At 43.3% G+C, this 144,179-nt stretch overlaps 1 pseudogene; it reads left to right on the forward strand.

Annotated features, from left to right (window-relative positions):
- Positions 1 to 31,736: 31,736 nt before the first annotated feature.
- LOC147683334 (forkhead box protein I1-ema-like) lies at positions 31,737 to 76,064 on the forward strand (annotated as a pseudogene).
- Positions 76,065 to 144,179: the final 68,115 nt, after the last annotated feature.

Genomic DNA, 144,179 nt, shown 5'->3' on the forward strand with positions numbered 1-144,179 from the left:
CACCACAACCACCAAGAGGACCACCTCAAGATATCATTGGTGGTCAACAAGAGGAGGAAGAGGAGGAGAAGGAGGAAGAGGAGAGGAGAACATGGCTTGAAGAACAAAATACCCCATACCAGCCAAGACCACACATTATATAGTAGTTTTTTTCGATTCCAGAGGGGAAGAAAAAAGTAAATGCAGCCAAGGTGACTTGCAAAATCTGTGGCGTGGAACTTTACAGGGGAAACCCAAACAAGAAATATTCATTTGGAAACAACACGATGATACACCACATGCAGCACAAGCATCCAATAAATTATTCTGCTGCAGAGATGAGGGAACTGGCAAGTAACCCTCCCCAATCCACAAGCACCACCTCAAAAAGGAAGCAACCCACTCCGTCGGCACCAGAGGAAAGTGAGACGATGCCTTGCATTCAGCCACGATTTGCAGATTTCCGAATTATCTGTAAATATTGTGGGAAGACCATCTCCTACAGAGACCAGAGCGTAAAGCTCATCGTCCTTGCTGGGGACAACCACAAATGCCCCAATAAACCCTAATTATTTCTTTTCTTTTTTTTTTTTGCTCCAGTTGAGCCATTTTCAATTCCCTGTTTTTCGTTTCTCCCCATGAAATATACAAAAAAATATAAAACTGTTCAGAAAACCCCAAAAAAGTACAAAATGTTCAAAAAAACAATAAAAAAAATAGAAAACAACAAAAAGAAGAAAAAAAACAGTTCTTTTTAGAACTTCCTCCAATTTATAAAAAAAGGCTTCTTTTTTAAAAACTCTGTCATTCTTTTTTCCCCATGGTCCGCTCCCTAGTCTGCTCCCCGGTGCGCGTACCAGGCGCTCCCCCCGCGCAAATAAAAAAAAAATTGTTTTTTTGCCCCCGGGACCCTATTTTAGCCCCCACATCAAACCTAGGGGGTCAGGGGGGGGTCTACCCTGCCCCCTTATGGTCATTTCCCCCTTTTTTTTGCCACCTCTTGTGTCTCGATCCTATCGAGACACAAGATGGCGGCCGCTCTGGACTGTTTCGAATGTTTACAGACACCCGAGAGCCAATCAGCTCTCCTTGCGCACCTCGCGTGGCGCGCCCAGAGCGCTCCCCGGTGCGCGTACCGGGGCGCTGCCATAGATATATATATTTTTTTAACCTAAATTACTCAAAATTCACTAGAGCACATATCTTGAGACATAGCAAAGGCACATCGGGCTACCAGTCCCTACAATTTTGCCAAGTTTGGAGGTAATCCATTCAGCCGTTCGGGCTAAAAGTGAGTTTGACCGCCCTATGGAAATTAATATGGGGAAAACACGTTTTGAGACCCCCCTTTAACCAGCGCCAAAGTTATTCCAAATAGAATTTTGAGATTTTGCATTGAAAAAAATCCTAACTATAACTACCTACTGGCGACCGCCAGTAGGTAATATATATATATATATGTATATATATATATCTATATATATATATATATTCACTGAAAAAACCATAGGTTATAGACCATATATAGTTAGGGATTAGCATTTAAAAAACCTTATTTTATTTGCACAAAACCATTGAAATTCCATATATAGTTAGTTGCACTAACTATATATCGCGGACCCGCAATCCACTGCTAATGATGTCACATATTACATCATTCATGACATGGTCAGTGACATCACTGATGACATCACTGATGACATCTCAAATGACATCACTGATGACATCACTGATGACATCACTGATGACAACACCCAGTGACTGTATGTTTCTGTAAAGTTAAAATATGTCTTACATATTGAAGAATGAGTGGATGTATAAGTGTCTGGATGAAGGATTTAGTAGGTGCATGACTGACTGTATGAGAGAATGATTAAATGTGTCTCACTGAGTGTATGGGTTAGTGATTAAAGTGTCTTAATTTGGCAATCATTATTTATGTTGTTCTGTAAACTGCTGCATGTTTAAATCAGTAGCTATATCAGTAACTATATGGGTTATTGAATGGTTGCCCAAGTATTTGTATGGGAGACTGAGTATGTGTGTGGGTGGCTGGGAGGAGTATAACTCTGTGCATAGATGTGTGAGCAGTTGATTCCCTAGGTGTATGGGTTCAAAAGTGCATGTAGAAACAGCTGTATGGACAGTTGACTGTGTGCATGAGTATATTGGTGAGTGAATGGATATCTCAGTGCTACATGTCAAAGTAAGTACATATGTAAAACACACTCCATGTGAGAGTTGACATATATAAATAGCTGAACATAAGAGCCAGTGAATGTGTGAGTGGCTGTATGAATCATTGTGAACTTGTATCAAGGATTGTATAAGAGAGTAAATATGTGTTACTATATGTTTGAATAAGTAAGGTGTGTATAACTGTATAGTTGAGGAAATGGAGATGTGATTGATTCTTTGCATGACTGACTAGGTGTGTGAGTAACTCCATGGATGTGTGACAGTCTGTGAGTGCCTGTTTACACTGAGTGTATCTAAGGTTATATTAGAGTCTGAAGATGTATTATCACATAAATGATATCATCAGTGATGTAATCAGTAATGTCAAATGAGATGTCAGTGATGTCATCAGTGATGTCATTTGAGATGTCATCAGTGATGTCATCAGTGATGTCATTTGAGATGTCATCAGTGATGTCATCAGTGATGTCACTGACCATGTCATGAATGATGTAATATGTGACATCATTAGCAGTGGATTGCGGGTCCGCGATATATAGTTAGTGCAACTAACTATATATGGAATTTCAATGGTTTTGTGCAAATAAAATAAGGTTTTTTAAATGCTAATCCCTAACTATATATGGTCTATAACCTATGGTTTTTTCAGTGAATTTTCAAGGTTTTGTAAATGCAAATTCCTAACTATATATGGTCTATAACCTATGGTTTTTTCTGTGAATTTCATTGGTTTTTTAAAAGCTAATATCTATAGCTGTAAAATATATTCTTTATTAAGTGACGTATCACGTAGCCCGTGAGACGCCTCATGATGCATCGCATAACCGTGACGTATCGTCTCTGCAGCGCAAACCAAACCCAAAACGTAAGCGCGCCAGAACACGCTTAAAGATATATATATATTTTTTTAACCTTAATTAGACAAAATCCACACGTGCACATATCAAAAACGTTCAAAAAACACAATACGTCGGACTCCCGTTACGCTGCCGGTTAGCTGCCCGGTTAACGTACCAGGAAGCACCTTTACCACGAAAAATCGCAATTTTTTTTTTCTTTTGCCCCGGAGGGAACTTTAATAGCCCCCTCATCAATCCTAGGGGTTCAGGAGGGGTCTGCCTTACCCCTTTCATTCATTTACACCTTTTTTTTCCACCTCTTGTCTCTCGATCCTACCGAGAGACAAGATGGCGGCCGCTCCGGACTGTTTACAATGTTGACAGCCAATCAGCTACTCCTCAGACTCCCGTTACACTGCCGGTTAGCTTCCCGGTTAGCTGCCCGGTTAGCTGCCCGGTTCGCGTACCAAGACGCATCTCTACGGCGAAAAAATCGGATTTTTTTTTTTTGGGCCCCGCGTGGCTTTATAATATCCCCCTCATCCATCCTATGGGGTCAGAAGGGGTCTACCTTGCCCTCTTTCCTTCATTTCCCCCTTTGTTTTGGTCTCCTCTTGTCTCTCGATCCTACCGAGAGACAAGATGGCGGCCGCTCCGGACTGTTTACAATGTTGACATCCAATCAGCTACTCCTCAGACTCCCGTTACACTGCCGGTTAGCTTCCCGGTTAGCTGCCCGGTTAGCTGCCCGGTTCGCGTACCAAGACGCGTCTCTACGGCGAAAAAATCAGAATTTTTTTTTTTTTTGGGGGCCCCGCGTGGCTCTATAATATCCCCCTCATCAATCCTAGGGGGTCAGAAGGGGTCTACCTTGCCCCCTTTCCTTCATTTCCCCCTTTGTTTTGGCCTCCTCTTGTCTCTCGATCCTACCGAGAGACAAGATGGCGGCCGCTCCGGACTGTTTAGAATGTTGACAGACACCGGAGAGCCAATCAGCTTCGCTTCGCAAAGTTCCGATACGCGAAAAGTTCGCTAACCGGAGCGCTACCCGGAGCGCTGTTACAGATATATATCTTGTTTTAAACGTTAATTTCTCAAAATCCACTGAAGCACATATATTGAGACCTAGCAAAGGCACATCGGGCTAACAGTCCCTACAATTTTGCCAAGTTTCGTGGAAATCCATTCAGCCGTTCGGGCTAAAAGTGAGGCCAACAGCCCTATGGAAATTACCATGGGAAAAACGCGTTTTGGGACCCCCCTTTTTTCTCGGCCCCCCCTTGACGAACCCCCCCCCAAATTTCCAGGAGCTGCTCAGTAACAAAATGTGCCATTTTCCTGAAACTTTCAGCCAATTCCGTCCACAAACGCCAAAGTTATTAGGCATAGAATTTTCAAAAGTTCCATAGAGAAAAAAACCTAACTATATATACCTACTGGCTATCGCCAGTAGGTAATATATATTCACTGAAAAAACCATTGGTTATAGACCATATATAGTTAGGGATTAGCATTTTCAAAACCTTAATTTACTCGCACAAAACCATAGAAATTCGCATATATAGTTAGTTGCAATAACTATATATCGCGCACCGGCAATCCACTGCTGATGATGTCACATATTACATCATTCATGACATGATCAGTGACATCACTGATGACATCTCAAATGACATCACCGATGACATCACTGATGACAACATCCAGTGACTGTATGTTTCTGTAAAGTTAAAATATGTCTTACATATTGAAGAATGGGTGGATGTATAAGTGTCTGGATGAAGGATTTAGTAGGTGCATGACTGATTGTATGAGAGAATGATTAAATGTGTCTCACTGAGTGCATGGGTTAGTGACTAAACTGTTTAAATTTGTGCATCATTATATCTGTTGTTCTGTAAACTGCTGCATGTGCTGATCAGTAGCTATATGAGTAACTATATGGGTTATTGATTGGTTGCCCAAGTATTTGTATGGGAGAGTGAGTGTGTGTTGGGGTGGCTGGGAGGTGTGTGACTCTGTGCATAGATGTGTGAGCAGTTGATTCACTAGATGTATGGGTTCAAAAGTGCATGTGGAAACAGCTGTATGGGCGGTTGACTGTCTCCATGAGTGTATTGGTGAGTGATTGGATTTCTCAGTGCTACATGTCAAAATAAGTACATATGTAAAACACAGTACATGTAAGAGTTGACATATATAAATAACTGTGCATAAGAGCCAGTGAATGTGTGAGTGGCTGTATGGATCATTGTGAACTTGTATCAGTGATTGTATATGAGAGTAAATATGTGTTAGTATATGTTTGATTAAGTAAGGTGTGTATAACTGTATAGTTGAGGAAATGGAGGTGTGATTGATTCTTTGCATGACTGACTAGGTGTGTGAGTAACTGCATGGATGAGTGACAGTCTGTGAGTGTCTGTTTACACTGATTGTATCTAAGGTTATATTAGAGTCTGAAGAGGTTCTTCGTATTATCACATGAATGATATCATCAGTGATGTGATCAGTAATGTCAAATGAGATGTTATCAGTGATTTCATCAGTGATGTCATTTGAGATGTCATCAGTGATGTCATCAGTGATGCCATTTGAGATGTCATCAGTGATGTCATTTGAGATGTCATCAGTGATGTCATCAGTGATGTCACTGACCATGTCATGAATGATGTAGTATGTGACATCATCAGCAGTGGATTGCGGGTGCGCGATATATAGTTATTGCAACTAACTATATATGCGAATTTCTATGGTTTTGTGCGAGTAAATTAAGGTTTTGAAAATGCTAATCCCTAACTATATATGGTCTATAACCAATGGTTTTTTCAGTGAATTTTCAAGGTTTTGTAAATGCTAATTCCTAACTATATATGGTCTATAACCTATGGTTTTTTCAGTGAATTTCATTGGTTTTTTAAAAGCTAATATCTATAGCTGTAAAATATATTCTTTATTATGTGACGTATCACGTAGCCACGTGAGACGCCTCATGGCGCGTCACATAAACGTGACGTATCGTCTCTGCAGCGCAAACAAAACCCGTAACGTAAGCGCGCCAGAGCACGCTTACAGATATATATATTTTTTTTAACCTTAATTAGACAAAATCCACACATGCACATATCTTGAGGCCTTGCAAAGGCACATCAAACAAACAGTCCCTACATTTTTGCCAAGTTTGGTGGAAATCTATTCCTTTAAATTTTATTTTACTGTTTCTCTTTGTTTTCCCCTTGTTACGCTTACCGGAACGCTACCCGGTACGCAAACCGGACGCTCCAAAAACACAAGATGTCGGACTCCTGTTACGCTACCGTTTAGCTGCCCGGTTGGCGTACCGGGAAGCGCCTCTACCGCAAAAAATCGCAATTTTTTTTTTCTTTTTTCCTTTTGCCCTGCGGGGCACTTTAATATCCCCCTCATCATTCCTAGGGGGTCAGGAGGGGTCTACCCTGCCCCCTTTCCTTCATTTCCCCCTTCGTTTTTCACCACCTCTTGTCTCTCGATCCTACCGAGAGACAAGATGGCGGCCGCTCCGGACTGTTTACAATGTTGACAGCCAATCAGCTTCTCCTCAGACTCCCGTTACGCTGCCGGTTAGCTGCCCGGTTAGCTTCCCGGTTCACTTACCGATTTGCGCCTCTACGGCAAAAAAATCGCAATTTGTTTTTTTTTTGGCCCCGCGAGGCACTTTAATATCCCCCTCATCAATCCTAGGGGGTCAGAAGGGGTCTACCTTGCCCCCTTTCCTTCATTTCCCCCTTCGTTTTGGCCTCCTCTTGTCTCTCGATCCTACCGAGAGACAAGATGGCGGCCGCTCCGGACTGTTTAGAATGTTGACAGACACCGGAGAGCCAATCAGCTTCGCTTCGCAAAGCTCCGTTACACGAAAAGTACGCGAACCGGTTTGCTATCCGGGACGCTGTCACAGATATATCTGTTTTTTTAAACGTTAATTTCTCAAAATCCACTGGAGCACATATATTGAGAGCCAGCAAAGGCACATCGGGCTAACAGTCCCTACAATTTTGCCAAGTTTCGTGCAAATCCATTCAGCCGTTCGAGCTAAAAGTGAGGCCAAACGCCCTATGGAAAAATGAATGGGAAGAACGTGTTTTGGGACCCCCCTTTTTTCTCGGCCCCCCTTGACGGAACCCCCCCAAATTTCTAGGGGCTGCTCAGAAACAAAATGTGCCAATTTAATGAAAATTTCAGCCGATTCTGTCCACAAACGCCAAAGTTATTAGACATAGAATTTTCAAAAGTTCCATAGAGAAAAAATCCTAACTATATATACCTACTGGCGACCGCCAGTAGGTATATATATATATATATTACCTACTGGCAGTCGCCAGTAGGTATATATAGTTAGGATTTTTTCTCTATGGAACTTTTGAAAATTCTATGTCTAATAACTTTGGCGTTTGTGGACGGAATCGGCTGACATTTTCAGGAAAATGGCACATTTTGTTTCTGATCAGCCCCTGAAAATGTGGGGGGGTTTCGTCAAGGGGGGGCCGAGAAAAAAGGGGGGTCCCAAAACGCGTTTTTCCCACTCATTTTTCCATAGGGCGTTTGGCCTCACTTTTAGCTCGAACGGCTGAATGGATTTACACGAAACTTGGCAAAATTGTAGGGACTGTTAGCCCGATGTGCCTTTGCTGGGTCTCAATATATGTGCTCCAGTGGATTTTGAGAAATTAACGTTTAAAAAAACGGATATATCTGTGACAGCGTCCGGGATAGCGCTCCGGTTCGCTTACTTTTCGCGTAACGGAACTTTGCGAAGCGAAGCTGATTGGCTCTCCGGTGTCTGTCAACATTCTAAACAGTCCAGAGCGGCCGCAATCTTGTCTCTCGGTAGGATCGAGAGACAAGAGGTGGTGAAAAACGAAGGGGGAAATGAAGGATAGGGGGCAAGGTAGACCCCTCCTGACCCCCTAGGATTGATGAGGGGGATATTAAAGTGCCCCGCGGGGCAAAAAATAAAAAAATAAAAATTTGCGATTTTTCGTCGTAGAGACGCGTCTCGGTATGCGAACCGGGCAGCTAACCGGCAGCGTAATGGGAGTTTGAGGAGAAGCTGATTGGCTGTCATCATTGTAAACAGTCCGGAGCGGCTGCCATCTTGTCTCTCAGTAGGATCGAGAGACAAGAGGTGGTGAAAAAGGAAGGGGGAAATGAAGGAAAGGGGGCAAGGTAGACCCCTCCTGACCCCCTAGGATTGATGAGGGGGATATTAAAGTGCCCCACGGGGCAAAATATAAAAAAATAAAAATTTGCGATTTTTCGTCGTAGAGACGCGTCTCGGTACGCGAACCGGGCAGCTAACCGGCAGGGTAACGGGAGTCTGAGGAGAAGCTGATTGGCTGTCAACATTGTAAACAGTCCGGAGCGGCCGCCATCTTGTCTCTCGGTAGGATCGAGAGACAAGAGGTGGAAAAAAAAGGTGTAAATGAAGGAAAGGGGTAAGGTAGACCCCTCCTGACCCCCTAGGATTGATGAGGGGGCTATTAAAGTTCCCCGCGGGGCAAAAGAAAAAAAAATGTGATTTTTCGCGGTAGAGGTGCTTCCCGGTACGCGAACCGGGCAGCTAACCGTCAGCGTAACGGGAGTCCGCAATCTTGTGTTTTTGGAGCGTCCTGTTTGCGTACCGGGTAGCGTTCCAGTAAGCGTAACAAGGGGAAAACCAAGAGAAACAGTAAAATAAAATTTAAAGGAATAGATTTCCACCAAACTTGGCAAAATTGTAGGGACTGTTTGTTTGATGTGCCTTTGCAAGGCCTCAAGATATGTGCACATGTGGATTTTGTCTAATTAAGGTTAAAAAAAATATATATATCTGTAAGCGTGCTCCGGCGCGCTTACGTTACGGGGTTTGTTTGCGCTGCAGAGCCGATACGTCACGGTTATGCGACGCGTCATGAGGCGTCTCACGTGGCTACGTGATACGTCACGTAATAAAGAATATATTTTACAGCTATACATATTAGCTTTTAAAAAACTAATGAAATTCACTGAAAAAACCATAGGTTATAGACCATATATAGTTAGGAATTTGCATTTACAAAACCTTGAAAATTCACTGAAAAAACGATAGGTTAGAGACCATATATAGTTAGCTGGACATTTTATTGATATAAAACCAATGAAATTCCATATATAGTTAGTTGCACTAACTATATATCGCGCACCCACAATCCACTGCTGATGATGTCACATATCACATCATTCATGACATGGTCAGTGACATCACTGATGACATCACTGATGACATCTCAAATGACATCACTGATGACATCACTGATGACATCTCAAATGACATCACTGATGAAATCACTGATGACATCTCAAATGACATCACTGATGACATCACTGATGACATCTCAAATGACATCACTGATGACATCACTGATGACATCTCATTTGAAATTACTGATCATATCACTGATGACATCATTCATGTGATAATACGATGAACCTCTTCAGATATATATATATATATATATATATATATATATATATATATATATATTCACTGAAAAAACCATAGGTTTCACACCGGTTATAGTTAGGAATTAGCATTTAAAAAACCTATTAAATTCACTGAAAAAACCATAGGTTTCACACCAGTTATAGTTAGCTGGAAATTTTACTGATATAAAACCATTGAAATTCCCACGTTATAGTTAGTCGGACTCACTATAACTTGCGCGTGCAATGCACTGCTGATGACATCACATATTACATCACTCATGACATGGTGAGTGACATCACTCATGACATCACTGATGACACCATCCAGTGAATATGTGTCTTTATGAAAAATAAATATTAGTGAGTTATGTTTAAATATTTAAATACATATATTAGTGTTTCACTTTGTGTATAAGTGGCTACATGTGTTGATAAGTAGCTACATGCGTATGTATATGGGTTATTTGATATTTTTATTAGTATCAGTTTGAGTGTCTATATGGTTTGGTGGGGGTATTACTTAGCACATAGATGCATGAGTGACTGACTCTTTGTTTGTATGTGTTTTGAAGACAGCATATGTACAGGACTGTATGGGTGGATGAGTGTCTATATGTGTTTGTTAGTGAGTGAATGACTGTCTCACTAGTGTCTTTATCAGTAACTACATATGTTTTAATCTAGTATATATGAATATTGATGTATATAAGTGAGTATATGTGAGAGTAAGAGATTGTAAGAGTTCCTGTTTAAATAAGTATGTGTTTCTATAAGTGATTGTTTAAGAGAATAAATATGTGTAATTTTCAATAGAAGTAAGGTGGAAGTGTGTGTATAACTCTATATTCAAATAAATGGTTGTTCAATAGTTTATTTGCACATGTGAATATGTGTGTGAGTAACTTTTGGATGAATGTCGGTGTGTGACAGGATGTATAGGTGTATCTCTTCATATGATGAGTGAGTATATGTATGAGTGACTATATAGAACTGTTGGTGAATGAGTGGATGTGTATATAGATAGTGGAAGTACAGAATTGCTTGTTGTAACTGATATAGGTATGTCCATTTTTTAAAAATTTCAGTTTCTATTTTTGAATATGTGTCTCAAGGGTTACTTTACACTGAGAGGAGGTCTGTCACTGTGTCACAAGGATGGTGTCATCAGTGATGTCATGAGTGATGTCACTCACCATGTCATGAGTGATGTAATATGTGATGTCATCAGCAGTGCATTGCACGCGCAAGTTATAGTGAGTCCGACTAACTATAACGTGGGAATTTCAATGGTTTTATATCAGTAAAATTTCCAGCTAACTATAACTGGTGTGAAACCTATGGTTTTTTCAGTGAATTTAATAGGTTTTTTAAATGCTAATTCCTAACTATAACCGGTGTGAAACCTATGGTTTTTTCAGTGAATTTCATAGGTTTTTTAAATGCTAATTCCTAACTATAACTGGTGTGAAACCTATGGTTTTTTCAGTGAATTTCATAGGTTTTGTTAATGCTAATTCCTAACTATAAGTTTCACTTTATAAATAAGACTGTTAGCACTCTAGTTGTTCTTTTTAACACTCTGGTACATTCTGTCATTGGGCTACAGTTGGGCTACATCTAGTTGAAATTTGGGCTACATTTACAATTTTTGGTCTCTGGTGGCCATCTTTGGGCTACATTGGGCTACTTTGGGCTACATTTGGGCTACATTTTGGCTCTAACATATATTAAGCCCAATGTAGCACAATACATATTTTTATAAAGTTAATTTTTTTACAAACCACTTCAGAATAGGGCTACCTGTCCCTACAATTATCCCATTTTTTTTTTTAATTTTTGGGGGGAGCGCTCCCAGAGCGCGCCCCGGAGTGCGCCCCGAAAAGCGTATTTCTGAAAAGCGCCCCCGGGCGCGCTCCGGGGAGCGTCCCGTGAGCGCCAATATCGCAAACGAAAACATGATCGTGACGTATCGCGTAGCCGCGACCGCGTGATACGCACGGCGTAAGCGCACCCGGAAGTACTCGAGCGAATACGATCGCACAACGTAAACTTCCGACGCGCTTACGCTGCGCGCCCCCGGGCGCGTAGCGTAAGCGCGTCGGGTCATGTGAGCAGAAAATAACACTTTTTATTGGTTCATAACAGTTTTAGTTTCATAATGATGAAGCCCCTGGTCTTGTGACCTGAAAATAACACTTCTCATTGGTTCAGGACAGTTTTTTTTTCTAAATGATGAAAGACCCCACCTTTTTTCCTTATTCTGACTTTGTCCTTTGACTGAGGAAGACCTGTTTGTTGCTCTCTCTACTTTTTTGCTCCAAATAATGGCTTCAGTAGTAGCATCAGCTGGTGCATCTGCCCCACCACCACCACCACATCCACCAAGAGGACCAGCTCCAAATTATATTGGTGGTCAAGAACAGGAGGAGGAGGAAGAGGAAGAGGAGGAGGGGAGAAGAAGATGGCTGCCAGAAGAAAATACACCTTACAAACCCAAACCACACATTGTATGGCAGTTTTTTTCAATCCCAGAGGGGAAAAAAAAGGTGAATGCGCCCAAGGTGACTTGCCTCATCTGCAATGATGAACTTTCACGGGGCAACCCAAACAAAAAATATTCTTTTGGTAACTATACCATGATTCGGCACATGACCAGAAAGCACCCAAACAACTACTCTCGTGCAGAGTTCAGGGAACTGGCCAGTAACCTCCCCCAGTCATCAAGGACCCCCTCCCAAAGAAACCAACCCACCTCATCAGAACCAGAAACATCCGAGGTGATGCCTTGCATTCAGCCGAGATTTGCTGATTTTAAAATCACTTGTTCTGCATGTGGCAAGCTTATCGCCTATGGCGAAAAAAGCGTTAAGCTCATCGTCCTTGCAGGTGATAATCACAAGTGCCCCAAAAAGAAGTAATTTTTTGGGTTTTTTGTTTTTTTGCTCCAGTTGAGCCAGTTTCAATTCCCTTTTTTTGTTTCTCCCCCTAAAAAAATACAAAAAAATATAAAACTGTTTTGAAAAGCCAAAAAAAGTTCAAAAAGTTCAAAAAACACAAAAAAAATATAAAACAACAAAAAGAAGAAAAAAAAAAGTTCTTTTTAGAACTACCTCCAATTTCTAAATCAAAACTTCATTTTTTTAAAACTCTGTCACCTTTTTTCCTCATAGTACGCTCCCAGGGCCGCTCCCCGGTGCGCGCACCGGGCGCTTCCCCCGCGCAAAACGAAAAAAAAAAAAAAATTTTAAATGCCCCGCGGGGCCCTTTTATAGCCCCCACATCAAACCTAGGGGGTCAAAGGGGTCTATCCCTGACGCCTTATGGTCAGTTCCCCCTTTGTTTTAGCCACCTCTTATGTCTCGATTTTACCGAGACACAAGATGGCGGCCGCTCTGGACTGTTTCGAATGTTTACAGACACCCGAGAGCCAATCAGCTTTCCATGCGCACCTCGCGTCACGCGCCCGGAGCGCTCCCTGGTGCGCGCACCGGTGCGCTGCTATAGATATATATATTTTTTGTAACCTAAATTACTCAAAATCCACTGCAGCACATATCTTGAGACATAGCAAAGGCACATCAGGCTACCAATCCCTACAATTTTGCCAAATTTGGTGGAAATCCATTCAGCCCTTCGGGTTAAAAGTGAAATCGACCGCCCTATGGAAATTAACATGGGGAAAACGCGTTTTGGGACCCCCCTTTTATCTCGGCCCCCGCTTGACGTATCCCCCCCAAACTTTCAAGGAAGGACCGGAGCTCGACGAGGCCATTTTCAGGAAATTTTCAGGCAGATTCGTCAACCGGTGCCAAAGTTATTCCAAATAGAATTTTGAGATTTAACATTGAAAAAAATCCTAACTATAACTACCTACTGGCGACCGCCAGTAGGTAATATATATATATATATATATATATATATATATATATATATATATATATATATATATATATATATATATATATATATATATATATATATATATATATATATATATATATATATATATATATATATATATATATATATATATATATATATATATAAATATATATATATTACCTACTGGCTATCGCCAGTAGGTATATATAGTTAGGATTAATTCCCTATGGGATTTTTGAAAATTCTATGTCTAATAACTTTGGCGTTTGTGGACGGAATCGGCTGAAATTTTCAGGAAAATGGCACATTTTGTTTCTGAGCAGCCCCTGAAAATTTGGTGGGGTTTCGTCAAGGGGGGGCCGAGAAAAAAGGGGGGTCCCAAAACGCGTTTTTCCCATTCATTTTTCCATAGGGCGGTTGGACTCACTTTTAGCTCGAACGGCTGAATGGATTTGCACGAAACTTGGCAAAATTGTAGGGACTGTTAGCCCGATGTGCCTTTGCTAGGTCTCAATATATGTGCTTCAGTGGATTTTGAGAAATTAACGTTTAAATCAAGATATATATCTGTAACAGCGCTCCGGGCAGCGATCCGGTCCGCTTACTTTTCGCGTTTCGGAACTTTGCGCGCAGAAAGCTGATTGGCTCTCCGGTGTCTGTCAACATTCTAAACAGTCCGGAGCGGCCGCCATCTTGTCTCTCGGAAGGATCGAGAGAGAAGAAGAGGTGAAAAACGAAGGGGGAATTTAATGAAAGGGGGCAAGGTATCCCCCTCTTGACCCCCTAGGAATGTTGTTGGGGTTATTAAAGGGTCCCGTGGGGAAAAGAAAAAAAAAATGATTTTTCACGGTAGAAGCGCTTCACGGGCCGCGAACTGGGCCGCAAACTGGTAGCGAAACGGGAATTCGCCATTTTGTGCTTCGTTAATTAAATTACTAGGTATAAGGGGGTGCGGGAGACGTATCCTAATCCCCTATGTTTCCTGAGGGTGGCTGAGGAGGCTGATATATGTTGATACATCTCTTCCAGCGGCTGTGCGTGAGCTTTTTTTTTTTTTGCTGCGTGACAGTCCGGAGCGGCCGCCATCTTGTCTCTCGGTAGGATCGAGAGAGAAGAAGAGGTGAAAAACGAAGGGGGAATTTAATGAAAGGGGGCAAGGTATCACCCTCTTGACCCCCTAGGAATGTTGTTGGGGTTATTAAAGGGTCCCGTGGGGAAAAAAAAAAAAATGATTTTTCACGGTAGAAGCGCTTCACGGGCCGCGAACTGGGCCGCAAACTGGTAGCGAAACGGGAATTCGCCATTTTGTGCTTCGTTAATTAAATTACTAGGTATAAGGGGGTGCGGGAGACGTATCCTAATCCCCTATGTTTCCTGAGGGTGGCTGAGGAGGCTGATATATGTTGATACATCTCTTCCAGCGGCTGCGCCATCTTGCCTTTTTTCCAATGCCACAATTTTGTCGTGCACGGCAGCCATTTTAGATGCCAGGCTGGTCCCAGGCTATCACCTACCCCTGCGGATGTAGTTTATGGCCCCAGCTGTAGAGAATTCAGACATGCCAACCCTCCCGATTCAGGCGTGTGACTACTGATTTCAGTGCTAGTCTCCCGCCTCCCGATTTCTGCAAGCAAAAACCCGGGGGCATATTACGAACAACTAGCGATAATTTTTGTCTCTAACTTGTTTAGAGACAAAAATTATCGCCGCACATCGGCGATTTTTATCGCAGATAAACCTTGCTATTATCACAGAAAAGTCAGCGATATTCATGTATTATCGAGCAAATGCTCTTAGCCATGTTATCCACCTCCCATTGGATAACATGGCTAAGAACTGCTCAGGGCAGGTGTTAGATTTTGGAGATATTCGCGCTTAGCGCGAATATCTCCAAAAGTTGGTAATAGGAGAAAGCGATGTTAGGGACTGTTTCCAGTCGCTAACATCTTGGCACGCCACTTTGCATGTTATTAGTGATAAGTATCACTGACATGCAAAGCGGGGCCCAAGATGGTCGCTATCTCCTTTTAGCTGTCACTAACTGGTGTTAGCGACAGCTTGGTAATAGGGAGATAATTTTATCTCCGCTTCCATGGCTTTTAAAGCCAAAAAAGCGGAGATAAATCCCCTTGATAATATGCCCCACGATTCCTTGGGGGTTTCAGCTGACAGGGCTTGGTATTGTGTTACATGGTAATTTTTCCAGGAAACGTCAGAGGGTCGATGCAGGGGTTCTAGAAGAGGTGATAAACCTTTTAAGCCTCATGAACAAGCGCATGGTCTTTTAAAGATTTGTGAAGTACTCGGGGCGGCGGTGTGTGTGTGCCCTCTTTCAGGAGCGGGCGGGGGGGCACTGCCAGCAACTTGCCAGGTCAGGTAGTGTTCAACACGTGCATCACCCTTTCTCTGCCTGCTATTGCGCTCCATGCTTCGGAAAGGTAAGAAAAAGAACGTGCATTTGAGTTTGAAATGTCCGATCCTGCAGCAGCACACTTCCAAAGCCCACACATGACAATAACCCGATTCAAGGCCCTATTCACCCGTTTTTAAAAAAATAGATAACACTCCAACAAAGTAAGATTATAAAACTTTATTAACTTTTAACTATAATGAACGGAACAAAAACTAAAAACATTTAAACATTTTTCAACTCAAAAAGCAACAATGGTTAGAAGCTGTCTTTTGTGCGAATAGTCCCAAGGCAGCACAACGTGCAGAGTTCTGGACGGCACCCAGGTGATGTCGCCTGGGTGCCGCACTGGTTTTGGAATCCTACAATGCAGCACAGAAAAAACAGCGTGGGGCGTCCCGGGTGGTGCGGGGGAGGCCTCGTCAGTAGCGGTCTGTTGTGCGAATAGTCCCAAGGCAGCAGAACGCGTTGAGATGTTGATGGGACTGTGTCCAGTGTCCCATGGCTGACACAACATGTACGACAGGCACCCAGGTGATGTCCAGTAAACTGCCGCACTGGTTTTGGTATCCTACAATGCTGCTCCGAAAATTGGCGTGCGGTGCCCCGGGGGGGGGGGGGGGGGGGGCGTGGGGGAGGCGGCGTGAACGGGCCTCCCCAGGTGGCGGCCATCTAGCTGAGTTGCGCCCGCTCCTGCGGCTACAGCGTCTCGCTCACCATGTTGTTGAGTTGCTCCCACTCTTGCAGTGCAGCGATAGGCGGCTGCCATATGGCTCTTAAAATGGCGGACGGCTCCTCGGTTTTGGGCCTGGTCCACTGAAATGGCCCTGGGACACCTTGGAACTCGGACGCTTGCCTGCTAGGGCTTGGGCTCCATTCTCGAAAAGCGTCCCCTCAGCCGTGAAGATTCTACAAAAGTCTTGGGGGCCCCCGACTCCCGCAGGCTTCCGGTGGGGAGCGGCTGCCATGATTGCTCGCGGAATGACCACGACGGAGCCACGAGATGGTGGTGCTCTCATGCTGACGCCAGCTTCAGTCTGAATGATCCAGAAACAAGGTGGGGCTTTCATCGTTTGGGAAAAAAAAATGTTCTAAACCAATGAAAAGTGTTATTTTTAGGTCATATGACCAAGCCTTCCATCTTTAGGAAACCAAAAGTAAAATGAACCAATGAAAAGTTTTATAAACAAGTCACATGACCTGTTATGCGGCATAGGGCTACAAAAAGCGTAGAAAATCCGTTGGCACGTGAGGCGGCGTCAGTAGCGGACCGATGTGCGAATAGGCCGAAGGCAGCACAACGCGCCGAGATTCGGATGGCACCGAGGTGGTGTCCAGCAAATTGCTGCACTGGTGTGGCCATCCTACAATGCTGCGCCGAAAGACGGCGTGTCCAGCTGAGTTTCTCCCGCTCTTGCGGTACAGTGACTCGAACGCGCCGAGATCCGGATGGCACCGAGGTGGTGTCCAGCAAATTGCCGCACTGGTGTGGCCATCCTACAATGCTGCGCCGAAAGACGGCGTGTCCAGCTGAGTTGCGGTCACTGTTGCGGTACAGTGACTCGAACGCGCCGAGATCCGGATGGCACCAAGGTGGTGTCCAGCAAATTTCCGCACTGGTGTGGCCATCCTACAATGCTGCGCCGAAAGACGGCGTGTCCAGCTGAGTTGCGGTCACTGTTGCGGTACAGTGACTCGAACGCGCCGAGATCCGGATGGCACCGAGGTGGTGTCCAGCAAATTGCCGCACTGGTGTGGCCATCCTACAATGCTGCGCCGAAAGATGGCGTGTCCAGCTGAGTTGCGGTCACTCTTGCGGTACAGTGAGTCGAACGCGCCGAGATCTGGATGGCCCCGATGTTGTGTCCAGCAAGTTGCCGCACTGGTGTGGCCATCCTACAATGCTGCGCCGAAAGTCGGCGTGGGGTGCCCCGTTGGCTTATGAGGTGATGTCAGTAGTGGACCGATGTGTGAATAGGTCGGATCCAGCACAAGGCGCCAAGATCCGAATGGCAAGTCCTGGATGTTGAGTGCCTCAGTTGAGAGTTCTGAGCAGTGCTTGTAAGACTGTCTGAAGCTTATTTGCACCTGCTGCAGCTTCACTATTGCCCTGGTGTGGCCAAAGGTGGCACATGACATAGGCGGCCGGCTCCCGAGGTCCGGCGGAACTTTTTTCCTTTTCCTTTCTGCTTCTTTTCCTACAATCCGTTTCATCTGAAGACACGACCAGGTCCCTGAATGTGTGCAGGGGGACGCTATTGATTGAATGAAAATGGCGGCTTGACACAAAGCTGACTCAAGCGTTACTGTTGATGCTATACAGACAAAAATTGGTTTTCAGTTTGTACATTCTTCAGGTTTTTTTTTTTCCATCCAAGTCTGATTGAGAGTTTGTAGAAAAATGGCTTCAGATTTTCCACATACTACTCTTCAACATTCTTCCTAAATGTAACAATGTGAAACTCACTAGGAGAACGGCTGTTTCTGTTTCCTTTCAAAATGCTGCCAACAATATTTTCTGAATGGAAGACACCATCTTGTAGCATAAAGGGCCGAAAGGGGTTCTGGTCTGGCCGATGGTTGGTGGAGACATTTTGACTATATCTTGGACCTGCCCGGCCTCGCCCAAAATGGCGCCGGTATAAATGGGACTCGTAACTCCTTGCCCGCAAATGTATATCTAGAAAATGTTATTGTAAGTGGCCCTGTCGTATTTTAATTACAAAATGTACGTCCACCGATTCCGCAACTGTTAGACACCTTTGTTCTTGCAACCTAATGGCCCGCTCGTTACGTTCTTCTACAGTGTAAATGTCTCCTCATCATATACGATTTCAGTTTGCTCCGTGGCCGGCCCACGTGGTTATAGGCCCGTATTTGTATACTGACATTTTCACAATAAAGGTTTTTAAAACAAAACACGGTAGTAGTATTTACATTGGTAAAGTTTTTACTTTTAGTCACTGTTTTCGAATCAGTAAAGGCAAGTGAAATAAAGCAGTCCAATTACATGACGGATAAAAGGTATAATATGTAGGAACGCAGTAAAGATAAATGCTTAAGGGCAGTTGTGTTTTTCATGTCTGCAATATAAAGTGATCGATAAGAATCTGATAATCAGGCGTATCGGCGACTAAGACAGCAGGCCGAATCTCTTTTACTCAACGGCTCCGTCATGGAAGGAAGAAATGCCCTTTTTCTCGAAAAAGGAATATATTTTACTTACAAGACAGTTGTAAATTTTCCGGGAAAGTACATTAGCCTGGAATATTATAACATATGTTTGAAAAAAAAATATTGTTCGAAAACAATAAAAAGCGTAATTTTTAGGTCATATGACCAAGCTTTTCATCATTAAATTAACAAAAGTAAAATGAACCAATGAAAAGTTTTATTAACAAGTCACATGACCTGTTATGCTTACGTTACGCGCTACGCGCCGCGCCTCGGATCACTTCCGGGTGCGGTAACGCGGCGTGTCATATAACGCATTACGCGACAACGTAGGTCAAGAATATAGTCAAAATGTCTCCACCAACCAGCGTTCGGAACACAACCCCTTTCAGCAGTCCAAAAAGTTCTGTTAAATGATAACAGAGGGGACAGGCAACAAGAACCATCAGTCAAAGAGGGGAGGGCAAGTTCTTCTCTTCCGGGTCATGTTGGGGCGCTACCGGAACTGATCGAATTGGTAGTCTACAGTGTTTCTGGATGTTTCAGACTAAAGCTGGCGTCAGCATGAGACCACTACCATCTCGTAGCTCCGTCGTGGCCATTCCACGAGCAATCATGGCAGCCGCTCCCCACCAGAAGCCTGCGGGAGTCGGAGGCCCCCAAGACTTTTGTAGAATCTTCACGGCTGAGGGGACGCTTTTCGAGAATGGGACCCAAGCCCTATCAGGGAAGCGTCCGAGTTCAAAGGTGTCCCAGGGCCATTTTAGTGGACCAGGCCCAAAACCGAAGAGCCGGCCGCCATTTTGAGAGTCCTGTGGCAGCCGCCTATCGCTGCACCGCAAGAGTGGGCGCAATTCAGCTGGATGGTGGGCAAGATGCTGTAGCCGCAAGAGTGGGCGCAACTCAGCTGGATGGGACAAGGTTCAGAATTGAAGAGTCATCAAAAGGCAAAAAGTTCCGCCGGACCCCGGGAGCCGGCCGCCTATGTCGGGGGCGATCTCAGGCTACACCAGTGCTATAAGACTTGGGGAGGGTGTCGGAGCCAAGCGTCTTCTCCGAGTCCATGGCCATCACACCGCCCCTCAGGGGCCTCCGTCAAGCTGTTTAGGAAGGTAACATATCACATTGTTTTCTAATGCAGTCAGGTCCATAAACGACACTCACTTACTTTGAGAATAGTGAAGCTGCAGTAGGTGGAAATAAGCTTCAGACAGTGTTACAAGCGCTGCTCAGAACTCTTAACTATGGCACCCAACATCCAGAACTTATGCCATTTGAGAATGGCAGTGACATCGAAGCAACTCAGGGACCAAAACCATTAACGTACTTTCACGTATGAAAATCTTACTTGGGGAGGGGGCAGGAGCGAAGCGGCCCCTCCCAGTCAGCGCCACCACACCGTATGTTGAAAATTTGAAGCCATCGTTCTACAAAGTCAACCAAACTTGGATTGAAAAATCTAGAAAAATGTACAAACTGAAAACCAGTTTTGGTCTGCATAGCATCAGTAGCAACGCTTGAGTCAGCTTTGTGTCAAGCCGCCATTTTGATTCAACAAAGCACAGGCATTGAAAAAGGCTCAAACTCAGAACTCTGAACTATGGCACCCAACATCCAGGAGCTTGCCATCCGGATCTTGGAGCCTTGTGCTGCTTTCGACCTATTCACACATCGGTCCACTACTGACATCATCTTATAAACCAACGTTATGTAAATAGTTTTTTAATAAAATGTTTTACCCTGTTTCTTTGCTGGTGTGTTGTCTATATTTTTAATATTTGCATAGGGTTTGTCGTTATTTTGTGCGGGATGGGTGATGGAGCCGAGTTGTCTTGCAGCCCTCATGGTGTGGAGCTCAGTTCATCTCACTATTTTCGTATTTCTCATGAAGGGTTGTTCCTAATATTTCTATTTTAGCGAGGTCAAAAAGAGATCCAATTAGTGGCCTACTGATTTTGCTCGATTACTTTTATTTTTTTACACGATTTTTCACTATCTGCAAAGACTAAACAGAGTATTGCGACTTTGTGCTTGTTTGTAAATAGAGAATGATCCAAAGAGAACCAATTCTAAAACAGTAAATGCTTGGACAACAATCAATCAAATGGAGAGACAAGCAGGCACGTCGGATTACAACGGGGGTAAAGGCCTGCGTTAACTACCCTTCAGTATCTGCAAAGAGAGAGTACTACTAAGACAAAAGAGGGGAGGGGGGGGGGGGTGCAGCGTTCAAAGCACATCAGCGTGCATAAATACGAAAATGTTTTTATCTATCACGTACTTGACATTTTAAAGCTTTTCATATTTGCTATTAAAAAACCAATGAAATTCACAGAAAAAACCATAGGTTATAGTGGATATATAGTTAGGAATTTGCATTTACAAAACCTTGAAAATTCAATGAAAAAACCATTGGTTTTAGGCCATATATAGTTAGGGATTTGCATTTACAAAACCTTATTTTACTCGCATAAAACCATTGAAATTCCATATATAGTTATAAGCGCTAACTATATATCGCGCACCCGCAATCCACTGCTGATGATGTCACATATTACATCATTCATGACATGGTTAGTGACATCACTGATGACATCACTGATGACATCTCAAATGACATCACTGATGACATCACTGAAAACATCTCATTTGACATGACTGATAACATCACTGATGATATCATTCATGTGATAATACGATGAACCTCTTCAGACTCTAATATAACCTTAGATACAATCAGTGTAAACAGACACTCACAGACTGTCACTCATCCATGGAGTTACTCACACACCTAGTCAGTCATGCAAAGAATCAATCACACCTCCATTTCCTCAAATATACAGTTATACAAACTTTACTTATTCAAACATATACTAACACATATTTACTCTCTTATACAATCCCTGATACAAGTTCACAATGATCCATACAGCCACTCACACATTCACTGGCTCTTATGCACAGTTATTTATATATGTCAACTCTCACATGTACTGTGTTTTACATATGTACTTACTTTGACATGTAGCACTGAGATATCCATTCACTCACCAATACACTCATGCACACAGTCAACCGCCCATACAGCTGTTTCCACATGCACTTTTGAAACCATACATCTAGTGAATCAACTGCTCACACATCTATGCACAGAGTCACACACCTCCCAGCCACCCACACACACACTCAGTATCCCATACAAATACTTGGGCAACCAATCAATAACCCATATAGTTACTCATATAGCTACTTATCAACACATGCAACAGTTTACAGAACAACAGACATAATGATGCACAAATTAAGACAGTTTAGTCACTAACCCATGCACTCAGTGAGACACATTTAATCACTCACTCATACAGTCAGTCATGCACCTACTAAATCCTTCATCCAGACACTTATATATCCACTCATTCTTCAATATGTAAGAGATATTTTAACTTTACAGAAACATACAGTCACTGGATGATGTCATCAGTGATGTCATCAGTGATGTCATTTGAGATGTCATCAGTGATGTCATCAGTGATGTCACTAACCATGTCATGAATGATGTAATATGTGACATCATCAGCAGTGGATTGCGGGTGCGCGATATATAGTTAGCGCTTATAACTATATATGGAATTTCAATGGTTTTATGCGAGTAAAATAAGGTTTTGTAAATGCAAATCCCTAACTATATATGGCCTAAAACCAATGGTTTTTTCATTGAATTTTCAAGGTTTTGTAAATGCAAATTCCTAACTATATATCCACTATAACCTATGGTTTTTTCTGTGAATATATATATATATATATATATATACTACCTACTGGCGGTCGCCAGTAGGTATATATAGTTAGGATTTTTTCCCTATGGGATTTTTGAAAATTCTATGTCTAATAACTTTGGCGTTTGTGGATGGAATTGGCTGAAATTTTCTGGAAAATGGCACATTTTGTTTCTGAGCAGCTCCTGGAAATTTGGGGGGTGTTCGGCAAGGGGGGGCTGAGATAAAAGGGGGGTCCCAAAACACGTTTTTCCCATGTTAATTTCCATAGGGCGGTTGGCCTCACTTTTAGCCCGAACGGCTGAATGGATTTCCACCAAACTTGGCAAAATTGTAGGGACTGTTAGCCCGATGTGCCTTTGCTAGGTCTTAATATATGTGCTTCAGTGGATTTTGAGAAATTAACGTTTAAAACAAGATATATATCTGTAACAGCGCTCCGGGCAGCGATCCGGTTAGCGAACTTTTCGCGCATCGGAACTTTGCGAAGCGAAGCTGATTGGCTCTCCGGTGTCTGTCAACATTCTAAACAGTCCGGAGCGGCCGCCATCTTGTCTCTCGGTAGGAACGAGAGACAAGAGGAGGCCAAAACAAAGGGGGAAATTACCATAAGGGGGCATAGTAGATCCTCGTTGACCCCCTAGGTTTTATGTGGAGGTTTTAAAAGGGCCCAGGAGGGTCAAAAAAAAAATTTTTTTTTTTTTTTTGCGTGGTAAGCGCCAAGTTCGCGAACCGGAAAGCGTTCTGGGTAGCGTACTATAAGGATAAAAGAATGATAGACTTTTCTATTACTGTATGTTAATTATTTGTTGTTTTTGTTGTTTTTTTTTTGTTTTCTTTATTTTTAAAGTATTTTTTTTTATTTTGATTCTGTTTCATAATTCATTAAACTTTCTAACATTTCAGTGTCAGAAATTTCAAAATTGAATATAGGGTGTAACATGTCCTCATTTTGAAGCAGGTTATCGACTTTTGTAACTGTAGCAATTATCTATCACGATGGTCCTTCAACAACATCAGGACATTATACAGCTTATTTAAAGTCTCAAAACGGCTGGTCATTCTGCAATGATTCCGTTGTAACTTTAAAAAAAAAATTGCCATTTGATCTTAAAAATTCTTACCTGGTGTTTTTAAAACCAAAATTTTAAAGAAAGAATCTCGGGATTTCCTGTGAGGAATTGCAAAAGGTTCATCAAGTAGAGGGAATGTAAGTCTGCAATGCTGTCTAGATTATTGGTCCAAAACTTTTAATTATAATGTCAATTTAAAAATCCAACTATATAAACCTGATGCAAGTAAGTCTGCTTCATAGTAAGCAGTATCAGTGTCATAGGAAAAGGAGAACATGAGTGACAAAGAAGGGTAAGATATTAGTAGTCCAGGATTGTGAAAATAATCTTAAATGTTTTCTTTTTGAAAGTTGCGAAAATAGAAAATGACGGGATTTGATTGGAAGAATTACAAGACTTGTGAATCGCTGCAACATGATTTGGCCTAGTGGAAACATGTGGTAGAATGTGAGAAGTCTTTTGTTGTATGTAACATATTTTTCAAAACGATGGAGGTTTTCTTTCAGAAAGTGGCGGGCTGAAAATATTTATAGCACAACAGAGTGGACACTGTTCATAGGACATCCTTCGATGTCATTGAAAGTAAGTTAATTTTAAGGAGTTTTGAATTCAGATTTCTTAGGTTGTATGGGTTTTTTATATATATGCTGCAAGGCTCGTCCTCCACAACTTCTCTCCACAGACTTGCAATGAGACGAGGTAGACCCAATTTAGTGCTTCTTTTTAATTTATTTCAAAGTGCGACCACATCATCATGACGCGTTTCGGCAGCTCCCTGCCTTGATCACATGACAACAGAGTTGTGTGATGCACCTCCTTTTAAGTGACAGTGCATAGATAGACATAGAAGAATAACTTAACAGTCGTACATACTTCATTTTCTGTGTGATAGGTAAAATACAATTTTCCGATTGGGTTCAATTATAAGTGTAAAATACATTATTGGAAAAATGGGGAAGCAAAAGTGACTATCTGCATAATACAGTATTTCATACTTGCTTCAAATACAGTAATGAACCATGGGATTCTGTTCTGAATGTTAAATACATAATTGAAAACATAAATGTAAACTTCCACATGTTACATTCCCAACCTTTTTTCCATTTTTCGAACCCAAAATTTTATCACATCCAACTGTTGTTTTCCTAGACATCTAGAAACCATAATACTACTGTGCATCCCCTGAACCCACTTCCAACTAATATCAAAAATGTGTTAAAGAATAACAACACAATTAAAAATATAGACTTTTATAACTTGTGCCAAATCATAACACCCTAAGTGATTGCTTAGTTTTTTTTAAATTTATACATGAAGCGTTTCTTCAACTAAAGACAAAGAGTACTTTATGAATTGTTGAATATCAAGACGGTATTTCCATAGGCTTAACTAACTCATGGCTTTCTCTCAACTTTCAAAGAATGATTCCCACAATTGATAAAACCAGTATTCCAACAAAATACAAATCAATTCATTCATTCAGTCGTTAAAATTCCATAAATAGTTAAAACCTATGTTGTATACAAAAAATAGATATACTAAAAATACCTCTCTTTTAAAAAAGTCATAAATATTGTACCAAAACTAGTAAAATATTTACATAGTGATATTTCATAGAGTTTGGAACATTTTCTCATCAATAAGTAACCACAATTTTCATCGTGCAATTTCCATTAATAATCAAGACTGTTAATCCAGAAACGTATACATATCCTCACTCATATTCAAACCTTTGGGCTGTTTTGTATCTAATGTTAGTATGTAATGTGTTTCTAACCGGCTTAACATTCCTTCCCTGTCCCCACCTCTTCTCTGCATTGCGACAGTGTCAATTATATAATATCCCAAATCTTTGGGGTTACCTCCATACACTTCATGGAAATGCCTTGCCACAGGGTAATTTGTGTCATTGTTGTTAATCGCCCTGATGTGCTGCAAGATTCTCTTATGGCTTGGAAGCTTTGTACTGCCAACATATTTTAAATTGCAGCTACATTCTTGTATGTAGACAACATACTCACTTTTACAGGTCAAGTGATATTTTATGGTCTGCGGTTTTAAGCTAAAGGCTGTCATATAGGAAGTTTTATTTACACCATATGTGCAAGCCTTACAACTGGGGCATTTGTAAAATCCCTTCCGGGCTAATGACCACCCTGTGTTTTCCCTGTATTTAGGGCTGCTCTTTACCAACACATCCCCCATGGAGGTCGCCTTCCTGTATGTTATTGCCGGGTAGTCAGGGAGACTTTTACCGATAACAGGATCATCTTTGACTAGATGCCAATTGCGCTGTATTATTTTGCGCAATTCCCTATGCTGTCGGTTGTATGTCATGATTATTCTGGGTGTGTCCTCAGGTGTTTGTGTGCTTCCCTTGTTCTCAATTACAGTGGCATCCACTGCACCCAGAAGTTCTTCCCTTGACTTCAATCTCGACTTGATGATTGCTGCATCTATTGTTTTAGCGCTGTAGCCTCTATCCAGAAATCTACTTTTGCTTTCCTGTTGGTGTTTCTTTAGTTCTCCCTCATCACTACATATTCTACGCAGCCTCAGCATTTCCCCATAGGGGATGCTGCGAATTAGGTGTGTTGGATGTGCACTGGTTGCATGTAGCGGGGTATTCCCTGCCGTTTCCTTTCTAAATAAAGTGGTTTTAATGTTATTACAGTCTATATTGACTAACACATCAAGGAAGGAGACCTGACTATTACTAATATTTGATGTAAAACTTACATTCACCTGGTTGTTATTGATGCTTTCAATGAATGCCTCTGCTTCCTCTAGGTTGCCCTTCCACACTATTATCAAGTTATCAATGTACCGTAGCCATGATACAATATTGTCCTTGCAGATACCATGGTACTGCCTTCTAACGACCAGCTCCTCCCACCAGCCCATGAATAAACAGGCGTAGCTGGGGGAGAAGCTGGCCCCCATGGCAACCCCCTGAACTTGTCGGTACATTTGCTTGTTAAAAAGGAAAAAATTGTGCTCCAAACAAAATATCAACATATCCATGAGCATTTTGTTGTGCATTGTGAATTCCATTGGTCTTTTTGCTAGAAAATATTTAACTGCTCTCAATCCATCAGCATTCCTAATACACGTGTAGAATGAGGAGACATCCAGAGTTATTAGGTAGTATCCATTCTCCCATTTTACTCTACCAATTTTGGACAAAAAGGCTTCAGTGTCTTTTACGTAGGATTCCAACTTACACACGTGTTCTTGCAGAAAGAAGTCTATGTATTTGGACAGATTTTCAAGTGGACCATCACATGCCGCAATGATCGGCCGTCCCAGAGGTCTTTCTTTGTCTTTAAGAATTTTTGGTATGAAATAAACCACTGGCGTTCTCGGGTGTTCTTTTTTTAAAAATTTGAATTCTTCCATATTTAGAAGTCCAAGACTTTTCCATGCCAGCAATTTACTGCATAAATCATCCTGCATCTGTTTATATTTGATGGGACAGCTGTGGTGGTAACATTGTGTATCGCTGAGCTGATTGTTTGCTTCAGTTAGATATTGCGAAAGGGGCCACAACACAATATTTCCTCCTTTGTCTGAATTTCTTATTACCACATTATTTTCTTTCTTTAGTTTGTCCAACAATTGATCATATTGTATTTCTTCTTTCGATCTTTTCCTTTTTGTCATTTGAATTTTGGTGTTTAATTTCTTGACTTGGACCACCACTGCATCATTGAAAACATCTATGGAATCTTTTGTCATTATAGGCACAAATTTGGATTTCTTTTTTAAAGGGATTTCCGGCTTTTTGTTAGCCAAACCCCTCACTTGTTGATTATTGAGGATTGGAAATGCTGATGATGTTAGAGCATTTTCATATTGTGACTCCATGTCGCTTTGTGTATTATTTTGCACATTAATTATGCTTTGAACTGCTGTTACTAGTTCATAGTCACTGGCTACCAAGTTCATAGTAAGTCCTGATTGTTCCGCACTAGGTTTTGTTTTTGATTTACTAATTGACTGAAACTTCTGCAACTTACGTTTCCGTATAAATTGGAGGACATCGGCCCTTGTTTTTGTGTATTGAAAGTTACTTTTTCGGGGCAATTTGAAAGACCTAAAGACAACAGCTGTTTTTCTGCCATTCTTAAATCTATATTCGCCAAGTTGATGATGGTATTAGCATTTAAACTCCTGTTTAGAGTTCCTGTGTTTGTTACGGTTGTTTGTTCTTCCACGCCCCACGGCCCCATCCTCCTCGCTTCGTTGCATTTCCTTTGGGAGACCCTCCTCTCCAGCCTGCTCCTTGTTCGTTTTTTGCCGGCTGCTTTGTTCCTGCTGAACGCAATGTTTCACGCCGGCTCCGACGTATGTATTCCAACTCTTCACCCACAGTTGGTTTTACAGTTTCAGCTAGATTATCACCTCCTTCTGACCCGCTTTCCGTGTATACACTGGATCCCGATAGAGATGATGTCTCTGGTTCTGGTTCCCTCGTGGGTTGCGAGGGTTGTGACGGTTGAGGGGTTTGGCGGGTATTTTGATTACTTGGTTTGCCAGTATTTTTTCGCATGGTGTCGTATTTTCTGGAGAACGTAAATATTCTGCCATTTTCGTAATCCTCCTTACCCCTCCTGCATTTGTACGCCTTGCAATTTTTTATCTTGTCTTCTTCCTTCTTCAATTTTTGTTCCATTTCCTCCTCGAATTTGGTTTTAGACGTTTGCGGGTCACTCATCGCCTGTATTTCATTGCGCAAGGTATCTATCCTGGGTAGAATCTCCTCCCGATCTTTCTCTGCATGTTTCACTAGTAGTTCCACCAGCTTTCGGGAAGAGTCTAGGTTACATTCCGCCCACTCTGCCATTAAGGTGGGATTTGGCGTGTCATAAGATGGGGCAATCATTATTCTCAACCCCCTGGGTATACGATTGACTTCCAAATATCGGCGAAGTGATTTGGCCTCCCACAATTTTACCATTTCCGTGCGCATAAGCTTTTCGAGTGCCTTATATTTGTCTTTTAATTCCATCCCTTCAGCTGCACTCTTGCTGCTGGTATTAGTTTCCTTTGCCTTTGGTCGAGTTGCCTCACTAGAAAACAGCTCTTCCGCTGCGCTCTCTCGGGTCTTCACTGTTGCTGCTGACATGGTCGCTGATTGTTTAACTTTAGTTGTTATTAACTTCACCCACTGCCTTCGACTTTTTTAAGTCCCAATTCCGTCGGCTCTCTGGGGCTACTATATTCACACCTCCCACCTTCCGACCTCTCCCGGATTTGCCCGGTACCTGTTCGAGTTCGAAGTCCACTCCTGCCGTCTCACACCCGCTCCTCCGAGCTGCGCTGGACTACTGCGAGCAGACGCCTCCTTCTCACTGGACCGTAGCATTCACTGAAAAAAACATAGGTTTCAGGCCTGATATAGTTAGGACTTAGCATTTAAAAAACCTTAGAAATTCACTTAAAAAACTGTAGATTTTAGGGGTGTTATAGTTAGCTGGACATTTCACTCATACAAAACTATTGAAATTCCTCCGATATAGTTAGTTGTATTAACTATATCTCGCGCGCCCGCAATCCACTGCTGATGATGTCACATATTACATCATTCATGACATGGTCAGTGACATCACTGATAACATCTCAAATGACATCACTGACCGCACTGAGGAAAGCGAAAATACTGAAACGCTTCTGCGAATGTATTTGACACATCCAGAGAGTGCGCCTTTGAGCTAAAGTTGCTGTAGAACACAAAGGTTCCATCCCCGTGTCAGGATGCACTCGCCGTGAGTTCAGAAAGCTGGCATTCGGTGGAGGCTTGGAGCAGGTACAATTACCTGACTGAACCACCGCTGACACAGCCCTGTCAACCAAGAAGGTCGTGAATTATCCAAATTCAGGGTGCTTCAGCCATTTGACGGACATCCCCAGCAAGCTGTGTATTGCAACCGACGGCAGGCGAGGGACGTTTCCGGCACTAAATGGCAGCGGCAGATTGAATTTTAATTGGACTGGTTGGAGATGCCTCACGCTGCCTTCCTATTGGTTAAGATAATACCAAATAAAAGCAACAAATCATTTTAACAGTGCCTGAGTGTCAGATGTTTTTTACCGCACTGAGGAAAGTGAAAATGAAGAAACGCGCCTGCGAATGTATTTGACACGTCCGGAAAGTGCACCTTTGAGCTGAAAAAAATTGAAAAATTCTCCAAAAGATTGTTTCATCAAGGTCAGCTCCTATCCTGAAAGTTTGGGGGTGATTCATCAAGCAGGGCTGAGAAAAAAGGGGGGTCCAAAAAAGTGTTTTCTCCATGTTAATTTCCATAGGAAATTTTAGCCAAGGCTACAGCCCGAACTGCTGAATGGAATTACACCAAATTTGGCTAAAAGGTAGCTCTTGGTTCAGAAAGTGACCTTTTTTTTAAAATGGTGTAAATCGTTCAGTAGTTGAAATTCAAAAAATAAAAGTCCAAAAATCAATTTCCCATAGGAAACATTAGCCAAGGCTACAGCCTGAACTGCTGAACGGAATCACACCAAATTTGGCAAAGGTACTGCTTGGCCTAGAAAGCGACCTTTTAGAAAATAGTGTAAATCAGTTCAGTATTTGCTGAGAAATTAAAAAAATAAAAATATCGATATCTATGGCCGTGGTGGAGTTGCGACCCCTACCGACCACAAGCTTAATTTTAATTGTCTGCCAACACTTCAAACCAGGAAGTGTTGGCAGCCATCTTGTGACTCTGTAGAACCGAGTCACAAGAAAACAGTGAAACAAACCAGACAAACAAGAAAAGGGGGCAGGGTAGAAACACCCTGACCCCCTAGGTCTGCTCAGGGGGTCCCACAAGGACCCCCAGGGCCCAAAAAAGCATTTTTTTTAATCTGCCGAATTCGCGCTGGTTGCGCGAATCTGGACGGAAAAAAAGTGCTTTATTTAAATGAGGCCCCCTGGTGGGCCAGGTCCCCAGGGCATTGCCCAATTTCTAGTTTATAATTGCGGGGACCTGTTACATCCCCAGGGCTGTAAGCATGTATATCCGGGAGTCCTTTACGGACCCCTAAGTCCCTGGGGACCAACACTAAGGTATTATAAACACTTTAAGATGAGACTAAACGCATTTGCCCTTCAAGGCAGTCGTTTTGCACACATAAATAAACTGACAATACAATACTCAAAGATTTTGTGAATTTGAGGAACGTGGTATCAAATACTGTGGGTAAGAATGTATTATACAGTTACATTTACATACAATATTGTAAGGATATCTTTACCTACAAATTGATTTCTGTAAATCAAATGGTGAACAATTAAAACTTACATACAATTTTAACAAAATGTTCATGGTTTTAAAATATTCATTCAGAATATTTATTAACGATGTTCAAATTTGTCAAATGTGTTTATAATGTATTGTTTCTGTAATGTACTCTGGTTTCCTTTATGTCTATGACTGCATACTGTTTGCAGGTCGCACATTGCACAGAGTACTTGTCACCTTAAAAAGAAAAGGTTGAAGCTGTAGTGTTTGTCATGTCATCAAGGCTTGATCTGAGCCGAAAAGCATAATGGCTACATCGCAATAAAATAATTTATGCACTTATTTGGTGGTACGTGTCTGTGTGCAAGAAGAATCCAGGTGATATACAAGCTGGGAAGGTTTCACTTGGCTTTATACGAACCCCCTCTCCACTTGGACGACGGCAGAAAGTGAAACCAAACTTTCCGGGGAGTGCCTCGCAATTGAAAGTGACTCCCTGGCACCGGAGAATACCACTGAAACTAACAGTGGTTGCTGAAGCTGAGTCGGGGGACGCGGACGGCACCGACTATAAGTAAGGCAGGCATTGGTAAAAAGCTGGGGAGGAGAGATGTGCAATACGAGGATTGCGTAACCGTATTTATTGAAGAAACTCTTTCACGTACACAAATTACACAGCAATGCCGGCTGACACGCTGCGGGACCGAGAAGTGGCAGCTTCAGATATGTTTAGTGACCTGCCATCTACGACTCCAAGTGGGAGAGTCAATAATGTAACAACAAGCAATACATCTAATACCATTAAGGTCAAATAAAAAAAAACGAAAAAAAAACATGAGGCAGGAACAAAGCAAATGGTGGGAGTCAAGATCCTTGCATCAGTATATTGATGTAGGTAGAATACCTAGAGGGTTTAGGATACTTATTGCATCAAGTTACGAGAACCCCAACCTGAGTGTGATGAAGGAGTGGGCTGAATGCAATTTGGACACTTCAAAAAGATTGGTGCAAATTTTAGTAAAGTATGCTGACACAGATCGAGCAGAGTTATTGGACCAGATTGATAAAATCAATGAGGAATTAGAAGGCATGGGACAGTCAGATGAGATAACCAAATTACGCAATGAGATGATAACAAGATTAAAGAAAGAGGAAGACAATATAAAAGAAAGAAAAACCTAAAAATTCCAAAGGGACAAGACAGACTATGAATTAGGACAAATATTTAAATTTTCTAGGAAATACAATTCACTCAGAATATCTAAGTTCAAACCGAGTGATAAGCAGGTCGCAAGCACATCAACCAACAGAGAACGCTTTCCCAATGCATCCAATTCAGATTTAGGCTCAGCAGAGGAAAGTGAGTCTGAATTCAACCTAAGAAATCCTAGAGTTGGTCCACTACCTCTGAAGCCCTCGCTTGCGGAAGAATTGCATTTTTTATGCCAAGACTGGAGGTAAATCCTCCGTCCAAGAACACAAAGAATGAAAGTAGATCCAGCAGGAACTTCAAACGCAGGCAGAGGAGGAAAGCAAATATGAAAGACAACCAACCCAAAAAACAAACAATAGAGAGATCGAAATGGAAGTAAAAATGACTGCAACGTATATCTATCCAAAGCTTACGAACAACTTCTTAGTCTGGGCTTATCATATTGCCCCAAGAGCAATTTTGACTATGTAACGATGAAGATGCATATCTATCGCTGTCTCAGAAAACTAAGACTAAAAAATATCACACATTGTTAAATAAAGATCAAACAACATTAAAATCAGAGGAACTCAATATGCAACAACCAACAATGAATTTATCTATATCAGACATGCCTCTGTTGGAGCAAGGTTTCACACGTATAGAAACTTGCAAGGATTCAACCCTCTCGAAATAATATGTAACTTATTTATAAACATGTTTTGTATTATTAACAAATGCACCACACAACCTTTCTAGTATCTAGGGGAAGCTTTCCTATGTGCTTTTACTAACAGTAACCCAAATGCATTAAAATGGCCGCCGAGAATGCAGGAACTATTCTGCGCATGCATCTGCCACATCTACGTGGTGTGACATATCTATGCTTTTGGTGGGAATTTCTTGCAGCTGCGCACTACTGCCAAGATGGCCGCTTCATGCTTAAACATACTGATGCACATGCTCCAGCTTGAACAAAAACTTGTGTGTTCTGCCTAGCTAATAATGCTATAGTTAAAATAAAGTGATGGGGTTAGAGTAGAAATAAGTGGTATACAGTGCATTCATTTAGTTTTTGCATTCTAATGTGTCTTTCTTTGACTTTATTAATAGCTCGTATTTGGGCCTGAAGGGTGACTTGTAACGCTATATTGAAACCACACTGCGCATAAACCAAAAGTACTGAGAAACCTCGAGTGGTGGCATTGAACCATTGCCAAAGACGGTCTTACCCATGATGTTCTCCGGAAACTGACTGTTTGACCCACAAGAGGAAGAAATATGGGCTGTTTAAATACATTGTAGATGATATTGAAACAGTTATTGCTGGGTGGAATAAAATCATGGGAAAAGTAAATTATGGGCGGGAACATTGATCAATTTTACTGAATTAAAATGACTTCATACTGGTATGGTATGATGACCTCTCCTCGCTTTTCTGACCAATCAAAGGAAGGGAATGCACAAAGTTGCAACACTTGGGGGTGGTACATTGCCCTGGAAAACAGTATAACTAAGGTAGGCTTAGTCAGTTAGATAGTCCGACTTGTCACAGACCTGTCACTGACCCAAAGTATGCTGAAGGAGAATTGAGCGGTACAAAAGGGGGTGCTGATGGACGGAGCATCTGAACCAATCAAACACTCACACCCAGTCAACAGATCTGGGTTTAATCCATCACCGTTCTTTAGCCCACTCTTCCACCCCAGTTCAGACATGGCCATATGCAAATCAGTCTGACCCTGTGCCTCATGGGAACAGTCCAGCCCGAACTGCCAAGCCATGCCTTCCCTGGAGCGGAAACAAGCTACCGTGAAGGAGAATTGAGAGCAGGGTGCTAGTCAAGCACTCTGTCAGAAGAATGGGGAGTTTGCTGAGGGATAAGATTCGAAGACCCAGTCGAGGTCCGAGTGTTAGCCCCAGAGAGAGGTGTGACGCTGGCATTGCACTTAGTTGAGGATACCTGTCCTGACTTGCACCTGTCCTGTCCAGTTGGCACCTGATTTGTCGGGAGCCCTTTTTCTCTTGGTCCCAGCCCGTGGCCAGAGCTGGTCCTCGCACCATTCTAGGTAAATATAATCTGTGTGGGTACGACCATGTACCGTTTCCCTTTCTCACCCTTCCCAGGTACCAATGCTTAGAAATGTATCTTTAAAGTCTTGCAGAATTATTGCTTTAATAATTATTTTCTTACTCGAAAAGTCTTTAATTTCACTATTGTGGCTGTTGATCTTCGAAATTTTGCATAGATAAAGTGCTTAAACTTTTCCTCGAGTCTGTGCTTATTTTATGAAAGGTAAATGTTATATTTTGCCTATTATTCTAACACCTTCTTCGATCCTTAGGACTTAGAGTGCAGGTGACAAGGATTTGGGAAGTTATGGTGTACAGGTATAAGTCATAAAGTGAATTAAAATTCTGGTAGGAAGGAAGTTAAGCAGGGTTACCGGTTCACAGTGTAAATGTTTTATGGGCCCAGGTGAGTATGGAAAATTGAGCTGGTAATCCAGCGTTCCATCAGTATTTCTTTGGTAGCAGGTGGTTGGTCAGAGTTTAGTTAAGATAGAGAGTTAGTTGCGTATTGATTATATTAATCTTGTGTTGATTTATGTATTGTTCACAACCCGTTTGTATTGTTCTCAGAAATCCCCAGGGATATTGAATAGCGGGTGGTAAATGGAAGCCACACTGCAGTGAGGTTACTTGTCTGATGAAGTAAGTGCAGATAGTTAGGTGGTACTTGAAGCACTGGTTAGGGATTCATTTTTGTATAAAAGTGAGAGTTATTGATAGCAAAAGAGTTCCCTGGTGAAACTCTGGTCTTATATCTCCTAGAAAGGGTAAGTCTGAAGGAGTAACAGGTTATTTGATGCTTGAGTAAAGAGTAAGCTGAAGAGGTTTTACTCGTAGTTTGTGAAGGGTAAACGGAAGTGATTTACTCGCAGTGAAAGAAATTGTCTTTTCTTGAAGTTAGTTATTCAGACACAGTAGCCAATGTTTCTATGTTGTTAATGAATTAAATGTGCATTTAAATTGGAAAATATTTAAATTGCTTTATTTCCTTCCAAAGGAGGAAGTCAGTCGCGGTGCTGCACTGACGTCACAAAGAGCCGCGCTGGGATTGGTTGAGGCAGCGGGTGTGTAGCTGAAGTAACATTGTAATTGTAGTGTGTGAAGGGTAAACGGAAGGGATTTACTCGCAGTGAAAGAAATTGTCTTTTCTTGAAGTTAGTCAATCAGACACAGTAGCCAATGTTTCTATGTTGTTAATTAATTAAATGTGCATTTAAATTGGAAAATAATTAAATTGTTTTATTACCTTCCAAAGGAGGAAGTCAGTCGCGATGCTGCACTGACGTCACAAAGAGCCGTGCTGGGATTGGTTGAGGCAGCGGGTGTGTAGCTGAAGTAATATTGTAAAGGAGGGGTGAGTGCAGAGTGTGAGAACTCATCTCACGGGAAAAAGCCACACAACCATTGGTTGAAATTATTTGAAAATTAAATGTTGATTGGTCATTTAAAATAAGAGAGGCGCTGGTATTGGAGAAGCATTTAAGTAAATTAAACAATTGATTAAAATAAGATTTCAGTGAAAAATAGTATAGCAGTAATTATATGTGGCATCTAGACCCAACAATTGTAGGAAATCACCCTGACAGAAAATATTAAGGTTTACCCAAGAACAACAAATTATAGGAAGACCCTATATCATGTACGGAGAAAAGAGAAAACATTTATTTTTGAAAAAGATTATTTCAAAAAGAATAAACCCGTAAAAACGAGAGAAGGTATTATTGTTCCACCATCGAAAACGCCTGCATCATACATGATGATAGAAAGGGGCTACCACACTAGTGTATGGTTAGAAAACTGGATAGAGTATACAAAGGATGATGGTATATTGGCATTTCCAGAATATGGTACCTTTAATGGTAGAATTTTGCACAATTTGCGAACTCGCATGAATGAATTAGACCCCAGACCAAGATTAACACAGTACAAAGCTTTAGAAGAATGGGAGACTGAGGCTTTTGAACGCGACTGACCTCGATGTGACAGAAATGTTAGTAGATTTTACCCAAGATATCCTAAAGAAGCAAGAGATAAGCAGTAAAAGTACAGATAAAACGAAAAATTTAATGACTAGTAGTGATTCAGAAGATGATTATCTTGAGGATTTATTAATGAAAAATCCGCCACCTTATCAGGAAGAAACAAATAGACTTAACCCTAGTGCCCCGTTTTTAAAACCACCTTTGAATCCTCAGATTGTACATTAAACTAGTATAGAAAAGGTATTGCAAGAGAAGGAAAGGGAAGTAATAAATAAACAGTGTAATGAATTAATTCAGAAAATCACTCAATTGAATACGAGTCCTGAAGCCCTAACGATACCAGTAACTGATGGTCCAGTTGTTCCCTTATATGGAGATAAGCAGTCTAGTCCTAAAACTCCCGTTCTGACCACACCTGTAGTACAACCCAGGAAAGAAAATATAATAGTTGATGACCAAGCAAGTGAGTGCCAGTCAGTGATTTCCTTGATGGATTTGCCTATAAGAGAACCAGCGGGTGACTCGTTCAGGAAAGTTACTCCTGGATGCTCAAGAGAAGTACAGATACAAACGTCCACCGGAACTAAAAACGCCACTGTAGTAACCTCAGGAGAAAGGGAAAGATGGTCCAGAGACGTAGAAAAGCCAAAATCACAGCCAAAAAACTAGACATTTTTAAATTAAGAGTAGAATTAGAAGAAATGATAGCAGGGAATGTAGGATTGGAAAGATTAAATATATTCAGTGAAGAAGAATTGCTATTCATATGCAGAAGTATTACCCGAAATACAAAAATATTTCATGAAAATTTAATGAATTTAGCCTCAGACATGGGAATTGACATAGGTATATCTAAAGTATTACAGAAACCATATAGAGCTGAATTTTCTGACAAAGATTTAGAAAACATGAATGTGTCAGGACAAAAATTACAAATAAAAGACGTATTTACATTATTACAAAAATGGGGAGACTCAGACAGATGGAAAGCTAGATGGACAAAGAAAAAGGAAGAAGCTCAGGCGAATCGAACTACATCCAAATATATCATGAAAGACACAGAGAAGGTTTAAAGGTTGTGCCCAATGAGAGAAGTTCCAGGGGTAGGTTATGTACATGTCCCATGGTCCCGACAGAATATTTTGTCATCTACCAATGATTTTCCAAAACTTAAAGAAAAACCTGTAGAATGGTACAGGCAAGTCGAAAGGTTTGTGAAAGTTTCAAAAGTGCTGCTAAAAGATTTAGATGGTTTATTTGACATACTTGTCCCTGCATATTTGTGGACAGAATTCAAAATTATGATAGATTGGCCAAATGATGAATACCTTCGAGATCCAAAGACAGGAGCCCGTCAGATGATGTGATGAAAAAATATAATCAGGTAATAACCTACCTAAAATGAAAGGGCCCCCAAAAGAGACAGATTGGACCAAAATAAACAGAACAACCCACGACAAAGATGAATCAGTACATGCATATTAAGAGCGTCTTTTGCAAATATTCAAACAGTATAGCGGGTTGGAAAAGATTAATAACAAGGACATGACACACTTTATATATCGTTTTGTGTCAGGATTAAACCCATAAATATCGCAAATGATTAAAGAGCATAAATTATGTTTGCAAGGGAAGCTTATTGAGGAGATTCTCAAGTATGCAAAATACTGTGGGGACGAAATCGATAATAAGCTAAGGAAATTAGAAGAAAAAGTAATGTGGGCACAAGTAAAATTAGCAGAACAGCAAGAACTCCAGCTGAATCAGCAGGCAAATAATCACGGAAGAGGGGACGGACAAGGTGAAGGTAGTGAGGGCAAGTCTAGAGGGAAAATGAGCAAAGAAGTTGCAAAGAAAAAGTTTCCCTGTCACGGGTGCGGAAAATTGGAACATTGGAAAAATGAGTGTAAATTAATACAAAATAATAATGTCCAAACTCAAAACTTGAATCCACATATGCAGAATGAAGTATCACAGAGGCAACCACAGCAGGTAATACAAAATCAGTTACCCTCTGTCCCTATGCCAGATTTTGTGAGTCAAGCCAAATACAGTGTGGATACTGGAAATTTGGAGGGAAGTGATAAGAAAAATACGGTAACACCACCGTTTCTTTTGCAAGACACATTTTTGAAGACGATAGTTTCTGACAGTGCCTGAGAGGAGGGGAAGAGGAATGCATACTTGGCGCATCCTTACCGGTAGATCAGTCAGGTCCATATGTGGAAGGCAAGGTTGAGGGAAATGACATCAAATTCTTGTTAGACACTGGTGCTACTTATCTACTGTAAGAACAGCAGACATCCCAAAAATACCCCTCTCGGGAGAAGCGATCCAAGTGGTGGGCGTTTCTAATAAACAAATTATGACCCCTGTCGCAGAACCAATGATAGTGTGCATTGGCAAATTTAAAGAAATGTATAAGTTCGTGGTGTGTGACTCCAGTCCTGTAAACCTGCTAGGAAGAGATTTACTGTGCAAAATGAACTGCACAATTTACTGTACCCCAAGTGGAGTTAAAATTCAGACTCCAGATGAAGATGTAATTTATAAAATCATGTTAGCCAAGCAAGAGACTGAAATTAAAAGGATGAACCTAAAAGATTTACCAGAAGAACTTCAAAATACCGTAAATCCTGATGTGTGGGATTTTACCAGAAAAGAAGTAGGATTAATGGTAAATGTTGATCCAATAAAAGTGACAGTGAAGGAAGCTGCAGTTTTCCCAAATACTCGACCGTACAAAATGAGCCCAGAAATAAAAGCAGGTGTTGCAGAAGAAATAGAGCGCTTGGTTGAGCAAGACATTTCAAAAGAAATAATGAGCAGTCTATGTAATACACCTTTAATTGGAATAAAGAAACCAAGCGGGAAATATAGGGTCGTACAAGACCTACGCAAAATCAATAAAACTGTTGTCCCATGTTGCCCAGTGGTCCCGAATCCAGCAGTAATTTTGTTTCAGATACCAAGGGGTGCTGGATGGTTCAGTGTAATTGATTTATGCCACACCTTTTTCTCCATTTCATTGCATCCAGACAGTACATTTGTATTCTCATTTAAATTTCATGAGCACGTTTACTTCTGGAATCATGTTCCTCAGGGGTACACAGAAAGTCCATCAATTTTTATCCCTATTTTGAAAAAATGTCTTGAGTCTTTGGTACTGCCTGGACAGTCTGTTCTGATGCAGTATATAGACGACCTACGTCATGTTATGTTATAATGCTTTTGTAGCGCGCACTGTTACTCGAGAGTGTCCTGGCGCGGAGGAGAGCACAGATGAGGGCAGGTATCCGATCGAATTAGTAAATCATGCGGAACATGTGTGTTTTCAGCTGATTCTTAAAAGACAGAGGTTCTGAAATGAATTGAAGGTGAGCTGGGAGCGAGTTCCAGGCTTCAGCAGCCTTGACAGAGATGGACTTGCCCCTCAGCCACACTCTTCGTGGCATCTAAAACCCTGAATGACTGCATTGTTGACACAATTGCCTTACTGAATCCTTTGGCTTAAGGTGGACATAAAGTGTCACCTGAAAAGTTGAAATTTTGTACCACATCCCTAAAATATCTGGGACACCCGATAGAGAGGGGAGTCAGCAGAGTGACTTCAGTAAGAATCAAAATAATTAGAAATATGAATTTACCTCAGACACAAAAAGAAATCAAAATGTTTCTCGGCGTTGTAGGTTTATGCAGACAGTGGATTGTGGGGTTTGCAGTACTCTCAAAACCATTGAAATGACAAAGAAACGGGCAAAATATCCGTTAGAATGGGATGATGAAAGCATGACTGCTTTCTTGAAATTACGAAACTGCTTGTGTGAAGCCCCAGCATTGGGAATGCCAGATTACTCCAAAGAATTTGCATTGTTCTGTGATGCATGAGATAATTGTGCTCTTTCAGTTCTAACCCAGACACATGGCCTAATGCGAAGTCCTGTGGCATACTTTTCTGCCACTTTGGACCCAGTGGCATCTGCATTACCAGGATGTTTGTTTGAAAGCAATAGCAGCAACCTGCATGAGTTTAGAACAGAGTGAATGCATTGTGATGGGACATCCTGTAACTGTATATGTCCCACATGCAGTCGTGATCTTGGTAACACAAACTCACACATAGTACCTAACTCCTAGTAGGCTGACTACGTATGAGCGGATCATTCTAGGTACAGAAAATGTGACAATAACTAAATGTACTGTTTTAAATCCAGCGACCTTATTACCTAATTCAGAGGTGAAGGAAGAAGTTGAACCTGATTGCGTCGACCTCACGGAATACAGTACTAAACCACGCCCAGACTTACAAGAAAGCCCACTGAAAGATTCAGAATATGAGCTATTTGTGGGTGGCTCATGTATGAGACATGAGGAAGGAGGATTGAGTGCTGCTTATGCTGTGTGCACATTGGCTGGTATAATCAAAGCATCCTATTTGCCAGGAGTCAAGTCTGCACAAGTAGCTGAATTGATTGCCTTAATAAAAGCTCGCAAAATTGGGCAAAATTGGAAAGTAACCATATACACTGATAATCAGTATGGTTACGGGGTTTTGCATGACTTTGGCCAACTCTCGATGCAAAGGGAGTTAATGACTTCTTCAGGAACCCTATTAAAAATGGACAATTTGTTAAAAAAATAATTGAAGCAATTCAATTACCGAAAGAATTGGCCGTGGACAAGTGCGCTGCTCACTAATCTGGAAACAACAAAGTGACTGCCCGTAATCATTATGCTGACCTAGTGGCCCAACATTGTGCCAAGTACAAAATGGCGGTAAACATGAAAATCGATGCATGTGGAATCAGCTGCCAACTTATGCTGCTAGAGGGTGTAAGGACATGGGAAGAAGTGCAAGATTTACTAAAATGAAGCAGAACAAAAAGAAAAGGAGGAATGGGAGAAAATAGGTTGTCAGAGAAGGGCTGAAGATGGTGTCATAATTTACTTGGATAGAAGACCTGTGTTACCCGACTGTATGCTTGCTCCTATGGCTTGGATGTACCACAGAGATGCACACATAGGCAGAGATGCAATGATAAGATTATTTAGACAGGATTGGTTTAATGAGAAGTTCAGGAATGTAGCAGAGAGTCTTTGCCAGAGATGCTTAACTTGTCAACGAATGAACCCTGGTTGGAAAACTGTAGTTTGCCCCGGGAAGATTGGAAAAGCAGAAGGGCCATTCATAAGACTCCAACTTGATTTGCTTGTAATTGTTTGTTTATTTTCCAAATGGGAAGAGGCCTACCCGACCAGGATGGCAGCTTAACTGTAGCCAAACTCTTGTTGCGAGAGCTCATTCCTTGATTCAGTTTTCTAGTAATGATTGAGTCAGACTGAGGGTCTCATTTTAATAATGAAATAACTTGTCTAATTTGTGAAGCATTCAGAATTGAGCAGAAGCTGCACTGTGCATACCGCCCAGAGGCTTCTGGAGTGGTACAACAACTGAATGGCACAATCAAATCGAGATTGGGAAAGATATGTGAATCTACCTGATTGGAATGGCCTGAAGCTTTTCCTCTTGTCCTGATGGGACACAGAAGCATACCAGACAAGAAAACAGGCTTGTGTCACCATGAATTACTCATGGGAAGAGCAATGAGGCAAGCATGTGTGCTAGATCACAAGCTGTTAAATATATCTGATGACTTAGTATTGGAGTACTGCAGGGAGTTGGCTGACTAAGTGCATTCTATCTCTCACCAGATTGGGGAAGACACTGTAGTCAGACAATCAACTCCAGCACATGACTTAAATCCAGGAGATTGGGTATTGATAAAGGAGCACACCAGAGAAAGCACATACCGAAAATGTAATATGCACGTTATATGAACAAGAAAAGGTGTTTTGAATTTAGTAGAGAAAAGGAGACAGGATTTCCATAGAAAGGCTACTGAACCGAAGCCCAGGATACCCAAGTGGGCTGAAAGGGAAGATTTTATGGCAACTGGCAAGACTCATGCTGCTATGTCTCTGGATTTTGAAAAGAAAGGGAAAATATGTCTCCATATGTTAAAACAGAATATAACAATGTTTTCATAGGTTCCAGTGAATGTGTACACAATTTCCTAATAAATGGGGGTTGGAGACTAAAAGGGGGAACTGATCCAGTATTTCCTGGAGTCTATTATATTTGTGGGAACAAAGCTTATTTTAAGCTGCCTGATCATTGGTATGGGAGTTGCTATTTCGGAATAGTATTTCCGAAGGTATACCATGTAAAAAGAATCACTGGAAGCAATGAAGGCGATAATGAACTAACCCGACATACAAGAGCTAGCTTTTCCGAAATTGTAGGTGACATATTTAATGCATTGATACCTTCAGTGGGAGTAATTCTGAATCCTCAACAAATTTGTAAATTGTCCACAGTAGCTGATCGCTTATCAACTGATACTGCTGGAGGATTCTTACTGATCAATACTGAATTAGTTGTGATAAGATCTATGGTTTTGCAAAATCGACTTGCTCTTGATATATTATTGGCAAAAGAGGGCAGAGTCTGTAGAATGCTGAAGGCGCAACATTGTTGCACTTACATTCCTGATAAAAGTGTTGAAATTGGATGGTATGCCAGAAATATTAGGCGTATATTTAACAAGGACCCCCTGAGTTCATAGAAAATTGATTCCTAGACCAGGGAAAAGTAAACATTTGATATTTAACAATCTAGGCAACCATAAGAAACAATCAAAGAGATTTTAATAAATGGAAGGGAATTAAGCTACAAAAATGTTTGTAAAGTAAACAATTTATTAAAGATTAAAAAGAACAATATCACATTTACAAATTTAATATGTACGTTAAAAAAGTATAGTTTAGACAAACTAGACTTAAACAACGATGTATAAATCACATGACATAGATCACATTACAATTACAAACATATATAAAGTTAAAAAACAGGAAGTGGCAGATTGGTACTCTACGCGCGTTTCGGCGGCCAGCGCCTTCTTCTGGAGTAGCCACAAAAAGTTTAAAAGTTGTTATAGTGCTGTATGGGGAATACTTTGCTTTCTTAGTTTCTTTAATGAGCGGTCCTAACCGTCTGGTAACAAGAGATGATGTGTAGATATAGCATGTATGGCTCAATGGCAACGTCTAGTCAAGATAAGACGTTAGTATTCTATTTCCGAAATGGACGGATTTCAAATAAGAAAATATAACGCTGTGTGGAAAAGAGATTAAGAACTGATCCCGCCGACCGGAACCTTTTGGTCATTCAAGTGAAGGGTATACTTGGTAACTTAATAAATAACGAGATCCTCCTGATGTGGAGATTTTTGATAGAGGAAGACCCCTCTAATATGGTTCTTCCTCCTCCAGTTAAGTTGATTAATTAAAGTTTAAAATAACTCCCTGTCCAAAATGATTCAACAGGGCTCTCTACTTCCGGCGGCGGGACTCGAGATTTGTGCAAGCGTGACGTTAGAAATAGAATACTAACGTCTTATCTTGACTAGACGTCGCCATTGAGCCATACATGCTATATCTACACATCATCTCTTGTTACCAGACGGTTAGGACCGCTCATTAAAGAAACTAAGAAAGCAAAGTATTCCCCATACAGCACTATAACAACTTTTAAACTTTTTGTGGCTACTCCAGAAGAAGGCGCTGGCCGCCGAAACGTGCGTAGAGTACCAATCTGCCACTTCCTGTTTTTTAACTTTATATATGTTTGTAATTGTAATGTGATCGATGTCATGTGATTTATACATCGTTGTTAAAGTCTAGTTTGTCTAAACTATACTTTTTTAACATACATATTAAATTTGGAAATGTGATATTGTTCTTTTTAATCTTTAATAAATTGTTTACTTTACAAACATTTTTGTAGCTTAATTCCCTTCCATTTATTAAAATCTCTTTGATTGTTTCTTATGGTTGCCTAGATTGTTAAATATCAAATGCCAGAAATATTACACAGTTAGAAGAAGAATTGAAAGTTCTTGAGGTTGATAGTGCATGGAAGAGACTAACTAATGGTCTCTCTTCTGTAGGTAGTTAGTTTTCTAACGTAGGAAAAAGTATTTTCGATTTTAGTAATAGTGATTTGGTGCAAATGCTGCAGAAACAGAAGATGGTATGTAGAAAATAAGGGAAGAAAAAAAAGAAAATTTGAAGAAATTCAGCTTGAAGAGATGAAAGGGGACATTTACAGAAGAATTAAGGGTTTTCAGAAGAATAGAGAAAGAAGAAATTCTAAAGCAATAGAAGAAATTGAATTTGGAGAGTGCTGAAGTTGGCATCTGGTTCTTTATTTAGTGATGGTATAGAATACCATCAAAGAGGGGATTGATGGAGCAAGGTATCACACGTATAGAAACTTGCTCGGATTCAAGCCTCTCGAAATAATATGTAACTTATTAATAAACATGTTTTGTATTATTAACAAATGCACCACACAACATTTCTAGTATCTAGGGGAAGCTTTCCTAGGTGCTTTTACTAACAGTAACCCGAATGCATTAAAATGGCTGCCGAGAACGCGGGAACTATTCTGCGCATGCGTCTGCCACATCTACGTGGTGTGACGTATCTATGCTTTTGGTGTGAATTTCTTGCAGCTGCGCGCTAGTGCCAAGATGGCCGCTTCATGCTTCAACATACTGATGCACATGCTCCAGCTTGAACTGAAATTTGTGTGTTCTGCCAAACTATTAATGCTATAGTTCAAATAAAGTAATGGGGTTAGAGTAGAAATAAGTGGTATACAGTAAAAAAAAAGAAAATAAGTGGTATACAGTACATTCATTTATTTTCGCATTCTAATGTGTCTTTCTTTGACTTTATTAATAGCTCGTATTTGGGCCCGAAGGGTTACTTGTAGAGCCATATTGAAACCACACTATGCATGAACCAAAAGCATGGAGAAACCTCGAGTGGTGGCATTGAACCATTGCCGAAGACCGTCTTTCCCGTGATGTTCCTGGGAAACAGACTGACCCACAAGAGGAAGAAATATGGACTGTTTGAATACATTGTAGATGATATTGAAAGAATTATTGCTGGGTGGAATAAAATCATGGGAAAAGTAAATTATGGGCGGGAACATTGATCAATTTTACTAAATGAAAATGACTTCATACTGGTATGGTGTGATGACCTCTCCTCGCTTTTCTGACCAATCAAATGAAGGGAATACATACATTTGCAACACTGGTGGGTAGTACATTGCCCTGGAAAACAGTAAAACTAAGGTAGGCTTAGTCAGTTAGATTGTCCGACTTGTCACAGACCTGTCACTGATTTAACGTATGCTGAAGGAGAATCGAGAGCAGGGTGCTAGTCGAGCTCTCTTTCAGAAGAATCAGGAGTTTGCTGAGGCAGAAGATTTGAAGACCCAGTCGGGGTCCGAGTGTTAGCCTCGGAGAGGGGTATGACACTGGTGTTTTACTTAGCTGAGGATACCTGTCCTAAATTGCATCTGTCCTGTCCAGTTGGCATCTGATTTGCCTGGAGCCCTTTTTCTCTTTGTCCCAGCCCGGGGCCAGGGTTGGTCCTCGCACCATTCTAGGTAAATATAATCTGTGTGGGTACGTCCATGTACCGTTTCCCTTTCTCACCCTTCCCAGGTACCAATGCTTAGAAATTTATCTTTAAAGTCTTGCAGAATTATTGCTTTAATAATTATTTCCTTACTCGAAAAGTCTTCAATTTCACTATTTTGGCTGTTGACCTTCAAAATTTTGCAAAGATAAAGTGCTTAAACTTTTCCTCGAGTTTGTGGTTATTTTATAAAAGGTAAATGGAATATTTCTACCTATTATTCTAACACCTTTTTCGATCCTTAGGACTTAGAGTACAGGTGACACAGATTTGGTAAGCTATGGTGTACAGGTAGATGTCCTAAAGTGAATTAAAATTCTGATAGGCAGGAAGTTAAGCAGGGTTACCGGTTCACAGTGTGAATGTTTTATGGACCCAGATGAGTTTGGTAAATTGAGCTGGTAATCCCACTCGCCATCACCTCTCCTTAGGGACATGCAAGAACTGTGGGGCCAGGGGGTACATTGTGTTCACAAGATACAGAACTGAATGAAGTTGTCAACAAGAATCCAAACGCTATGCCTGTAACGTCGGCAAGCATGATCATGATTAAACCCACGCCTTTTAAACTGAAATCAACGTTCAACCCCATTACTCTAAGGGACTCCATAGATATCTTCAATGAACTAGTGATGTCTCAAATTAAATAACTTAATTGAAAAGTACAGCACACCCTGATCAAAGACAACAGGTGCAGTCACCAATATCATGAATTAATGAATAAAGTACTGGACAACAATCAGATTTTAATTCAAGACTCTGATAAAGGGGGAAACATTGTGATTTGGTCCAAGGAGGAATATACAAATGAAGCATTATCTCATTTGAAAGACAGGACATGCTATATCAAGAGCAATGTATCAAATCTAAAAGTGTTGTACAATGGCTTTTACACCAAATTACTTGCCTGGAGTACCAAGGGTCTAATCAGCATGCAGGAGTATAAATTCCTGAGAAAGAAAAGCCCTACTATACCTTTTATCTATTTCATCCCAAAGGTGCACAAAGATCCGATGAAGCCACCGGGGAGACCAATTATCTCGGCCAGAGATAGTCTACTGGAACATACCTCGCAGTATGTGGACTACTTCTTGCAGGAATTTGTACAATCTCTTCCATCGTACATAAGAGATACAAGTGACGTTTTAAAGAAAACTGAACACTTTTGAGTGGAAAAGCGATTACATTCTCATATCACTCGATGTAACATCTTTGTACATGGGTATACATCATAAAGACGGAGTGAAGGCATTAAAATAATATTTTAGGAAAAGACTGGGACAATTATTGCAACACAGAAAAATGTTGGTGGAAATTGTTGATTTTTGTCTCAATAATAATGTTTTTATGTTCAACAAACAAGAGGGGTGGCCATGGGAGCCAGCTTCTCCCCAAAGTATGCGTGTCTTCACATGGGCTGGTGGGAGGAGCTGGTTCTCGGGACCACGCATAGACAGTATTTACATAGCAACATCAGGCTTAAGCTAGATTTTCTTGATTTTATTTATAATTTGGAAGGGTACACAGCAACGAACAACTGAATTTTTGACAGTGATCAACAATAATGATATTAACTTGCACTTCACTTCCACCATCAATGACACATCTGTGAACTTTTTAGATACTCAAGTGTATATACAAAATGACAGGATTGAGACAAGGATTTATCGCAAAGAGACGGCTGGCAACTCAATCTTGCATGCCAGCAGCTCCCATCCCAGGCTTTCCAGGCATTTGGTGAACAGCATCCCCTATGGGGAAATGCTGAGACGGAGAAGAGTCAGCAGCAATATAGAGGACCTTAAATCTGCCCAAGTAGCTAGTAAAGCCAGATTTTTAGAACACGCTACTCCCATAAAATAATAAACAGGGCAATCCTTAAATCGATGACACATGAGAATTCAGAGTTACTCATGGACAAATGCAGTAACCACACAACTTGAAAATAAAAAGAAACAAGAGGTCAAAGAATTCAGGATAATTATCTGGTTCAGTGAACAGGAAAGGAGTCTGAGGTCAATAATCAAACGTAACTGTCCCTTATTACTTAGGGACCCAGGGATAGGACCCTTGTTACCACAGAAAGTGTTGATTACTCACAGTAGGGGACCCGCCATGAGAGACAATTTAGTGAAAACAAGTCCTGAAGTAATTGAGGGAATTAGCTCACTGATGCCACACAAAGGCTTTTATAAATGCAAAACCTGCAAGTCTTGCCAGCAGGGTCTTAACAAAACTACGTACCAGACCCCGTTCAGGACAAGAAAACACAAAATCACAAAACTTTTAACATGCATAACAGACTACGTGATACATTTGTTACAGTGCTCATGTGGCCTACAATATGTAGGGAGAACCAAACTTCAAGCACATAAAATGGTACTCCAACACATGCAAGCAATAGTAAATCAAGATAACACATACCCGGTAGCATGTCATTTCAAAGAGCGCCAAAATTCCAACAGTCAGGTATTACCTCATTGATGCAGTACCCCCCGTAGATGAGGGGGTAACCGAGAGATTAAATTAAGAAGGATGGAAACATGGTATATCATAGAGATGGACTCCAAACACCCAGGGTAACTCAACACATCAGAGTATTTGTACACATGTCTTTAATATTTAATATTTAATATTAATATGTAATATTTAAGATCCAATACTAGCTTGTTTAATCCAAATGAGGGCAAAGAAATAGAGGAAAATTCCAGTTCTTTTCATCTAGGGGTATTGTAATGTCTATAGATATAAGACAATAAAAGAATGCACAAGTGGAACAGCAACGAGTGAGAGAAGGAAGAGTGAGAAAAAAAATTGATCACGTCACTCACGAGAAACATATTTAACAAAAGACTGTATAGTGTAAGGTAGGAACACACTGTAGAGATGGGTCAATAGGTATTCAAAGCTAATATCTGGTAAGGTGAATGCAATCAACAGCTGCAAAATCAGAATTGTAAATAGATTAAGTAAATGAAGAAAAAGCAATCTACAAAATAGTGACTATAAAAGGAACAGTATCAGTCATTGTTGGAATATCGGCAACAATGGAAACAGAAACAAATTGGTTTTAATCAACACAGAGGCATTAAGGCACTATAAACACTTTATGATTAGACTAAACACATTAGCACTTTAAGGCGGTCATTTTGCACACCTAAATAAACTGACAAAACAATACTCAAAGATTTTGTGAATTTGAGGAATGTGGTATCAAATACTGTGGGTAAGAATGTACTTTACAGTTACATTTACATACAATATTCTAAGGATATCTTTACCTACAAATTGATTTCCATAAATCAAATTGTGAACAATTACAAGTTACATACAATATTAACAAAACGTTCATGGTTTTAAAATATTTATTCAAAATATTTATTAATGATGTTCAAGTTTGTCAAATGTGTTTATAATGTATTGTTTCTATAATGTACTCTGGTTTCCTTTATGTCTATGACTGCATACTGTTTGCACGTTGCATGGAGCACTTGTGACTTTAAAAAGAAAAGGTTGAAGCCGTGGCGTTTGTCATGTGATCAAGGCTCGTTCTGAGCCGAAAAGCGTAATGGCTGCATCGCAATAAAATCATTTATGCTCTTATCTGGTTGCCCGTGTCTGTGGGCAAGAAGAATCCAGGTAGACAACGGAATCTATGACACAAAGCTCCCATCCTTTCTTCCGACCACTTCCACCAGGCAGGGTTGGTGCAGACAGGCGGGCGATGGATTCGCTATAGTATCAAGAAATCCTTACACCGCTCATACATAAGGCAAAGTCACACTCAAGATTGAGGAAACAAAAAGGTTATTGACTGACGTGTTTCAACCAAACGGCCTTTGTCAAAGTCACTCCGTAACCCAGAAGTGGCTGTTTTTTAAATGCATTCACAGGTTCAAAATAAGTAGACATAAAAAACATATGCATACATGGGAGTCTCCAGATTTTAGAAAACAGACTCCTGCCAAATGAAAAGCATTTTACAATTGTTAAAGCTTAGTTAATTGACTCACATTATTCAAGAACAAACAATATTAAAAATAAGACATCATTTGTGGGGGTATTGTGAAAAACAACCCAAGTGATTGCCTGTCTTGCCTCGCTCTGCCACCGCCGAGTAAACAAGCTACACAATAAGTTAATAAAATTAGGATGCAAGTGCTATTTAATTTTAATTTATCCTACTATAATAATATTCATATTTTAATTTACACAATCTCAGTCCAACCTCGCACAGCTACCGCGTGAGCAGAGTAGGACTCAAGTGCTCTTAGAGTGTGAACATAGTGCAAACAGATGTCTCTTCCAATGTTATGGCAGAACCGACTAGCAGTAACTGCTGTTTCTAAAGATACTAGGCAAGTGCCTGAGTATCCAGGTAGCGCCTCTCACACCTGGCTAATTTTTAATAGCATGTACTAAGTTCTTTGGTGCGGCGCTCCTACAGGCTTATTGTGCACTCGTATTGTGACCCCTATTAGTTTGCAAGCAAAAAACCTGATAAGTGTGCAAAAAGAATACAGAGAATACCTTCAAACAAAAACCCACCACCCTGATGGGCTGCATGGATTTGTGTGTGCTTATATCAGTATTTGTCGAAGACAGTACGTACCTGTATGAATACATGACGTGGTGTGTTTATAACTGTATAGGTCAGTAAATGGCAGTGTAATTAATTCTTTGGGTGAATAGGTTTTGAGTAACTATTTGGGTAAGTGCCAGTGTGTGAGTGTTTATATGGGTGTATGAGTAAATATATCAGTGGTTGTATTGATAAATGACTGCGTGTATGAGTGACTGTATGGGTTACTGGATGGATTTGTGTGTAGACGTAGGAATAACTGAGGGGTTAGGTACTACCTGCTATTGGTGTGTCTATGGTTTCAATATTAGTAGTCTGTATTTTAGAGTGGGTGTATGAAAGGTTTAATTAGTGCATGAGGAGGTGCATCAGATTATTACGTGGATGATGTCATCAGTGATGTCATTTGAGATGTCATCTGTGATGTCACTGAGCATGTCATGAGTGATTTCTTTTTCATTTTTCATTTTTTCTGGTTTTATACGAGTAAAATGTCCAACTAACTATAACGTCTCTGAAACCCATGTTTTTTTTCAGTGAACTTATATATATATATATATATATATATATATATATATATATATATATATATATATATATATATATATATATATATATATATATATATATATATATATATATATATATATATATATATATATGTATATATATATATATATATATATGTATATGTATATATATATATATATATATATATATATATATATATATATATATATATATATATATATATATATATATATCCTCACGTAGCAGGTGCTCATATTGAGGGAGACCACACACGAGGAAAGGTAAGTTCAGAATTTATTCGACATCTGCCAGCACAGGAATAAAAAGCAGCTCCTCATAGAACAGAGTAAACGCCGGACGCGTTTCGGGAATTCCTCTTCCCTCATCAGCGGCGTAGGATTGAAGAGTCATTGCAAGCGCCAAAACACGCACCTGATTATAATGCCTGCCTGTGGGGCGTGGCGAGTTGTGATGCCTTCTGGGCTTTGTAGTGCAGCGCCTGCCGTGACTGTGTCCAAAATTAAAGCCCCAGTGGGTGTATGGGAAAGATGCCTGTCCTCCTGTGCCCCGCTTTGGTATGCCGATTTCTGGTGGGTAGGCGCCATCCTGCAAACGTAGCCTACTCACTTCCTCATGCCCGATATTTCCAACACTCAATGGCGTCGGGACAGGACCTGCTCTTCTGCTGGGGGTCTCTCCTCGCGACCGGAGCCGGCCGCTTAAAATCCTCACGTAGCAGGTGCTCATATTGAGGGAGACCACACACGAGGAAAGGTAAGTTCAGAATTTATTCGACATCTGCCAGCACAGGAATAAAAAGCAGCTCCTCATAGAACAGAGTAAACGCCGGACGCGTTTCGGGAATTCCTCTTCCCTCATCAGCGGCGTAGGATTGAAGAGTCATTGCAAGCGCCAAAACACGCACCTGATTATAATGCCTGCCTGTGGGGCGTGGCGAGTTGTGATGCCTTCTGGGCTTTGTAGTGCAGCGCCTGCCGTGACTGTGTCCAAAATTAAAGCCCCAGTGGGTGTATGGGAAAGATGCCTGTGAGTAGGCTACGTTTGCAGGATGGCGCCTACCCACCAGAAATCGGCATACCAAAGCGGGGCACAGGAGGACAGGCATCTTTCCCATACACCCACTGGGGCTTTAATTTTGGACACAGTCACGGCAGGCGCTGCACTACAAAGCCCAGAAGGCATCACAACTCGCCACGCCCCACAGGCAGGCATTATAATCAGGTGCGTGTTTTGGCGCTTGCAATGACTCTTCAATCCTACGCCGCTGATGAGGGAAGAGGAATTCCCGAAACGCGTCCGGCGTTTACTCTGTTCTATGAGGAGCTGCTTTTTATTCCTGTGCTGGCAGATGTCGAATAAATTCTGAACTTACCTTTCCTCGTGTGTGGTCTCCCTCAATATGAGCACCTGCTACGTGAGGATATATATATATATATATATATATATATATATATATATATATATATATATATATATATATATATATATATATATATATATATATATATATATATATATATATATATATATATATATATATATATATTCAATGAAAAAACCATTGGTTTTAGGCCATATATAGTTAGGGATTTGCATTTAGAAAACCTTATTTTACTCGCATAAAACCATTGAAATTCCATATATAGTTATAAGCGCTAACTATATATCGCGCACCCGCAATCCACTGCTGATGATGTCACATATTACATCATTCATGACATGGTTAGTGACATCACTGATGACATCACTGATGACATCTCAAATGACATCACTGATGACATCACTGATTACAACATCCAGTGACTCTATGTTTCTGTAAAGTTAAAATATGTTTTACATATTGAAGAATGAGTAGATATATAAGTGTCTGGATGAAGGATTTAGTAGGTGCATGACTGACTGTATGAGTGAGTGATTAAATGTGTCTCACTGAGGGCATGAGTTAGTGACTAAACTGTCTTAATTTGTACATCATTATATCTGTTGTTCTACAAACTGCTGCATATGTTGATCAGTAGCTATATGAGTAACTGTATGGGTTATTGATTGGTTGTCCAAGTATTTGTATGGGAAACTGAGTGTGTGTGTATGGGTGGCTGGGAGGTGTGTGACTCTGTACATAGATGTGTGAGTAGTTGATTCACTATATGTATAGATTCAAAACTGCATGTGGAAACAGCTGTATGGGCGGTTGACTGTGCATGAGTGTATTAGTGAGTGAATGGATATCTCAGTGCTACATGTCAAATTAAGTACATATGTAAAACACAGTACATGTGAGAGTTGACATCTATAAATAACTGTGCATAAGAGCCAGTGAATGTGTGAGTGGCTGTATGGATCATTGTGAACATGTATCAGAGATTGTATAAGAGAGTAAAGTAAATATGTGTTAGTATATGTTTGAATAAGTAAGGTGTGTATAACTGTATAGTTGAGAAAATGGAGGTGTGATTGATTTTTGGCATAACTGACTAGGTGTGTGAGTAACTCCATGGATGAGTGACTGTCTGTTTACACTGATTGTATCTAAGGTTATATTAGAGTCTGAAGAGGTTCATGGTATTATCACATGAATGATATCATCAGTGATGTGATCAGTCATGTCAAATGAGATGTTATCAGTGATGTCATCAGTGATGTCATTTGAGATGTCATCAGTGATGTCATCAGTGATGTCACTAACCATGTCATGAATGATGTAATATGTGACATCATCAGCAGTGGATTGCGGGTGCGCGATATATAGTTAGCGCTTATAATTATATATGGAATTTCAATGGTTTTATGCGAGTAAAATAAGGTTTTCTAAATGCAAATCCCTAACTATATATGGCCTAAAACCAATGGTTTTTTCATTGAATTTTCAAGGTTTTGTAAATGCAAATTCCTAACTATGTATGGAGTATAACCTATGGTTTTTTCTGTGAATTTCAATGGTTTTTTAATAGCAAACATCAAAAGCTGTCAAATGTCAAGTACGTGATAGGTAAAAACGTTTTCGTGTTTATGCACGCTGATGTGCTTTAAACGCTGCCCCCCCTCCCCACTCCCCTCTTTTCTCTTAGTAGTACTCTCTCTTTGCAGATAGTGAACGGTAGTTAACGCAGACCTTTACCCCTGTTGTAATCCGTCGTACCTGCTTGTCTCTCCATTTGATTGATTATTATCCAAGCATTTACTGTTTTACAATTGGTTCTCTTTGGATCATTCTCTATTTACAAACAAGCACAAAGTCGCAATACTCTGTTTAGTCTTTGCAGATAGTGAAAAATCGTGTAAAAAAATAAAAGTAATCGAGCAAAATCAGTAGGCCACTAATTCGATCTCTTTTTAACCTCGGTAAAATACAAACATTAGGAATAACCCTTCATGAGAAATACGGAAATAGTGAAATGAATTGAGCTCCACACCATGAGGGCTGCAAAACAGCTCGACTCCGCCACCCACACCGCCCAAAATAACGGCAAACCCTATGCAAATATTATAAATATACACAACACACCACCAAATAAACAGAATAAAACATTTTATTAAATAACTATTTACATAACTATTTTATACTTTTTATTGCCCGATCCGGCTAGCTCAATCGATCGAGCATGAAACTCATGCACTGATAACAAGCGTTGAGAGTTTGTAGAATGATGGCTTCAGATTTTCCACATACGGTGTAGTGGCGCGAATGGCAGGGGGCGTTTGGATTCTACCCCTTCTCCAAATAAGATTTTCATACGTGAATGTTCGTTCATGCTTTTTGTCCCTGAGTTGCTTCCATGTCACTGCCTTACATAAATGGCATTAGTCTTGGTTATTGAGTGCCATACTTCAGAATTCTAAGCAGTTCTTGTAACACTGTTTAAACCTTATTTGCACCTGCTGCAGCTGCACTATTCAAAGTAAGTGGGGTCCATTTGTGGACCTGACTGCATTGGAAAACAATGTGATACGGTGCCTCCCTAAACCGCTTGACGGAGGCCCCCGAGGGGCGGTGAGATGGCGCGGACTGAGAGGGGGCGCTTGGCTCCTGCCCCCTCCCCAAGTCGTGTTGCCCTGGTGAGGCCTGAGATCGCCCCCGGCATAGGCGGCCGGCTCCCGGGGTCCGGCGGAATTTTTTCCCTTTTGAAGAATCTTTCATTCTGGACCTTGTCCCACAATCCGTTTCACCTGAAGACACGCTGTCGTAGGGCGCCCCTTTACCGTTTTAGTTGCCATTCCGCCCGCTTTTGGTACTCTGTGCCTCTTCCGCCATTCAACTGTTTACCGCTCGCTCTTGCGACTACAACGTCTCGCTCACCATGTAGTTGAGTTGCTCCCGCTCTTAAGATTTGACCGAACTTTTTGGACTGCTGAAAGCGGTGGAATTCCGACCGCTGGTTGGTGGAGACATTTTGACTATATTCGGCACCTGCATTGTCGCGTAATGCGTCATATGACGCGACGCGTTAGCGCACCCGGAAGTGCTCCGGTGCGCAAGGCGCAGCTTCCCGGAAACGATCCAGAGCGCGCTGCGCAGCGCGTAACGTAAGCATAACAGGTCATGTGACTTGTTAATAAAACTTTTCATTGGTTCATTTTACTTTTCTTTTCCTAATTATGTAAGACTAGGTCATGTGACCTAAAAATAACACTTTTCATTGGATTAAAACATTTTTTTTCCCCAAACGATGAAAGCCCCACCTTGTTTCTGGATGTTTCAGACTGAAGCTGGCGTCACCATGAGAGCACCACCATCTCGTAGCTCCGTCGTGGCCATTCCGCAAGCAATCATGGCAGCCGCTCCCCACCGGAAGCCTGCGGGAGTCGAGGGCCCCCAAGACTTTTGTACAATCTTCAAGGCTGAGGGGACGCTTTCGAGAATGGAACCCAAGCCCTGGCAGACAAGCGTCCGAGTTCCAAGGTGTCCCAGGGCCATTTTACTGGACCAGGCCCAAATCCGAAGAGCCGGCCGCCATTTTAAGAGTCCTGTGGCAGCCGCCTACCGCTGCACCGCAAGAGTGGGAACAACTCAACTACATGGTGAGCGAGACGCTGTAGCCGTAAGAGCGGGCGGTAAACAGCTGAATGGCGGATGAGGCACAGTGTAGCAAAAGCGGGCGGAATGGCGACTGAAACGATAAAGGGGCGCCCCACTACAGCAGACAAGCCTCCGCCATGTGCTTCAAAACTGCATATGTATCTCGTGATATCAAGGTTGGGCAACCAGTACAGAACAAGCAGTTACGAGTCCCATTTACACCGGCGCCATTTTGGGCGCGGCCGGGCAGGTCCAGGATCTACTGAAACATAAAAAATGAGGCTGACGTCTCTGAAGCAGTTCACGAACAGCAAGACATAGCAAATAAACATGAACTCTCTAAAGCTGTTAACTCACTGCAGAACAAAACAAGTGAACCTGAAACCTCTGGAATAATTGTCGCTCAAAAGAACAACACACAAAACTCTGTAGAGCCTGAAGAAAAAAAAACAGAAGGGCACTGTAGTTTCAGACACACTTAACACTAATGACGAAACAAAGATATCGTCTGTTTATAAAGCAGTTATCATCTTGACAGAATTGACAAAGAAGTGTACAGACACCAATGCATCAGCATTCTCGGAGATAACATCTTAAGGAACAAAGAAAGACCTGTTCACTCTTGACACCCCAGGTGCTGTGTATATTGCACTATAGTGCTGCATCGAGAAAACGGGCAACCCTATTGATGTGGATTTTTCATTATTGATTATTGTAAAGAAATGGCGACTCCCCCCTTTAGCAGATTAGCTAAATGTTTGCGTAATTTAGGCATAAAAGTTATATTATTGTTGTTGTTGTTGTTATCGTTATAGTTCTGGTTAATTTCAAAAAATGGTTAAATATATTTACAGTTTTTGTTGCGTTCGTTATATTTAAATATTAATAAAGTTTTAAAATGTAACTGTCTTGGAGTACTATATTTTTTTTAAAAATCGGGTGAATGGGGCCTTGAATCGGGTTATTGTCATGTGTGGGCTTTGCAAGTGTACTACTACAAGATCGGACATTTCAAACTCAAATGCACGTTCTTTTTCTTACCTTTCCGAAGCATGGAGCGCAATAGCAGGCAGAGAAAAGGTGATGCACGTGTTGAACACTGCCTGGCCTGCAAATTGCTGCCAGTGCCCCCCCGCCCGCTCCTGAAAGAGGACACACACACAACGCCGCCCCGAGTACTTCACAAATCTTTAAAAGACCATGCGCTTGTTCAATGGGAAGTGGATAACATGGCTAAGAGCATTTGCTGACTAATGCATGAATATCGCTGACTTTTCAGCGATATTCATGCATTGCGGCCGTTTTTTATCGCATTTGCGATAAACCTTGCTAATAGCAAGGTTTATGTGCGATAAAATTCGCCGAAGTGCGGCGATAATTATTGTCTCTAAACAAGTTAGAGACAAAAATTACCGCTAGATGTTGGAAATATGCCCCCGGGTTTTTCCTTGCAGGAATCGGGAAGCGAAAGACTAGCACTGAAATCAGTAGTCTCACACCTGAATCGGGAGGGTTGGCATGTCTGGATACTCTACAGCTGGAGCCATAAACTACATCCGCAGGGCTAGGTGATAGCCTAGGTCCGGCCTGGACAATCGGACACAGAGGAAGAGAAGTGTCAGAGGGTGCGGTAGTGAATAGGGTGAAAGGGAGGTGTCGAACGGGCACAGGGTGTGATTCTCAGAGAAGAGCAGCGCAGATGGGGGAAGTATATGGCCCATGCATGAGAGAGAGAGCGGGGGTGACCATTGCGTGGGGGAGATGCGTGCGAGGGTGGGGAGCCATGCTGAGAATCGACGGCGTGCAGAGAGTGGCCCTGGTCAAGGCATCTAAAATGGCTGCCGTGCACGACAAAATTGTGGCATTGGACAAAAACGCAAGATGGCGCAGACAATGTTTATCAATAAGGATTCATTTATAACAAAATATTTACTCGCAGTGACAAAATGGTGTTCAACACTTCCTGATTTCCATCGAATCGAACGTTAACAAACGTCACGCAGCAAAAAAAAAAAAAAAAAAAAGCTCACGCACAGAGCGGTTTTTAGCCATGTTATCCAATGGAAGGTGGATAACATGGCTAAGAGCATTTGCTGGATAATGCATGAATATCGCTGACTTTTCAGCGATATTCATGCATTGTGGCCGATGTGCGGCGATAATTTTTGTCTCTAAACAATTAAAACGAAGCACAAAATGGCGAATTCCCGTTTCACTACCAGTTTGCGGCCCAGTTCGCGGCCCGTGAAGCGCTTCTACCGTGAAAAATCAATTTTTTTTTATTTTCCCCACGGGACCCTTTAATAACTCCAACAACATTCCTAGGGGGTCAAGAGGGGTATACCTTGCCCCCTTTCAATAAATTCCCCCTTCGTTTTTCACCTCTTCTTCTCTCTCGATCCTACCGAGAGATAAGATGGCGGCCGCTCCGGACTATTTAGAATGTTGACAGACACCGGAGAGCCAATCAGCTTTCTGTTATCCAATGGAAGGTGGATAACATGGCTAAGAGCATTTGCTGGATAATGCATGAATATCGCTGACTTTTCAACGATATTCATGCATTGTGGCCGATGTGCGGCGATAATTTTTGTCTCTAAACAATTAAAACGAAGCACAAAATGGCGAATTCCCGTTTCGCTACCAGTTTGCGGCCCAGTTCGCGGCCCGGGAAACGCTTCTACCGTGAAAAATAATTTTTTTTTTATTTTCCCCACGGGACCCTTTAATAACCCCAACAACAATCCTAGGGGGTCAAGAGGGGTATACCTTGCCCCCTTTCAATAAATTCCCCCTTCGTTTTTCACCTCTTCTTCTCTCTCGATCCTACCGAGAGATAAGATGGCGGCCGCTCCGGACTATTTAGAATGTTGACAGACACCGGAGAGCCAATCAGCTTTCTGTTATCCAATGGAAGGTGGATAACATGGCTAAGAGCATTTGCTGGATAATGCATGAATATCGCTGACTTTTCAACGATATTCATGCATTGTGGCCGATGTGCGGCGATAATTTTTGTCTCTAAACAATTAAAACGAAGCACAAAATGGCGAATTCCCGTTTCGCTACCAGTTTGCGGCCCAGTTCGCGGCCCGGGAAACGCTTCTACCGTGAAAAATATATATTTTTTTATTTTCCCCACGGGACCCTTTAATAACCCCAACAACAATCCTAGGGGGTCAAGAGGGGTATACCTTGCACCCTTTCAATAAATTCCCCCTTCGTTTTTCACCTCTTCTCTCTCGATCCTACCGAGAGATAAGATGGCGGCCGCTCCGGACTGTTTAGAATGTTGACAGACACCGGAGAGCCAATCAGCTTTCTGCGCGCAAAGTTCCGTTTCGCGAAAAGTAAGCGGACCGGATCGCTGCCCGGAGCGCTGTTACAGATATATATCTTGTTTTGAACGTTAATTTCTCAAAAACTACTGGAGCACATATATTGAGACCTAGCAAAGGCACATCGGGCTAACAGTCCCTACAATTTTGCCAAGTTTCGTGCAAATCCATTCAGCCGTTCGAGCTAAAAGTGAGGCCAAAGGCCCTATGGAAAAATGAATGGGAAAAACGCGTTTTGGGACCCCCCTTTTTTCTCAGGCCCCCCTTGACGAAACCCCCCCAAATTTTTAGGGGCTGCTCAGAAACAAAATGTGCCATTTTCCTGAAAATTTCAGCCGATTCCGTCCACAAACGCCAAAGTTATTAGGCATAGAATTTTCAGAAATCCCATAGGGAAAAAATCCTAACTATATATACCTACTGGCGAGACGCCAGTAGGTAATATATATATATATATATATATATATATATATATATATATATATATATATATATATATATATATATATATATATATATATATATATATATATATATATATATATATATATATATATATATATATTACCTACTGGCGGTCTCCAGAAGGTAGTAATAGTTAGGACCTATTATCCATAGGAAATCTGCAACATTCTATTTGGAATAGCTTTGGCGCCGATTGACGAATCTGCGTGAAATTTTCCAAACTTTTGGCCAGCTCCTGTCCGCTCCTATCTTGAAAGTTTCACAATGATTCATTAAGAGAGGGCCTAGAAAAAAGGGGGGTCCCAAAACACGTTTTCCCCATGCAAATTCCCATAGGACATTTAGCCGCAGCTACAGCCCGAACTGCTGAACGGAATTACACCAAATTTGGCAAAGAGGTGGTCTTTGGTTCAGACTCGTGCCTTTTGCTTATTTGGTGTAAATACGTTCAGTAGTTCCTGAGAAAATTACAATTAAAAGTACATATATATCCATGAGCGCGGGTGGATCGGCGTACCTTCCCGCGTACCCTGAGTGCAGCCTAGGAGCACCCTGCCGTGCACGAGCTGTATTTTAATTGACTGTCAACAGTCAATATCAGGAAGTGTTGGGAGCCATCTTGTGCCTCGGTAGAACCGAGGCACAAGAAACCCAAAACCAACACTGCAAAATGCAAAAAGGGGGCAGGGTAGACCCACCCTGATCCCCTTGGCCTGCTCAGGGGGTCCCACAAGGACCCCCAGGGTCCAAATTATTATTATTTTTTAAATTGCGGGATGGGCGTAGGATCTGCACATCCTAGTGATATAAAAAAAAGAACCATAGTCTCCAGCAGTAAATATGGTAATTTGCCCCCGGGGGGCCAAATCCCGGGGGCATTATGAAAAAAATAGTGTGGGGAATCCCAATCGCCCCCACACTGTCGTAGGGACCACCACCCGGGCTCTTAATTAATATATGCGGGGGCTCACGGGCCCCCCGCAGCCCCAGGGCTTATTTCAAATGAGTGGGGGGGCTCTCAGGCCCCCCAGCCCTAGGGACCATCCCAGGGCTTAAAAGCATTAACTGGGGGCATTGAGGCCCCCCAGACCTGGGGACCACCGCCATTTATTATATGCGGGGGTTCACGGGGCCCCCTGCAGCCCCGGGGACCGCCACCCTGGGGCTTATTTCAAATGGGTGGGGGGGCTCTCAGACCCTCAGCCCAGGGACCACCACCCCCCGGGGCTTTTCAAAATTATGTTGGAGGGCTCTCAGGCCCCCCCAGCCCTGCGGACCGCCACCACCCGGGGCTTAGTAAAATTGGGTGGGGCTCTCAGGCCCCCCAGTCCTGGGGACCGCCACCCCACCGAGGGCTAATTCAAATTAGGTTTAGGGGGCTCTGAGGCCCTCCCAGCCCCGGGGACCACCACCCTCTGTGGCTTCTTACAAATGTGAGAGGGGGCCGCACGGCCCCCTCCTGGAGCCTTGTACAGGCACTGGGGACTGCCACCCCCAGGGCTAGCTCCTGCAGTGTCCTGGGGTGCCCACCCCGGGACACTGCTGTTTGCAATGGCAGAGCGTGAGCCTCGCGGGTCCAATCCTGCCATTGGAAACTGATTTGATTCATTGAAGCGAGAGCAGGGAAACCTGCTCTTGCTTCAATGAAGCAAAGCAGATTGCTTTTCCATATGGGGAGCCGCGTGTTAGCGGCTCCCCATATGGAAAAGCAATGCCGGCTCCCACAGGAGCTGGGGAGCCGGAGGGACCATGGGGAGATTGGGGACCCCCCCACGGTCCCCAATGGTAAGGGCCTACCCTGGGGGATGGGGTTCCTGGTACTACCAGCAACGTGGCCCCTCTCCCCATTAACAAAAAAGAAAACATTTTTTTTTTAAAAGGCCATCCCGGATGGGGTCCCCGGGGCCTTGAAGCCGCCTGAGGAGGGGGCTATGCAGCCCCCCTCCATAAAAAAAATTTATTTGGCCATGCCCCTGGGGATGGGGCCCCCGGGGCCAGGAATTAGCCACGGAAGGGGGGCCACGCGTCCCACTTCCCGTAAAAAAGTTAAAAAATATATATATTTGGGTGTCAGGCCCTGGGGGATGGCAACCCCAGGGCCCAAAAATAGTAAAAGGAAGGGGGGCCACACAGCCCCCCCTTTCAAATGTTTTTTTTAAAAGACGCCATTGTCCCTAGGCCCTGCCCCCTTAGAAACACACTCTGCAAACGCACCCTGGGGCGTGCTTTAAATTGGGGAATTAATTCCCCTTCAATACTAGGGGTCTCTGGGGGCCAACTAGCCCACCAGGTTCCTCCAGTAAGGACCACAGGGCTGCGTTGCAGAGAGGTGCTCCAGGTCATGCCCCTTTTTACACCTCTCTGCAATGCAGCCTTGTGGCGCTTACTGGAGGTACCTGGTGGGCTAGTTGGACCCCAGGGACCCCCAGGATTCAAAGGGACTTAATTCCCCACCTTAAAACGTGCCACAGGGTGCGTTTGCACAGTGGTGAAGGGAGGGGGCGGGGCCTGAGTTCACATGTGCAAACACGCCTTGTAGCGTGGTTTAAGTTGGGGAATTAATTCCTTGTCAATACTGAGGGTCCCTGGGGGCCAACTAGCCCACCAGGTACCTTAAGTAAGCGGCACAGAGATGTGTTGCAGAGTGTTGTAAAAAAGGGCGTTGCCTCTGAACACCTCTCTGCAACGCAGCCTCCTGGCGCATACTGGAGGGACCTGGTGGGCTAGTTGGCCCCTAGGGACCCACAGGATTGAGGAGGAATGAATTCTCTAACTGAAAACGCACCACAAGGTGTGCTTGCAGACATATCACCTAGGCCACGCCTCCTTACTTCACCACTGTGCAAATGCGCTGTGTGGCCAGTTTTAATTTGGGGAATTAATTCTCTGTCAATACAGAGGGTCCCTGAGGGCTAAATAGCCCAACAGGTATCTCCAGTATGCACCAGGGAACTGTGTTGCAGACAGGTGTTCAGAGGCCACGCCCTTTTTTACACCTCGTCGCAACGCAGCTCTGTGGCGCTTACTGGAGGTACCTAGTGGGCTAGTTTGACCCTAGGGACCCTTAGGATTTAAGGTGACTTAATCTCTCAACTTAGAACGGTGACAGGGTGCATTTACACAGTGGTGAAGGGAGGGAAGGGGCCTGACGTGATGTGTGCAAACACGCCCTGTGGCTCGTTTTAAGTTAGGGAAAAAATTCCACTTCAAACATGAGGGACCATGGGGGCCAAGTAGCCTACCAGGTGATTCCAGGAAGAGCCGCTGCATTGCAGAGAGGTGGTGCAACCGCGCCCCTTTTATAACATTGGTTATTCTTTTTTCACATCTCTTTATTGAAACATTTTTTAGTATTTACACCCCCCCTTAGTCAACCCCCACCCCCGGAGGTGCCGCTGAGCTCTTTGCTGGGCCGGTTTTCGGCCGATTTTGTTACAGGGCCGATTTTGCAGTTATGCTGCAAAAACAGCCCTGTAACAAAAACGGCCCCCAGGGGCCCAAAACTGGCCCCACCCGTGCGGCCCACCAGGGAATTGCCCGGCGCCTGCTATGGCCAGTCCGGCCCTGAACACAGGTGCATTGGTATCCAGCCATGCCGACACAATACATATTCTAAGGACAGCCATTGAACGAATATTATCCCTTGCATATATTTAGGTTGTTCAATGTTAGCTGCACCTAACATAATTTCCTCAGTGGAGATTTCTATTCTTGCATTAAACACTTCCAAGAGAAAGGCTGAGATATCGTTCAATACCTTTGTTAGTATCGTGCAAGAAGCAAAAATATGTATGCTTTCAGCTTCGGCTACAGCACGCCTGGGGCATGTAGTTCCTCTCCCTGACCCCAATTTAGCGATCTTGTATGGAGTATAGTATAAAAAGAAAAAGGTTTTATAAAATTGGGCCTGCAATTAAATGGACATAAAACTAGATTGATATAATGTGTAAGTTTGGTGAACGGTTTCTCCCGAGACCCCGAGTTTAGCCTGCCATTTGAATACATATTTATCTAGATCATCAGTGTAGCAATAATTCAATAGTTCATAGATTCCTCCAATTTTAATAATGGATTTGTTAGACAATTTCTCCATCAGCTGAACCGTTTGGAATTTTAATCCACCCCCCCTTTCTTTGAGAGAAAGTCTCTAATTTGCAAATATAATATAATTTAAAGTTAGGCAGTGCCAATCCCCCTCTATCTTTAGACAAGGTAATGGTTTGCAGAGCCCTACGTGGCTTCTTATAACCCCAAAGAAACCTACTAAACATATTATCCATATCCTTAAATAAATGCGGTGGAAATTACAAACAGATTGATCTAAAGAAATATAAAAATCTGGGCAAAAAAAGCATTTTTATCAAGTTACATTGGCCCCAGATGGATAAATGTAGATTGTTACAACGAATCATATCCTTTTTTGTGTGATGCGTTATGGAGAAATATTCTCATCAACTAAGTTCTCTATTTTGGCAGTTATACTCACACCAAGATATATAGCTTTCTCTGTCACCCGTGTGTCGGTCTACTCTATTTTACCTTTAAGGATGATTTAAGTTTTGGCTTGATTTAATTTATAGCCAGATAATTCACCAAAGTACTTAGCTTCTTCTTCAATCAACCTAATTGAATTCACTGGATCACTGGTGACCACCGCAATATCATCCGTGTATGCTGGAGTTTTTGTAGCCTGGTCTCTTATCCAAACAGGTGGGATCGTAGCAATGGATTCTAATATCCAGATGAATAGGTCAATAGATATAGCGGATAAAAGAGGCGAGCATGGACACCCCTGCCTTGTCCCTCTAGTGATGGAAAGTGATTCTGATATTGACCCATTCACCATAACAACTGCTGACTGCTCCATATACAGCATCTGTACTGCTTTAAAAAAGGGCAACCCCATACCACTTCTAGCCATAACTGTCCAAAGATATTTCCAGGAGACCCTATTGAAAGCCTTTTCGGCATCTAATAATATCAGTGCCATGGGGTCTCCTGAAACCACACTCCAGTCAAACAATGTGATTACTCTCTGTATATGATCCGTAGTATCCCAACCAGGGATAAACCCATGCTGTCGTGGAGATTCAATTTTCTGTATGTTTGGGGCTAATCGTGTAGCCAGTGACTTGGCGTAGATTTTAGAGTCACTGGTTATTAACGTAATGGGACGGTACGATTCTAGTTCAGTAGAATCCTTATATTTTTTTAAGAAAACTACAATTTTGGCCAAGGACCCGGACCCTGGGGGACGTCCCCCTTGAAAATGTGCGCCACCAGCTCTGTTAAATTATTTTTCAGTTGAAGGGAGATTTTAACATAGAACTCGGTGGGGATCCCATCCATACCAGCCGCTTTACCTGTGGCAAGGCTATTGAATGCAAAAAGAATTTCCTCCCATTGCGGCATATCATCCATGCTTTCTGTGTCGCTTCTCTCTAACCTCATACAATCATCTTGCTTAATATATTCATTTATCGCATCTTGTTGTATATCATACTGAGTATCGGTTTCTCTGTAAAACACCTGATAATATTTTTTAAACACGATCCTAATTGCGTCAGGATCTGTCATTAGCCCGACTTCTGGATCCCAAATAGCCGTGAAAAATTTAACAGTGCTTTGCTCTCGTGCTCGTACAGCTAATTGATGTCCAACCTGTACACTTAATTCGTAGTCTCTTTGTATATCGTAGCTCGGTCAATAGCCCTTGCCATTAATACCTCAATAACACAGTTTTTAGCAATTGCGATCTGTTTAAGCTCATTTTCAACTTCCCTTCCCTCATGGATGGCTTTTATTAACCCCTCTTCTGCAGTCGCAATATTATTCTGAAGTACTTCCATCTCTTGTTTAGCTTTTTTTGTAAGCATTAAATGAGAACTGCAGCGTTTCACCTCTGATTCTAGCCTTTAGGGCATCCCAAACAACACCAATTGGTCCACTACCTAGATTTTCTTCTATGAATCTAGGAATCCATTGCTGCATAGATTTGCAATACTTCTCATTTACTAAGAAACCCCTTTCAAACGTCCATATTTTTGTATTACATTTTGATGACTCAATTTCAATAGTTAAGAGAAGAGGATTATGGTTGGAGAGTACCCTGGGTAATTTTTCGACAGTGCAACTAGAAGCTAAGGTGTTAGAGACCAAAAAGTAATCCAGCCTTGCGTGACATGTATGAGGATAGGAATAATGAGTAAAGCCAGGATCATCTGCATGTTCAGCTTGCCAGATGTCAATGAGACCATGGGTTAAACATAGGTTTTTAAAAGCTTGAAAAACTCTTGGCTTCCTCCCTTTATACTTAAAGCTAGAACCCTCTGACCAATCACAAGGTAAATTTAAATTAAAATCCCAACATATTATTACAGGGAGCGGCCAATGGACAGGCTCATTAGATATTTGATCCAAGACTTCAGGGTTGTCACTAATGTTGCTATATATTGAGCAGATAGTTATTTTAGCCCCGCTGTCCAGATGACAATCTGTGATAGCCCATCGCTCATATTTGTCAGCTTCTTAGCGAGTATATTGTATCCCTTTGTTGAAAAAAGGCCGGAGCAGATCCTTCTGTACTATCTAACTTTAGACCTATATCTCTGCTTCCGGCTTTCTCCAAAATTTTGGAGAAACATATCAATACTCAACTGACACAACACATAGAAAAAGTTGGCTTTCTTCATTATTCACAATCCTCGGTTCAGAGCCAACTTTTCAACTGAATCCGCTCTGCTTGGGGTTACTGAGAAACTGTGCCTGCATTTAGATCAAGGGGAAACTGCGGCACTCATTCTATTAGATTTGAGTGCCACATTCGACACTGTGTCACATAACATCTTGCTTAATGCCCTTAGGTCTCTTGGGCTGGACGGCACTGCCCTATCCTGTTTTGCTTCATTCCTTGATGGTTGCACTTTTCAAGTCTTTTCTGCTAAGGCATCATCTAAGATCTGTGTATCAGCACATGGAGTACCACAGGGATCCATTTTAAGCCCCCTGTTCATCAACATCTATGTCAGACCTCTGGCAGGAATTGTGGAAGAGGAGGGTCTTTCCCTATATTTGTATGCAGATGATACGCATGTTGTCTTTTCACTTTCCACCACTAAAGACGCTATGACATCTGCCCTTCAGTGAGGCCTACGGCAAGTGACAGAGTGGATGCGCCTTAACTTTTTGAAGTTAAATGGGGATAAGACTGAGGTCCTTATCCTGGGCATGCACAAGGACCTGTGGGGCCCTCACCATTGGCCTCAGGAAATGGGTTCCTTTCCCCTAACTGTCACCCATGTCCGTAATGTAAATGTAAATGTACAGGAATTTATATAGCGCAAATCACCGAGCGGTTTCTAAGCGCTTGCTTAGGGAACCCGTCCTGGTATTCCCCTGTGAGATAACCCCGGCAGGGTATCCGCAAGGTGAAAGCCAAGCATCCCGCCGCGAGGGGCCGTTGTGGAGATTAAGCAAGCTATTGCCCAGAGTCGCAGAGTGTGAACCCATGAATCGAGTAGGCACTGGAGCGAGAATTGTCGAGTCCATGGACATTTTAGGACTCAAGACCCCGCCAAGCCAGGAATTGAACCCTGGTCCCGGGCTGACCTCTGCTTCCAGGTCTGCCTCCTCTAACCAGTGAGCCACACTTCTGGGCATCATTATTGATGATAGTCTCTCTATGAGACAACAGGTGGCGAGTGTTGCTGCCATATGTTTCACGATCTTGAGGTGGCTTCGTAAGATCATTTGGATGCTTCCTGCCTCAACCCAACGCACGGTAGTCCAGGCACTCAACCCCTTCTCGCCTCGATTAAGGCAATTTTCTTTATCTCGGTAGCTGCCAAACGGTACTGAGAAAGCTTCAGATAGCTCAGAACTCTGCAGTATGCCTTCTTTGTCAAGTTCCTAGACAGGCTTCGATCTCTGTATTCATTCTTCTCCTGCCCTCTCTCTCGTTAATGCCAATTTCTACCAAATTCTGCTTTAAATTTGGACTGCGCACACAATCCACGTCTGAACGTACCCCACCCCCCCTTCCCTCCACCCCCCACCAATATGTAGGCAATCAGGCTCAATCCTTAGCCTGTTTTGCTGGCGTCTGTTTCACCCACACACCCCACCCCCACCGTGCTCTCTACTTATACAATAGCCATATATAATTGAGTCCCCCCTTCCCGTTTCCCTCTTCCCTTCTTCCTTACTTTTCTCTTCCCTATTTTTTTAAATTCTTTTTTAAGTACTCTATCTACTTTCCTAGTTACAACCTGAAGATGCTCCTACCCCTGAAGTAAACAAAAATTTGATATGGTGAAGCGGTGGAGATCAAAGGATTTTTAACATTAATTACAGGCTATAATATAGCTAGAGGATGACTGCATTATTTCATATCTTATTCTCTAATGCTTAGTTTGAGTTTTCATCTAACATTTTCTGCACTTGGATTTCAGAGGCAAAATAAAAATACTGCCCCTGGAAGTTAACTTTAAGTTTCGCAGGATTTTGTAGATAGACAGTAGCCCCCATTTTCTGAAAAGGTGCGATCATCTGCCTGAGTCGCCATCTCCTCTCCACTGTGGCATGAGCAAAATCTGGATGAACGAAGTACGAAAAGTTCTCCCAATTACTTTTTTGTCACGTCTTGCCAATTCAAATACTGTGCAAATACTGATTGGCACAGAAGAAAGTTCCCAAAAAATATTAGAATTGCTCTTGGGTGCCATATGGATATGTTTAGAGGGAATCTATGCACCTGCTGGATTTCTTTGTCCCACTCCCAATGTCCCAATTCTGGAAGCGAGTTTTTTAGCAGATTAATAACACATTTTCAAATGTTTCCTCCCTCGCTGTTCTCTGGTATTCCAAGGAGCCTTAAATTGATGCGGCGTTGCTGAATTTCTGCCTCCTCCAGTTTCCACATGACGTCGTTTAGGGTGCTTTCTTGGGACGTTGTCATTTTTCTCAGGCTTTCAAACGTGGTTTCTAGCAACTCAGTCCGATTCTCCAGCAAACGTAGTCTTTCCACAATCTCTGTGTATTTTTTCCCGTTTTTTCGAATGGAGCCTGTATTTTTTTAGAGGCCAGTCGGGCTTGCCGGTTCTCGAGCTTGGCTTCATCTTGAAATGACTTCAGGAACTGAAATATTAGGGATAATGATGGTTTTCCGGGTGTATCCAAGTCTTTCTGACCTGACAAACTCGTCAACTGTTTTTTGTTTACGCGATCCCAGACCACTACAAAGTAGTGTCTGTGTGGCTGAGTAATCCCATCCTAGCTCTCCCTCCTCCTCTGTCGCTTTCCGTCTCTGAGTCCCTTTCTTTCCATCAGAAAGTCTTTTAGTTTTCCTGGGTAGCCTTTTTTCCTCTTGCTGACTGCAATGGGTTGTGGATGTATCCTCATCCCATTCCCCATCACTGATAGAGCCTAAAGCCACATTTTCTGAATCCCCTGAGTCCTCGTTTAGCCAATAAAAGTTTTCTTGAGGGTCTGGAGAGAGAGAGCCTGTCTCCTGATTGCATTCCCCGATTTGAGATTTCCTTCTGCGACAGAGTGCGGGGGGAGAGTTATATCTATGTTGTTGGTTACATTTAATCCGAAGGGGGATTCTACAACTCTGCTCGGAGTCTCACCCTGAATAACCATATCCGGAATACGGTCCATGGTAAAAGGCTCCGAATCTCCTAGGTGTTCGCCTAAGTATGCTTCTGGCGTACCCACTACAGTTGTCTCACCGCTGGACCCCCATGATAGCCGCCCGTCGCTCATAATGTCTGGGATAGTGTTAAAGCCTAAGGAGTCTATACCAGATGGTTGAGCATTGGCAAAGATTGCAATAATGTTTTTGGTTAAACTGGTTATGCTCTTTGGATGAGTTTGCCCATTTGTGGATTCAGAGGTACCTTTGAAAACAGGCTTGTAATGGCTACCTGTTTTTTACTCATGTCCCCAGTCAAACCACTTTTAATATGGGAATGCCTGTTCATTTCTTGCTACCCGCTCATTCCGGGGAAGAGCTCATTCTTCTTTTTGTCATTTTCTGCTTTTTTATTTAATTCCGTTTGGACTGACCCAGAGGCACCCTGTGCCGTGGAGCGGGCTTTACTTTGAACGCTGCTAGCCGCCATCTGACCTGCCGGTTGTACGCTGAGCTCTATGGCATCTCTGTTGCCTAGCTGCGCTGCTCCCACGTCAAGGATCCCACAGCTGGTAGCCGCCATCAGCAAGAGCCGTGTAAGGGATTCCCAGCGCCCACACCGGTCTGCCTCCTGGAGGAATCTTGCCGCGGATCGTCGGGACGCCGAGCGAAACCAGCCTCTGCACATTCCTTTCAGCGGGGGCCAGCCAGTACTTCCTCAATATTCTCAGGAGAGCCGCGGGGGTGAGTATCGGAGGATCTCACTCAGCCGCCATCTTGCTGCCACTCTAACATCGGTGATTCTATGTGAAAAAATTTCTGTGACAGCTTTTAAAATACAATAATATTCCTTAAAAATCACTACTGTATCCAAAATGCTTTTAGTCAACTGCTTACAGGAGATGTCCTAGGACTGAATCTAGGATCCAGTCCTGTGGTTAGAAAAGTAATCCATAAAGTAACTAGTTGCATTTAACTAGAAAAACAGATTGAGGTCAAGGTTGCATTGTGTTTGAAATTGTGTTGCCCATTGCAGCAACTGTAAGTACTGTACTTAAAAGTCTATTGCCTATTTGCAAAGTATTTGAACTAAAGTAATTTATTCTGAGAAAGTATATTTTGTAATGTAATGTATAATGTAATTACAATGTAATTTAAAAAATAAAATATCTAAAAATGAATAGTTTAAAAAATGTAGCAAATCAGTATAAAAAATAATATAACAATTAATACATTTAAAAAATGTCTTTACAAAACCTTCTAAATTCACTGAAAAAACCATAGGTTTCATGCTGATATAGTTAGGAATTAGCATTTAAAAAACCTTTGAAAGTCACTGAAAAAAACATAGGTTTCAGGCCTGATATAGTTAGGAATTAGTATTTAAAAAACCTTAGAAATTCACTGAAAAAAACGTAGGTTTAGGGGTTTTATAGTTAGCTAGACATTTCACTCATACAAAACCATTGAAATTCCTCCTATTTAGGACCTCATTAAGATGGCGGACGGGCCAGCGTCTGTCCGCCACCCCAGAGGAGGAGGGACCGTCCGCAGGGGCAGCGGCAGTCCCTCCGTGTGAATTAGGATGTGACCACCACCCTTGCGGTCACATCCTGTATTTTTAACATTGCGGTGGGTACTGCTTCAAGTAGCATGTATGTATGTATGTATGTATGTGTGTTCTTATATAGCGCTCAACTTACCCTAGGGCATCTCGGCGCTTGCCTTGGGAACCCATCCTGGCTTTTCCCCTGTGAGATAACCCATACTGGGCATCCCCAAGGTGAAAGCCAGGCATCCCGCCGCGGGGGGGGGCGTTAAGGAGATTAAGCAAGCTAATACCCAGAGTTGTAGAGTGTGAACCTGTGATCAGAGTGGGCACCGAAGCGAAAATTATCGAGTCTGTGGACAATTGGGCTCAAGACCCTGCCGCGTCGGGAATTGAACCCTGGTCCCGGGTCTGACCTCTGCTTCAGGGTATGCCTCCTCTAACCAGTGAGCCACACTTCAAGCAGCACCCGCCGCAATGTTAAAAGTGCAAGCAGTGCATTTGCATGCACAAAGCGACAGGCACCGCGCGGTGCCTGCCACTTCGTGGATGCAAATGCACCCCCACCCCCCCTTCATCCTGGGGGCCCGCAACGGGCCCCCAAAGAAAAGACTGTATGCCTTTTCATGGCGGCATTGCCGCCGTGGAAAGGCATGTCCAAGGGCAAATCCTAATATAGCTGGCGGTGTCTGATAGACACCGCCACCATATTGTAGCTTTTCCACCACGGTCTCGCAGCGGAAAAGCGGCAGATGGTCTCCCCATCCGCCGATGACCCCCCAGCCATCCTAATCTGGCGGGGGGTCTGCACACACACCGCAGCGTTGAATCCTCATCCTCCGGGCCGGCGGTGGCTTCCGCCGGCCCGGAGGATGCGGATTCACCGCAATCATAATCGGGCCCATAGTTAGTTGTACTAACTATATCTTGCGCGCCCGCAATCCACTGCTGATGATGTCACATATTACATCATTCATGACATGGGCAGTGACATCACTGATGACATCACTGATGACATCATCCACGTGACAATCAAATACACCTCATAATACACTAGTATAACCTTTCATCATTCATTGTAAAAGACAGAGTACTATATTTGAATTCATTGACACACCAATACAAGTTTCTAAAAACCCACTCAGTGATTCTTAGATCTATACACACATCTAATCACTTACCTACAGATTCACTCATACATGCAGTCAATGATCAATAGAACACTATCAAATATACGTATACACCTATATCAACATTACACACGAGCACACATCCTATTCACTTATGAAGTCATCCTATTCACTTATGCAAACAATGGATCATACCTACATTTACTTAGCTATACACTTATACAAACACCACTTTATCTATTCATATAGATAGTAACTTATACTGAGTGTGTTATAAAATCACTATTACAAGTATACAGTTATCCATACAGTCATGCATACAATCACTGAGACTTATGTATACTTATTTATAAACAACAACTGACACATACATTGCCTTTTATTTTTTCTACTTTGTTGGACATGTACCATTGAGAGAGATATTTGCTCATCACCACACCCATAAAGATATTCACTCACCCGAACAACTGTTATAAAATGTAGTCTTAACGTCATTCACACATCTTTGGGCAGTCACACACCTCCCACCGAACCACACACACAATCACTCTCCCATACAAATATTCAGTTAACTATTCAATAACTAATATAGACTTTCTAAAAACTAGTAACCAACTGGAGAAGTAGTTTTCACAACAACTGACAAAGTGATACAGATGCTCACACAGTTTAGTCACTATCCAATATATTTAGTGAGACACTTTAAATTAGTCAAGTAAACAGTCAATCACACTGCTACTAAATCCTCCATCCAGATATTTATATTTATATATCCACTCATTCCTCAATGCAAATTTCTATATATATAATACATATTTAAATAACAAAGCAAACCACATTCACTGGATGATGTCATCAGTGATGTCATCAGTGATGTCATTTGAGATGTCATAAGTGATGTCACTGACCATGTCATGAATGATGTAACATGTGACATAATCAGCAGTGGATTGCGGGCACGCGAGATATAGTTAGTACAACTAACAATATCGGAGGAATTTCAATGGTTTTGTACGAGTGAAATGTCCAGCTAACTTTAACACCCCTAAAACCTACTTTTTTTTCAGTGAATTTCTAAGTTTTTTTAAATGCTAATTCCCAACTATATCAGGCCTGAAACCTATGTTTTTTTCAGTGAATATAGATATATTCAAAATTCACTCCAGTGTTTAAACAGAAGAGCACACACACGAAGACTGTAAGTATTCAAAGCACTTTAATGCTTTGGTCCCTCCGTAACCCAGCAAGTTAATAGATTTTTCAGAGAAGCTTTTCAGCTGCCGTGCAACCTTTCTCAATCTGAATACACCCTAGTAAAGAGGTGCCTTTTAAAACCTCACAGATTGGTAAACATAAAGGAAATACTTAACGTAGGCAGGATCTGATATGCAGTACATATATACAATTGAAATTGTGGAATGAAAAAATATTATAATCATCCAAACATGTTTCATGACATGAAGCATTTCATATTCATATAAGGCAGTTCATTATTAACACTATTTTAAACATCAACAGTTAATTTTGATAAATTATAGCTCTTCTGATTCAACCAACAAATAGTCTCTCACAAAGTGTTGAATCAATGTTAAAAATCTTTTTTTTTTCACAAAATGACTTCCTTTCAATGTAGCACTGTTGTGCAATTGTTATGTACAGCTTCACTGCCAAAACGGCATTCACGGCTAAAATGTACCATTTTTGTTTATACCATCTGCGCAAATAAAAATGTCAACCCTTTGTGCCATACACCAAACTTAGCTAATATATTACTAACTGTAATATATGTATATATGTATATATATATATATATATATATATATATATATATATATATATATATATATATATATATATATATATATATATATATATATATATATATATATATATATATATATATATATATATATATATATATATATTACCTACTGGCGGTCGCCAGTAGGTAGTTATAGTTAGGACCTAGTTTCCACAGGAAAAGGGTTTTTTGTTTTCTCAATATCTTTGGCGCCAGTTGACGAATCTTTGCGAAATGTTCAGAACTAGTGGCCCGCTCCAGTCAGCTCCTATCTTGAAAGTTTTGGGGTAATTTGACAAGTGTGAGCTGATAAAGAAGTGTTTTCCCCATGTAATTTCAGTATGAAACTTTAGAAACAGCTACAGCCCGAACTGCTAAACGGAATTACACAAAATTTAGCAAAAAAGTAGTCCTTGGTTCAGAAAGAACCCTTTTTGTTAAATGGTGTAAATCCGTTCAGTAGTTCCTGAGAAATTTGCAAAAGAAGAACTTTCAATATATAGGGACGCTGTGGAGTCGCAACCCCTCCCGAGCATGAGCTTCACTGTGATTGGCTGCCAACACTCCAAACCAGGAAGTGTTGACAGCCATCTTGTGCCTTAGTAGAACTGAGTCACAAGAAACAGTCCCATAAAAATCAAAAAACAAGAAAAGGGGGCAGGGTAGAAACACCCTGACCCTCTAGACCTGCTCAGGGGGTCCTACAAGGACCCCCAGGCCAAAAAAAACATTAAAAATAAATTGGCCGAATTTGTGCTGGGTGCGTGAATCCAGATGAAGCATTTAAAAAAATGAAGCGTGGGCTCCCACACTTCGTTTACTTAAACCCCCGGGTGGGCCAAGTCCCGGGGGCAATGAAGAAATATAGGAAGCATGACATGATGAGATGATGAGTGGCTAGCCCCAGTAAGATCTGCCAGTCATAAAGTGAAAGGGCACCATTAATTGAGATGTCCAAGTTTTCAAAGACTGCTTATTAACATCTTGTGTAAAGGACAAGTGAGGCAAGCTGTTCCTAACAGCATCTCTGCATCTCAGACGCAGTCAGGAAAGGGCAGAAGAGAACATGAAATGGAGAGTGTTGTTTTATCTGTTTCTGGGTAAATTGCTGCTGCGTCTGACTTCATGTGAAGCTTGGAATGCATACGTTTTAGATATGAGCCCCCACCCTACACGAGTAGCTTTGGCTGGCGGGGCCTCAGAGACAGCCTGACCAGGAGTCTTTCTTTTAAACGCATGCCCTTCAATGCCAGCATTTGGTCTATATAATTAAGGGTTCATTGCGTCTGGGCATTGCCTCCCATTGTTGATGAGACAACAACTATTGTGCTGTGAATGTGTGAGCATGTAATGTATTTGAATGAGAACTCGGCTATTCAGTGTAAAGTAAGCACGCCCGCCTTGACTGGATGTGAAGCGCAATGACCACGTGCGTCTGCAGCACCTGAACCTCCAAGTCACCTGTCCTTTCGTTTCACAGGCAAAAGGCAACTACTGGATGCTAGACCCTAACTGTGAGAAGATTTTCAACAACGGAAACTTCAGGAGGAAGTGGAAGAGGATGTCCGACATGAACTCCAGCACAGGAGAGCTGGCATTGGACAAACCATAGGACAGCCCCCTATGCGGCAGCCCGAAGAGCGGTGACAACCAAGGCATCCTGGAGCTATCACCGCCCGGAAGCGAGAACTCACCCGAAAAGAGGGTCTCTACTTCCAGCCCGTGCCGCAGCAGCTTCCTGGCCAGCATGGCCGCAGCCTACATGAACAGAGCCAATGCGGGCCCTGCCCATGGCCGTCGGACTCACCAATGACACTCCGGACAAAATGGGGCAGACCCTGGTTGGCTTCAACTTCTACTTGCCGCTTACAACCATCCCAAGCCACGGTGGCTCTGAGTGGTCCAATACAGTGTCCTCCAACCCCTTTGGCTACGGCGGCTCAATGCTGAACCAGTTCAGTCCCCATTTCTACAACAGCATCAGTGCAAACACTGCCATGTACCCCAGAGAGGGGACCGAGGCGGGGCCGGGGGCCGCCGCCAAGGCTCACAGAGATAAGGCAACAAGCAAGCCACTGGAAAGCCAAGACGCTTTGACTTTTCACGCACAACCTGTGCCGCTCACCTCCGAATAAGGGACAAGAGAAGTGAGTTTTGAGGGCACCACCCTAGTCGCCAACATACATTTGGCCCGCTTAAGATTGGGTGGCCCCCTGTTGAATAGGGCCTCCCCAATATTCAGGCCATATACATGGACAGGCTTCCATGAACAAAAGGTGGACAAAGACTGAGGGGTAGGGAAGCTTTCATCTTGCCTCATTTGGGGTGGGGAATGCTTCGCTGATTCCCGCTCCCTGGACAGTTCAGAAACCCAAATACTGCCAATCCACCCTGATCCATTTACTTCTGCTACTTTGTAAAGAGCAAATAAGGGTATATTTTGCAAATACTGCCCAACATCTTAGAGAGAGATTGTACAGAGAAGGCAGATTACATTTTGTAATAATATGAACTATGTCTGCACTGTGCACCGTTTTGCTTAAGATACGTTTACTTAGAAATCACAGAAGTGAGTAATCTTCATTACAAAGGAATGTAATAATCTTCAGTTCAAAAGCTTGTACATTTTCCCCTGGACTAGCCGAGGCTATGCAAATATGCAGTTTCCTATGTACTCCCATTAAAGAGATGACTTCAACAAGCTCCTTCAATTTGCATTCTGACAAGACTTTAGTGATAATCTGCCTGTCGGCATCTTTTCACATTCATATGTATTGTTCTATTTAATGCAAAACAAAACTCGGTTTACCTCCTGTAACAGTGGGTGCACACAACATGAACTGTACAGAATCATTTCTGCAAATGAGCTTCAGTTATGACAAGCGTTTTCCAGGTGTATGAATTTGCATATTTGAGTACACACATTGCCACAAACTAAACACTGTTTGCATTTTTTAATAAAATAATTAAAAGTGGTGCGTAGTTTTGTACTAATAAAGTATTTGTAAATAACTACCCTTGCTTCTTCGTATTTTAACTATCTTATCTGGCAGTCCGTGCCTGCTTCCCTGGCTCCTTTCCTGAAGCTCGCCTGTTGGGCGAGGCCCAAGCAGTACAGTTCAGGTCAAACAAGAAATGTTGAATGAGGTAAAAGTGGCACAGCTGTTCATTTTAGAGGAAAGCAAATACTCGTAAAAATCCGGTGTACGTTGACAAGGGGCCGGGCACTCACAGATTCTCGAGGGGTGCTTGCACACTTCTCCCGCCATTGTTCCTGCAGAAAGTCCACTGCTGAGCAGACAGTCTCTCCTAAAACGGAAGAAACCAGGAATGCACTGCCCTTGCATGGTTTTGGTACCGCTCAGTACCCAGGAAGTAACAGTACAATTAAACTGTCAGTAATGAGTAGTTGAAACGGAAAATATGAGCTCCCGCTTCTACTGTGCTGCCGTTTCTAGCTTCTCGTGTGAACAGGTGTAGGAGGCGTACACTATGTGGCTGCACACCACTCCGGACCCACCAACAAACACATTGTAGGTTTGAGTCAAAGGGGCTCAGTCAACAAGCACACTTTCTTGAAGCCAGCACGGACAAGGCCAATAGGTTTGGCTTTTTTGTATAGGGCATGCCAGTTCTTAATTAGTGAAAAAACATAACTGCAGGTAACCCGAAGTGCTGCTGGTGAATACCAGAGTTGTCAAACCATGTGCTCTCCTCGTGCCTCTTCCTTCCACCACTGAACACTCACTAGCTCATTGTCTCACTCTTGCAGGTTCTTTTCATCCCTTCTTTTTCTGCTTCTCTCAGTTTTTTCCATCTTTATCTCCCCCTGCTTCTTCCATATTTTGCCTTTCTCTCTCTTGCCTTGGGTCAAAGATTGATAAGGAGTAGTAAGACCCAGACCACAAAAATGAGTGCTGATGCATTATTACACAGAACTACACCCAACCATTCTCTAAAACTCCATGAAAACTGGTGGCATAGATGGTCCACTAAGAAAAACAGCCACACGCACCAAGGGCCCCAAAAGTGAGAAAAAGGGGGCCACACAGCCCCCCTTCTGAAAAAAAAGATTCCAAAAGCAGGCATGGTGCCGGAGGCCCCGCCCCCTCCCTACAGCACTCTGCAAACACACCCCTGGGGCGTTGTAAGTTGGGGAATTCATTCTCCTTGAATACTGAGGATCCCTGGGGGCCCACTAGCCCTCCAGGTACCTCCAGTATGCGCCACAGAGCTACTGTGTTGCAGAGAGGTGTTCTAAGGCCATGCCCCTTTTTAGGCATCTCTGCAACACAGCTCTGTGGCGCTTATTGGAGGCACCTGGTGGACTAGTTGGTCCTCAGGGACCCTCATACTCAAGGGGAATTAATTCCCCAATTTACAATGTGCCAGGGAGCGCGTTTGCTCAGTAGTGCAGGGAGGGGACGGGGCCTAACAAAACAATTGTGCAAATGTGCCCCCTTGCCAACATGTAATATCAGGCCTGCCCCCTCCCTGCACCACTGTGCAAAAGCGCCCCCTGGCGCATTGTAAGTTAAGGGATTAAGTCCCCTTGAATCAGGTACCTTCAGTAAGTATAACAAAAAGGGGGAACAGGGGTTGGACAATTTTTAACGGGGTCCAGTGTACATGTCCTATGACATAGAAAACAACAACATTAGTACAGAGTTCCCCAAAAGGATTTAACTAAATAAACTCATTAAGACCTCTCTCTTAAAATGTGTGATAAAGCAGGGAAAGTGGGAGTCCCTTATCGGAATCAAGGATGCCTCACACAAGTCAAAGGCTGGATGACAACTGTCACCCCACCCGATGATTGTCCAGTGTCATCATTGGCTATCCTGCTCCTTCGGCAGGCTGGCGATGCAATGCCTGTCGGGCTGCACGAAAGTGCTGCACTTTAGCGGAGATCTTTTATTCCTTTAGCCAATGAGTGCATGTGTGTGAGGGACCTAGGGAGTGCAATAAGTGAGCATGAGTGAAGATAAGTTAAAAAAGGTCAGTCGAGTCAAATGGGGGAACCTTTAATAGCATGGCTCACTGCCTTATTAAAAAAACGTGCAAAGTTGAGGGGTATTAAGGCGTGACGGTAAGGGTAATCAGGCCTTATTCAACCCTCAGTCCGGGTATGGTCAACATGTTTCTTGCCTCTAAGGCAATTCATCAGGACCAATTGCTCATAAGATTGCTCATGAATTCCTCCACAAAAATCAGGAATCAAGTATACGACCTGTAACGTGTCGCAGAATCAACCCTTCATTGAGGCCCTCCCTGGGACTAGAGAAGGAAACAAAACAGGGGTGCAGTCAATCAGAGGTTTGTTAACCCAGAGACATCGTTGCATGTGACAATAGCATGCAAGTCATTGTGTACTATAGGGGTCCCAACCCCTGTGGGATTATCACATCTGTGTCAGAGAGGATATAAGGGAGTTTAAAATAGATTAAATTAAATTAAAGTGAGAAAATGTCCTCCCAACATGCGCCATTGGTAATTCGCACTTGGCAAGCATTATGTCTGATCACAACTGGACAGCGTGCCACATCCGACTGGGTGGCACACATTTGTCATGCAGGTATGGTTGGTGTGTTCCTACACACCAACTGTGAGAAATAAAATTAAGAGGTACCACTCAAACAACTAATTGTATACTAGGAGGCATCGGTCACACTGATGTCGTGATAAAGCCTAAAGTGTAGTTCACCGGGTGAACAGTAAGTAACAAGGATGGTGGTAATATGGGAAACGCGGTGCTTACCCGCAGTCCCTGGTCGGATTTCAATCCGGCTGACCTGGTGGGGCCAGTGCTATGAGGTAAAGTACCTAGGGAACAGAAAAAGCGTACCGCTCGTCATTACAATGGGGAGCGGTAGAGCTTACCCTTGAAGCAGGCATCAGTCCGTTTAAATTCGGGGCGATAGTGTAGGTGAAGCCTACCTTACCTGATTTAGCAGCTGGCAAGGCGTCTATCACCTACCCCGTCCACCTAGGTCCTGCCGCAGGATCGCCGGTAAAAGCGGACTGCATCGCAGCCGCTAAACAAAGCCGGTCGCGCGGGCGCCATGAGGGGCGTGTCCGTGAGGGTTGCTAGGAGACGTGGCAAACCGGGGCATAGACAGAAATGATGTCCCACTAGTATTACCTCATCACAGTGGGCGCCATCTTAGAATGGGTTCAGAGACCGAGTATGTCGGTGGTACAAAGAACTCGGCGTTTTTTAATTAGAAGGTTTCATAAAGTGTATTGGCTTGTAATGTTGTGTGCCAACTTAGAATGGACATGGATGGACAGGTACCTTTAAAAATACATTCGGAGCCTATGAGGGGAGATTGAATAACTCATGGAATGTGCTATCTGGCCAGCATAGTCCAGGGCACCGCATCATTCAGGCCAGATTCATCAGTGTGAAGGCGATGCACCCATCTTTGTTCCATTTTGAAGAGGGCTTGTTGGTTTATTGAAGGATGGCATTCCAGGACAGTCCATTTCAAGGTCTCAGCCACATGTTTCTGTTGTCTGCAGTGCTCATATAGTTTGGTGTGAGTCTTATGACAACGAATATTGCTATTATGCTCCATGATGCGTAGTTTCACAGGGCGCATCGTCATCCCAATGTAGATCATCTTACAGGGGCATGTGAGTACATAAATGCAACGTGAGCTATTGCAATTGGTGTGTCTATTGATGTTCCAAGTGAAGTTCCTAGGTAGCTCAATAGTTTTGCCTTGGATTGTTTGTGGGCAGACTACACATGATCCACAGCGGTAGTGTCCAGTGACCGGTGGAAGGTCCCACAAGGTGTTGACCGGTTGTGTGCTTGATTTCTTAGGGCGGGTGTGGATTAGGGTGTCTTTAAGATTCGCCGTCCTCCTGAAAGCGAACCGCGGGCGAGGTAGTTCCAAACCAGCTGTATTGAGAATACCCCAATGTGTATTCACAACCTTTTTGATGAATGTCGAATGCTTGGTGTAGGACGTGACACATGTGATTACATCCTCCTTTTCCTTGGTGTGGACTTCCAGCAAGGCCTCTCTGTTGTTGTTGAGCGCTCGTTTACATGATGTCTTAAGTAGCCGAGTAGGGTAGCCCCTATCTTGGAGCTTATGTTGCAGGATCATCGCTTCGTGTTTGTAGTCCTGGACAGAACTGCAGTTTCTCCGTATACGGAGAAATTGACCGAACGGTAAGTTTTCCCTCAGGGCTCTCGTATGGTGACTGTTATATAGGAGCAGACTGTTTCTGTCTGTCTTCTTTTTGTACAGGTTGGTCGTGATTCAGTAAGTGCCACAGAGCTGCTTTGCAGAGAGGTGTTCCGAGGCCACTCCCTTTTTACATCACTCTGCAAACGCGGCTTCTGGTGCACTGCTGGTGGGGTGATGAGGTCCTCTTGTGTCCTGAGGACCTCAGGACACAAGTGGACTTCATCCTCTGAGCAGCAGTGCGCCAGAAGTCGTGTTTTCAGCATGGTATAAAAAGGTGCGTGGCCTCAGAACATCTCTCTGCAATGCAGCTCTGTGGCACTTACTGGAGGTACCTGGTGGGCTAGTTGGCCCCCAGGGGCCCTCAGGATTCAAGCGGACTAAGGGCCAGATGTAGGACGGCAAATACCGGTCGGTAACGGCCGATTTCGGCCGTTACCGACCGGTATTTGCTGTTTGACATGTAGGGGGCCTTATAGTTACAGAATCAGTATATTTACCGATTCGGTAAATTTACCGATTCTGTAAAATACCAAATCGGTAAATTTACCGAATCGATAAATACAGATGTAGGTGGCACTTTAAACAGTGCCATAGGCCCTTACCGATTCGCTATTTACCACCAAATAGTATTTGGTGGTAAATACTGAATACCTGTGTACATGCATGCACATCTGTGCATGTACACCTGTGCCATGTGGCACACAGACATGCCCTAAGGGCATGTATGTGTGTCATATGGCACACAAGCCTGAATCAGGGGTGCAACAGTGTGTCAAAGTGACACCCTGTCCCCCTTGCAAAATCGGTAATTTTACTGAATCGGTATTTACAGATTCGGTATAAATTACAGATTTTTTACCTACATCTGATTTACAGAATCTAGAATACCGAATCGGTAAAATTTGGTATTCTAGAGTCGGTAAATCAGATTTACCTACATCGGGCCCCTAATCCCTCAACTTACAATGCGCGAGGAGGCGCGATTGCACAGTGGTGCAGGGAGGGGGTGGCCTGATATTACAAGTTGGCAATATTGCTCTGTTGGGCTTACTGGAGGAAATAAAAGGGGTAGTTGTCCCCCAAGGTTGACGTTGGAGGCTAACTACCCCTCTTATTACCTCCCGGAAATCCCACACAGTGGGATTGCTAAATTGTGTTTGTAGGCCACTCTCACCTTTCTCCAACACTCTGAAAATGAGACTGCTATGTTATAGTTAGAAAGTAGCATTTAAAAAACCTTTGAAATTCACTGAAAAAAACATAGGTATCAGGGACGTTATAGTTAGAAATTAGCATTTAAAAAACCATTGAAATTCACTGAAAAAACCATATGTATCAGGCACGGTATGGTTAGAAATTAGCATTTAAGAAAACCTTAGACATTCACTGAAAAGAAAACCTTAGACATTCACTGAAAAAAACATCAGTTTCAGGCACGTTATAGTTAGTTGGACATTTCACTCATAGAAAACCAGAGAAAGTCTGCTGTTATAGTTAGTTCAACTAACTGTGACTCGAGCCTTCACAATGCACTGCTGATGATATCACTAGATCATTTCCCAGTAGGCAATCTACAGGCAAGTTTGTAGACACTGCCACTCTCTTTGGGCCAGTGACACCTCCCCAGCTGAGATTTACTACTGCCATGGGATGATCTGTCTGTACCCCATCAATGTTGATCACCTGATAGGTGACCCCAGGTAAAAGTTGTCCTGAGGGGACTAGACTGTCAGCCACCATAGTGATGCTAGCCCCTGTGTCTCTGTAGGCTTCAACTTTCTGGCCATTGATGAGGGGCTCCTGTCTGTACTTGCCCAAATTGTTGGGACAAGCAGTGAAGTTGGCAAACCACATGCCGTTTTCACAGACTAGAGTTTCTGTATTAGGGGACCTGGTTAGGCCAGAGTCCACCTGGGTTCCCGTTTCTGTATTAGGGCACCTTGTATCAGTCCAAACGACCCTTATGGTGATGGTTGTAAAGTCAACCTTATAGGCCAGCTATCCTAGTGGTAGCATGGACAAAGCAGTCTTAGGCTAATACTTCAGAGAGCATGTGAAGCCAATTGTTTTACCTATAATAACCACTTGAATACAAAATGAAAGGACACCACACAAGGTATATATCAAATATTTATTTATTACTAACACAAACCCTCTGCACTCTTTATGAGGCCAGAGTTCGAGATACAGCACAAATGACTCAATAAGCATACTATAAGTTGCACAAATACAATTCTGCCCTAGGGGCCTCATGAACCATATACTAAGGAAGTGGTATAGGAACCACTTCAGAACAGGTGAATAGGCCTAGGGCCTAGGGAATCGCTGGGACTACACTGAACAACCACAGGTTAGGAAGTAGGAGACTCACAGGATGTGTGTGCAGTGTCTAAACACACATGCAGGTTCTCATAGACTTTCAAAGGGAACGTAAAGTTAACAAAGTAGTTGATTTCGGACACTTCCGGGTGGACTACAGGAAAACCCAGTTAAAGTAGGACACTTGGATAGTTATTACCCATGGGAGCACCGGAGTACTCGAGTTCCCTCACCCAGGGAAGCGGGGTGCATAGGTGTTCTTTCGTGTCGGGTTTTGTCGTCGAATCCTATGGAGAACTGCACAAAGATGCTGCAGACGACCAGGAGGAAGATGTCCTGTTAGATCCAAGGGTGGATCGAAGCAGTGAAGAACCTGAAACCAGAATGGACAGAGTCAGGGTCACTAGCCAGTGACCATGAAGGAACCAGGAGATGTTGAGCTGCGAGCAGGTGAAGAAGTAAAGCTTGTCTCTGCAGCCACGTGGACCAGGAGGCGTCGACGACAAACAGGAGCTGGATACGGACTATCCCACAAAAGATCTCGCTGTTAGTTTCCGGATTGGAGTCAACAAGCCTTGGCAAAGGCAACCCATGCAGAAAGGGAAGATCGGCTTCTGTTCAGACCGGCAAGGTCTGGGTAGCTTCCCTTTTACAGGAAAGCAGGAGCAAGCCTGGAGCAACCAGACAAGTGGTGTTGTTTTGTAAAGATGTCTTCAGGAGGGCTACTAGCCAGCAGGCTAGCAACCCCAAAGACGTGTCAAGGAGAAATGTAAGAGCATGCCCCACGCGGCACTTGTTGAGTGTGGAGAGTTGAGCTTTGGTGCACTTATGGTTCGGGGCTGGGGCTTCTTAAGTCTCAATGCACAATTTCGAGGACGCCTCAGAAGCTGCACAGTTAGCAAAAAGCAGGTACTGCAGGTAGTCCGGTCCCACGTCTCTCGCGTCCGCCACGGGTCTCAGCTTTGCTGTGGATGTGGGTCGGGGACAGAGGAGTCTGGAAGTCCAGAGGCTGCATTGCTGAGTCTTCAGGCTCCGGCGGGAGCATCGACAAAGCAAACCGGCAAGTCATTGATGGTGCCTGTTTGCACAGGGTGGTCACTCCTTGACCACAAAGGAAATTCTTCATTCTTCTAGTTGCAGTAGAATGTCGAAGGTCCAGAGTTTTGTTTCAGAGTTTCAGTTCAGGATAATCTAAAGTCTCTAGACTCAGCTCCTAGCTTTATACCAATCTAAGAGGCTGGATTACCTGCTTGGTCCCTCCTATGGGTGGAACCTGGGAAGGAGGTGGTTACAACCCTTCCCCTTTGTCTAGTTTGATGCCAGAGCTGGGGCTGAAGTGCCCCAGCAACTGGTTTGAACCGGGCTATGCATGGAGCAACTTGTGTGCCCCAGTCAGTGTCTCATTTCATTCAACCCACCCTGCCCCAATACACTGTAGCCTGTCTGGGGAGGTGCTAGCACCTCCCAAGGCAGGAAATCTATTGTCCTGACCTCCCTCACTGGAAGGGCTGCCAGTTGCAGGAGGTCAGACTTGTGTCTGTGGCAGCAGCATCCATTTTGTGATGCTGAGGCTCTGTTTAACTTTAACCGGGTAAAGCTACAACCACATGTCTTCTCCCTCTAGAAGGGTGGAATGCTACCCCCGTTGCCAGAACTGGTGAGGGGGTAGCATTCCAAAGTGTATAACACCTTACACAACATGCTTCGATAAAGCCAAACCAAAGTTAGCATTAACCGCGAGGATTATAATGCACTTAAGAGTATATGGTATGCCTATATCATAGAACTTCTATAATGACATGGATCCGAAAGCTGCAGAAAGGCTCAGCTCATGCTAGAGCATCATCTCACATAAAACCAAGCACTCTGCCTTCAGGATTGTCAAACCTGCTATAGGAGTGACTTATAGGTACATATGTGTCTATATGTAATGGTAGGCATAGGGATATTATACCTAAGCAAGGGGTGATTACACGACCTTGCCCCAGCTGAGTGATCAGCCAGTTGTATCAATGTGGATGACCAGCCAGGGGTGGCATAATACATGCTGCAGCCCCTGGTAGGCCTTTGATGCACCTATGCCCTGGGTACCTATGGTACACTATACAGGGGCTCATAAGGTGACCCAATATCCAATTCGAGATGTACCTAAAGTTCATGGAGTCCATTTTACAGTGAGAGCAGATAGCCTGGGGCACTGATTAGCAGGATCCCAGGCCAACTAAGTCGAAAATCAGCTACACTCTAGGTAAAAAGTTGGCGTAACCATATAGTCAGATATCCACCTTCGTACAGTCACATATTAGATAATTCATGACATGGTCAGTGACATCACTGATGATATCACTGATAACATCTCAAATGACATCACCGATGCCATCATCCATGTGATAATCTGATGCACCTCCTGACAACCTAATATAACCTTTGATACACCTATTCTGAAATACAGACTACCATTTTCCGAACAATAGACACACCAATACCAGTTACTACATAGCCACTCGCTGACCCTAGGTCCACACACACATCAACTCGTTCACCCATACAGTCACTCATACATGCAGCCACTCATCAATAGAGCACGATCATTTGCACTCATACACCTATACAAACACTCATAAATCGCCACTCAACCATAGAGTTAATCACACACCTAGACATTCATGCAAAGAATTATTCACACTCCCATTTACTCACCTATGCACTTATATACACACCACCTCCCTTATTCCTAGCAATACTAACACATACTTACTCTCTTATACAATCACTGATACACGCGTACGCTCATCCATAACGCCACTCTTACAATCACTCAATTTCACAAATAGTCATGTATATACTCCAACACTCGCATATAGTGCCTCTTACACATGTAGTTACTCATACGTGGACTACTAAGACATCAATTCACTCACCAACGCACCCATGCACACACTCACCCATCCAAACAGCCCTTCACAGATGCACTCTTGAACCCATACACACAGTGAATCAACCACTCAAACATCTATGCACAAAGTTACACACCTCCCACCCACACACTCCCATGTTACCTCCACCTTGAGCTCATTTATTGAGCATACGCAGTTCCTTGATCCCCAACAGGCTGATTTTAGACCCTTCCATTCCACCGAATCGGTTATTCTTTTGGTGATGGAAGAGCTACGGAGGGGGGCGGACTCTAACATCAGCCAGGCTCTGGTACTCCTGGATCTTTCGGCGGCCTTCGACACGGTCGACCATGATATTTTGGTCGACCGTGTCAAGGAGGCCGGTATCCAGGGAGCGGCCCTTAATTAGGTCCGCTCATTTTTGAGTAACCGTCACCAGGCTGTCCGCCTCTCCCAGTTCACCGCGGACAAGGTCAGGTTAACATGTGGCGTCCCACAGGGCTCTTCCCTTTCCCCTCTTCTTTTTAATCTTTACCTCACTCCCTTGATCCGGTCCTTACGAGGAAGTAATGTCACTGCCTTTAATTATGCAGATGACATTCAGCTCATTTTTAACATTGACTCCTTGGACCAATCACTTGGCACATTCCAGTCCACTTTGCGCTACATTAGTGATTGGATGGGGGCTAATCACTTAAAACTTAACCCCGACAAGACCGAGCTGGTGCTTATCGGGGGCCTCTTCAATCCGTGGAATTCCATCTTCTGGCCCTCTGACCTGGGCTCCCCCCCTTGCCCTGCCAACTCTGCCAAAAGCCTCGGAGTGACCATATCCAATGATCTATCTATGAAACCCTAGATTTCCACCGTGGTGTCTTCTAGTTTTTTTTATTTACGACAAATCCGGAAGATCTCTCGTTTTTTCACCACTGAGGCCCTCACTTTGGTTCTTCTGGCTTTGGTCATGTCTAGAATTGACTATGCCAACTTGCTGTATGTGGGCATTCCTGCCTACCAGCTGAACCGATTACAACTGGTTCAGAACCAGGCCACACGACTGATCTTTCGTCATCCCAGGCACCAACACGTTCGCCCCTTGCTAAAGTCTTTACATTGGCTTCCTGTGGCTGAACGCTGCAACTTTAAACTGGGATGCATTATCTTTAAGGCCCTGGCTGGTCTTGGCCCCGCTATTATTTTCTCTTCCCTGTGTCATTATACTCCCTCACGCAATCTTTGATCTTCCCATCTGGCTTTGCTTAAAACTCCCACCTTCAAACGTAAGAAACATGGCGGGCTCCGATTTTCATTTCTCGCCCCCTCCTTTTGGAATGCGCTCCCGCTGGAGTTTAGGCTCACTTCCTCATATATTCAATTCAGGTCCCTCCTGAAGACTCACCTGTTTGTAAGAGTTATAACTAGGGTCCCCTTTGGTTTTCATTACTTTTTCCTCCCCGCTGCCCCTCTATACATTATCGTTTCTGCTCCTTATTTGCCGAATAGCGCCAAGAAACCGTTGGGTGTATGTGCGCTCTATAAGTCCTTTTATATAACATAACATAACATAACACTCAAGCACCCATAAAAATAATCAGGCAACCAATCAATAACCCAAATAGACACTCATGTAGCTACTGACCAACCTGTGCAGCAGCTTACATAACAACAGACAGACTAATACAGACATTCACACAGTTTAGTCACTAACTCACACATTCAGTACGATACATGTAATCACTCACTTAAACAGTCAGTCACACACCCAGATCTGTGACTTGGGGTGAGTGTCTGAAAAGTTTCAGCGCTCCGTCCATCATTTCCTTGTGTTTGCTTTGTTCGCCCTAAGTTGGCACGGTATTCCCACACATGGATCCCTTGCTCACTTTGCCACTGGATTCAAGCTATCCTGGATGATATGGGGTGTTACCCCGAAAGCAGTCCCAGGATGCTTGGTTCCAGTCAAGGAAGGACATGGCTTGGCAGTTTGGGCTAGACTGTTCCCATGAGGCATAGGGTCAAGACTGATTTGCATATATCTGTGTCTGAACTGGGGTGGCGAAGTGAGCTAAAGAAAGTTGATGCATTCAGCCCAGATCTGTGACTGGAGGAGAGTGTCTGAAAATGTTCAGCTCTCCGTCCATCATCTCCTTGTGTTTGCTTCCTTCGCCCTACATTGACAGGGTATGCCCAGGCTTATGTCCCTTGCTCACCTTTCCACTGGATTCACGCTAGCCTGGCTGATGAGGGATGTTCCCACACATGGATCCCTTGCTCACTTTGCCACTGGATTCAAGCTATCCTGGATGATATGGGGTGTTACCCTGAAACCTGTGCCAAGATGCTTGTTTCCGGTCCAGGGATGAAATGGCTTGGCAGTTCGGCAGGACTGTTCCCATGAGCCAAAGGGTCAAGACTGATTTGCATATAGCTGTGTCTGATCTCGAGTGGCCAAGTGAGCTAAAGAATGATGATGGATTCAAACCAGATCTGTGACTCGGGTGAGTGTCTGAAAAGTTTCAGCGCTCCGTCCATCACCTCCTTGTGTTTACTTTGTTTGTCCTAAGTTAGAAGGGTATGCCCAGACGTGAGTTCTTACTCACTTTAACACTGGATTGAAGCTAGCCTGGCTGATTAGGGGCGTTACCCCTTAACCAGTCCCAGGAAGCTTGTTTCCGGTCAAGGGAAGACATGGCTTGGCAGTTCGGGCTGGACTGCTCCCTTAAGGCACAGAGTCAAGATTGATTTGCATACAGCTGTATCTGAACTGGTGTGGCCAAGTGAGCTGCAGAACGATGATGGATTCAACCCAGATCTGTGACTGGGGATGAGTGTCTGAAAAGTTTCAGCGCTCCGTCCATCATCTCCTTGTGTTTGCTTTGTTCACCCTAAGTTGGCAGAGTATGCCCAGACGTGGGTCTCTTGCTCAATTTTTCCGCTGGATTCAAGCTAACCTGGCTGATGAGGAGTGTTACCCCAAAACCGGTACCAGGATGCTTGTTTCCGGTCCAGGGAAGACATTGCTTGGCAGTTCGGGCTGGACTGTTCCCATCAGGCACAGGGTCAAGACTGATTTGCATATAGCTGTGTCTGAACTGGGGTGGTGAAGTGACCTAAAGAATGATGATGGATTCAACCCAGATCTGTGACTGGGGATGAGTGTCTGAAAAGTTTCAGCCCTTCGTCCTTCCTCTCCTTGTGTTTGCTTTGTTTGCTCTAAGTTCACAGGGTATGCCCAGATGTGGGTCACTTGCTCACTTTGCCACTGGATTCAAGCTACCCTGGCTGATGAGAGGTGTTACCTCAAAACTGGTCCTAGATGCTTGTTTCTGGTCAAGGGAAGACATGGCTTGGCAGTTCGGGCGGGACTGTTCAAAACTTGATTTTCGTATAGCTGTATCTGAACTGGGGTGGTGAAGTGATCTGAAGAACGATGATGGATTCAACCCAGATCTGTGACTGGGGATGAGTGTCTGAAAAGTTGCAGCGCTCCTTCTATCATCTCCTTGCGTTTGCTTTGTTCAACCTAAGTTGGCAGAGTATGCCCAGATGAGGGTCTCTTGCTCACTTTGCCGCTGGATTCAATCTAGCCTGGCTGATGAGGGGTGTTACCCTGAAACTGGTCCCAGGATGCTTGTTTCCAGTCCAGGGAAGACACTGCTTGGCAGTTCAGGCTGGACTGTTCCCATGAGGCACAGGGTCAAGACTGATTTGCAAATAGTTGTGTCTGAACTGGGGTGGTGAAGTGAGCTAAAGAAAGAAGATGGATTCAACCCAGATCTGTGACTGGGGGTGAGTGTCTTGAAAGTTTCAGTGCTCCGTCCATCATCTCCTTGTGCTTACCCTGTGGATACTGTGCCAGGAAAGACTGTTGTGCTGCTACAAGGACTACCACTCCGCTGGACTGCTGTCCAGCTGGTCATCTGACCTGCTATGTTGACTTGTTGCCTGCTGCCCTTTTGCCTGTGAAAAAAGAACTGGACCTGCAACTTCACCTTGAACCAAAGACCCTATGTTGCTTCCATCGGTTAGTCTGCTGCCTCCTTGATCTGAGGATCAGGGGCATAAAAGGTTACTGAACCAGCTTCTAGACCGAGCTGAAGCAAGTTCCTGAGCCCCAAGTGCTCCCTCAGGTGGTGGACCCTTGACGTGGCTTGCAGGCTGTTAAATCAAGCTTTTAGGCTCTTTGCAACCACATATGGTCCTGTTCACACTGAAACCAAGCGGCTCTCATCAAAATTCAGCACAAGCCGCCGCCAGTCTGTCTCTTCACACATCAACATTGATCGCCCGCAGGTGACTCCAAACGTGAAGCTCCAGCCTGCCTGTCCATGACACATAGCCTGCTCTTCATGCCAAGCCGACAGCCTCCAGCGACACTCTCCTTGCTCCTCGTTGCCCTCTGCAACGTGAACGGGACTCTTGACACAAAACATGGGACGGTAATCCTTCAGTGAACTAAGCTGGGACTGTAGCCAACCTGCACTCCTTTGATGTCAGGCTGAACTTTTGAATTTGACCCTGTCCGGTGCGACCAGATGCCCACGGTTGGTGTTTTGTGCTTTTAGTCACTATTTTATGCTTTGTTCTTTAAAAATGTATAACTCCGGTTCTTCTGATTGGATTTTTGTCTTATTGGTCTGGTTTTATTTATTAAATTCTGCTCTATTTATGCATCTTGGTGGGGGATCTTTATGCGTGGTGATTTCAGTCTTTTGTAGCTTGAGGTGTTTCATTGCCTCTAAGTTAAGCCTGACAGCTCTTTTCCTAATTTCCTGGGGGACGAGCACAGGTTAATTTGATATTTGACTCTGCCTACCTAGACAAATATTGTGGTTGCTGCTCGACCAGGACTTAAATCCCAGTTTGCAAATTACCCAATTTCTCACATTGGTGTTCAGAGATGAGTATCAGGAATTGTGTTGGTGCAGTGCCATACAGTGAGTTGGTATATACTACCATCCCAATAGGAGTTTTTAAATTTTCCCTGATTGTCCTCTTTGTTGTTTCTGAATTCATTCCTACTCGAACTGTTTGTGCCTGTGTCCCGACCTGCAAGGTTGCGGTGTGAGAGTGCCAACCAGGAGAGCTACACTATGGCTGAGCTCAAGGAGGTTCACCAGGAGAGGAGGCAGCCTGCCAAAAGGAGCACCAGGAAGGTGGAGCTCCAAAAGGCCTTGATTGCATGGGTAGAGGCCAATTGTCACCAAAAAATGACCAGGAAGTGGAGGATGATGAGGAGGATCTTAGGATGCAGTCTGTTGAGGAGGAGGCTGACCGACTCCCAAGATAGGGGATCCTTCCCTGTGCAGGGAGCAGTGAGTCTTTCAGGAGCCTAACCCAGAGGAGTTGGAAGACAGGAGGGAGGAAAGGAAGCTCAAGCTAGAGCTGGCCAAATTAAAGCTGTAAAAGGAGGAACGGAGGGCTGAGGCTTTGATGGGCTTGGTTAAAAAGGAAGGCTGAGAGGGCTTTGACAGAGGAGAATGCTGAGGCTTAGAGAAGGCTGAGGGGTCCTTGGCAAAGGAGAAGGCTGAGGCTGAGAAGTTCTTGGCTGAGAAAGAATACTGTTGGAGCATTAAAACAGCATGAGGGAAATTGAACTAAAGGTAAGGCAACCTAAAGGACCCAACAATGATGGTGGCACAGTAACTGTGCTGTCTTCTAGAGCGGTGATATTCTACATACCCCAGGAGCTGGTGAATAACTATGTGGTGCAAGATGATATTGACAAGTGGTCTGCAGCTTATACAGTTGGACTCAGAGTACATAAAGTCCCAGGGGAGTACTGGGAGTGTAGCCTGTGGAAACCCATGCCCACGGTAGTAAGGGACACACTCCTGACACTAGAAGCAGAGGTTCAGACCATGTATGCCCCCAAGAAGACAATCCTTGTTGCTAAGTTTGGGCTTACCCCTGAGAAGCACTGTCAGAGGTTTAGGGACAGCCACGGGCTCCCAAATCAGTTCTGAGTGGATTTCTTATATTTTGCCAGCAAAGCACTAGAGGGCTGGGTAAGGGGCAGCAAAGTGGATAATGTTACTGGGTAGTACAACCTAGTTTTGAGGGACCACATGATCAATATTTGTTTTTCAGAGCTGTGCTAACACCTAGGAAGGTACTTCGGTGGACTCCCAAAAGGGTGCTAAGGGGCTCCCAACAGGAAGAAACAGGGGGGAGGGGACAACATTAAAAACAGGTAATTTTACCATGTCACCCACAAGAGTTCACAGGGTAAAGGGTCTCAATCCCAATCTAGCCATGAGAAGAAAGGCTTCATAGATAAGAAAACTGGAAATGTATCCCTAAGTGCTATGAAGGCTCTGAGTATGGATATATGAAGGGAGATGCCATGTGGTCCAAGATGATATTGTCACACAGTGTTGGGCAGTCGCAGCGGACAGCAAGAATAGTGCTTGGGGAAGAGATGGCCCCAGTTAGTGTAGTTGAGACTAATAAGGTTACCATTATGTCTTTGGGTGTTACAGATATGGTGCCCAAAGCCCACATGAAGTCGAATACTTCAAAGTACAGGTAGTGGGTCACCATCAATGGGCAGGGAGTGGAAATTCTAAGGGATACAGGAATGAGTATGACCACTGTCAGGTGTCATCTGGTGTCTTCAGAGCAGGTGATACCCAATACATTTCACCAGATTGTGGTAGCAGACAACCAGGAGAGCCACAACCCATGTAGCTCTTGTTCTCTTTGAGTATGGGAGTGTCTCAGATCTTCTGAAAGTTGATATGAGCCCTGCAATACCTGTGGAATGTTTGTTAGGGAATTGATTGGTGCACACTGCCTGGAAGGAAGTGGAGCTCAGGTCACACCTGGAAATGTAAGAGTTAGTGGATTGTGCAACCACTAGGTCCATAGCTGCCCAGGACAGCAGTCAAGAAGGCTTGAGCCTAGAATAATGGCCCACACAGCTGCCAGGAAAGGGAAAGGCAGGGGTTGTAGGAAGCCAGCCCCTGAATGTCCCCTAATTCAGGTGTATGTGGTGCCAGAGACGGCCACCCAGGATCCTACTGGGGAGGATATAGCCTCCTTTGGTACTCTGCCTGAACTTTCTTGATGGCAAGTGGAAGGGGGACCCACCAGGGAGGAATTCTACAAGGTACAGAAGGAGTGCCCAACCCTTAAGGGCATAAGGCGGCAAGCCAAAGCCCAAGTAGCTGGTGACACCTCTGGAGATCACTCATATTTTGGGAGAATGAACTCCTATATAGTGAGCCTAAGTTGCCTGTGCATGGGATAAATCATGTATTCGTAATTCTCCAATGTTACAGGACCTTCATACTGGGTTTGGCCCATGAGATACCCCTAACTGGACATCTGGGCAGGACAAATCCTTAGACGGCTTGTCACCCACTTCTATTGGCCCTGGGTGGGGACAACTACTGCTTGTAGGACTTGGCTCACCTGCCAGGCTAGTGTGCAGACTGTGAAAAGCTAAAAGCTTCCCTGACTCCCATGCCTGTTTTTGGCATACCCTTTGTGGGAGAGCGTTGACATTGTAGGGCCCTTGGACCCCAAGACAGCCTTCAGCAATAGGTTTATTCTAGTCTTGGTGGACCATGTCACTACATACCCACAGGTAATTCCTCCAATGTCATTCACTGCACCTGTAGTGACTAGGGCTCTGATAAGTATTTTCAGCAGAGTGGATTTCCCCCAAAAAGTGATGACAAACAGGGGCATCAACTACATGTGTGCGCACATGAAGTTGATGTGGGAGTAGTGTGGAGTCGCCTATAAGTTCTCCACACCCCACCTTCCACAAATAAATGGGCTTGTTAAAAGATTCAACAAGACCCTTAATGGTATGATTATGGGCCTGCCTGAGCCTATGAAGCGGAGGTCGTACATACTCCTGCCATGCCTTTTTTTGCTTACAGCGAAGTGTCTCAGAATGGAGTAGGCTTTACCCCAATTGAACATTTGTATGGCCACCCTGTAGGAAGACCTTTCGGTCTGGTCCAGGAGGGGTGGGCGTAAGAACACAAAAAATCCCTCTAAGATGTGGTTAGCTACATGCTATCTCTCAAGAACCAGATGGCCCAGTTCTGGAAAATGGCTGCTAAGAAATTGGAGGCTTGGCAGTAGGTAATATAGCAATGGTATTACCAGTTGGCTACCATGGTGGAATTCCAACCCGGGTAGAAAGTTTTGGTGGTTGAGCCAGTAGGGCCCAGAGCTCTTCAGGATCATTGGATTAGGCTATATGATATGGTGGAGAGAAAAGAGGGTCCACCTACCTGGTGGATCTCAAGACATCCATGGACATCTTAAGTATACTCCATTTCAACCACCTCAAACTTCACTATGAGAGGTGTAAATTACCCATTCCTCTGGTGAGATTATAGGGGGAGGAGAAAACTCAACCTCTCCCTGACCCCATGTCATCTAAAGAAAAGGGCATCTCCCCCTGTTCTGACCCCTGAGCAACAGAGGGACTGTTGCCAGTTAGCGGAACATTTTGCCTTTCTATTTTCCTTCACACCTGGGCTTGCACACTTGTGTAACCATAGTATGGACACTGAGGATAGCCTGCCTGTCAAAAACAAAATGTGCAGGCTTTCTGACAAAGTGGGGGTCAGCATCAAAGGAGAAGTCAACAGGATGCTAGACCTGAGGGGTCATTGACCCCTCTAGTAGTCCCTGGTCAGCCCAGTGGTGCTATTACCAAAGGCAGGCCCACCCAGCACAGCCCCAGAACTCAGGTTATGTGTTGACTACCAGGGACTCAACTCATTTACCAAGACTGAGGCATACCTCATCTCCTAAGCCGGTGACCTTATTGATAGGTAAGGGGCTGCCTAGTTCCTGAGCACTTTTGTTTTGACTTCAGGGTACTGGAAGATTGCCCTGACTGAGGGGCTAAAGGGAGGTCAGCCCTCTCTATCCCAGAGGGCCACTTTAAGTTCAAAGTGATACCCTTTGGACACAAAAAGGCCCCTGCCACCTTCCAGAAGCTGGTGAATGAGGTCTTAGCCGGGATGGAGGCCTTCACTACTGATAACAAAGCAATGGTCAGCAGCATCTAGGATGACCACCTATTTCATGTGCAGGAAGTGCTTCATGCCCTGCAGGCAGGCCTGACTATCAAGGCCCAGTAAGTGCCAGAGAGGGCAGGGCTCTGTGGTGTACTTGGGACACCTGGTGGGTGGGGGTATGGTGCAGTGCCTCCACTACCAAATAGAGACTATCCTGCCCTGAGCCTCCAAAAACTCAAACAGATGTGAGGACCTTCCTGGGCCTCAATGGGTACTACAGGAGGTTTTTTAAAGGGTATGGCACCATTGTTGCTCCCTTGACTGAATTCCAAGAAGCAGCCCAGGAAAGTGAGCAAGATAGAGGCCTGTCAGAAAGCCTTTGATCCCTAAAACAGACCTTGTGCACACCCCTGTACTCAAGGCCCTGACATTTCCCAGGAGTTAACTGTCCAAACAGATGCCTCGGAGTATGGTATAGGGGCAGTCCTGTAGCAGCCAAATGAAAAGGGCCTGGATCAACTGATAGCATTCATCTCTTGGAGGATACTTCCCAGGGAACAGAGGTGGAGTGCTAATGAGTGAGAAGCCTTTGCTGTGGTCTGGGCACTGGAGAAGGTTTGAACATACTTGTTTGGAACTGACTTTTAGACTCAGACACACCACAGACCTCTCATTTTGAATATTGCAAATGAGGGGTGAGAATCCCAAATTGTTGAGGTGGTCGGAGTGGACTGTACAGTGGATCACAGCCCTGGTTCAGATCACACCAATGCTGAAATTCTCTCCAAGCTGTTTCGCCTTAGTGAAGAGAACTCCCAAGGGGTTGGTTAATTCTCCCCACTTTCAGCGGGGGGAACACGTGTTAGAACTGTCAGCCTTAAGGTGGTCTTATCCCAAACTTTTTGCCTCCCTCCTCCACTGCTTTGGTGAACCTATTTATGTTTGCCTCAGAACTCTGTACACTTTACCACTACATACCAGTGCTAAAGTGCTTGTGCCCCAACCCCTAAAAGGCTGTGTTAAATTGGCTTAAACCTAATTGACATATGTAATTACTTATAAATCCCTCACAGCGTGGTATGCCATACACACAGGACCTGTAAATTAAAGGCTACCAGTGGGTCTGAAGGACCTATTGTGACACCCACTTAAGTAGCACTGTAAAACATGTACCAGGACTGCCATTGAAGTCTAAATGCAGTTTTAAAGTGCCATGCCAACTTGGCATTTAAACCCCATTGCCAAGCCTTACACTCTCCTTTTATTACATATAAGTCACACCTAAAGTAGGCCCTATGTAGCCTATCAGGCAGGGTGCTGTGTAAATAAAAGTTTGGACATGTACTCTTCAGTTTTACATGTCCTGGTAGTGAAAAGCTCCTACGTTCATTTTTCACTACTCTGAGGCATAACACTTCTTCCATAAGATAACATTGGGGATTCCTCATTACATTTAATAAAGTGTCATTTTCAATTGGAAGCCATGTCTATGTCATGTTTGGTGTCTATTTGTAATAATACATGTTAAAGTCAGATTTTTTCTTACAATTTTGAAAATGCCCCATTTGTAAAGTTGAGATTTTCCTGTTTTTAGCTCTTTTGTGCCTGTAACCTGCCTTGGATCACATGAATGGATCTAACTGGCAGTTGAACTTTGCTAATTACTCACAGACGACCACAAAATAGAGGGATTAGGTGTGCCAGAGAGGGACATCTACTGGCGGGATAGGACACGGTGTCCAGAATTGCTCCACAGAATACGATCGATGCTTACAATGTTCCACCTCCAAACGTCACAACGCCTCTGGTAGAAAAAACACAGAGGGGTTGAGCCATTAGGTGAGGGATAAATAGAACCAGGAAGGGAAAGAGAAGGGCCAGCTGGGAAGGGATTACCTGTAACGGCAAAAACAAACCACTTAGATACACGTTCATTAACACATGGCTACACTCATATCTCGCTAAATGAACTCAGTATACCTTGAGATAAACTGTCCACTGCTTTTGTGATCATACGTCTCTTCTATCGCCTTCTGGCACCTGACTGGCCTATTGAACACAAAAGATACGTCAGGCACAACACACCTCCCAAAACACATAAACACCCAACAACTGCATCCATGTAAGTGGCATACCAGGACAACAGGTGAGAGACGTTATAGCTGGATACAAAATAATAAGCAGCACTCTATTGTAGTAGATAAAGCAAAAGTGATTCTCAAGGATAAAGCAAAGAATGATTCCTCTTCTGTCAGAAACGGCGGTGTGTGGGAAGCAAGAACCACAACACTCCGCTCTGCACTAGAACGCAAAAGAACTTATATTCATAGGACCCTTTCCACCAGGGTTTGTATAGTGCATAAACAACTGAGTCAATGGTTTATAGTATCAACGTTTTTCCTCAGAGCTCCGCTGTGCATGCACCCTTTGAGCTCAAGACGGTGACGCGTAGTTTCGACCACCACAGCGCCCCGCACATCAAAATACCCCACAAGACTTCCACTCAGTTGGAATAATTGTGCGCAAATGAGTTTCCCTTTAACCAAGTTATCCTCCGCAGTTAGCTTCACTCGGGGGAGGCTTTTAGAACGGTAACACGTGACGAGATACCACCGCGTTCCGCTCTTTTCCTTGACAAAAAGAACACACGGCGGAGCAAGACGCTACCGCCCGCGAACAAGGAGTCCCAAAGGACAGATCCTACCTGGATCTGTTCAACGCTGGTACGAACACTGGCTTCTCTTCCTCCGGGCTCTGCTCTGAACAGCCGCGGCTTGCAGCGGCATCCGGCTTCTACTGACAACAATCCGAATTACACGCAACAAGGAAGCGTGTGACTGCAGCCTAAGTACTTCCCCTACCGGGGATCATGGGAGTTGTAGTCCCTATCCAAAAATAGCGTCACTTGTATTTCTTTCTATGCACGCTCCTTGTTAAGTGCACAGACAATGCAGGCGCAAAGTCCTGAGACCCTGACAGTATGTCCTCCCTCCTAGCGCCTCCTAGGGCCAGGTTTCTGTGGGAACCTACGATGGAAGGAACGGATGGCTTCAGGGGCGCGGAGATTCTGCACAGGCTCCCAAGAGTCATCCTCCGCCGAATATCCTTTCCAGGAAACCAGATACCACAGAACCCCCCTCCTGTACTTGGAATCTTTGATACTCCGCACCACGTATTCATAACCTCCATCACATAACACAGGTGGAGGGGCACGCCTTCTGGCATCAAGGCCAGGTTTTAACAGATTACAATGGAACACAGGATGTATCCTCAGGGTTCCTGGCAACTTCAGCTTGTAGGCCACAGGGTTGATTTGTTTCAAGATAACGTAGGGACCAATGTATCTGGGGTGAAAGATGCTGCGCAATTTGAACCGGATGTTCTTGGTGGACAGCCACACATTATCTCCAACCTCGTAGGAAGGTCCTGCCCTCCGGTGCTTGTCCTCGTTCTTTTTATACTCGGTCTTAACCTTCTGTAAATGAGCCCTGATCTTTTTGTGTACTGCCTGTATGTTCCGTATCTGTCCCAACACTGCAGGTTGATCAGCTACCCCCTCTGGAATGCTGATAGGTAGTATTTGGGCGTCAAAATCATACGTGGCGCAAAAAGGAGATACCCCCAGCAAACTGTGCCAGGCATTGTTGTACGCCACCTCGGCCATCCACAACAGGGATACCCACGAGTCTTGGGCTTCGGCCGCATAGCATCTCAGGTATTTCTTCAGGGTTTGGTTGAGCCTTTCCGTCTGCCCGTCTGTCTGGGGGTGGAAACTAGTGGAAAGAGAAGACTGGATCTGCATGGCCTGGCACCAAGCCTTCCAGAACCTGGCGATGAATTGCGGACCCCTATCTGAGATTATGACTTCGGGTACCCCGTGCAAACGGATGATGTTGCTCAACAACAGCTGAGCTGTCTGACTAGCGGTGGGGAGGTTCGTGCACGGAATGAAATGTCCCATTTTAGTGAGATAGTCTATCACCACCAGGATTGCTGTTTTACCTTGATCCGGAGGAAGACCTGTGATGAAATCAAGGCTGATGGTTTGCCAAGGCCTTTTAGGTGTGGGCAGAGGCATCAACAGCCCTTTCTTTTTTCCTGTCTCGTTCTTTGCACGGGCGCACTCCTCGCATGCTCCAACCCATGCGCTTACATCACCCTTGACGGTCTCCCACCAGAAATGACGTTGTAGCAACTGTGTTGTTTTGTTCACCCCCGCGTGACCTGCCAGCAAAGTGTTATGACACCACTCGAAAGCCTTTTTCCTCAGGTCAGTGTTGGGTAGGTACAATTTGCCATTCTGCATAGGTAGTCCTTGTTTTAAACTGCGGCCGCTTCCTAGTGTAGCCCACCTCACCCAGGCATCCGGAGTCTTTGCTTGGCGGACCAAATCCAAAAAGGTGTTGGCATGAACAACACAAATCACCTTCCCTGGATCTATAATCGACTCCAGGTCCTTAACACCCGGGAGGAGGCCAGCTTGGTCCAGCCTGGATAGGGTATCGGCTTTTCTGTTCTCTACCCCTGGTCTGTAGGTAACGATGAAATCGTATTCCGAAAAGAATAACATCCACCTCATCTGTCTTTGTGTGAGGTTCCGGGCGGTTTTCATATATTGAAGGTTCCTATGATCTGAGAACACAGTGACTGGGAATGCAGCCCCCCAGAGATGTTGACGCCATTCCTGAAAAGCTTTCTTTATTGCTAGCAGCTCTTTCTCAGCTATAGTATAATTCGTTTCTGCCGTACTCAATTTCATGGACATGTAGGCTACTGGATGCAGCTGCCCTGTGGTTTGATTCCTCTGTGATAGGATGGCCCCTATCGCTACATCTGACGCATCTGCCTCCACTATAAATGGATGTTCAGGTTTGGGATGGGCCAAGATCGGGGCAGTGGTAAAAGCCCGCTTCAGGTACACAAAGGCTCTTTCGGCTTCGTTAGACCACAGGAAAGACACACCTTTTCTGAGTAGTTTAGACAGGGGAGACGCTACCTGAGAGAACTGAGCTATAAACCTGCGATAATAGTTCGCAAATCCCAGGAAGCTCTGGACATCTTTTACGCTGGACGGAACCGGCCAATCCTGGACTGCCTGAACCTTTCTCTCTGACATCTGCAGTCCAGAGGGGCTCAATATCACTCCCAGGAATTCCACTTCAGTCACGCTGAATTCGCATTTGCTCAACTTACAAAACAGTTTGTTATCACCCAACCTCTGTAGTACCTGAGACACATGGTGCCTGTGTATCTCTGTCCTGTCTGAGTAAATGAGTATGTCGTCTATGTAGACGACCGCATATACATCCACAAACTCCTTCAAGACATCGTTAAGGAAATACTGGAATGCCTCTGGGGCGTTACACAACCCAAACGGCATAACCGTATATTCATATAATCCATAACGAGTCTTGAAGGCAGTCTTCCACTCGTCCCCCTCTCTAACACGCACCAAATGGTACGCCCCCCTCAGGTCCAGACGGGTGTAGATTTGGGCATCCCTTACTTGATCCAGTAGGACCGAAATGAGGGGTAACTGGTATTTATTCCGTACCGTGTTTTTATTTAGCACTCTGTAGTCTACACAGGCTCTCAAGTCTCCATTGGCTTTTTTAATGAAAAACAGAGGAGAGGCTGCGGGGGATCTGGAGGGTCTGATAAACCCGATAGCAACATAATGATCCAGGTATTCTTTTAAATGCGCTGTCTCAGGTACAGAGAGTGCATACACACGACAGGAAGGTAATGAAGCCCCCTCCACCAAATCTATACGACAATCATAGATCCGATGTGGGGGCAGTTGTTCTGCTTGCGTTTCACTAAAAACATCCAGGAAACGCCTATTTTCAGAGGGAAGAATCACATTTTTTTCCGCTGCAGTGGCCACCACTACTGGGAGAAGTAAGGCGGCGGCCTGTGATGTCTTATCAGTGTTCAGATGCCCTTTGCATTCCTCTGACAAAAACCAGACCTCTTTGGTTTTCCAATTTATCATCGGGTTGTGGTAGCTTAGCCAAGGCATACCCAGAATGACCTCGTATTGCGGTGCCTCTATTATATTGAGTGTTAGTTCCTCACTATGCAATCCCTCTTTTCCCTTGAAGGACAACACTACCACCTCTGTCTGTTCCGTTATGAGTCCGGATATCAAAGGTTTCCCATCTACTGCAAGGACCTCCTCCGGGGTTTCTCTAGTTACTCTGTCTAAAGCCAGTGCGGATACTAAACCACTATCGATGAAGTTTCCTGTGGCTCCTGAATCAATCATGACTTTGACTTGATGTATCTGTAGTTGGCTCTCTAGAATCATGGGGAGAACGATGTGTGTCTCCGAGTTCTGTAGTGCCAGAACAGTCAGAGAAGGTATCTTTAATGGCTGGGATGCCTTGGATGGTTCCAAGGATTTCTCAGCCTCTGTTTCGGATGCACTCACAACCGAAACGGCTATCCTTTTACTCCTGTTCCATGCTCCCGAGGTTTTGGGTTTGGTAGGGCACTCTTTTACAAAATGCCCCTTTTTCCCGCAGTATAAGCACAACCCCAATGCTCTACGGTTCTCTTTTTCTTCTTTAGACAAAGGGGCTCGTACTGCTCCTATTTCCATGGGTTCTGCGCTAGCTTCAGAAGAAGACAATGCCTTTCGAGGATTAGCCTCAGACCCAAAAGACGCCCTGTCCCACCTTCTTCTTTCTCCACCTCTCTCGCTTAACCTACCATCCAACTGCAGGGTTAGATTAATCATATCTGTGCATGTAACAGGTTGAGGGTCTATCTGAGCAATGACTTCTTTTAACCCATCTCTTAGTCCTTGGTAAAAAAGCGACATCCTCTTTTCCTCTGGCCAAGACGTCTCTGCCACTAACCTGTTAAAGTCTGTCAAATATGACACCAGATCCCTCCTACCCTGTCTAAGAGTGAGCAGCTCTCTATCCGCACTAAACGTAGTAGCGCGTCTGTCGAACACTCTTTCGAACTCCGCACGGAACGCAGACCAATCAGACAATATAGCATTATTATTCCGTACCAGGGGCACCGCCCAATTGGCTGCGTCCCCAATCAAATAAGATATGGCAAAAGCAACCCTGGAGTGATGGTTTGGAAATGAGGTCGGTTTGCAAGAGAAATGCAACATGATCTGAGTCAAAAAGACCTGAGTTTTATTTGGATCTCCTGAGTACCTCTCAGGACTAGCCAAAGGAATGGGTGGTGGGACGGTAACCTGCACCTGTGAAGTGGACGCATCGAAGGGATTTCTACTTAACCTATCCACCGTGTCTCTCAAAGTAGCGGCCTCAGTTTTAGAGGCAGCCAATTCCTGTTGGACCAACAACAAGGCCTGTAAAACATCATCAAGCGAAGCCATTGTAAACACGATCGGATCGGGTGAAGCAGTATTTCGTGGGCGTGTAATTCTGTCCAGAATTGCTCCACAGAATACGATCGATGCTTACAATGTTCCACCTCCAAACGTCACAACGCCTCTGGTAGAAAAAACACTGAGGGGTTGAGCCATTAGGTGAGGGATAAATAAAACCAGGAAGGGAAAGGGAAGGGCCAGCTGGGAAGGGATTACCTGTAACGACAAAAACAAACCACTTAGATACACGTTCATTAACACATGGCTACACTCATTATATCTCGCTAAATGAACTCAGTATACCTTGAGATAAACTGTCCACTGCTTTTGTGATCATGCGTCTCTTCTATCGCCTTCTGGCACCTGACTGGCCTATTGAACACAAAAGATACGTCAGGCACAACACACCTCCCAAAACACATAAACACCCAACAACTACATCCATTTAAGTGGCATACCAGGACAACAGGCGAGAGACGTTATAGCTGGATACAAAATAATAAGCAGCACTCTATTGTAGTAGATAAAGCAAAAGTGATTCTCAAGGATAAAGCAAAGAATGATTCCTCTTCTGTCAGAAACGGCGGTGTGTGGGAAGCAAGAACCACAACACTCCGCTCTGCAGTAGAACGCAAAAGAACTTATATTCGTAGGACCCTTTCCACCAGGGTTTGTATAGTGCATAAACAACTGAGTCAATGGTTTATAGTATCAACGTTTTTCCTCAGAGCTCCGCTGTGCATGCACCCTTTGAGCTCAAGACGGTGACGCGTAGTTTCGACCACCACAGCGCCGCGCACATCAAAATACCCCACAAGACTTCCACTCAGTTGGAATAATTGTGCGCAAATGAGTTTCCCTTTAACCAAGTTCTCCTCCGCAGTTAGCTTCACTCGGGGGAGGCTTTTAGAACGGTAACGCGTGGCGAGATACCACCGCGTTCCGCTCTTTTCCTTGACAAAAAGAACGCGCGGCGGAGCAAGACGCTACCGCCCGCGAACAAGGAGTCCCAAAGGACAGATCCTACCTGGATCTGTTCAACGCTGGTACGAACACCGGCTTCTCTTCCTCCGGGCTCTGCTCTGAACAGCGGCGGCTTGCAGCGGCTTCCGGCTTCTACTGACAACAATCCAAATTACACGCAACAAGGAAGCGTGTGACTGCAGCCTAAGTACTTCCCCTACCGGGGATCATGGGAGTTGTAGTCCCTATCCAAATATAGCGTCACTTGTATTTCTTTCAATGCACGCTCCTTGTTAAGTGCACAGACAATGCAGGCGCAAAGTCCTGAGACCCTGACACACGGAGCTAAACACAGCCCCACTAACACCTGAATAGCGTGTGTTCTGCCTTCACAAAGGGCAGAACAATCCTGCATTGTCACTAAGCATGGGCAAATTTTGCGAATTCGCGATCCGCGAATTTACGGATTTGCGAATTCACGTTCCGCAAAATTCACGAATTCGTGCGAATTTGCGGATTTTATATTTTTGCGGGTGTTTGCGGGGCGCTTTGCGTGTTCGTGGGTGTTCGCTGGGCACTTTGCGTGTTCGCAGGGTTTTTTTTTTGCCTGGTTAATCACTGCCTCCCTCTTGTTTTTTATGCCCTTTTGCCCTCTGTACCACTAGTTTCTGTGCCCTTCTGCCCTCTGCCCCACTCATTTTTTGTCCCCTTCTGCCCTCTGTCCCACTTTTGTGCCCTTCTGCCCTCAGCCCCACTTAGAATGGCGCCGGCAAGCTGCCAGCGCCATTCTAAAATAGCTACAAAGAGCTTCAACAGGAAGCACTAATAGATAAAGTAAAGCAGGTGCTCGAGTTGAAGGTCAAATTAAGTTACACAATCATTAATCACCCCAAGTTTGGGGTGATTAATGATTGTGTAACTAAATTTGAGCTTCAACTCCAGCACATGCTTTACTTTACCTATTAAAGCTTCCTGTTGAAGCTGACTTTTGTAACAATTTTAGAATGTCTCTGGAAGCCTGCCGGCGCCATTCTAAAAGAGTTACAAAAGTCAGCTTGAACTTTTGACCCAATCCGTTCTGCTCGCGGATTTTGCGGGAAATACGCGAATCTCGCGGATTGTGAATTTACCGAAAATCAGCAAAATCCGCGAGCGGAACAGATTTTCCGCCCATGCTTAACTGTCACCTCAGCAAGCTTTGTGCCAGGGCAGGGGAGGCAAAAGATTCCATTCACTTCAAAGCCAATGTCTGGAAGATTCTTCCACCTTACAGAACCAGGGCATAAAAGAAGGACTTCAGACACCAACTATTCAGTACACTTCTGGACCTGTGGATACTCTGCTAGGCAGGAGGAGCACTATGCTGCAATAAGCACTGCCACTCTGATGGACTACTGCCCTGCTGTGCTGACCTGTGGCGTGTTGCCCTCTTGTCTGTGGAAAAAGAACTGGACCTGCAACTTTATCTTGACCCCAGGACTCTAGAGTGAGTCCAAGAGCTAGTCTGCTGCCCCCTGATCTGAGACTCATGGACATAAAGGACTCCTTAACCTGCTCCTGGAGCCAGTGGCAGCGAGTTCCTGACACCCCCAGTGGGGTCCCTCAGGTCCTATATCCTTACTGTGGCTCAAAGACTCTTAAATTAAGCTTTAGGACTCTTCATGACAGCAAATGGGTCCATTCACACTGAGACCACGCCGCTCGCACATAAAGTCAAGCAAGAGCTGCTGTCGGGCCTTCTCTTGGCACAGAAACATTGACCACTCATTGACCACTAATGGGGGACTGCCAATGCGAAGTTCCATCCCTCCCCTCTGCGACAACCTGACCTTCTCTTCATGCCATGCCAACAGCCTCCCATGACACTCTCCATGCTATTCGCGGCCCCTTCAACGTGAACAGGACTCTTGGCACAATATTTGAGAAAGTGAAACCTTCAGCAGGACTAACCTGGGAATGCATCCAACCTCTTCCCCATTGCAGTTGTCCTAAACGTTTGTATTTGACCCGGTCCAGCAGTACCAGATAGCCGAAGTTGGCACTTTGTGCTTTTAGCTGTTATTTATAACCCTGGGCAAAGTTTGCATAGTAGCGCTACGCGTAGCTACGCGAAGTGCACTTCGCACTACGCAAGCTATGTTTAGCTATGCAAACTGCGTAGTGCGGTAGGGAAAATGATGTTCACACTGATTGCACAGTGCCGGATGCTTCTCCGCACTATGCAATCATTGCGAACGGCATCTTGAAAAGGGCAAGCGGTCGTTTTCTGCCTCTCGAGTAGATTTGTACTTGAGCTGCAGCTTTCTCAACCCGGACTGGTAGTTTCTCATCGCGAGTGGTCGTTAGCATATGCGACCACTCTCAATGAGAAACCTGACCACCCCGCGTTGAGAATCTCGGCGGGAGGTTTATTTTTCATGCTCGTGATCGGCAACTTGATGTTGCTGATCGCGAATGAAGAAAAAGTCTCACCGGGATGTTGATTTTGCTTGCTCGCGGTCGCCAACTTGATGTTGAGGACTGCGAGCAAGCAAAAAATGCCCGCTAAGCGACGTGTTTTTGCACTGTGCTAAATGCAATTCGCGTAGTGCGTAGTTGCGCAAACTATGCACACTCTGTAAATGTAGCGGAGTCCTACGCCCAGGGTTAGTTATTTTACACTTTAATATTCTAAGAAATCATAACTCCGGTTCTACTGATTGGATTTTTTTTGTTCTTGTTTTATTTAGTAAATTTTGCTCTATGAACCTGCTGTGGGATCTTTTTCTGTGGTGTTTTCACTGCTGTGCCATTTGAAGTGTTGCACAAATATTTTTCACATTTTTTCTAAGTTTATCCTGACTTCACTGTACCAAGCTATCAAGGGATTGAGCACAGGTTAATCTGGGGTTTGCTAGGGCCTTACCCTGACAAAGACTGGTGTTGATGCTTGACCAGGACTTACACCCCAGTCAGCCAGTAACCGTTTTCCTCACACTTAGCATTCACAGCCATAATGGGGTTTACTGAGATTCTGTGCAGAAATGGACCGGAACCTTTTTTGAGGTTCTATAGTCTGGAGGGTCACTTCATGGGCACTCATCCTTCTCCTAGCTTGACTACCATCAGCTAACTGGGATGTGGCACACAAGCAGGAAAAGAGTTTTTTGAGCCGGTGTACTTTTCAATAGCAATGGTTCTAATTATATAGGTTTTCGGCTTCTATGTCCTCTTTTTCCACCCAAAAGGGTAAGCAACTTGGCCAGATAAGGGGAATTTCTCAAAACAAGCAAGGGTAGGGATGTCTTTCAATGGTGATATTTTTAGATACATCTGTAAATGTTTTGCACATTGGTGGATGGAAATTCCTACAATCACGAACATCTAACTTAGTGGTTATGGCTACAGATTCAAGAAAGCAATGGCCTGAATCGAGTGCTGTTGAACACCACTGGACATGTGGCTCCTGAGATATGCTTCTTAATGTTCAACCGCTTGATGTTGGTAAGTGAGAGGGTATGAGAAAGAAAGTACTGTTTTCCACCATTGGCACACGCCTTTAATGACCAACCTGGCCAAACTTTATCAAAAACTTAAGACTATTGCATATAAATAAACAATGTTTGCTAAACAAAGATTGTAAAATTGTAACAGAACGAACTTAGATGAAGGTATATCCATGTTTTGTGTCAGACAGAATAAATATTTAAATGACAGAATTTTAAAAGAAGAATATAGGTGTTACACATACAGGAATGACCACTTATATAAACCCGAGTATAAATTATGGAAGCGACTAGGCGATCTCCTTAGAATCCCTCTCTTAATTGCACATGGCATGGCAGTTCTCATTTATTATTTGGTAGCTTGTGTTACTGAGTGAGGTAAAGAAGAATTGAGAATTCGAGCCATGCAGCCTCAGTGAAGTTTTCAAGCAGAATCGACGACGAATTGCGTGGGAACAACTTAACAAACATAATAAAGTTGAGAAAATGACACCGAAGGCCCTCACGATGTTTTCCTTATGCCAATTTGCAAATATCACGGAAAGAAAAAGAGAATTTGTGCGAGCTGATGCCGGTGGCATGTAGATGGCGCGCGCCCTGGGTGCACCCTGCGCGTCGCTGCTCAAGTCGGCGTGGTAAAAATCAATCTATATTCAGCAGATTGATTGTGGTGTATTAATTTAGTCAATACAAGCCCTGAAGACTAAAGAGAGGGGTTAAGCTGGATATTGCAGAGGGCTTGTCAGTCCTGACGCGCGCCTGCCTCCCAGAATGCAAACAAACCAAATAGCTTTCCTAATTTCGAGTAACGGGCTGACCCCTTCCGCCCCAGACCGGAACATTTCTCTTTAGGTGAATGACTAAAGAGGGGGAATCTCTACGCTGGATTAGTCATGCATAATGTTTCAATTACCGAGAAGCTGTCTAAACCCTCTGCCTGCTCAATGTGAAGCACCAGGGACGCGTGGAAGCCCCAAAGTAGCAAGTTGTCTGTCCTTGCTTGAAGAATACAAATGACCCCCTCTCGACCGCTTTTCAGAGCATCCCACTGCCAGAAAGAGGGCACCGTGCAAAAGTAACTGTGCATGGCCACCTGACGTACCTATATATGCCTTAACACCTTGGATCCCCCATAATAAATATGATGCACACGTTTCGGTGGCCACATTTTGACTTCACTGTTTGAGGCACATTAGATAAAATGTACTACCTAAAATTCTGACGCAATCAGTTAGCCCCTACTTATAGTCACAAGAGTCAATTTCACTACAATATGGCAGGTGATATGCCGAATCGAACAAAATGGGAAGGGAGCAATTGTGACATATTGTGTTACAATACATTACTTTATGTTATTGTTAGACTTTACTCTTTCTACAGGGTCACTCTCAGTCGTCTTGCCTTCACACTTACTGATTTTTGTAATTTAGTGTTTTGGGACTGGGACTCTGTGCCCTCTACCACTGCTAACCAGTGGCAAAGTGCTTGTGCTCTAAAACTGAAACATGGTAACATTCACTTATTCCTGATAGGCCGATTTAGTGTGCATATAAGTCCCTAGTATATTGGCACTACAAGTGCCTGGAGCCTGTAAATTAAATGGTATTAGGTGGCCTGCAGCTCTCATTACTCAAGCCATTAAGGTAGTCCTGTAAAACCAGTCAGGCCTGCCATTGCAGCCTGTAGTACAATTTTAAAACGCCAATTCGACCTGGCAAAAAAACCTTTTGCCAGGCCTATGGGGATCATGCAAGGCTTTTGGTCAGTAGAGCTACTGGGTGCACTGCCTGTATGTACGCACAGAAAGTTGAAATACACAAAAATTATATGGTGCAAGTCGGCGAGTGGGAAGTCCTTAGAACCGCTCCAATAGAGTAGAAAAACTACCAATTAACTAACTGACTGGGTTGCCGATGCACTCAAATCAACAGTAGACCAATTGTTATGTAACAATACAACACTCAGTACAGAAATCAAAGTGTCAAAAGTTTTTTTCTCAGAAACTCCAGTGGAAGACTAGTTCGTGGAGTCCTTTAATGGGTCAAACAGCCAGCCGACACGTGTTTCATCGCACTCGCGAATCCTCAGGGCTGAAACAGACAGATAGGTAACAATGGAGCATATATCATGTATGAGTGTGGTTAAATTAAGGCCGTTCAATACGGTCTATACATACTTAGTGTCGCTCCCACTAGTGTGGATAAACATCCATTCACCTTATAACATCTAAGTGCAACCCGAACACATTCGTGTCAAAAGTGCCTTTATGTCGTTCTCCTGTCGACGTGCTAGTGACCAGTGAATTTGTTATCACACGTTGAGGGATTCTAGGTATCACCAAAAGAAGAGAAACGACATGTTAAGATTTGGGTAAAAGCGGGGGTGCCCTTATCTGTACACGATTCATCCATACTGCATGCTTTGTGATGTGTGATAAAGTCACAGGCATCTGTGACTTACATGCACAGGAGGGCATATACCTAGATGGCTGTGTCACGATCAGAAGGTCTGTATATTTAAGACAGGATAAACCAAACAAGGAGAGGAAAAGCTCATCACTAATGTACCATTGTCATGGTTGCTGGGCAAAAACGTAAGAATAGTGAAGCTTGTCAAAATTAAGATAAAACGTTTTAGAGGCTCACCGCACAGCTGGTGATAATTCCGACCCAGCCGGGCCCATGACCGTCGGTGTGCAAGCAGAGGAGACAACAGGGTAATGTTCTCTGTACTGGAAATGAGCCAAATGATGTGAATGATTAAACCATAAGTGAAACAATAAGAAAATCCAGTTCAGAGGTCTTGATAATTAACAGTATCTCATGTGGGCCCCCAATCTGAGGCTCAGAACTGGTTTAGATCAATTGAAATTAGCATAAATACCGGAGTTTGATTCATGACTGGTAAACGCTGTCTGGTGACAACATCCAGCGATATAATGCAATTTATGATTATTGGAGAAACATATGTGGGGATGCATTCTTAATCTTGTCAGATTACATTGCCTGTACGAAAGTATTAGACTCAACAATTCGATTTCCTAGTCCATATTCATTTCTCTGTTGTAATACACTGGAGACCCCAGGGTTAGGTCTTGCACATTACTCATGGCAACAGAAGCGCGAAACTCTATAGTATAGTACGGAAACGGTATATATGTGTGTTAGCTTACCAGTGTTAGGAGGTTCTAGGACTGTAGCGCCCGGAGATAACAGAGTCGACGACTTAATAGTTATGCAGTGTTGTACACAGTGTAGTTCTGAAACGAATAAGGTGCCCCATTTAGAATACATTACGATCTCCTATGTACTCCAAAATAGTATAACACAGGGGTTTTTTATGGGCTTACCTCGATAGGTATTCTGGTCAAATGTTTACGTCGGGTGCGACTTCATTAAAGCACGAGGACGCCCAAGGCTAAAGTAATAATAAAAGTGAGATGGGGTCAGTATACCGACTCTGTACGGGGAATTTTGTTGTCAAATGAGGTAGTTTGCGGTAGTTACGCGATTCTACCATTCTTACCTTTGTGGAAGCAGGAGCCAAGAAAGAAACGTAAGATGTTCTGCTTGAATCTCATTTGAGAGAAAAAGAAAAGTAGAAGGAAAAAAAATGGCGGGCCTCTAAAACAGAGGGAATGTGAGTGCTGAGACTAGCAAAGATCGGTGTCCCGGTGCAGGTCCCAATCACAGGTGACTTCTAATAAGATTGACATGTATGTCGGCATCCAATTGTTAAAAAATACATTTAGACATAATTACATTTCATACATTGTTGCTTATTCATGACATAACCGAGTCCACATGCCATTTGCAGTGTGAATTACAGAATTAAGAAGTAAATTAGGGATGTTCATAGTACATCCTGGCATTGCATTTCAATACGTTAGTTTCTCTCTAAAATACCGATTTAAGATAGCATTGTATAATGTTAAAGTCATGTCAAATACATTCAGATTCTGGTCAGTTACGAGTTCAGAGGAGTCATCACAGTAGAAAGGATATACAGTACACACTGTGATGATCAACGTTGAGGTTCTTTGAGACAGGTACGATACAGTATACTGACAGGTACAGCACATACATTCACACACTGTTTGGATATAGTATATGTCAAGATTAGCTTACATATATATATTGTGCAAGTCAGAACGCACCCCAAAATGAAGTGCACTAGAACTCAATCGCCCAAGAAATATTGCATCTCTTGGTCATAGTTAAGTCCGTGTTCCACAGAGCGTAAGCGCATTATCCAGGTCGCTTCGGTGCGTCTAAGCTTCAGTTCACGGTTGCGCCCTCTGACGCCCAAAGGAACTGTGTCAATGCCAAAAAATCTTACAACTTTGTTTGTTTTACCATTCTGGCAAGATTCAACATGTAACGCCACAGGTTACTTGGGGTCACATTTATGTATTGCCCCTATGTGTTCCATAATTCTGTCTTTGAGTGGTCTGATGGTGCTTCCCACGTAAAACTTTCCACAATCACATTCTATAATGTATACTACAAATTTGCTTGTACAGTTTATGTTGCTTTTAATGGTGAAGGGGACGCCATCAGGGCCAGTGAATTGTGTGGTGCCATGCTTGGCCCATTTGCATATACTGCAGAAACCGCATTTAAAAACAACCAGGCTGTGTTGTGTCATCCAAGTAGTGTGTGTGGTGTTTCGAGGAACAGTAGGACTAAGTTTGGTCCTAAGAGTGTTGCCTCTTCTGAAAGAGATTTGTGGTCTATCTGAAATGCAGTTCATCAGGGTCCTTTCTGATTTCAATAACCCCCAATGTTTAGTCAGGCTTTTCCGTAGTTCGCATTGGAGAGAGTTGAAATCAGTTACCATTCTAATCGGTTCATTTTGTGGCAGAACAGATTTATGTGTGGTTAGGGTGTTGGATCTTTTTACTTTTCCAACCCTTCTTTCTGCTTTCCGTATGGTGTTAGTTGGATAGCCCCTAGTGTAAAACCTCTCTTTCCTGCTGTCAAGACATTTCCTGAACTCTAAGTCTTCACTACAATTCCTTCTTGCCCCTAAGAATTCGCCATAGGGTATAGCGTTGATTTGGTGTGAAGGATGTGAACTGGAAGCATGCAGGATTGCATTGCATGCTGTAGACTTCTTGAAAAGCCTACTGTGTAGACAGTTTGATGACACATAAAATTCTACGTCTAGGAACTCAATGTGAGTCCTACTCCAATTCATAGTGAATTGAATCTCCCATATATTGTTATTCAGATGTTTAAAAAAATCATTTAGAAGTTCTTCTGTGCCTGACCATATCAAGATGCAATCGTCAATATATCGACCCCAAAATATGATGGAGTCAATATATTGGGCGCCTTTACTACCCCAGATCAGGTCAGACTCTAGTGTGCCCATAAACATGATCGCAAATGAGGGTGAGATTTTAGAGCCCATGGCAACTCCTCTCTTCTGGCGATACCAATTTTTGTCAAACATAAAAAAGTTGTTCTTTATTACTAGTTCCATCATGGTGGACAGCATAAGTGTATGTTGCCAAAGTGATGCCGGTCTGTTGTGTAGGAAATTTTTTCCCGCCTGCATACCTAGGTCGATGTTTATGCTAGTATACAGTGATACTACATCCATCGTGACAAGTAGTGAACCATCTTGCCACTGGATGTCTGCAAGTGTACTCAGAATGTGTTTCGTATCCTGTATGTAGGACTGTAAGTTTCTCACCAAGGGACCCAGAAACAAATCCACATATTCAGCCAATCTTTCTGTCGGTCCCCCTATGCCAGAAACGATTGGTCTCCCAGGTGGAAAGGGGAGATTCTTGTGGACTTTGGGTAAAGTGTACAGCCATGGATAGGAAGGTCTGAAGACTTTCAGGTAAAGATACTCATCCTCTTTTAATAACCCAGATTGTTTCCAAATTGTAAGCTGAGAGTTAATTTCTAGTGTCAAGGGACCCATGGGGTTGTAAGTGAGGCGTTCATAACAGGTATTGTCTTGTAGTTGCTCTAAAATTTCTTGGTGGTAGTCCACGCGGTCCATTATCACCACGTTGCCACCCTTGTCTGCCTCCCTTATAGTGATGGTTTCATTATTCATGAGTGTGGTGAGTGCGCGTCTTTCTTCATTTGTAAGATTGTCCTTGTATTTAAACATTCTGTCTTTCCGTAGACGATTCAGGTTGTCTAGATCTTCAATCACAGGTTTGTGAAAATTGTCTATAGCATTGCCACCAGGTAACGTAGGGATCCATCTGGATTCAGATTTGAGCCTTCTGACAATGCTATAGTCTGATTCAATGTCTAGTTCTTCAAGTAGTCTGTCCATATCAAAAGGAGAATCTTCCATATCAGTTAACGACAAGAGAAGGTGGGTTGTTTGTATATCTTTTATTGACAGGGAATCAGTAATAGTCTGAGCAGGAATATTCTTAGCCCCTCAATCTCTTTTGTCCATCCCAAAAAAATGTTTTCTGAGTTTTAGATTTCTTACAAATTTAAAGAGATCTATCTTTAATTTGCAAATGTCTCCCGTTGCATAAGGATTGAAGTTGAGACCCTTGCTTAAAAGGGAGATCATGTCTGAAGTGAGATGTAATGAGGATAGATTAATAACATGGACTTCCCTGGCAACTGTGTTACTTAGTTCTTGTTGGTCCCTGATCTCAGTTTTCTGCTGTAATCTTCTGAGCTTGTTGCCCCTGCCCCTCCTGGCTTTGGATCTGATTGGTTTCTTGGCGGAACGTATCTGTTGCCCTTTCTGATACGTAAAACCTCCCAAAAAAAGCTGAGCTATTCTGTTCGGCCCTATCTGGGTTGTCAGAGTTTCCACCAATGGTACTGACGGAGGTCAGTGAGGTGTTGCTGGATGAAATGGAGGCAGGTTCTGAATTAGTTTTATTTCTATTATCAGGTTTAGAACTGCTTGGGATCAGAGAATCATATTTTTTATCATATGTAAAAATCCTACCCTGAGCATAGTCCAACTCATCCCTTCTCAATTGTCTAGCTTTTCTGTTCTTGATATCGGATTGATGCTTTAGTAAGATGTCATCTAAAATGGTATAGTTTTTTACAGTAGCTTCAGGCAAGTTTAAGTCCTTGATCTCTTGCTCAAGAACTGCAATTTCTGATTGTAGTTTGGTCACCTTACGCTCTGCGCTGACAATCAATAGTTCCATGAGAGTAATTGAATTGTTAGTGAGAGATTCCTCCCATTTAATCATTAGGTCAGCATCTAGGTCATCATAGGTGGGAAAGATCTGGCCTCTTAGACCTCTGGGGATACGTTTAAGTCTAAGATATTGTTTTAATGTGGATCCGTCCCACCACTTTGAATTTTCCAATTTCTTCAGCCTCTCTAGTTTGAGGAACTTATCTTTCAAACCCTCTTTCCGAGGGGGATTTGGTGCTAGTGGAAGCTGATTGGGTGGACATACCCTTGGCCAAGTTTTCAAATAGTTCTTCTGCCACTTTGCTGCGATCCATATTAGGAATAAACAAGTCCTCAAATCTAGGAGTGTTCTAGATAACAAGAGGAAAGGGGTAAAGTAGTGGTGCGTGGCCGCTACCCAAAACTGACAGTCGTGTGGGGATCCTGCAAGGCTTTTGGTCAGTAGAGCTACTGGGTGCACTGCCTGTATGTACGCACAGAAAGTTGAAATACACAAAAATTATATGGTGCAAGTCAGCGAGTGGGAAGTCCTTAGAACCACTCTAATTGAGTAGAAAAACTACCAATTAACTAACTGACTGGGTTGCCGATGCACTCAAATCAACAGTAGACCAATTGTTATGTAACAATACAACACTCAGTACAGAAATCAAAGTGACAAAAGTTTTTTTCTCAGAAACTCCAGTGGAAGAGTAGTTCGTGGAGTCCTTTAATGGATCAAACAGCCAGCCGACACGTGTTTCACTGCACTCGCGAATCCTCAGGGTTGAAACAGACAGATAGGTAACAATGGAGCATATATCATGTATGAGTGTGGTTGCATTAAGGCCGTTGAATACGGTCTATACATACTTAGTGTCGCTCCCACTAGTGTGGATAAACATCCATTCACCTTATAACATCTAAGTGCAACCCGAACACATTTGTGTCGAAAGTGCCTTTATGTCGTTCTCCTGTCCACGTGCTAGTGACCAGTGAATATGTGATAACACGTTGAGGGATCCTAGGTATCACCAATAGAAGAGAAATGACATGTTCTATAAGATTTGGGTAAAAGCGGGGGTGCCCTTATCTGTGCACGATTCATCCATGCTGCATGCTTTGTGATGTGTGATAAAGTCACAGGCATCTGTGACTTACATGCACAAGAGGGCACATACCTAGATGGCTCTGTCACGATCAGAAGGTCTGTATATTTAAGACAAGATAAACCAAACAAGGAGAGGAAAAGCTCATCACTAATGTACCATTGTCATGGTTGCTGGGCAAAAACGCAAGAATAGTGAAGCTTGTCAAAATTAAGATACAACGTTTTAGAGGCTCACCGCACAGCTGGTGATAATTCCGACCCAGCCGGGCCCGTGACTGTCGGTTTGCAAGCAGAGGAGACAACAGGGTAATGTTCTCTGTACTGGAAATGAGCCAAATGATGTGAATGATTAAACCATAAGTGAAACAATAAGAAAATCCAGTTCAGAGGTCTTGATAATTAACAGTATCTCATGTGGGCCCCCAATTTGAGGCTCAGAACTGGTTTAGATCAATTGAAATTAGCATAAACACCGGAGTTTGCTTCATGACTGGTAAACGCTGACTGGTGACAACATCCAACGATATAATGCAATTTATGATTATTGGAGAAACATATGTGGCGATGCATTCTTAATCTTGTCAGATTACATTGCATGTACGAAAGTATTAGACTCAACAATTCGATTTCCTAGTCCATATTCATTTCTCTGTTGTAATACACTGGAGACCCCAGGGTTAGGTCTTGCACATTACTCATGGCAACAGAAGCGCGAAACTCTATAGTATAGTACGGAAACGGCATATCTGTGTGTTAGCTTACCAGTGTTAGGAGGTTCTAGGACTGTAGCGCCCGGAGATAACAGAGTCGACAACTTAATAGTTAAGCAGTGTTGTACACAGTGTAGTTCTGAAACGAATAAGGTGCCCCATTTAGAATACATTACGATCTCCTATGTACTCCAAAATAGTATAACACAGGTTTTTTTTATGGGTTTACCTCAATAGGTATTCTGGTCAAATGTTTACTTCGGGTGCAACTTCATTAAAGCACGAGGACGCCCAAGGCTAAAGTAATAATAAAAGTGAGATGGGGTCAGTATACCGACTCTGTACGGTGAATTTTGTGGTCAAATGAGGTAGTTTGGGGCAGTTACGCGATTCTACCATTCTTACCTTTGTGGAAGCGAGAGCGGCGTGTAGCGCGTCCTCTCTCTGGGCCGTGTTCCTGTTTGGACACGTGACCCGGGTGTAGCAGACGTTATATGAACGTCGTCGTGAGGCGTGTCAAACAACTAGACCCGTGCTTTCAAATCGACACGGCGTCGGCAGAAATAGATTACGTGTCAATTTGATAATATTAGATGCACGAAGACGAATTGGGGATGTTGTTTAAATAAAGTTGGAGCCAAGAAAGAAACGTAAGATGTTCTGCTTGAATCTCATTTGAGAGAAAAAGAAAAGTAGAAGGAAAAAAACTGGCTGGCCTCTAAAACAGAGGGAATGTGAGTACCGAGACTAGCAAAGATCGGTGTCCCGGTGCAGGTCCCAATCACACGTGACTTCTAATAAGATTGACATGTATGTCGGCATCCAATTGTTAAAAAATACATTTAGACATAATTACATTTCATACATTGTTGCTTAATCATGACATAACCGAGTCCGCATGCCATTTGCACTGTGAATTACAGAATTAAGAAGTAAATTAGGGATGTTCATAGTACATCCTGGCATATTGCATTTCAATACGTTAGTTTCTCTCTAAAATACCGATTTAAGATAGCATTGTATAATGTTAAAGTCATGTCTAATACATTCAGATTCTGGTCAGTTACGTGTTCAGGGGAGTCATCACAGTAGAAAGGATATACAGTACACGCTCTGATGATCAACGTGGAGGTTCTTTGAGACAGGTACGATACAGTATACTGACAGGTACAGCACATACATTCACACACTGTTTGGATATAGTATATGTCAAGATTAGCTTACATATATATATTGTGCAAGTCAGAACGCACCCCAAAATGAAGTGCACTAGAACTCAATCGCACAAGAAATATTGCATCTCTTGGTCATAGTTAAGTCCGTGTTCCACAGACCGAAAGCGCATTATCCAGGTCGCTTCGGTGCGTCTAAGCTTCAGTTCACGGTTGTCCCCTCTGACGCCCAAAGGAACTGTGTCATTGCCAAAAAATCTTACAACTTTGTTTGTTTTACCATTCTGGCAAGATGCAACATGTAACCCCACAGGATACTTGGGGTCACATTTATGTATTGCCCTTATGTGTTCCATATTTATGTCTTTGAGTGGTCTGATGGTGCTTCCCACGTAAAACACGTAAGACACTGATGAACTGCATTTCAGATAGACCACAAATCTCTTTCAGAAGAGGCAACACTCTTAGGACCAAACTTAGTCCTACTGTTCCTCGAAACACCACACACACTACTTGGATGACACAACACAGCTTGTTTTTTTTTAAATGCGGTTTCTGCAGTATGTGCAAATGGGCCAAGCATGGCACCACACAATTCACTGGCCCTGATGGCGTCCGTTTCAGAACTACACTGTGTACAACAGTGCTTAACTATTACGTCGTCGACTCTGTTATCTCCGGGCGCTACAGTCCTAGAACCTCCTAACACTGGTAAGCTAACACACAGATATGCCGTTTCCGTACTATACTATAGAGTTTCGCGCTTCTGTTGCCATGAGTAATGTGCAAGACCTTACCCTGGGGTCTCCAGTGTATTACAACAGAGAAATGAATATGGACTAGGAAATCGAATTGTTGAGTCTAATACTTTCGTACAGGCAATGTAATCTGGCAAGATTAAGAATGCATCGCCACATATATTTCTCCAATAATCATAAATATCATTATATCGCTGAATGTTGTCACCAGTCAGCGTTTACCAGTCATGAATCAAACTCCGGTGTTTATGCTAATTTCAATTGATCTAAACCAGTTCTGAGCCTCAGATTGGGGGCCCACATGAGATACTGTTAATTATCAAGACCTCTGAACTGGATTTTCTTATTGTTTCACTTATGGTTTAATCATTCACATCATTTGGCTCATTTCCAGTACAGAGAACATTACCCTGTTTTCTCCTCTGCTTGCACACCGACGGTCACAGGCCCGGCTGGGCCGGAATTATCACCAGCTGTGCGGTGAGCCTCTAAAACGTTTTATCTTAATTTTGACAAGCTTCACTATTCTTACGTTTTTGCCCAGAAACCATGACAATGGTACATTAGTGATGAGCTTTTCCTCTCCTTGTTTGGTTTATCTTGTCTTGAATATACAGACCTTCTGATCGTGACACAGCCATCTAGGTATGTGCCCTCTTGTGCATGTAAGTCACAGATGCCTGTGACTTTATCACACATCACAAAGCATGCAGTATGGATGAATCGTGCACAGATAAGGGCACCCCCGCTTTTACCCAAATCTTATAGAACATGTTGTTTCTCTTCTATTGGTGATACCTAGGATCCCTCAACGTGTTATCACAAATTCACTGGTCACTAGGACGTCAACAGGAGAATGACATAAAGGCACTTTCGACACGAATGTGTTCGGGTTGCACTTAGATGTTATAAGGTGAATGGATGTTTATCCACACTAGTGGGAGCGACACTAAGTATGTATAGACAGTATTCAACGGCCTTAATGTAACCACACTCATACATGATATATGCTCCATTGTTACCTATCTGTCTGTTTCAGCCCTGAGGATTCGCGAGTGCGATGAAACATGTGTCGGCTGGCTGTTTGACCCATTAAAGGACTCCACGAACTACTCTTCCACTGGAGTTTCTGAGAAAAAAACGTTTGTCACTTTGATTTCTGTACTGAGCATTGTATTGTTACATAACAATTGGTCTACTGTTGATTTAAGTGCATCGGCAACCCAGTCAGTTCTTTTGCCAGGCCTAAGCCTTTATTTTTAATGCACATAAGTCACCTGTAAGGTAGGCACTGACCTGTGGACAAAACAGAAGAAAGAATGCCTTGCTCCCCAGAGGACTGCCCTGCTGCTTGAGGCTTGCAATGTTTCCCAGAGGAATGCCCTGCTGTCCGAGACTGGATTTGTTACTCACTAGAGGACTGCCCTTCCAGCCGCAGTCAGTAGTGGGAGTACCTGCCGGGCGGTGATGTGGGGAGGGGCAGGGTGGGGGGTAGTAAACTATGGATTACGGAGGTTTACAGGAAAGTAAACATATAAAGAAATACAGCGATTTTTGTTGCGTGCACTGCATTCCAAATGAGATGCAGTCGCGCAACGAAATTTGTTTTATTTATTTATATCTTTACTTACCTGTAAGCCTCCATAATCCATAGTTTACTACCACCCACCCTGCCCCTCCCCACGTCACCGCCCTGCAGGTACTCCCACTACCGATCGCGGCTGTGCCCTTCTGCTACCAGAGGGCTGCCCTGCTGCTTGAGGTTTGTCTTTTTCCAAAGAGGACTGCCCTGCTGCTTGAGGACTGCCTGGTTCTCCATTGGATTGAAATGCTGCTTGTGGACTGTCCTGCTCTCTGCAAAGGAAGACTGGACCTGCTCTCTTCATCCCAGGCTACCGGAGTGACTCCGAGGGTCAGTTGGTTGAACTCCTTTTCTGAACTACAGGGACACAACAAGCTCCAGAGTGTTCTCTTCAACTGCTCTGCTGACCGACCCCAACTGGACATGCCTGGATCTGTAATTGGACCTGGATGAACCCTGCTGACTTCTGTTAGATTGAATCCCTGATCCCCAAGAGGTGCCTCTCCAGGACCTGGACCCATGGCTGCCATCTGAGTGCACTCCTCTACAAGAAAAGAAGAAATCCTGAACTTCTGGAGTCTTTGTACTGGACGTTGAGAAGGTACATTTTTCAGCAGGACTAACCTGGTTCCTGTATGGGACCGTGCTCCATCACGGTTGGCTCCAATTGTCACGTTCACCCTGTCCAGCACAACCAGATTTGTGCTTTTAGGCATTATACGTGCTTAAAGCTTTGCAATTCAATATCTCCAGTTCTACTGATTCGATTTTTGTTGTTCTGCTATTTTATTTATGACAATTTACTGTATTTTTCTAAATTGTTTTAGGATTTTCTTGTGTTGTGTTTTCACTTTATTACTGTTTGTGTGCTTCATAAATGCTTTACACCTGGGCACTGTTAAGCCTAATTGCTTTTGTGCCAAGCTACTTTAGGGTTAATCACAAGTTAATTTAGTGACTTTTGTGGTTTACACTGGCAAGGGTTGTGGTTGTTGCTTGAGTAGTGTTCCATATGCCTCAATCAATAACCTTACAGTTAAATTATGTTATGAGGATATGCATGTCACTCACATGACTTGGGGGTATCCTGGCTCCTAGGAACAGGAGGGAACTGCCCTGACTGGGGCCTAGGGGAAGAGCCACATTTTCAGTTTCTTGCAAAACTCTAGGAGCACTGGCATAAAGCAAAATTATTGAGCAGCCATGCAGAAGGTAAAGAGGGGCAGGTGAGTCTCCCATATCTTACAGCCGTAACAAAAGCTCCCATGGAGAAAGTGAGTATCTGACTGGACAGTGTTAGTAATCTGGTAGGGTCGGAACTGTTGACCGTAAGTTGGTCTGTCCAGAGACAGTTTTGGTTGGGGCAACGCCGACCAACATCGTAAAACGCCCCATTGTGTCTAATTGAGCAAAATCTAATATCAGGATCCCGGTCCTGAAGAAAGCAGTGGACCTTGTATACGGCAGCTAAAATGGCTGGAACATGTCGACCAGTGGGATGAAGGATTATTCTTACGCCCAACACCCCCATATTCAGCACTTTTAATATCCCCTTAGAGGTGAGAAATAAAAACAATTTAAGGCCTTCTAAAGGGAATTTTAAACACTTGTGTTGAATCCTAATGCCACCATGAGGAGATGCTCAAGCTTCTTTTCAAAGTACTCCCCATCATTAGGGAGCCCATCCATCCCCTTGAATTGTGGGATGGATGGGGAGCACATCCAATAATATAGCATGCCACCTATGTTGGTGGTAAGACTTTGCCTCCATTATTTTATCAAACGCTCATCTTACGAGCAAGAGTATCCATTGAACACTTTGTCAATTCATCTAGATACTCCCACATCTGGATTGTCTATTTTGATTTGATGGTGTCTTGCTGGGAAGACATGATCCTAGGACCAGCCATTCCTCTCAATCCCCTATTTGTTCATAGTTGACCTTGCAAAAGTAGCGTTGAAAGGCAGGGCCTCCAAACTGTAATGTTGATGTGTGGGTGGCGGTGCATGGATTTATGAAACACAAAGGTGGTCACTGTGAGTTTTATATTAATATCAATTTTGGCATTTGTGTTTGAACTGGGAATTCAAGGCCCAGATTTACTAATATTTGATGCAGCATCAATGAAAGAGAGAAAAAAATTGTAATTTTTCTCCCCCCAGAGCTGGTGCACTTTTGGCTGCCATGCACCAACAGACATACCCATGCCCCATAATGCAATGATATGCGTATTCTCCCAAGCACAGATGTTGCACTGGAAGAGACCCCTCCAGTACAAAAACTGTCTTTTAAGATTTTCCTACGTGTATGTGAGTTGTACAATGCAGCACACATGCAATGGTGGGAAAATAAGGAGAAATAAAACCATTTCTTCTCATTAAGCCTCACTCAATGAAGAATGATGTTTGGCACAAATTCCTGTCTATGAATGTTAGTAAATAGGGACTTGTGTCAAAAGCCATGTGTGTATGCGTGGGAAAGTCTATGTACCACCGTGTTGCATCACCTTGACGCAAGGAAGATCAAAGTGACACATAGCGAAAGTTTGCATTACTTTGGGGGACATTCTAATGCGAATTCTGGTCTGTACTGCATATTAGATCACACCACAGTACTGTGTGCGTATTTGCAACACCTCTGTGATGAAAACCCGGTGCAAAGCATTACTAAATCTGGACCCAAGTATACTATGCAAATGTTTACTTTTTTCAACGCAAATTTAACCAGATATTATGAAGCAGAATTTGTGCGCAAAAATGCATCATTCTGAATTTTGCAGCTCAAAATAGGGAAATCCAGTGGTATCACTTTACTGACCCCCCCCCCCCTCATTCTGATATGCGGATTTCAGAATGATACAGTAATACAGCACTCCGTCGAAAAACAAACCTGTAGTATTTGTTCTGAGTGTCATATAAATTCGGACATTTACTGTTGAATCTGTGACGAGTTACTGAGTGAAATATCACTTTTTCACACAAACTGCTTTTCAGATTCTACTATAGATAGTTGTACTACTATTAGACAGAACCGTCATTGCCAGGTGTTAATATTAGAACAACTCATCTTTACTCATCTTTTTCTCCTCCTCCTAAATATGAAAGGATGAACTGATCTTCAAAAGTTTAAAAAATATGATATGCAAGTCACCGACAAGGTAGCACCCTGTGCTATTTTACAGGCTTCTGTGTACTTCGCATTTTATAAATGTGCATTTGCTTTCAGTTTTCTTAGGCCATGCCTTTAGTCAAACGATGACATTGTTTTGCTTAGAACTTCCATAAGGTAACCCAAGCATTCAAGAGCACAATAACAATGCCGTCCGCCAGCATGTGTGAAGGTGTGTGAAAATTGCTTAGCATTTATGCGAAAAACATTTTGGGGTATCTCGAGTGGAAACTAAATGCAAGGTATATCTCATGTTCTAAAATTACTTAAAGTACTAGCATGGAGCATGGAGCAAATGTCTCTTCTGACATTTTTTGCTCGAACCTGGCTACTGTGAGGCATTTTCAGCATGAACCGGTCTCCGGAATGAAATAAAAATGTGCACAACTTCATACTAGCATAATATCTGACATTTCACATAACTTTTGCAATGCAAAATTGTGTGAGTTCTGCAAATTAGTCAAGTGTAATGGAGCATTTTACAGGGGTCTTGCCAGAATACCGAGCCACTTGTCCAAATTTCTCTGCAAAGGACCTTTTTAGGTGCATAAGAAATAGAGCGGAGTTAACACCATCCACAAGTTCAATTTAGAGTGCAACACATTTGGCTACACAGTGAGGACCCAGAAGTTGATAAATGGAAATAAATGTAGGTGTATTACCAATTCAAAGCCAAACTGATGTATACAAGTCCCAAAAATATATTATTAAAATACAGGCTTACTACTGTTAGTCCAAATCGTCTGACAACGTTTAACCTCACTGGCATAAAGCATACAAGGAATTTAGTAATAGCGATGGAAAAAATAAGGACTAAAGGGGCATATTATCAAGATAGGGCCTTACATTATCGCCGCTTTTATCGGCAGGAAACTGCCGATAAAGCGGCGGTAATGGGCTTGAGAATATGCTCTATGAATTCCAATCGAAGCCCATGTTACATGTCTTCACATCTAACATGGGCTTCAATTGGAATTCATAGAGCATATTATCAAGCCCATTATCGCCGCTTCATCAGCAGTTTCCTGCCGATAAAAGCGGCGATAATGTAAGGCCCTTTCTTGATAATATGCCCCAAAGTCTGCTGATCAGATTATCATTTCTGGTACTCTTGCCTATATATCATTTAAATCACCTAAACTAAGCCCACCCTGAGTAGCAATCATTGAGGAAACCCTAATTAGATCCAGTGAAGCAGGGAGGTGTCAGCATTGCAGAGACATCTGCATCCTGTTGAAGGGACCACCTGATCTCCCTATATTACTCAATGTCACTGCAGTTATTTCCCCTACGTTGTTCTGTTGACACACAACATACCTGTGGAACAGCACTTCAGCAATCAATCTAAACCTTGGATTTAACCATGTCTGCCTGAACAACCTTACTATGGCACCCCTCCCTACATGAGTTAGGCCATGAAAATCCCTAGCCATTGGAAGGAATCGACTATTTGATAACACAGGTCTTCCATCACTTAAAACCCAAATCTCAAACTCATCCCTCTTGGCACAGCCTGCCGTAACCCAACTGTGCTGTTATGCCTATGATACTTATTACTGCAGTCTCTTGACTTCCTCCCATGTATCAAACATCATTAACAAAAGGTTGTAGTTGGTCTCACCTGTCCCCTCAATAGTGTAGTCACCATTGAAGGTGCAAGCATTGTGAGCACAGTACTTCGCAACCTTGTCAATATATCTGTTGCAGTCGGTCACACATTCATCACCCTTACAATGAGCAGTGCACTTGATGACTGTAATCTGCGTAGGCATCTGCAGTGCTTCAAGGATCTTTCAAATTTGCTCCCTACTTCAAATAGGTGACCCTGAAGAGTTCATAAACCCCATTTAGAACCATAACTGTTGGAAGTCATGAACAACACCAAAGCCAAGCCATCATATATAATGGTCACTCTCTGCTGCTCAGAGACACAGCATGCTCTAATAAGAGCAATCAATTCAGCCACTTGTGCGGAAAACACTCCTTGGAGCCATGAAGCTTCAACTGCTCCTCAAAATGTACAGATTGTGTAGGCAGCTCATAAAATTCCTTCATGATTTTGCAAACGAGAGCCATTCACAAATAATGCAAACTAAGATTCACGCAGGGGCTCTTCTTATATATCAGGTCTTGGCTTTGTGCACAGTATAGTAACATTGAGACAGTCATGCTCCATTTCACTCTCATCATAGTCATTCTCAGGAAGGGGCAAAAGGGTTCAAAACAGCACATCTTTTCAAGGTAACATTCTTAGCCTCAAGTATGATCTGCTTATACCAGGTCAAGTGGCTGTTTGTTAAGTGTTGAGTGCAAGTGTGCATCAACAATATCTCTACAGAGTGGGGCAATTACACAGTTAAAGGATGAACCATAACAGTGCCTTCACATCTCTCTATCCTGACACCGGCCACAGCTGCACATTTAAGACATCTGGGCAACGCTGCAGCTACTGGATCAAGGGTAGCTAGAGGTCTATGGGCACTTCCATGCATCTAGGTAAGCCCTGATAGAGCGCAGCCCTCCCTCTCACTGCAGAAAAGCTAAAACACGTTGTTGTAATCAGGCATTCCTAGTGTCAGGGCACGACAGAGTCAGTCTCTCAGCTCTAGGAAGGCAACCAAACAATTATTTCCCCAGGATACCAGATCTGACAAATCCTTGTGCATCAGTCTCAGTAAAGACTTCACCAGTAGGTAAAAGCTGGGTATCCACTGTCGACAGTGACCCACCATTCCCAAAAACATACTAACCTCTTTCTGTGTCGTCGGCGGTTTTATTTACAGACTTACCAAGATCCTTTCCTATCACACCTTCCTCACTCATTTCTTAATGAGATGGCCTAGATACAGGACTTCTTTTACACAGTATAGCAAATTATTTAGCAACACCTTATGTCCGTTCTCAGCCAAGTGGATCAATAGTAACCATCTTGCCTGCTTCCTGAGTAGTAGACGCAACCAGCAGGTCTCAATATACTGCACCTGGACAGAGTTATGGGGCAGAGCTAAGGCTCCAGATTCTTTTTAAGGATCTTATTAAAATAGATTAGCTCCCTGTATACCTTTGTGGGATCCAACACCTTGCCAAAACATGACAGCCGAACTGAAACGCGAAAAATAACTGACTGTCCTCGGTCAAGGGTATTGAGAAAATGGCCTGACACAAATCGATGACAGAAAACCCCCTGGTCTCACATGGAATGTGAAACAAAATCACAGTAGGTTTCAGTACCACAGGACAACAAGGAGCCACAATATTTGTATCATTCGGAGGTCCTTCACTATGCGGTACGTACCACTAGGCTACTGTAAGCCCATAATGGGCGAGTTACATGGACTCTCCATAATCTCCTTCAGAATACCTTGTTGGATCATTGCCTCTGTTACTGGAGTTATTCCAGCAACTGTTTTTCAGGACTCAGATTATATTTCAGGGTTCTTGGGTACTCAGCAGTTGACTTTATCTGTATATGAACAGGTTCGAATACTTTGATGAGTCCAAATTCCATCCCTGAAAAATCCCACACTTCTAACTTTACTGTATTTTTGAGATACAAGGGTTACCCTTCACTTGTCATCACAGGGAACAGTTCCTTTGCCGGAATTTGATTAACCATTTAAAAGGCAACATTTTCATCATGAGTCTGAAATGCCACACCTCTTGGTTTGCAGTAATTAGTGCAGTTCAGTTTGCACAACAAATCACGTCGCAACAAACACACAGGGCTCAAATCGCATACCACGAATTGATGATTATATGTCCTCAAAATTCTGTATCTTAACAGGCACATCCTCAGTTACTGGAATGTTCATTTGTTTATTTGCAATGACTAAAACTTGGATTCTTTTTCCAGAGAGGGGTAGGTTTGGAACTTCCACTGTTCTCACAGTAGAAAGATTAGCACCAGTATTAACGAAAAATTATACGGAGTGGCAATTTACCTTACCATCTATAAATGGACCACCCTGGTCTACCTCCTAGACGGAGCCAAGCATGCATCTTCCTCCCCTTTCAGGCACCACCAGGAGGACTGATCAGAGCCAATAATTGTCAACTGTATCAAGCAAGGGATGCTGTTGGAAAGTATTGTTATTCTGGAAAGAAGCCTGATTCATATTTGGAACCTGATTCAGAGCGGGGCAAGATGGACGCTGGTAGGTTGTAGGGAGAAGTCATGTTTCTCTACTCTCCCTGATTTGGATGAAATGGACTAGGAAAGCGCACCACTATCCCAGGATTTAAACTTAAACTTAAACTGGCTGCTTCCTGAATAGCACAAGATATGCTGCATCGCTTCGGAGAGAATAACTTAAAAATTTTTAATTTATCTTTTTACTTCCCGGTGGATTTCAAGGCGATTTTACCTAGAAAGGCTCGGCTCACTTGGAGCTTCGAGGCGGCGGTAAAGTGGACGCTGACTCTATCAGCACAGCAATTTGCTGAGATTACTGGCTGGGGCCGGTACCATTGGTGGAGGGCGGTAACATCGCGGGATACGATGGGCCCGAAGGTGCTGAGGAATACCAGGGAGGACAAGGAGAAAGCTGTTTGGAGCGACTCTGATGCTCCGGAAGCTAACCTACGGGTGAAGAAAGTGACGCGCAACCAGGAGGAGCGTACTAATCCTCAAGATAATGAGCATGACAAAAATGCTGCGGACATCAGAGACGCTATCCCGATTGAGAAGAGGAAGAATGAAAAAAGTAAGGAAAAACCGACATCCAGCAGGAGACATAACGCAGGGGCTAAAATAGCTGAGCAGGCGGGTATGAGGCAGCCCACCGTACTCGAGGCATTTTTACCTGTGAACTCTGTGTAAATACCACTCCGAATCATGGTTGCATCTCCTGTGCTGCTGGCCGGCACTAGCAGCCCTAGCACTACCAGCCCTAGAAGGTCCCTTTTGAAACCCTTGTTTTTAAAATGGGGCGCCAGGACGTGCTGGGAGGCCTCGGCCTTGTGCTTTACATCTACTGACATTCAAGTGCTCGCTAGGTTTGGAAAATTCATGAGACTTTTGGACAATCTTTTATTACCTCCCCTAGTTGCCATGCTTCTCCCCCCTTCCCCTCCCCCTCAAAGACTCATTACAGACTTTTTTCGTCCGTTGGCCCTGTACTCTCTGTCTTAACTATTTTATCCGGCCAAGCATAGCAAAACGCTCACATAGGGAACTATAATGCCGCTCTTCAGTAAGCATATTGGTCTCTAAGCCTTGAAAATTGTTCTTTAGCCTTGTTTTTACTTGATAAATGTGCTAAAAGCTAAATTTTATACTCGTGCTAAAGTAGATTTTGTATAGCAATGGTTTTAGGTAACTGTGCTAAATTAATAAAAAACTTGAAACTTGAAACCTGCGAACTCCCGGGGGGTGCCGACATCAACGATGAGCATCAGAGGGTCTGCCGCAGAGAGAGCTCAGCCTCAGCTTCAAACCCCGCGGTCCGGAACAGCAGCGCAACGGAGATTGAGCAATGGCGATGTCCCTGTTGCAGCGGCTCTATCGGCAGGTATGGAAGCATCAAAAGTGCAGGGTGCGGGACAACTGTCGACACAGCAGCTGGGGGAAGATTTGGCACTCCCGATGCGGGACGGAGCCGAGTCATTACCAGGAGGAAAAGATTGTATAATACGGAGGGAGAAGGGCAGGATGGATCACTGGCCTCAGCGACTCCAGTAACTACATTGACCCCGGCGAGAGCACGCTCTGAGCAGCAGGAGCAGGGGCATGAGAGATCAAACACAGTTACTATTACAAACACAGAGTGTGCAACGATTACGCACACAGAGTCAACAGAGGTACTAAGAGCAGATGTACAGTATGTAAGGGGGAATGTGGATAAAACTGGTAATGACTTAGGAGATATTTTGGAGGCTGGAGCTGTGGAAGGGTTGAACAATTGCGGGACTGTGCCTTTAATAGCGATGCCTTCCTAAACTCAGAGTGATAAGGTTGGCGAAGACTGTGAGTTAAAAAATGGACACTCTAGTACACACCCTCGTATTAATCCAGGCTCACCTTGTGATGAATGTTTTTTTTCTGTGAATGAGGGTGAGGAGGAGGAGGAGGAAGAAGGGGGAGAGGGGGGGATGGGGGGGTGTTGAAACCTTTTCTGCATCTGCCTCAAGCTCTTTAGACACAGATAACGACCTAATAGAGTCTGGATTAGTGATGAGTCATTGGGCACCTCAGATTCGGGAGAGGATACAGTTCAGAGATCACCTTCTAAATACAAATCGAAAAATTTAACGAAAAAGCGGAGTAAATCAAAAAATGTTCTAAGTCCTTTGCATACAGAAGTGGTAAAGAGGCTGGATTGGGACTATTCTGCGACATCGCAGCTGTATCACAAGAACGCAGGGGGGCAGGAGCTGCTACTATGCAAGATCAAGATCAAGGACAGAGGCAGTGCCAGGCCCAAGGGCAATCGCCTATGGGGTTTGAAATGATGTACTCAGTGCTGAAACAGATCCAGGTGGAGGCTAGAGTGGAAAGTCGTAGAGCTAGGCTGGAAAGTAAAAAGATACAAGGATCTCTCCAAAAAGTAAATAAACTGTATGCAGATTTGGCGGGGAGAGTCACAGAAGTAGAGGAGAGAACTGGTAATTTGGAGGATGAAGTGAGGAAATGGCAGGATTACAGGCAAGAGCAAGAGAAGACCACATCAGATGTTTTATGGAAATTGGAAGATTTCGAAAACAGGCAGCGCAGGAGCAATATAAGACTTTTGGGTGTTGCGGAGGGAAAGGAGGGGCAGGATGTGAGGTTGTATGTTATTGAATTACTCAAAGGTGCTTTTCCTGAGATATCAGGCTGGGATTGGGAATCGGAAATACAGCGTGCACACAGATCCCCATTTGTACAGAGAAAGGGAAACTCATCAACTAAACCTAGAGCAATACTCATATATGTAGGGAAATACCTTTTGAGAGAAGAGATCATGACAAAGGCAAAACCTCAGGCAAAATGTAGATACAAAGATGTTGAGTTTTTTGCTAGGCCTGACTTCTGCCACACGACTGTAGAAAGGAGATGTAGAATGCGGGAGTGATCATGCCATTTCAAAAGATAGGATGTGAGGCATATTTAATGTTCCCTAGTCAGTTGAAAGTGGTAAGAGATGGTCAGTTTAAAATCTTCCACTCTGAGATCAAGGCTCAAGAATTCTTGAACTGGCTAAAAGAAAATATGTCACAGGCTGATAAAGAGCAGGCAGTGGCTCTGGTCTCACAAGGAAGTAAAAAGGCATAGATGTGCCAATAAAGGAAAAGAATATACAGTGACCTTGAATAGAGGAGGAAAAGAGATGTGCATGTATGTATTTAGGGATTTTGGTGTGTATAGGTAGACATAGTGGCAGGGGGAGGGGGAGGACACGAGGTTCCCATCTAGTCACAGCTGCCACACATAGGTCCTGTGGACCCATTTGCCAGTAGGGGGGGTGGGACCGTCTGGCCGGGAATCCAGGGGTGGGGGAGGTCGTGGGGGGGTGAGGAGCAAAAGGTATGGAGATATCACAGAGGAACAAAACAAGGAAGTCAGAAGAGAACGAATAATAAACTAAAATTGAATTTGTATCTGTTGATTTGTTTAATATATATAATTTTTGAGTTGAGTAATATAATGAGGATTGTGGGCCCACTTAATGATTCCTAATGAGTATCCGGATAATGACATGGAATGTGTGTGGGCTAAATGATAGACAAAAGAGTCAAAAGGTGTCTACTCTAATAAAAAGCTTAAGATTGGATGTTCTACTCTTGCAAGAAACGCATATCCAGGCATCTGAAGTATACTTGCTTGAACAACTGGGACTTTCAGTTTTAGCTTCCTCAAGACAGGGTTCTAGGAATAGGGGTGTTGCAATACTATCAAGACAGAGGGGTATCATCACTAGGAAGAAATGGGAAGATGCTTGGCGGAGATGGGTTTTGGTAGAATGTTTGGTAGGGGAGCAATGGATAACTCTTGGCTCTATATATGGCTCCACTGGGGATGATGCTGACATTTTTGAGCAGCAGGTAGATGTAGAATTGACAACTTGGGCCCCCTGTGTTGTGCTAGGAGGAGATTTTAATATCAATAGAGCAGGGGGATTGGGACTAGGGTTAGGATCTCCTGCTAGAAATCAAGGAAGAAAAAGAAGAGTTTTTCGAGCAGTCTGCTCCTTGGCAAGGAATAACGGTTTACTAGATGTCTGGGATGCTCTCAAACCAGGAGAAAAGGGGTATACGTACTATTCTGCGCCGCATAGAGTGAGTGCGAGATTAGATTTTTTTTGGTTAGCAGTAATTGCATATCAGGCACACAGATTGAAAGGTTGCCAAGATTATTGGCGGACCATAATCCTTTGATTATACACTTAACAGTGACATCAGGGTCAAGGGGGGGTACAGTCTGGACTTTTGAGAGAGCACTCCTAGAAGATGAGGTATATATCCAACATATGAAGCAGTGGATTGAGGAATATCTGGCAATAAATAGGGGTACAGCAGCTGAAGGTATGGTCTGGGATAGCTTCAAGGCTGGAGTGAGGGGGGAGATCCTAAGTTATAGTGTAAATAAAAGGAAGCAGGAGCAACAGAGAAATCAAGCTCTAAGAAGAGAGATACTATTAGCCGAGGAGGAAGTGAGTGAGTGTGCAGCAAATCAGGCAAATACACCGAATGGTAATGGTAATGTACTGGAACTTGCTATGATTAAATTAGCTAAGCTGAGAATGGAGGCAGAGGAATATATAGCATCTAAGGCAGCAAAAACATATGTGGCAAATAGGGGGAAATGCTACGAGTTGAGTGAACGAGTAGGACGAACACTACCCGTTAGAGCAAGGCAAAAAGCAGCGTTAGGGGAGATAACTGCAATTAAGGATAGATCTGGGAAGGTGGTAATGGGTACACAACAAATTAGAGAAGTCTTTAGACAATTCTATACGAACCTATATGAAGAACACCAAGGGAAAGATATAGGGGAAATAACAGCATACCTGAATGACTCCCCAAGGGTAGAGTTGGAAGATCAAGAAAGACGGAGATTAGATAATTGACTAGACCTGCAGGAGATCGAAACAGATCTTATGAGTCTTCCTTCCGGCAAAGCAGCTGGACTAGATAAGATAGCGTTAGAATTTTATGTATTAAATATTTTATTGAGCATAGGCAAAGAAATGCACCTCTGAGACATCTGTAGGGGCCGTCTCCACTCCAGGGAGGCCTAGGTCAGCAACCCCACTGACACCCAACACGAGGCCAGCGGGAACATCATCTTGTTAACACAGCAAGCCGCCTACAACCCAACTGGGCCGGCCGCGTCATAAGAGGTGCTACAACGGTGCAAGCGAATCAGTGCTAGCATAACTTAAGAAACAAAGAACTGTAAACAACCCCCCTACCCTTCCCACCCCAGCCCTCCCGCGTTAGAATTTTATAAGGTTTTTTGGAAAGTATTGGGGAAGGATATGGTGTGTGCTATGCAACAGGCACAGATGGGTGTATCGATTCCAGACTCATGGTCTGGTGCAGAAATTGTGGTCATTCTAAAGAAAGGAAAGTCACCTACGGACCCTGGTTCTTACAGACCAATAACACTCATGAATACTGACACAAAGATTTATTCAAAAACATTAGCAGTAAGATTTGCGAGTGTTATAACACCACTAGTCACCATCAGTCAGCATGGGTTTATACCAGGGCGGGGAACCACTCATCACACACGGAAACTAATAACTCTATTGGATAAAATGGAAGTCGCAGGGGAACCAATTGCGTAATTGTACTTAGACGCCGAGAAGGCATTTGACTGGGTCTCCTGGGACTATATGTGGAGTGTCTTAATCAGGGCAGGATTTGGGGAGGGCTTTGTCACCGCGATAAAGACATTATACAGGGACCCGGTGGCTGCAATAAGAATAAATTCAGGAATAACTAAACCGGTGCAAATTAATAGGGGTACCAGACACGGATGTCCGTGTTCCCCCCTGCTTTTTGCCATGTACCTGGATCCATTGATTCGTAGAATGGAAAGGAATGAGAATATAACTCCAGTTAATACACATAGGGGGGACTGCAAGATACTTGCATATGCCGATGACGTGGCTGTTGTAACATCAGTACCCACAGAGGCTATTAGATACATGGAAATGGAGGCTAAGAAATTTGGGAAAGTATCAGGGCACTCCCTAAACACTAATAAAACTCAAATAATTAAAAATGATAAGGCAGTATGTCAGGATCACCAGGTGGTGCAGTCAGGAACATACCTTGGTATAATAATTACTGCAGAATTGGAGAAGATAGTAGAACTGAATATAGGTCCTACTATAACGAAAGTTGGTAGAGATTTAGATAGGCTTCACAATCTCCATCTCACGATAGTTGCAGGGTTAATATTATTAAGATGCTAGTCCTACCAACATTTTTATATATTTTTAGGACAATTCCGCTTTTGTTTGATAATTCTTGGTTTAAAAAATTTGAAGGTATGATCAATAGATTTATTTGGTCTAAAGGAAAAAGCAGGAGAGCAGCAAGATTCATGGCATTACCAAGAGAGAGAGGAGGGTGGGCATTACCGGATTTGAAATCTTACTACTGGGCTGCCGCTCTACAATATATGGTTGGCCTGATAGGTGGAGCGGAGGTGGAGGGGGATGATGAATTAGGATCGTTAGCAATATATGGCCTTTTGATGGGGGAAGAGGTAAATAATATACTTTTAAGACACTTTGATACAGCTTACTTTAAGAGGACCCGATTTAAGACTATTATGGCAGCTCATAATATCTGGAAGGCTTTTACTAAAAAATACGGTTTGGGCAAAATCAATAGATATACAAGAATAAGAAACAATCCCGTATTCCCCGATGATATTTTTTCCGATGCAATCTTCACGGAATGGTTGAGGAAGGGAATTACGAGGATGGGAGACTTGATGGATCCGCAGGGGATGAAGCAGTTTGTAGAAATCCAGGTGAAATATGGTTTAGAAATAAGACATTTTTTTAAGTACCTTCAAGTAAGAAGTTTTCTGGCAAATAAAAGGGGGGGACTGAGTGGATTTGAGAAAAACCTCATACTAGAGGTGATACAAGAGGGAGTAACGTGTACTATTAAAAGGTTCTATGCTGAACTAATTAAAACAAGACAAGATGATATGGATAAGTGGGGGGAAAGTTGGTCGAGCAAGCTGGAGGTAGAATTGGAATGTTTTAAATTATCATCAGAGCTGGGTCAGAATATCTTGTGTTCTGCAGCACTACAGGCACAGCATTATAAGACATTATATCATCTCTATTATACCCCGGCAAAACTTGCACAATGGGGGGCAGTTACTGGAATCAATTGTCCAAGATGTGGAAGTGTTCAGGCTGATATAATTCATAAATTTGCAACCTGTCCACATCTATCGACGATATTGAAAGAAATAAAGAACTTTGTACAAGGAGCGTTAAAAATAACAGTTAACTTAACCCCCTCGATAGTCTTATTGGGGGTGAACTCGGACAGCACTCAGGGAGAAGGATGTTATTTTATCTTTGTAGCAATGGCTGTACTGAGATTATGTATCGCTTCAGCGTGGCTCAACCAGGCACCACCAATATTTCAACAGTGGTTAGCCAGGATCTTAAACATCTATAGTTTGGAGAAAGCGATATATGCCAGAAAAGGGAAAAAGGGGAGGAAACTGGAATTGAAAATATGGAAGCCAATATCCAACTGGAAGGAAGAAACATAATTTACTATGATGTATAGGGGATGGAATGTATATTGCGATATGAGGTAGGGGTCCTTAGGTTTATAGCAGGAAATGGTGTCTTGTCTTTTTCTTTTTGTTTTCTTTAATGTATATTGATATTATCATACTATGTATATAATGTATATGTTTCTCTGTTGGAATTAATAGTAGATTTGTTTTGTCTGGAAATTAGGACTGATTGTATATAGCAATGTGTACCTCACCCCCGGTTAAGGAGGAACAAAAAATGTGTTAAAACTTTAATAAAAATGATTTAAAAAAAAAAAAGGAACCTGATTCAGAGCAAATCTAGGCTTATTAGCAGCTTGCTGTGGCATCGTAGGTTGTGAAACTTACATCACTGGGGCATGTGACACTTTAACATTTTTAGACCTTGGTCTCTACACAAGTTCGTGACTGCACAGGGTTATTATTCTGAGACAGTTTAAACCCTGGATTTTGACCATGATTTGCAGGATTAAGATGACATTCCCACTTCCAATGCCTTAACCTATTACAATAATGATACGTATTGGACTTTTTCAAAGGTGCTACATCAATCCCAGTACTCAGTTCTATAGGAACGCCACAACCTTTACCTTGTGGCTGAAATCCACTTCCAGTTTGCATTGCAGGTGCTCCCTGCTGATACACTCCATGCATGGGGGGAACATTGCCTACAAAAGGTTGATTTTGACCCCCCCCCTCTGAGCAGCCTTCATCTGCACTACCATTAGTTTCTCCTTCAATTTCTTCTGCATTATATCTATTTCATCGTTAAGTACTTAGCATATCTCAAAATCTCATCAACTTACTTATTCTGCCAACAAATCAGATTCTGCTGAATCATCATACTAATGTTAGGCCTCTCTCTCGTCACAAACCTATACACAAAATGTCCCATGTACTTGGTCTCTAACTTTACCGTTCCACTGTACTGATTAAATGCCTGCAAGACTTTCTCATAATATGCATGAATCATCTCTTTGGGATCCTTGGTCGTTCGTTCTATCTTCACCCAATCAAAATCTTAGGGCGACACTTTAGACTTCAATAACATCATCATCTGGTTATACTTCCTCGTTACTATGGATGACAGACCATTAGTCAATGGGTCCCTTGCTGGCTCTCTCGGGCCACTCTGTGGCTATTCTACATGCGATCCCAAAGTCACTTAAGACCACAATGTCAAATAGAATGTTCAAATCAATCCACAACACCTTAGATATCAATTGCAACAAATAACTTTCTCTGCTCCACTAAAGAGATCAACCACATTCTCCATCATCAAAAAGTCAAGTAAATACCATGCTGTTATAGAACCCTCATTTGATTTATCAAGACCTTGGAGTTCCAATGGATCATCCTAGGGATACATTTTTCGGGCTGCGGGGCATCACAGGTAACCAATGTTTTTTTCAGGAAGCCGTAAGAATTTTGTAAAACAACAATGCAAAATTGCATCCGTTGCTTTTAGGCTTGCAATCACTGCCTGCCTGCAGGACCAAATACCACATTGGTTAACAGGAGCATTTAGGGGTGTCCTCCTTTCCTTCAGTGGAGTGGGGCATAAACATGTTATTTGAATAATATTTTCTACTTCAGAATTACACAGTCTGCAACAAGCCTTTTCAGTGGCCTTATTCTGTGGCATCCTGTAGACTTCACCTGGGTGGAGGCCAAAGCGGTATCAAATAAAATGGACTTTTAAATGACTGGACCACCCGGCCTCTAAGTAAAACTGGCGCTTAAGGATTTTATACTCATTAAGGATCATCCAGGTGTGAGGTCTGGAAGATAAGGACTCTTTGTCCATTAGCGTGGAGATTCTTTTCATTATCCCATTGGGCAGATTTTAGAAGGAAGCCGGAGATGATTTTTTTTCCCAGTTTAGCTGAACACCCAGGTCATCAATAGCTAGGTCTAGATACCGGCGAGCTGGAGTGCCTTCATTTGTTTGTATCAACAGGTAAGTGTGGCTACAAATTTGGGTACCCTGACTGGGTAATCGATAATTTCCCTCAGCAACACCTCGATTCTTCTGACAGAGTGCTCCGCCAGTACGTCTGCTCTCGATCTCCTTTAGCATGCGTTGGGTCAGTGACAGGTCAGCTACTCGGACAAGTCAGACAATTTCTCTATCTAAGCCTACCTTAGTTATACCATTTCCAGGGCAATGTACCACCATAAATGTTGCAAATCTATATGTTCCCCTTCAGTGATTGGTCAGAAAGATGAGGAGAGGTCCTCACACCAGATCATTCTTCATTTACTTGTATCTGATCAAGTTCCCGCCCATAATTTATTTTCTCACGATGTTATTCACGCAGCAATATTATTTCATTTTTCGTATACCTTGTTTAACAAAATTGCAAGTAGTCTTCCTTTTCCCAGGTCATGGGGTGAGGTTCCCTGGCGCATCACGGGTAAGACAGGGTTTGGCTAGGTTTCAAGGCCACAGTTCGAGCTCTTTCAATGCTCCCCGCACATGCGCAGTTTTGGTTTTCAAAATGGAAGTTCATGTCACCCTTGGGCCCAAATAAGAGCTAGTAACTAAGTCAAAGAAAGACACATTAGAATACAAAAATAAATGAATGCACTGTATACCACTTATTTCTACTCTAACCCCATTACTTTATTTATACTATAGCATTAATGGTTAAGCAGAACAAACAAAGTTTAGTACAAACAGCAGCATATGTGTTAGCATGAGTAAGCATGAAGTGGCCATCTTGGCACTAGTGCGCAGATGCAAGAAGTCCCCACCAAAAGCACGATACGTCATGCCACGTAGATGTGGCAGACGCATGCGCAGAAGAGTTTCCGCGTTTTTGGCAGCCATTTTAAGACACTCTGGTTACTGTTAGTAAAAGCACATAGACAAGCTTCCCCTAGATACTAAAAATGTTGTGTAATGCAAATATTAATAGACAAAACATGTTGATTAATTAGTTACAAGTTACTTCAAGAGGGTTGAGTCCAAGCAAGTTTCTGTACGTACAAAGCCTTGCTCCATCACTTCCATGACCTTGGTTTTCTTTAAATTTATTGTCATTTCATTAGCTGTAAATAATAGCGATAGTTTGTTAATGAGCCATTGTAGACAATTTTTGTCTGGCTGTGGCGTGCAAAAGATTTGAGATATGCAGAACTCCGAGTTTTGGATCTTGAGCATTTACTGCATCCAGGGCGGGGACAAGTCTGCCAAAAAGAGATTGGACAGGACTCAGACTTGCTTTAGGCCCTGGAAAGTTTCTATTTTCATGGACAAAACGGAGCCATCTCCGATTCTCACTCTTGCCCAGGTGTCCATGTAGAGCAATTATATTGCTTTTAGTAGGTGAGCTGGTATGCCCCAGAATGTCACCTTTTCCCAAAGGAGATTGAGCTGCACGCAGTCGAATGCAGCCTTAAAGTCTAAAAAGCAAAGGTAGGCCATTTGAGTTTTTTTATTTAAGTTTGTCCATTATTACTGATAAAGACAGAATGTTGGACACTGCGCCAATCCCTTGAGTGAACCCTGCCTGATTAGGGGAAACAATTTGATTATCTTCTGCCCACTGCTGCAAGTCAGTATGTGACAGTCCTGTGAAGTGTTTTGCCTTAGTATCTAGGAGGGTGATCAGGTGGTAAATATCTGGCCGGTGACAATCACAATTCTTGAAGATTGGGGTTATTATGGAGTCCTTCCAAGAGTCCGGTATAGCTTCTTGCTGCAAGGTGCTGTTAAAAACTATCATCAGGGTTGCCAGCCTGAATGATGGATTGGATTTATTCAGCACTTGCGGGATGCCATTTGGGATTGGGACCAGGGCCGGACTGGCCGTTGCGGTCACCGGGCAACCCTGGGTGCGCCGCAAGGGTGGGGGGCGGTTTTGGGCCCCTGGGGGCTGTTTTTGTTACAGGACCGTTTTTGCAGCATAGTTGCAAAATCAGCCCTGTAATAAAATTGGCCGAAAACCGGCCCTGGCAAAGAGCTCGGTCGCACCCCCAACAAACCCACCCCCTCCCCAGAGCAGGACTCTGTCTGGGCTGGTATGCTTGAGTAGAATAGTAAGACCCTGTTCGTAGGAGTGGGGGGAGTCACCTCTGGTGAGTGTTTAGAGTGTTCAGTCAGGAACTTGAACCAGCTAGTTTCTGTTAGATTAGAGTTTGCGACTACGTTGGGGGCTCCATTCAAACTATTAACCATTTTTTGTAAAATTCCATCGAATTTTCTTTTTGCAAAGATGCAGTGCTTTTGCCCAAGCATTTTGTTTTGTTGTTAATTTCTCCTCCCTCATCATCTTCCAGAAGATTTTGCTTGCACTCATACACAATGTGCCTTTCTCTATCTGTGAGATCATATGAATGCACCTGCAAAGGAGAGAAAAACATTGCAACCAGAGCAAACTTTCACATTGAAGGTTAAACATTACGATTCAAATGCTAAAGCCTTTGATTAAGTTAACGTGGCAAGCATCTCCGTATATATTTAAATGCATTTTTAGAGATACATATAAGCTTATAAAATAAATGCAGGATACTATTCAAATGAATGCGTGATCATATAAGAGTTAAAAATACTATTCAAACCACACAATTATATATGAGAACTGCAGTCTGATGGCAGTGTAAGGAAAATATTAGCATACACACTCACATAAATGTTGGTATTATACATTAAGTGGACTTTCTGAATCTATCCAAGAGCACTACATTACGTTAATGATATTAAATCATACAAATACATGAGACCATGTGCACGTATATATTGAATGGTCAAGACATAAGAGTGGAGCCATTACTCTGTTTTAGTCTCTTGTACAGCTATAGAAGAAAGCAATAATATAACATTTACAAGCTATTCCTTTAGTCAGCTGTCAAGAAATTGAGTGATGGTAACATGTGGAGTTAAACCGCATTAGACCCTGTGCACGGGTGCATGCTGCAGGGCTGAAAGAACACAGGGGAAGATGAAAAGGTAAAGAATGCGGTGCTGATGATGTAGAATCTGTTGCTACTAGCCTAGAGTCAAATGTGCAACCCACTCCTGACAAAGTGGGTCTTCACTGAGATTGTGTTAAGGCGAGCATCAGTCTTTATTTCCAGATTCAGATGTAGTGCACATGACAGCTGCTTGCTTGCCTGATTGGCCGATTAGGATTTGCACCAAAGTATGTGGTCCAATGAATCAAAATCATAAACAATAAAAGAAGAGTAAATGATATGGAGGGATAAAAGCAGCCAAAGCGGGCACATTTGCAGGAGTGTTTCCATTTCTGCAGGTGAACACTGCAATCGAGAAAACCCCAAAAAGCACCCATCTGCAAAAATAATCTACATCCAGTACTCAACCTGTGAAAAGCAAGTGCTGCATACAAATACATATAACTGGCTGCTTATATAGTGCTTTCTAGTTAAATTCTGAGAGTGCTGTTGTAACCGGCGACACCACACTACCTCACTCAACGGTAATTTCTATGTCATTTTAAGAATAATGAAATTCTGAATAGATACGCCAATAGTAGAAAATATGACCATCTCATTATAGACAAATGTCAGGAGTGGGTGCATTAGACCACTGAGCTTTCTTGCTTTGTATGTAGCAAGATTACCAGAAAAAATGTCATTGGCCTCATATATAGCTATATGAGAATCCTCTCAGTTTATTTAGTGGGGTTGCGCATTGTAGTGGGAAGAAGAGACGGTAAAGTGCCACCCTGCATTGTCTCCTATCACAACAACTTGTAAGGTATAGAAAGACGCCCATCATCTCGATAATGATTCATCCCAATCCTAGAAGACACTTTAATTCCCAGTATGCAATGAAAAGGGAAATCGTTGTATTACATGGATCAGCAAGAAGATGAAATTTTGAACCTGAAAGAAAGTTAGTACTCATCTTTCCCAGCTCATAAATCAATGCCAAGGAAAGTATGGGCTTTATTTATGAGGACTTGCAACAGTTTTGCACTTCAGTTGCGTCACTCTTTGCGAAGCATCAGCTGCGTAAAACATGCCTCCTTTTGCGCCCCATTTACAAAGTGATGCATCGAGGCAGATGCGTCACTTTGTAAAGCCCTGCGCTACATTATACCTGCGTCAGGTATAATGTATGCAGGGCGGGATTTCCCACATAAGTAAGCCTCGTAGAAGTGACGGAGTGAGATCTACGAGATTTCATTGCGCCACATCTAGGGTGCAAATGCATCAATATCTTACGCCTGCCTCATAGCAGGCGTAAGTCTGATGCAGGCCCTTTCACATTGGGCTTGTCCCATGTGAAAGGACACATTGCTGGATTTGCGTCACTTTTGTGACACACTTCAGCAATGCATCATTTTTGTGCCTACAGATACGTCAGAAATACTGTAACTCCTTGCGACATGATGTGCCATACAGTAAATATGGCGCATCCATCATGTCGTAAGGAGGGCACACAGAGAAGTGACGCATCGCTGCTTTCACGCAGCAATGCGTCACAACTCATAAATGAGGCCTATGTTTCCCCCCAGCTAATATTAAGGCAATGGTGGTAGAGATCCCCAAGTCTGATAGGGACGGGCTGAACAGGATTACATATTGCTATTTCTCTATGTTTAATATGGATGGATGGAAGTTTTAGGGTAAAATTTTAGAAATTGGGATATTTGGAGTACTACCAATAGTGGTCCATACAGATCAGACAGACTTTATCCTTGACCCAAGTACACCTCCGAATGTGCAAATGCTTTTTCACATTGTTGAAAATGTGAGTCCCGGGACCCTGAACACCTTGGATATTGAGAAGGCACTCAAAGACTTGTGAGGGTGGGGGAAGGGTATGCCATTCTTTGGCCAATGAGCACTTTAGGCCACAAATGATCATTTGCATCAAACTAATATATGCAGAACTAACATAATTTACCTCTGCTTTTTGCAGTGACCAGAGAGCCCCTGGTTTGGCATTCACCAGTCACAAATGATCAAAGGTGTGCGCAATAATTTGAATGTTATTTCATTAATGACATACTTGTTTAAGTGAAACACTCCAGCATTACATCCCCCCACACAATACAAGTGTTTCACAAGGCTGGTGCCCTGTCTGGCGTGAGGATTAAATGGAGCAAGTTGTGTCTCTTTCTCTTGTGTCCAGAAACTGGCAAGTTGAAGTGCTTGCATACTGACATCCAGTTGTAATTGGCAATCGTGACATTTAAATGCCTGGGAATGCTAATTTAGCACCTACAGATGAAAATATTTAAGGTATCATGTTAACAGTTCTTTTTTTGTCTGGGGATGTGTATCATTGAGCACTCTCTGTGATAATTGAGTGAGGTTATCAAAAATCGCTAGGCTCCATAAAATGTTAATCTGAAAGCCTCTTTGTGGAGTTTTCTTTTAGCTCTGCAGAGGTTACTGCTGGACCTGATATGGAATGATAAGAGGAAGAATAGGAGTGTTTGCTTGAAGAAGTTGATGTAATCAAAGAGCGAGGGTGGTTTGAGAGTCCCAGGCTTTGAATGGCACTTCGTGGCAGCTCGGATGCAATATATCACTTGTTGGTTGGCCCCTTAAGAATGAAACATGGTAGGAAATACAGGTGGACACTAATACCACTCACTATAATGGATTCAGTCCAGGGTGTAGCCCTGAAACAGCCACATCTTCCTTTACTTCTTGGCACGGCGTAGAATTACTGGATGAGTTATGTGGCAAGGATGGGCTGCAAATTGGCATAAGCACCTGGGACACATTTACCAAGGGCCTGTGCTGCCATTGCATCACAAAGGGTGTCGGAATCGCAACACAATCCCTAAGTCAGATTGCATGGCCCTGTGCCTTGTGTTACTCTACTCCAGGGAGGCGTTCCATGGGTGTTTTTTTTACGTAGGTGTTCCGGCACATCCACACATGGATTTAAGTGCATTCCCAGATTTACCATTCGTGTTAGACTTGGGAATGCATCAAAATGCTACGCCTCTCCAGGGAAGGGGTAATGAGGAGAAATATCTATATTTCTCCTACTTTGGTCTTCTTCCTCCATGTGATGCATTCTGCAGCACACATAGAAACAGTAAAAAGCTTACAATTATTGTTTTTTGTGGAGGAAGATGGTCCCTTCTGCACAAAAACAACACTGCCTGTAACACATGCACCCTCGCACCATGGTGCAAGGGTGCCTGTGTTAGCGCTAGGCAACAGGGTGTGCATCAGCACAGGCAGAGAGCAGCAATGTGCCATATAATGTTACAGTACATACCTGCCCTCTCCTTTTCATGCAGCGCAGAAAGGACTACATGCCCAAACCATTAAGTCACTCAATATCTGATATCCAGATGTTTAAACCAAACCACACCTTACCGTCAGCCATTGAGTCAGAGCAGGTAGAGATTGCTCCTCAACCTTGATTAATCAGAGAAATACAGAAACCTGAAAAAATCCAGGAATGGCAAGTCCTTGAACATCAGAAAAACAACTGCAGCAATCAGGACAGAGACCAGACATATGGGGCCACACCGGCACACAGGAGCACACAGGATGCAAGCTGGTTAAAAATAGAATAAAAAATGTTACGGCTACAAAATAATTAAAAAATCTTGGGGCACTTGCATCAAGCATCGTTGCCTTCTCAAACGGGTCTATTCCCATAAAAATCTTTTCAGATGCAGCAAACCCCGATTTTCGATTCAGTAACCTGTTACCGAATCGCAAAATGGGTTTCTGATTCGGTATTTGGAAGGGGCGTGTTTAGGGTGTCCCTTCCAAATACTGAATCCTAACTGTATGCATGAATGTTTTGTGACTATGAATGCGGTCGCAAAACGTTCACATATCACCACCGACTTCAAGAAGTGGAAAACCATTCCCAAAGGTGAAGGGGTCCCCAAGGGACCCCTTCGCCTTTGAGAATGGTTGTAGAAGCATTTGTAAGAGCAGGCTGTGGTCCCACTGACCACTGCCTGGTCTTAAAAATGAAAAAAAAACTTTTCGTTTTACTTTTTGTAAAGCATCTCGTTTTCCTTTAAGGAAAATGGGCTGTTTTACAAAAAATGTTTTTATTTAAAAGCAATCACAGAAATGGTGATCTGCTCACCTCAGCAGGCCACCATCCCCATGATTTTTGTGATTCCTAGGGAGCCGCAAATTGCGATATACCCCATTATTATTAATGAGGTAGAGCAATTTGCGTCCCCCTAGGAATTGCAATCTGAAACTCTGAGTCTCATGCATTGTAAATTGCAAATACCTAATTGCGATTCTCAGAATTCGCAATTTACAATTTTGATACCTGTAGCCCCTTGTACCTTATACGACAAAGGTAAGTATACTGGGAACAGAAGCAAGGGGGCATCATCCTCCTAATGTAACAAGCATTTGCAATGCAATAGGTCTCGCATTAGGAAAGTTTGAGCTATTGGCATTGTAAATTACACATTTTGTATTTATGTTTTGTTGCATAAACCCATTTTTGTGTGTACATGTATGTGGGTTGCCCTACCTTCCTCTATGTGAAGCAGTCTTCGACATCCAGTGTACACATTCCATAAACTGAAACTGACCAAAAACGCCCTAAGTACTGGACAACTCGCTAGCTAAGCATTTGCAATGCAATAGATCTCGCATTAGGAAAGTTTGAGCTATTGGTATTGTAAATTACACATTTTGTATTTATGTTTTGTTGCATAAACCCATTTTTGTGTGTAGATGT

The sequence above is a fragment of the Lissotriton vulgaris genome, chromosome 11 (genome assembly GCF_964263255.1).
Source record: "Lissotriton vulgaris chromosome 11, aLisVul1.2, whole genome shotgun sequence".
NCBI classification, from domain to species: Eukaryota; Metazoa; Chordata; class Amphibia; order Caudata; family Salamandridae; genus Lissotriton; species Lissotriton vulgaris.